Source organism: Hyla sarda, chromosome 7 (genome assembly GCF_029499605.1).
Source record: "Hyla sarda isolate aHylSar1 chromosome 7, aHylSar1.hap1, whole genome shotgun sequence".
Taxonomy (NCBI): Eukaryota; Metazoa; Chordata; class Amphibia; order Anura; family Hylidae; genus Hyla; species Hyla sarda.
Window position 1 is genome coordinate 71,624,468 of NC_079195.1, and position 121,407 is coordinate 71,745,874.

The 121,407-nt window shown below is 43.7% G+C and overlaps 1 protein-coding gene and 1 long non-coding RNA gene across 4 annotated transcripts; one reads left to right on the forward strand and one right to left on the reverse strand.

Moving 5' to 3' along the window:
• The first annotated feature begins 5,238 nt into the window (after positions 1–5,238).
• PDZD7 (PDZ domain containing 7) lies at positions 5,239–98,239 on the forward strand. Of its 3 annotated transcripts, XM_056529853.1 has the most exons (17): positions 5,239–5,317; positions 13,028–13,430; positions 16,779–16,919; positions 34,867–35,041; positions 37,226–37,402; positions 53,249–53,396; positions 54,466–54,526; positions 56,897–57,394; positions 60,936–61,124; positions 65,544–65,585; positions 67,720–67,883; positions 68,901–68,992; positions 75,348–75,439; positions 83,670–83,741; positions 86,909–87,523; positions 96,239–96,339; positions 97,813–98,239. In XM_056529853.1, exons 2-17 carry the CDS (start codon positions 13,238–13,240, stop codon positions 97,963–97,965), a joined length of 2,913 nt encoding a protein of 970 aa, XP_056385828.1. In that variant the 5' UTR covers positions 5,239–5,317; positions 13,028–13,237; the 3' UTR covers positions 97,966–98,239. The 3 variants fall into 3 exon arrangements, with proteins under 3 accessions (XP_056385828.1, XP_056385829.1, XP_056385830.1); XM_056529854.1 differs by lacking the exon at positions 65,544–65,585; XM_056529855.1 differs by lacking the exons at positions 5,239–5,317; positions 13,028–13,430; positions 16,779–16,919 and adding an exon at positions 22,453–22,835.
• LOC130282021 (uncharacterized) lies at positions 7,583–21,727 on the reverse strand. Its single transcript, XR_008846213.1, has 4 exons — positions 21,275–21,727; positions 12,778–12,970; positions 12,405–12,515; positions 7,583–7,792 (listed from the first exon to the last, which is right to left on the reverse strand). It is a non-coding gene; the product is annotated as an uncharacterized LOC130282021 (long non-coding RNA).
• Positions 98,240–121,407: the final 23,168 nt, after the last annotated feature.

Consider the following 121,407-nt stretch of genomic DNA (forward strand, 5'->3'; position numbering starts at 1 on the left):
GTGGCAGAGGTGCCACCCCTCCTATCTCTGCTATTGGTGGTCTAGACGCGACCACCAATAGCAGATCAGGGGCGGAGGGGTTTACTTTCGGTTTCCCCGTTCTGCCCACCCACAATAGGCGGGGCAGGACGGGGAAACCGACAGGGACCGGCGCCGAAGATCCACTTACCCATCGGCGACGGCAGCGGGCGACGATCGGCGGAAGAAGAGGACGGCGACGCAGCTCCCTGGATCCGATGGAAGTGAGTTACTTAGCAACATCTGGAGGGCTACAGTCTGAGACCACTATAGTGGTCTCTAAACTGTAACGCTCCAGATGTTGCAAAACTACAACTCCCAGCATGCCCAGAGAGCTGTTTAGGCATGCTGGGAGTTGCAGTTTTGCAACAGCTGGAGGTCTACAGTTTGAGACCACTGCACAGTGATCTCTATACTGTGCACCTCCAGATCTTGCAAAACCACAACTCCCAGCATGCCCAGACAGCAGTTTGCTGTCTGGGCATGCTGGGAGTTGTAGTTTTGCAACATCTGGAGGTCCACAGTTTGGAGACCACTGTGCAGTGGTCTCTAAACTATAGCTCTCCAGATGTTGCAAAACTGCAGCTCCCAGCATGCCTTAACAGCAAACAGCTGTCTCGGCATGGTGGGAGTTGTAGCTGCATACCTCCAGCTGTTGCATAACTACATCTCCCAGCATGCCTTTCGGCGATCTGTACATGCTGGGAGTTGAAGTTTTGCAACAGCTGGAGGCACACTGGTTGGAAAATACTGAGTTAGGTAACAGAACCTAACTGAAGGTTTTCCAACCAGTGTGCCTCCAGCTGTTGCAAAAGTACAACTCCCAGCATGCACGGTCTGTCAGTACATGCTGGGAGTTGTAGTTTTGAAACAGCTGGAGGTTTGCCCCCCTCCATGTGAACGTACAGGGTACATTCACACTGGCGGGTTTACAGTAAGTTTACTACTTCAAGTATGAGCTGCGGCAAATTTTTCACCGCAGCGCAAACTCCTAGCGGTAAATTCACTGTAAACCTCCGCCAGTGTGAATGTACCCTAAAAACACTACACTACACTACACTAACACATAATAAAGGGTAAAACACTACATTTACACAACCTTACACTGTCCCCCCAATAAAAAGAAAAAACGTATTGTACGGCAGTGTTTCCAAAATGGAGCCTCCAGCTGTTGCAAAACAACAACTCACAGCATTTCCAGACAGCCACTGACTGTCCAGGCATGCTGGGAGTTTAGCAACAGCTGGAGGCACCCTGTTTGGGAATCACTGGCGTAGAATACCCCTATGTCCACCCCTGTGCAATCCCTAATTTAGTCCTCAAATGCGCATGGCTCTCTCTCACTTCAGAGCCCTGTCGTATTTCAAGGAAACAGTTTAGGGACACATATGGGGTATCTCCGTACACGGGAGAAATTGCACTACTAATTTTGGGGGCTTTTTTTCCTTTTACCCCTTATGAAAAAGAAAAGTTGGGGTCTACACCAGCCTGTTAGTGTAAAAAAAATAAATAATTTTTACACTAACATGCTGGTGTTGTCCTTTACTTTTTATTTTCACGAGAGGTAAATGGAAAAAAAGACCCCCACAATTTCTCCTGAGTACGGAAATACCCCATATGTGGGCATAAAATGCTCTGCGGACGCACAACAAGGCTCAGGAGTGAGAGCGCACCATGTACATTTGAGGCCTAAATTGGTGATTTGCACAGGCGTGGCTGATTTTACAGCGGTTCTGACATAAACCCAAAAAATAAATACCCACATGTGACCCCATTTTGGAAACGACACCCCTTAGGGAAAGTGACAAGGGGTATAGTGAGCCTGAACACCCCACAGGTGTTTGACAAATTTTCATTAAAGTTGGATGGGAAAATGAAAAAAAAAAATTTTTTTCACTAAAATGCTGGTGTCACCCTAAATTTTTCATTTTCACAAGGGAAAATAAAAAAAAGCCACCCAAAATTTGTAACCCCATTTCTTCTGAGTAAGAACATACCCCATATGTGGATGTAAAGTGCTCTATGGGTGCACTACAATGCTCAGAAGAGAAGGAGCGCCATTGGGATTTTGAAGAGAAAATTTGTCCGGAATTAAAGGGCACTTGTGTTTACAAAGCCCCCATGGTACCAGAACAATGGACCCCCCCCCACATGTGACCCCATTTTGGAAACTACACCCCTCATGTTATGTAATAAGGGGTACAGTGAGCATTTATGCCCCACAGGTGTCTGACAGATTTTTGGAACAGTGATCCGTGAAAATGAAAAATTTAATTTTCCATTTGCACAGCCCACTGTTCCAAAGATCTGTCAAACGCCATTGGGGTGTAAATGCTCACTGCACCACTTATTAAATTCTGTGAGGGGTGTAGTTTCCAAAATAGGGTCACATGTGGGGGGGGGGTCCACTGTTCTGGCACCACGGGGGGGCTTTGTAAATGCACATGGCCCCTGACTACCATTCCAAACAAATTCTCTTTCCAAAAGCTCAATGGTGCTCCTCCTCTTCTGAGCATTGTAGTTTGCCCATAGTGCACTTCAGGTCAACTTATGGGTTACCTCCATACTCAGAAGAGATGGGGTTACACATTTTGGGGGGTATTTTCTGCTATTAACCCTTGCAAAAATGTGAAATTTGGGGGGAAACACACGTTTTTGTGAAAAAAAAATATATTTTTTTTACATATTCAAAAGTCGTGAAACCCCTGTTGGGTATTAAGGCTCACTTTATTCCTTGTTACGTTCCTCAAGGGGTCTAGTTTCCAAAATGGTATGCCATGTGTTTTTTTTTTTTTTGCTGTTCTGGCACCATAGGGGCTTCCTAAATGCGACATGCCCCCCGAGCAAAATTTGCTCTCAAAAAGCCAAATATTACTCCTTCTCTTCTGAGCATTGTAGTTCGCCCGTAGTGCACTTCAGGCCAACTTATGTGGTACCTCCATACTCAGAAGAGATGGGGTTACAAATTTTGGGGGGTATTTTCTGCTATTAACCCTTGCAAAAATGTGAAATTTGGGGGGAAACACACATTTTAGTGAAATTTTTTATTTTTATTTTACATATGCAAAAGTCGTGAAACACCTGTGGGGTATTAAGGCTCACTTTATCCCTTGTTACGTTCCCCAAGGGGTCTAGTTTCCAAAATGGTATGCCATGTGTTTTTTTTTTTTTTGCTGTTCTGGCACCATAGGGGCTTCCTAAATGCAACATGCCCCCCATTTCTGAAAAAGTTGCTCTCCAAAATCCTCTTGTCGCTCCTTCGCTTCTGAGCCCTCTACTGCGCCCGCCGAATAATTTACATAGACATATGAGGTATGTCCTTTCTCAAGAGAAATTGGGCTACAAATATAAGTATACATTTTCTCCTTTTACCCCTTATAAAAATTCAAAAATTGGGTTTACAAGAACATGCGAGTGTAAAAAATGAAGATTGTGAATTTTCTCCTTCACTTTGCTGCTATTCCTGTGAAACACCTAAAGGGTTAAAACACTTACTAAATGTCATTTTGAATACTTTGGGGGGTGCAATTTTTATAATGGGGTCATTTGTAGGGTATTTCTAATATTAAGACCCTTCAAATCCACTTCAAACCTGAACTGGTCCCTGAAAAATAGTGAGTTTGAAAATTTTGTGAAAAATTGGAAAATTGCTGCTGAACTTTGAAGTCCTCTGATGTCTTCCAAAAGTAAAAACACGTCAATTTTATGATTCAAACATAGAGTAGACATATTGGAAATGTGAATCAAAAAAATAATATTTTGAATATCCATTTTCCTTACAAGCAGAGAGCTTCAAAGTTAGAAAAATGCAAAATCATCAAATTTTGGGATCTTTCACCAAGAAAGGATGCAAGTTACCACAAAATGTTACCACTACTGTATGTTAAAGTAGAATATGTCACGAAAAAACAATCTCGGAATCAGAATGATAACTAAAAGCATTCCAGAGTTATTAATGTTTAAAGTGACAGTGGTCAGATTTGCAAAAAACGCTCGGGTCCTAAGGTTTAAAATGGCCTGGTCCTTAAGGGGTTAAAGACTAAGGAAATCCTGAAAACATGACCTGTTTGGGAGTCTTGAGGACCGCGCTTGAGAAACACTGGTCTAGGGTATTAACACATGAAAGTCTAGGGAATCAACATGATAAAGGAGGAGAGTATATTTAAAAGGAAAGAACTACCACAAGAGGACAGTTTTATATTAGAGGGGCAAAGGTTTCTGCAGTAATATCAGGAAGTATTACTTTACTGAGAGAGTAGTGGATGCATGGAATAGCCGTCATGCAGGGCCAAATGGTTCCTATCTGCCAACACATTCCATGTTTCTATATTTAAAAAAAAAAAAAGAAAGAAAAACCCATAAAAAATGCCACGTGGGCTTAGCATTGCCTTTTTTATTTGTTTTCCATTTTTTCAATGGAAATCCTTAAGTCACATGATATGATAATAGAAAAAACACAGGGGGAAAACACCAATAGTAAAACCTATTATTTAAAAAAAAAACAACAACACAAAAACTGCATCTTGGGTGTACAAAATAATAGGGGCAAATTGAAACCTAGTCTAAGTGTGGAAGTGGAGACTTCAGTGGTAGCATAGCAGCAATACCTGACACAATCCAGGTCAAGCAATCCAATCAAGCAACAGCTCCATAGGTGTCCATGGCAGTGTCTCCCCACCAGTGTGCTACCAGCTGTTGCAAAACTGCAATTCCCAGCATGCCTGGACAGCCTTTGGGCATGATGGGAGTTCTAGTTTTGCAACAGCCGGAGGCACCCTGGTTGGGAAACACTGCCATGGACACCTATGGAGCTGTTGTTTGATGAATGCAGCCACATTTATCTAATCCTGTACAATTCCTTTACCCTTTGCTTTGCTTTGCTCTGCTTTTCATCGGAACTTCATTCAGTCTTTATTGTGAATTTCTCTACATGTATGAAATATTTTTGCATTTACATACATGCACACACAGATAGAACATTGGTATGAACTCTAAATAATAAAACACCAATTCTAGACTGTAAACCACCATGGATTTAACTTTTTCATCTTTATTGCTCCAACTTTGAGTATGTTGCATAGCATGGTCTTCTACACAAATAACCTGCCTGTGCCTATTGTAAATACATGTGGGGCTGTTTGCAAAGTCTGACTCATATTGCTCCTCCTAGTGGATAAAAGGCCACTAGGGGCGCTGTTGTAGACCTGTCCTATCACTCCTGTACAGGATTGTGATGTAACACAGCACTCAGTGGAAACAACACAGCATCAGATTATCCATCTGCAGCAACAAATGTGAAGTAAGTGAATGTTCTGCATGTGATACAATGTTCAATACTTCCAGGACTCTTTCCACTATTGCTGAGAAATAGGCTTTAAAAGCTTCATGTCTTTTGGTACAAGTTTACTTATTACTACAAGCCTGGTTTCATATCTGTAAAGTGTTTCACCATTCCTGAGCCTCTTCGTGAGAATACATTTATATGTGTGATAGTTTGCAGCCTACATATAGTAGTTATGTTCCAGGGACTACCAGACTATGTGTGTTTACCTTTCCAGGGTGTTTGTATTCAGTTAATATCAATATTATGTCATTCATTGCATTGATACATTGTAAACTAATAACCAACATTTGTAAACAAGTCTGCCTGAGTATGTTTTCCCTTTGTGGGTGTTTGTATTTAGTATTTATGTAATGTTATTTAATGTTATTTAATGTTATATAATATTCCATTTATTGCGTTGATACATTGTAAACAAGCCTCCCATTCAGGAAGCTGTCGCCTCTAATGCTAGTGTGTCCAGTCAACCGTGTAAAAGAAAGTTCTGGCTCATGATCTGAAAGATGAATCCAGTGGTACCATGTATAGGAACCAAGACAGCAAAAACTACTCTAAAGAAAAGCTAAAGAGAATGTAGCTGTTTTACAACATGCATAGATCACACAAGTCTGCAGTGGTGTATGATAGATAAGTGACTTGTATCGGGGAAAAAGTAGAATTGGTTTCATGTAAATTGTAACAACTCCTTCTGTTGAGGTCTAGAGACATTTGGTGTAGCCAACGGCAATGTATGTGAATACCTCCTTCCGAATTAACAATTCTGCCTCCTGTTACCTTCAATTTCTCTTATTATCATGTAGAGACACAGGTGTTATGTCAGGTCAAGTTAGAAACACACTGCTGGGATATAACATGCTTCAATAGGTGTTCATTGTAATTTATTATTACGGATGTAGCAGAGCTGATTTTGTCATTGAACATTTTTGGGCTCTGGGTTTAAGTGGTTTTATTTCCCATCAGGTTATGTGCATACATAGTATTTTGAGCTTAATTTTTTTGAGTTATTTTACCAAAATTGGGAGTGGGTCCAAAACAGAGGAGAACGTGCAAATGTTTACATGATGGTTATTTTGTGTGTTGGTTTCATCCCTGGTTTTGTTATAAACAGGGGCGTAGCTATACAGGGTGCAAAGTCAGCAGTTGCACCCAGGCCCAGATGCCGGAGTGGGCCCTAGGATACCTCTGTAACATACTAAAACATCAGTATTATGAATGGTACATGATAGATGGGGGGGCCCAGATTTTGCACTGGGGCCCAGGAGCTGCAAATTCCACCTCTGGTATAATAAAAATATGAGGACCAAAATACCGTGTGTGCACATAGCCATGGCATGTGACAACATATCATCACAGGCTGAATTTCGTCCTGCACAGCATCTTTCCCAACAAAACATAACATTATTGTCTTTTATGTATCAGATAAAGGGAAATTATTGCCTAATCCAATGAGAAGCTTTTGTTTTACTTATAAAAAGACCCATTTTTACAAACTGAAGTTGTCCATTCATAACATAACATCTAATGGGGCTTTCCTATAATCAAAGCATATCACCTATTCCCAGTGCCTGATCAGTGGGGGTCCCAATGGTTGGATCAGCAGTTGAGCCCCCACAACCACAATAAGTGGGATCTTTACTCATTTAAAAGGAGCAGCAGTTGGGCACGTACACCGCATTTACATTCCATTTTTGAGGATAGATGATACATTTTCATTATGGTAAAAAAATAAAAATAATTATTGGCTTCTATATTGTGAAATATTTGTTTGCATTGGGTATACAAGTTAGACGTCCTCTGAAATGTTTTGATGGTAACTTTTGCTCCCTCCATAGACTTTGAGACAGTAGTTTCCTATGGGAACTTAAGTGGTGGAGAATATTATTAGAAGAGCTAAATAGAGAGGAATAGGTTAAATAGCTTACATCCTTTGTATTTGTTATACAGTGCTATGAAGTGTAACAGCAACCTGTCATATGATCCAGGGCTGGCAACCTGCAGAGATGGGAGAGTGCAGAATACAAAGCTGGTGCTGCAACGTATTCAGTTGTATTAAGCCATATGTGTAATATACCCAGCAAGCAACACAACATAACTTCTCATTTTATTTTATATTAATGATATTACTATACAATGTAATTATTTTTCAAAGGAACACTAATTTATGTTTTTTTAATATACTTTTATTATTTTATTACAATTATTTGTTCATATCGGATGGAGAAGTCTCATATAACGTTATGTTAAAAGTGACTCATAATTCACAAATACCCATCTGCTCCTCAGCTCTCCTTACTCGCAGTGCACAGGATGCCAGAATCTTTTGTGAATTATTCACGTAGACAGGTACATCTTTGAGAAGTGCTGCATCTACAGGGGACATGGTGTGCCTTTCAGAGCTGTACTCCACAGCACCTTGCTTCAAATACGAACCTGCTAAGAATGGATGACAAAATATATGGAACAGACAATTGGTTGTATATTATTTTATAATAACTGACACTATTATATGAAAATACAAAAACTTTATTGAAAATAACTATACAGAGAAACCCTACCCATAAAAACACATGCCCTTATGAGTCCCAGCATCATGTATATATAGTACATATTAAGCAAAAACTATATCATGCTTGAATAACATTAAAGGTTAATTATCTGAATGGAACATGCCGGTATAAGGATTCACCTCACCACCACTTCCATATGTGTTTTGTACACCTTCGTCAGGATCGGCTGCAGTAGTGCTGCTATGTAGTTTGGAGCTCCCACATTTTTTTTGGGAGGGGTTTGGTTTTTAAGGGAAGGTATTTTTATGGCCGGGGTTTCTCTAAATGGTTAGTTTCTTAAGATGTTGTATTTTCATATAATAGTTAGTGTCAGTTTTTGTAGGTTCCTTTGCATATTACTTTAGAAGATAAAGGGCAGTTTGCGTCAGTATCCTGACCCACCTGCCCACCCAATAAGAAGAACCCAAGAAAGAAAGAAAGTGTCTGTGCTATATCTGCCAGATAAGTGTCTGCTAGAGAAAGGCCCTCTATATAAATGCCTACCAGGGAATGCCCTTGAACTCCTAAAAATAGAGTGACTCACTGTCCGAATGTCTAGTAGATTTGCCATACAGTTCCCCAATAGAGAGGTCTACATCCAGTGAAAGCTTTTCTCCCAAATGCAGCCAAAGTGTTCGCTACTACATCCTCCTGCAGTCTAAAGCTAAACAACCAGATCACAGAAGTCACTCATTTGGCAAATAGGTGATATTGGCCCCCTCAAAAAAAGCCTACACTGAAGTGTCTACACAAATCTCAGAACTGTTAACTGAGCAAGGGAAGCAGGACTCACAGGCCTTCTATGTGTTAGATGGGAAGCAGGACTCACAGGCCTTCTATATGTTTGATGGGAAGCAGGACTCACAGGCCTTCTATATGTTAGATGGGAAGCAGGACTCACAGGCCTTCTATATGTTAGATGGGAAGCAGGACTCACAGGCCTTCTCTATGTGTCCGCCAGGGAAGAATAACTTACAGGCTTTCTCCATGTGTGAGCACGGAAATATGACTCACAGGCCTTCTCTATGTGTGTGGGGAGGGGGGGGGGGATAAGGACTCACAGGCTTTTTCTATGTACGTGTGGAGGAAGCAGGAATTAACAGACTTTCTCTATATGTCCAAGTCCATGTATGGGCTGAGGAAGGACTGACAGGCTTTCTCCATGTATGGGCTAAGGAAGGACCCACAGGCTTTCTCCATGTATGGGCTAAGGAAGGACCCACAGGCTTTTGCCATGTATGGGCTGAGGAAGGACTGACAGGCTTTCTCCATGTATGGTCTAAGCAAGGACCCACAGACTTTCTCCATGTATGGGCTAAGGAAGGGCACACAGGATTTCTCCATGTATGGGCTAAGGAAGAACCCACAGGCTTTCTCCATGTATGGGCTAAGCAAGGGCCCACAGGCTTTCTCCATGTGTGGGCTAAGAAGGGGCCCACAGGCTTTCTCCATGTATGGGCTGAGGAAGGGCCCACAGGCTTTCTCTATTTATGGGCTAAGCAAGGGCCCACAGGCTTTCTCCATGTGTGGGCTAAGAAGGGGCCCACAGGCTTTCTCCATGTATGGGCTAAGGAAGGGCCCACAGGCTTTCTCCATGTATGAGCTAAAGAAGGGCCCACAGGCTTTCTCTATTTATGGGCTAAGCAAGGGCCCACAGGCTTTCTCCATGTGTGGGCATGTGAAGTGTGACTCACAGGCTTTCTATATGTGTGGGCTGGGGAAGAAGGCTCCAAAAGGGACCGGAATAAGAGGTGGAATATAACAATAATTATTTTTGCATACTATCCTGTCTCATAACCAAACAGTGATAGTCGCTCACCCCAAACAGCCTGTCTGTGGCACGGACCAGTTCAAACCTCACTGGGATCAATGAAACGTCTGGGAGTTTTCACATTGGCAGTTCTTTCCATTATCTTTGTGATGTTTTATTAAGGTAGACAGGTATATATTTTTATTTAGCATGGTCTTATAAATTCTTACTACTTATTTGTTACTTCCCTTTTTACAACACCTCATAGACATCTTTGTTTTTACAAGTTCAGGCAAGTTTTAATTCAGTCTTTATTTTGCATTCTGTCTTTGCTAAACGCTATATTTTTTGTTTGAAAATGAGTATGTCATTATGTATTTGTACTATTTTACAATTTAGGAGAGATTACTGGTGTCACGAAGCCGGCTGGCAGGTAGTGGATCCTCTGTGCCAGAGAGGGATTGGCGTGGACCGTGCTAGTGGATCGGTTCTAAGTCACTACTGGTTTTCACCAGAGCCCGCCGCAAAGCGGGATGGTCTTGCTGCGGCGGTAGTGACCAGGTCGTATCCACTAGCAACGGCTCAACCTCTCTGACTGCTGAAGATAGGCGCGGTACAAGGGAGTAGACAGAAGCAAGGTCGGACGTAGCAGAAGGTCGGGGCAGGCAGCAAGGATCGTAGTCGGGGGCAACGGCAGGAGGTCTGGAACACAGGCTAGGAACACACAAGGAAACGCTTTCACTGGCACAATGGCAACAAGATCCGGCGAGGGAGTGAAGGGGAAGTGAGGTATAAATAGGGAGTGCACAGGTGAAACACACTAATTGGAACCACTGCGCCAATCAGCGGCGCAGTGGCCCTTTAAATCGCAGAGACCCGGCGCGCGCGCCCTAGGGAGCGGGGCCGCGCGCGCCGGGACAGGACAGACGGAGAGCGAGTCAGGTACGGGAGCCGGGATGCGCATCGCGAGCGGGCGCTACCCGCATCGCGAATCGCATCCCGGCTGGAGACGGTATCGCAGCGCACCGGGTCAGTGGAGCTGCCCGGAGCGCTGCGGTAGCGAGAGAGAAGCGAGCGCTCCGGGGAGGAGCGGGGACCCGGAGCGCTCGGCGTAACAACTGGCAGTATTTAGTTAAAATATTGTTTGATGCTGTGTATTAATACATGTAGTGCGTTATCTTATGTAGTTTTACGTGTGTGTAGGAAGATAGGATAAACACATATGGATAAATTTTATGTTGTGTATACGTGTCGTTTTGTAAATGCAGGGGTGGGGTTTGTTCCTAGAAACACCGCAGGCGACTTCTCTGTGAAATTCAAACTGTTCTACTCCTCTTCCTCTATGCGGTCCTTCCTTTATCACCCTGACTTCCCCTCTGGTATGTCTTCTGCGATGGTGAGGGTGTGGGGGTAGAGGGGCCTCTTCTGCTGGGCTGACGTGGTGGACCCCCTATCTTGCTCTCTCCTGCCTTTTGACCAACTGATGAACTGCTGGGAGCTCCCCTCGTCTGAGCGCCTCAACTACTTACAATTGAGACATTTTTTGTCTGGCACCGGCTCTGCCCACTAATTTTGAGCGGTTATGTCGGCGGGGGGGGGGGGGGGGGGGGTGGTGGTTCTCAGATAAGGGGCCTTCTCTCGGATATTTATTCCTTACTTCTTCAACCCCTTAATGGCGACCCTCCCTCACATCGATACATGGGTCGCTGGGAGACTGCCCTGAATACTACCATTACCATATCTCAGTGGCATGTTATTTGGGAGAGGGCTTCTAAGGCCTCCATTTGCACTGCATACAAGGAATCTCGGTATAAAATGATTATGGGCTGGTATCATACCCCGGAGTTGCTGAATAGATAGAATCCTGACATTCCTCCTCAATGCTGGCGTTGTGGGGTGGGGTTGGGTTCGCTATATCATATTTTCTGGTCCTGCCCTCTCATAGTGGACCATTGGAGTAAAGTGCGGAGCCTTGTTTCTGATGTACTAGGAGTCTCCATCCCTCTAGACCCTCTTGTTTATCTCCTTCACCTAACTCACCCTTCCCTTTCTAAGAAACTCTTTAAACTTTTCATGCATATTGCCTTGGCAGCCAAAACCCTCATAGCTAAGTGTTGGAAGAGGACTCTTCCTCCCTCTGAATCAGACCTGCTGGCCGGTATACGTAAGATCCACTCCTTGGAATTCCTCAAGGCCTCCTTAAATAATTCTATCTCTTCCTTTCTTTGTATTTGGGAACCCTGGGACCGCTTTTCTGAACACCAGCCGCGTTGACTTTCCTGTAACATCTTCCCCTTCTTTATCCTTCCTTTTCCTTCCCTTCTTCTTTCCTTGGGTGTTATGTTTTGTTCGGTGTTTGTCTCTGTGGACCTTGTTGTTGTATCCCCACCCCATTTTTTGTTGTGGCCTTTGGGCCTCATTGCCTACACGTTCGGAGCTGTGGGCTTCAGCTAGTTTGTGTATTATTCCAGTTGATGTATTGCTCCATTGTTTTGGTTCGGTTCTATTTACAATGATATCCATTCCGCCTCTTTATGATGTTATCAGTGTACTCTTTCTCCATTGTTTGGATTTTTGTGTATGATAAAATCTTTAATAAAAATTTACAGTTGAAAAAAAAAAAAGGAAAACCGCAGGTGTTTCGGACTGGATCATTATCCTCCTCCAACAGGATTTGTGTGTCTTTTTGTGTTAGTATGAGTAAGGCCGATGTGATTGGCCAAAATGCGTCACTTCCATTGTCCCGTACCAGAGATTTTATGTATTCAGTAAAGATATAATCATGTTCACGAGCTGCCGGGCTGGACATCTCTTCTGTGTTTAATACTGTCTCCTGGGCAGGATAAAAATATCCTTTTTTCTGAAAAAAATTTGAAATTACATTTTCATTTATTTCCTTACAAAGAGAGGCATTGGTCATTTAAAAACTAAATCTGCTCTGTTAGATACTTGTCAGGTCACAGTTGCTATCTAGCTCACTACATTATAAAGATAGTGCTCTATAGATATACACCTGCAGAATGCATAAGGCGATTGTGCAGAAGAAGTGCTGCTTCAAAAATGGTCAAAGAGACCCTCTAACATGTTACATCATATAGAGTGACACCTTTAGGGACACTGACCTGGTGCAGGAAATGCCCAGAATGTCTAGCTGACTATGTTTTGGCCACTGAAGTCAATGGGACTTCTGCATCTCCATGCAAGTATAAGCCTCTCACTTTGACAGTTTTGTAACATCTACATGCCACAGAGCGTCCAATGGTGAAGTAGCCTTACTATTTTCAGTCAGAGTAGACCAGGGACCTGACGGAGCTGCTAAAACATATAAAATGCACAGTGGTTAAGACAATTTTTTCTCTTCTTCCGGTTTAGGTCATTTGTTGAACAGTATTTACAATGACAAATACAGAATTTCCATTCATGGCCTGAATACATGCTTCTTCTCACTATGTTCAGCCTATATCTGTTCTGGTGGGAGATGACATGAGGGAATTTCTAACTTGCAAGCGCACAAAGATTTCTTCACCAAGAGAATCTATCAGACTCTAGGATCCCTATGACTTACCCTCACGTTCCGCCGCCATGGCACATGCTATTGAAATGGATGACGGTGAGATGACCAATGATGACTACCCCAGTAGTTCCCGGAGGGACTCCTCAATTAAAGCTCGCCACTTATTTCGAAAGCTGAACAGACCAGGAAATGGTCACCCGAAAGGCCTGCGAGCCACCTCTCCCATGGGAAGGGTGATTTTGATAAATTCTCCCTTAGAAGGTAAGTGATTTTTTTACTCTACATCATTTAATGCCCTGACTGTGCTTAGTTAAAAAAAAAATATTTTGAAGGATAGTATCTATTGCTATAATTTTGTGACTAGATTTATCATGGAGAGGAATACAAAGTAAGTATATCTGTATCCAAAGGATGGGAGAAAAGATGTCTGATCACGTTGGTCCCACCACTGGGGACTCCCTCAACCTGGGCTGCAGCACCCCAGATATCCGGTGCACGGAGCGAAAATCACTCCATGTCGGATGATTGGTGATGCGGGGCGGAGGCTCGTGATGTCACGGTCACACCCTGCTCGTGAAGTCATGGTCACGCCCTCTCAATGCAAGTCTATGGGAGGGGGAGTGATGACTGTCAAGCTCCCTCCCATAGACTTGCATTGAGGGGCGTGGTGATGATGTCACAAGCCTCTGGCACTGCACTTGGCGCTCTAAAGGAACACCGGGTGCAGCAGGGAGACAGCGGGGGGTCCCCCTTTGGAGGCGGGTACTCCTTTAATCAGCCCCATATCTCTAGACTATTCCTTTGCTCTCTCCAGCACAACAGGTAGTATTAGGTGGGTTGAGGCCTAGGCTTTGCAGTACAACTGAACCTGCAATCGCCAGGATGACCATCGGCATCACAATTACATGGTGTCAAGCAATTAAAGGGGCAGCCAGGGGCTAATAATGACCCTTGGACCTAGAAGACCCTGCTTCTGGATTATAGGGATTACAGTTAGGTCTCTTTTACATTTTTGTTGGGCTATTTAGAGCTACGTTGGCAGTTCTGTCAAATTGGATCTCCAATGGACCCCATTCAAGTCCATGTGACCTGTCAGGACCCGGTGGTGACACAGTGGAGTCCATTGTGCTCCGACCCCTTAACGGGACGGAGCACAATTGCAATGTGAACTTAGCCTTATATGTTCACGTCCCCTAAGTAAAAAAAAAAAAGATTTTTAACATAAAAAAATATTTTCCTATTTATAATATGAGAATTTAAAAAATATATACATTATTGAAATTGCCATATCCTGTGGCTATGCCATAAATGCCAGACAAACGCGAGGCTACACAACAGTCACAACTGCTACTAGTGTCATTATTTTTATCAATATAACTAAATAACAGAAGCAAAATATCACAAAAAGAGAGCTAAAAAAAATTTGCGTGGCTAAGAATACAAAATAAAAATAAGAAGTAATATAAAAAAAACTATAAAATCAGTAGAATATGTAGAGTTATTTTTATGTTCTTTATTAACCCCATAAGGACACGTGCCATAAATGTACGGCTCTGAAGCAAGTTACTTCACGCACGCTACATAGCATGCGAGCTTCGGCTTCTGTCAGCAGCCAGGGACTCACCGATAAGGGTGGATATCAGGAATCCTGCTGATGCCCGGCATTAACTTCTCAGATGCCGTGATCAATGCTGATCACAGCATCTGAAGCATCGGTGGGGTTTGGGGGGGATTCATCAGACCACCCCTGGCCATCTGTTGTGATGTTTTCTGGTCTGCCTTCTAGCATAGCAATGATCAGTATTTGCAGTCTAAAGATTTCAATAAATAGTCCCCTACGGGACTAAAAAGGTATAAAAAATAAAGTTCTAATAACAGTGAATAAACCCTTTCCCCAATAAAAAATACATTTTCCATCTTTTCCAATTTTACAAAAACATTTTTATTAAATAAATCGGCATATTTTGTATAGCCATGTCCGAATTTTAAAAATATAATGTTAATTCTCCTGTATGGTAAACGGCGTAAATGTAAAAAATACCAAAGTAAAAAATTGCTAATATTTGGTCACATCACTTCATGGGATTAGAAAAAAAAGAATAAAAAGTTATCAAAAAGTCACATACGGAAAAGTGTTACAGATAAAAACTAAAGCCCTGTATATGAATAAATTAGAAAGTTATAGGGGGTCAGAATAGGGCAATTTTAAACATATTTATTTTGTTAAAACATTTACCGGTAGATTTTTTAAAAAAAAGTACAATAATAAAAAAGCATGTCAATATGGGTATCATTTTAATTGTATTGAACAGTATAAAGAGAACATGCCAGTTTGAAGTGTGTTAAAACAAAGCCCGCATAAAAGTTGCAAAATTGCAGTTCTCTTTTCAGTTTTCCACCGTAAATTATATTTTTTTGGTTGCACCATACATTGTACAGTAAAATGAAAGGTGTTGTTGCAAAATACAATTGGTCGCACAAAAAACAAGCCCTCATATGGGTCTATGGATGTAAGAGTTATGTCTCCTAGAAGGCGAGGAAGAAAAAGGTACTCCACCCCTAGACACCTTATCCCCTATCCAAAGGATAGGGGATAAGATGTCAGATCGCCAGGGTCCCGCTGCTGGGGACCCCCGGGATCTCGGCTATCATTACTGCACATAGCAAACTCGCTCTGTGCGTAATGACAGGCAATACAGGGGCCGGAGCATTGCTACGTCACGGCTCCGCCCTATCGTGATGTAACAACCCGCCCCCTCAATACAAGTCTATGGGAGGGAGCATGGCGGCCATCACACCCCCTCTCATAGACTTGCATTAAGGGGGCGGGCCGTGACGTCATCTGGGATGTGATGTAACCAAAATGCAGCAATTTGTGCTTTTTTTTTTTTTTTTTTTTTTGTATGTTTACACCGTTCACCGTAAGGGATCATTAACATTCTATTTTAATAGTTTGGACATTTACACACACGGAGATACCAGATATGTTGATTTAATTTTTTTTTTACACTTGTTTTTGTAAAAAGGGAAAGGGCTTATTCACACTTTTTTTTTTTTTTTTTTACTTTTCTACTTTTTTTAAACTTATATAGTGCCCATAGGGGACTATTTATAGCAATCACTTGATTGCTAATACTGTTCAGTGCTGTGCATAGGCATAGCACTGAACAGCATTATCGGCTATCTACTGCTCTGGTCTGCTCGATTGCAGACCAGAGCAGAATACACCACGATGACGGTGGGACGCAGGTGAGTGATTGGATCCCCACTGCATGCCCTCTCAGTTCATGTCTATAGTTGTCACATCCCCTCTCATAGACATAAATGGAGGGGGCGTGGCGTGACGTCATGTCCACGGCCGCTTAAACCTAGCTTTCTAAATGTTCAGAACACCAAATGTCTGCAAGGAGATCGCGGGGGTCCCAGCAATTTGGATAAGGGATAAGATGTCTAGCAACGGAGTACCCATTTAAGGACAAAATGGGCTGAGGGATTAAACAATCTAGAATGTATTAAAATAATTGCACATATACATACATTTTATATATTACATATTATAAATAAATAAATACATAACTGTACTTATAACTGTAATAATATCTTTTACAGCCAACAGTGATGAAAGTGATTCAATCCTCGCTATCACAGTGGATAAAACTCCTGATGGAAGATTGGGCTTCAGTGTCCGAGGAGGTTCAGAACATGGACTGGGGATTTTTGTCAGTAAAGTGGAAGAAGGAAGCAGTGCTGGTAAGACATCTGTATACCCTATGTACATAATGTACGTGTCTAATGTGATATTGCCTTACATGTTAGAGTTTTTGTTGTTTGATGCCAATGACACCGAAATGCTACCAGATAATATATACTGTATATAATGTTATGTGAATGTAGTGTTTGATATTAATCGCTAATATATAACTTCATCCTTGGCAGATTTTGACATTTTTTTTTTATAGGAAGAGTAATATTGTAAATGTATGCAGTTTATGCACATGTTCCCAATCGCTTAGCCTTGTATTTGTGATACTTTAGATATAGGGTTTTAAAGGGGTACTGTTACGCCTAGCGCTCCGGGTCCCCGCTCCTCCCCGGAGCGCTCACGGCGTCTTTCTCCCTGCAGCGCCCCGGTCGGTCCCGCTGACCGGGAGCGCTGCACTGTCTTGGCCGTTGGGGATGCGATTCGCACAGCGGGACGCGCCCGCTCGCGAATCGCATCCCAGGTCACTTACCCGTCCCGGTCCCCTGCTGTCATGTGCTGGCGCGCGCGGCTCCGCTCTCTAGGGCGCGCGCGCGCCAGCTCTCTGAGACTTAAAGGGCCAGTGCACCAATGATTGGTGCCTGGCCCAATTAGCTTAATTAGCTCCCACCTGTGCACCTGTCTATATAACCTCACTTCCCCTTCCCTTCCTTGCCGGATCTTGTTGCCTTGTGCCAGTGAAAGCGTTTAGTGTGTCCAAAGCCTGTGTACCTGAACTTCTGCTACCCATCCTGACTACGAACCTTGCCGCCTGCCCCCGACCTTCTGCTACGTCTGACCTTGCCTCTGCCTAGTCCTTCTGTCCCACGCCTTCTCAGCAGTCAGCGAGGTTGAGCCGTTGCTAGTGGATACGACCTGGTTGCTACTGCCGCAGCAAGACCATCCCGCTTTGCGGCGGGCTCTGGTGAAAACCAGTAGCCTCTTAGAACCGGTCCACTAGCACGGTCCACGCCAATCCCTCGCTGACACAGAGGATCCACTACCTGGAAGCCGAATCGTGACAGTAGATCCGGCCATGGATCCCGCTGAGGTGCCGCTGCCAAGTCTCGCTGATCTTCCCACGGTGGTCGCTCAGCAATCGCAGCAGATTGCCCAACAAGGACAGCAGCTGTCGCAGTTGACCGCCATGTTACAGCAACTTCTGCCTCTGCTACAGCAGCAACCATCTCCTCCGCCAGCTCCTGCACCTCCTCCGCAGCGAGTGGCCGCTCCTAACCTCCGCTTGTCCCTGCCGGACAAATTTGATGGGGACTCTAAACTCTGCCGTGGATTTTTGTCTCAGTGTTCCCTGCATATGGAGATGTTGTCGGACTTGTTTCCTTCAGAACGGTCTAAGGTGGCGTTCGTAGTGAGCCTTCTTTCAGGAAAGGCCTTGTCTTGGGCCACACCGCTCTGGGACCGCAATGATCCTGCCACAGCCACAGTCCAGGCCTTCTTCGCTGAACTCCGGAGTGTCTTCGAGGAGCCAGCCCGAGCTTCTTCTGCCGAGACTGCCCTGTTGAACCTGGTCCAGGGTAATTCTTCCGTTGGCGAGTACGCCATACAATTCCGTACTTTTGCTTCTGAACTATCCTGGAATAATGAGGCTCTCTGCGCGACCTTTAAAAAAGGCCTATCCAGTCGCATCAAGGATGTGCTGGCCGCACGAGAGATTCCTGCCAATCTGCAAGAACTCATCCATCTAGCTACCCGCATTGACATGCGTTTTTCTGAGCGACACCAAGAGCTCCGCCAGGAAAAAGACTTAGATCTCTGGGCACCTCTCCCACAGTATCCGTTGCAATCTACGCCTGGGCCTCCCGCCGAGGAGGCCATGCAAGTGGATAAGTCTCGCCTGACCCAGGAAGAGAGGAATCGCCGTAGGGAAGAAAATCTCTGTCTTTACTGTGCCAGTACCGAGCATTTCTTGGTGGATTGCCCTATCCGTCCTCCACGCCTGGGAAACGCACGCACGCACCCAGCTCACGTGGGTGTGGCGTCTCTTGGTTCCAAGTCTGCTCCTCCACGTCTCACGGTACCCGTGCGGTTTTCTTCTTCAGCCAACTCCTCCCTCTCAGCCGTGGCCTGCTTGGACTCCGGTGCCTCTGGAAATTTTATTTTGGAGTCCTTTGTTAATAAATTCAGCATCCCGGTGACCCGTCTCGTCAAACCGCTCTACATTTCCGCGGTCAACGGAGCCAGATTGGACTGCACCGTGCGTTACCGCACAGAACCCCTCCTGATGTCTATCGGACCCCACCACGAAAGGATTGAGTTCTTCATTCTCCCCAACTGTACCTCTGAGGTCCTCCTCGGTCTGCCTTGGCTCCGGCTTCATTCCCCCACCATTGATTGGACCACCGGGGAGATCAGGAACTGGGACTCTGCCTGCCACAGGAAGTGCCTCTCCCCCCCTCCCAGTCCCGTCAGGCAAGCCTCTGTGCCTCCCCATGGCCCCCGTCCTGGTGTCACACTGCCCCGTGCCAGGCCTCGCCCTCTGCCCTCCCTCCCCATTCCCACTCCTGCTGTACTGCCTGCCGTTGAGGAAACCCTCCATTCTTTCCCGGTGTCCTCATCCCAGGGGAGGCAGTTACCGGACAAAGAGAAGGGGAGACCTAAGGGGGGGGGTACTGTTACGCCTAGCGCTCCGGGTCCCCGCTCCTCCCCGGAGCGCTCACGGCGTCTTTCTCCCTGCAGCGCCCCGGTCGGTCCCGCTGACCGGGAGCGCTGCACTGTCTTGGCCGTTGGGGATGCGATTCGCACAGCGGGACGCGCCCGCTCGCGAATCGCATCCCAGGTCACTTACCCGTCCCGGTCCCCTGCTGTCATGTGCTGGCGCGCGCGGCTCCGCTCTCTAGGGCGCGCGCGCGCCAGCTCTCTGAGACTTAAAGGGCCAGTGCACCAATGATTGGTGCCTGGCCCAATTAGCTTAATTAGCTCCCACCTGTGCACCTGTCTATATAACCTCACTTCCCCTTCCCTTCCTTGCCGGATCTTGTTGCCTTGTGCCAGTGAAAGCGTTTAGTGTGTCCAAAGCCTGTGTACCTGAACTTCTGCTACCCATCCTGACTACGAACCTTGCCGCCTGCCCCCGACCTTCTGCTACGTCTGACCTTGCCTCTGCCTAGTCCTTCTGTCCCACGCCTTCTCAGCAGTCAGCGAGGTTGAGCCGTTGCTAGTGGATACGACCTGGTTGCTACTGCCGCAGCAAGACCATCCCGCTTTGCGGCGGGCTCTGGTGAAAACCAGTAGCCTCTTAGAACCGGTCCACTAGCACGGTCCACGCCAATCCCTCGCTGACACAGAGGATCCACTACCTGGAAGCCGAATCGTGACAGGTACTCTGGGGGCAAACTATTTTTTTCATATCAACTGGCTCTAGAAAGTTAAACAGATTTGTAAATTAAAAACAGAAAATTTGCACGGACCTTCCAGGATAGTGTAAATAGTTTTAGTTTTATATATATATATATATATATATATATATATATATATATATATAATGTATATTATAGATACTGTATAATAATATATAAAATAGATTACTGGGTCGTGCTTCAATAATAATTCGATTATTTTATTAAAGGGGTACTCCGGTGAAAACCTTTTTTCTTTTAAATCAACTGGTGGCAGAAAGTTAAACATATTTGTAAATTACTTCTATTAAAAAATCTTAATCCTTCCAGTACTTATTAGCTGCTGAATGCTACAGAGGAAATTCCTTTCTTTTTGGAACACTGATGACATCACGAGCACAGTGCTCTCTGCTGACATCTCTGTCCATTTTAGCAACCATGCATAGCAGGTGTATGCTAAGGGCAGCATGGTGGCTCAGTGGTTAGCACTGATGCTTTGCAGTGCTGGGGACTTGGGTGCAAATCCCACTAAGGACAACAATAAATAAAGCGTTATTATTATTATGATAACATCAGCAGAGAGAACTGTGTTCGTGATGTCATCAGAGAGCATTCCAAAAAGAAAATAATTTCCTCAGCAGCTAATAAGTACAGGAAGGATTAAGATCTTTTAATAGAAGTAATTTACAAATATGTTTAACTTTCTGCCACCAGTTGATTTAAAAGGAAAAAGGTTTTCACTGGAGTACCCCTTTAAAATATCATAATATAAAATGCAATACGTTACTCCTCACAGGGCCCGTGTGAGAAGAACACATAAAATGTAAAATGTAGGCAATCTTACAATATATATATAAATAGATCAATCACTGGTATATATAAATAGCTTAGTATATGCATACAGTTTCTATATTCTATGTAGCTGATTTTCACAAAAAGGAGCTGTTAAAGATAAAGATTATGTGTCCTTTTGGACAAAGCAGTTTGTATCAAATTGTATACTATGTTACCGGTCCTGTATGTAATGGTTGTAGCAGCTCGGGCAGCTCACGCTGGGGGCAGGTTAAGTTGTTCCTGTGCCTGGGTGGATTATGGCACAAAAAAGCTCCAGGCGGCGGTCCTAGATGGTACTGATGGTGTAGCCTAGCAAAGTCCTGATGGCAGGCGGTGGTGGTCGTCACGGGCTGGAGGCGCTGGCAAGTGCTGATGGTTTCAGAAGACCGGGAGACCGTTGGCGCTGGCAGGCGCTTAGGATGTTATTTTCCTCACCGCTGGACTTAGATGCTGGCAAGATATGACCAGAGACCGCAAGCTGAGTGCATGGAGCTTGCCTCGTGTTACCGGCGTGTAACGTCAGCAGAACTGGAGCTGGAGTTGTATTAGCAGGACCGGACACATACAGGACTGGATCGACTTCTGCACGAAAGTCCATGTAATCGGCTTCCTCCATAGGTAGTGAGCACAGTTCATATGCAGCATTAATACCAGTGATGGTGCAAACAAGACTAGATGCGTTTCAGGGTTCTCTAGTATGACCTTTTCCTCAGTAGTCATGCATGACTACTGAGGAAAGGGTCGTACTAGAGAACCCTGGTGCAAACAAGACTAGACGCGTTTCAGGGTTCTCTAGTATAACCCTTTCCTCAGTAGTCATGCATGACTACTGAGGAAAGGGTCATACTAGAGAACCCTGAAACGCGTCTAGTCTTGTTTGCACCATCACTGGTATTAACGCTACATATGAACTGTGCTCACTACCTACGGAGGAAGCCGATTACATTTTGTGGACTTTCGTGCAGAAGTCGATCCAGTCCTGTATGTGTCCGGTCCTGCTAATACCATCACTGGTATTAACGCTACATATGAACTGTGCTCACTACCTACGGAGGAAGCCGATTACATTTTGTGGACTTTCGTGCAGAAGTCGATCCAGTCCTGTATGTGTCCGGTCCTGCTAATACCATCACTGGTATTAACGCTACATATGAACTGGGCTCACTACCTACGGAGGAAGCCGATTACATTTTGTGGACTTTCGTGCAGAAGTCGATCCAGTCCTGTATGTGTCCGGTCCTGCTAATACCATCACTGGTATTAACGCTACATATGAACTGTGCTCACTACCTACGGAGGAAGCCGATTACATTTTGTGGACTTTCGTGCAGAAGTCGATCCAGTCCTGTATGTGTCCGGTCCTGCTAATACAACTCCAGCTCCAGTTCTGCTGACGTCACACGCCGGTAACACGAGGCAAGCTCCATGCACTCAGCTTGTGGTCTCTGGTCATATCTTGCCAGCATCTAAGTCCAGCGGTGAGGAAAATAACATCCTAAGCGCCTGCCAGCACCAACGGTCTCCCGGTCTTTTGAAACCATCAGCGCTTGCCAGCGCCTCCAGCCCGTGATGACCACTACCGCCTGCCATCAGGACTTTGCTAGGCTACACCATCAGTACCATCTAGGACCGCCGCCTGGAGCTTTTTTGTGCCATAATCCACCCAGGCACGGGAACAACTTAACCTGCCCCCAGCGTGAGCTGCCCGAGCTGCTACAACCATTACATACAGGACCGGTAACATAGTATACAATTTGATACAAAATGCTTTGTCCAAAAGGACATATAATCTTTATCTTTAACAGCACCCTATTGTGGAAATCAGCTACAGAGAATATAGGAACTGTATGCATATACTAAGCTATTTATATATACCAGGGATTGATCTATTTATATATATATTGTAAGATTGCCTACATTTTGCATTTTATGTGTTCTTCTCACACGGGCCCTGTGAGGAGTAACGTATTGCATTTTATATTATGATATTTTAATAAAATAATCGAATTATTATTGAAGCACGACCCAGTAATCTATTTTATATATTATTATACAGTATCTATAATGTACATTATATATATATATATATATATATATATATATATATATATATATATATACCATAACTATTTACACTATCCTGGAAGGTCCGGGAAAATTTTCTGTTTTTATTTTCTATTTTTCTTGCAACTGAGGTATAGTTGCATGCCCTATTTTGACCTCGGTTAGTGCTATATAATAATTGTGGGCTGCACTTGCACATTTTTTTCTTCTCTTTAGATTTGTAAATTACTTCTATTAAAAAACCTTTCCAGTACTTATTAGCTGCTGTATACTACGGAGGAAGTTGTGTAGTTCTTTTCTGTCTGACCACAGTGTCAGGAACTGTACAGAGCAGGAGAGGTTTGCTATGGAGATTTGCTTGTACTAAGGACATTTCCTGACACAGACAGAGGTGTCAGCAGAGAGCACTGTGGTCAGACAGAAAAGAACAACTCAACTTCCTCTCAAGTATACAGCAGCTAATAAGTACTGGAAGGGTTAATATTTTTTATAGAAGTAATTTACAAATCTGTTTAACTTTCTGGAGCCAGTTGATATGAAATTTTTTTTTCACAGGAGTACCCCTTTAATGGTCATTTAGATCCTTTTTGCTTAAAGGACCCAAAACAAAGTACAGAATGTCCAGATGTGTCCAATTCTCTACAGCTGGGAAATAAAGCATTACACAGCTTCCTTTGAAATCTATGTAATGCATGCACATGTTTGGGTCCTCCAGAGTGAGAGACAAATGTTACATATGTCCTGTCCCAGGTTAAGCGCCACCTCTGCTTCTTTCTCAGGCAACTGGTTGCATTCCTTGTCATCCTGGCACGAGGTGATTTAGCCTTAGGGTAGATGGCACCCTTTGTGGGATGTCTTTCATACCAATGACTTTGGCTTGTTTGAATTGAGATAGATAGATAACTTTTTCAACTTTCTTAAAGGGAACCAATCATCAGATTTTACCCTATATAACGCTTGGCAAAGCGTTATATAGGGTAAAATCTTTATTTTCACCATTCCCGGGGGATGCTCCTGCTCCCAGGGATGGTGAAGATATGGAGTTATAAACTAGTCACCGCCGCCGCCGTAAGCAGTCACCTGGGCGGGGAGCTCTTCTCATCTACTCCCGTTCTTCTGCAGGCAGCGACGCCCCCTCCGCTTGATTGATGGGCCGCGTCATTGTTCTGCTCACTAAACAGACGAAGCAGAGTGATGACGCGTCCCATCAATCAAGCGGAGGGGGCGTCGCTCCCGGCCAAAGAACGGGAGTAGATGAGAAGAGCTCCCGGCCCAGGTGACTACTTACGGCGGCGGCGGTGACTAGTTTATAACTTCATATCTTCACCATCCCTGGGGGCAGGAGCATCCCCCGGGAATGGTGAAAATAAAGATTTTACCCTATATAACGCTTTGCCAAGCGTTATATAGGGTAAAATCTGATGATTGGTTCCCTTTAAACTCTTGGCAAATTCCTTCCATATCAGTTTCATCCCTGCCGTCCAAAACGTTTTTTTATTGTAATCTTGCCATATGAGGCCTGCTTTTTGTTTTTTTTATTTCTAATTGTGAGAAAAAAATACAAGAATCTACTGTTGTTTCCTGGTTTTTTTATTTTATGGCCTTCACTTAGCTATGTAAATGACATTTTGTTCATTATGCCGTACGTTTTTATTGTTCCATCAACCAACCTATGTGAGGGTTTGTTTTTGCAAGCTGAGCTGTAGTTTTTGTAGGGGACATCACTCTTTATTCCATTTTTTTGGGGAAGCAAAGTGTCCAAAAAAATAGAAATTCTGGAATTAATTTTAATATGACATTTTAATAGTTTGGCCTTATTTTGATACAGAGAGAACAATTATGTTTTTTTTTAATGTTTAATTCTTTTTTATATTAAATGGCAAAATATTTACAAATTTCTTTTATTTGTATATTTTTTCAAAAACTTTATTTAACTTTTTCTTACTTTTTTCAGTCCTCCCCAGAGTATTGTACTGTAACGTCTTTCAGGCAGGATGAACTTAAATAAGAGGAAAGGCTCTGAGATACTCATCGGACCACCAGCAGGATGGCTGCTTGGGTCCAATGAGTCAAGATGGCCGCCGGAGCTCCACTAACCTGTTCCAGGGACCTTTTTGGATGGCCTCCTGGATTGCCAATATCACTGATCTGTGCAATGCCAATGCATAGCACTGAACAGTAATCAATGTGGGGACCAAAAATTAATATATGCAAAATTTAAATCACCCCCTTTTTGCCATTATACAAATAAAAATAAATATATGTGGTATTGCGGTGTGTGGAAATGTCTGATCTATTAAAATATAGTGTTATTGATCCTGTATGGTGAAGGGCATTAATGTAAAATAATACCAAAGTCACATAACAGGAAAAAAGGAATAAAACGTTATAAAAAAAATCATGTATGTGCAACTGGGGGACAAATATAAACATTACTAAAGTACTAGATGACCAACTTAACTTTTACTAAGCCAAATACAAGTAAAAGGTCAAATCATAGTAAGAGGTGAAAAATAGTGTGGTGTCACCAGGATCAGAGGATAACGCCTATGGACTTTATCTAAAGGTTACCTCTATGCATGAAAGTAATTCTGTTAAAAGGGATCATAGCAATTACATGCCCCTGAATGTCGTACACCAATTTGTACCAATAAAAACTACAGATCTAGTCCCAAAAAATGATCCTTAAATAACCCTGTATATGTAAAAATAAGAAAGTTATAGGGGGTAAGAATATGGCAATTTTAAACATACCGTATATACTCGAGTATAAGCCGACCCGAATATAAGCCGAGGCCCCTAATTTCACCCCAAAATCCCAGGAAAAGTTATTGACTCGAGTATAAGCCTAGGGTGGGAAATACATCATCCCCCCCCCTGTCATCATCCAGTCCCCCGTCATTAACACCTTCATCATCATCACCCCGTCATCATCACCCTGTCATCATCACCCTGTCATCATCCCCCCTTCATCATCATCACCCTGTCATCATCCCCCCTTCATCATCATCACACTGTCATCATCACCCCTTCATCATCCCCCTTCATCATCACCGCCTGTCATCATCCCCTTGTCAACATCCCACACCCCCCCTTCATCATCCCCTGGTCATCATCCCCCCCCTTCATCATCCTCTTGTCATCATCACCACATGTCATCATCATGGTCTTCAACCTGCGGACCTCCAGAGGTTTCAAAACTACAACTCCCAGCCATCGGCTGTCCGGGCTTGCTGGGAGTTGTAGTTTTGAAACCTCTGGAGGTCCGCAGGTTGAAGACCACTGCGGCCTTCGACATCATCCAGCCCCCTCTCACCCCCTTTAGTTCTGTACTCACCTCCACTCGGCGCTGGTCCGGTGCTGCAGGACTGTCCGGTGGGGAGGTCGTCCGGTGGGATAGTGGTTCCGGGCTGCCTCTTCTTCAAGGCAACGTGACTATTCCGGGGCCGGGCCCAAAGCGCGGAGAAGAGACCCCCTGGTGAAGGTGGCAGCCCGGAACCACTATCCCACCGGACGACCTCCCCACCGGACAGTCCTGCAGCACCGGACCAGCGCCGAGCGGAGGTGAGTACAGAACTAAAGGGGGTGAGAGGGGGCTGGATGATGTCGAAGGCCGCAGTGGTCTTCAACCTGCCGACCTCCAGAGGTTTCAAAACTACAACTCCCAGCAAGCCCGGACAGCCGATGGCTGCCCGGGCTTGCTGGGAGTTGTAGTTTTGAAACCTCTGGAGGTCCGCAGGTTGAAGACCACTGAGGGCGGAGAGTTCACTCGAGTATAAGCCGAGGGGGGTGTTTTCAGCACGAAAAATCGTGCTGAAAAACTGCTTATACTCGAGTATATACGGTACTTCTTTTTGTTAAAAAAGATTGACTTTGTTTAAAAGCAGTACAATAATAGAAAAGCATCTAAATCATGCTAATCGTGTGGAATCACAGAATAAAGAAAATATTGCAGTCTTACCATAAAGTGCACTGCTTAAAAACAACCCCCCCCCCCCCCCCCCACACACAGTTTTCTTTCTAATTTCGAACAATATTTTTTTTGGTTGCGCCTTTCATAGTAAAAGGAATACAATTGGTCACTCAAAAAAACAAGTCTCATAAAGGTCTGCAGATGGAAAAAGAGCTATGTCTCTTGAAAAGTAAAGAGGAAAAAATGAAAATGCAAAAATGAAACTTGGCAGTGGTCGTGACATCAAGTGCCACACAGAGATCACCGGGGGCCCAGCAGCGAGACCCCCGCAATCAGACATCTTATCCCCTATCCATAGGGGATAAGATGTCTAACAACGGAGTACCCCTATAAGGGTTAAATCTGGGCCAATGTTTGGACTGATGGCCATTTTTTCATAGACTTTAATAGAACACACACACAATATATATATATATATATATATATATATATATATATTTATTTATTTATTTTTTAAACACTCCACTTTTTATACCTATTTTGCTGCTGTTTCTTTATTTTCATTGTACACTGTGATCTGGCCTCAGGCTGCAGTTTAATCATTAGGGTTCGATTTGTATTCTTCTGCCTAAACACGATGTGAACAGTGTAATCTCTGTCCTGATCTGACAGTCAGAGTCACATTACAGCAACGTGTCCCTGCTAATGGCTGGTAGGACAATAGGCAAATGACTGCAGGTTTCATTTCAGACGACAATGTTGCTACAATGCTCATGGGGACATTTCTACATCCCTGTAGTGGAGTGCCAGGGAGCCTCACAACTATCACTACTGTCATATACTATTACCTCTTTTATTTTAAAATGCGGCAAGATATATAACACCTAAAACAAACATGCAGTTTTTTACTCAACTATTAAATAAAGAAGCTGGTTTTCTTAACCCTTGATATCCCTATGTTATCACACGGAAATCCATATTTTGTCATACATTTCTCTTCAACTGAATGTATCATTGGTCCAGTTCTGCCAAGACACCCTCTTTAAAGTCATAAGCTTTATTACACTACTAGGGCATATGGAAAGGATTACCATATAAAAAAAATATACATCGGTTCATAGTGCACCTATGTATACTATACAGGAGAAGAAAACTGTGTCCCCGTAGTCAAATATGACTCTTGCACTGATTGGCTGAACCGCGCTCACCCTCCACACACCCTCGGCTACAGAAACACAGCTTTCTTCTTTACAGTGGGACACAGTTTTCTCCATCCCCACTCCCTCTCACTCCATCCGCACTACCCGCCCGCTCTCTTACCGTGGGACAGGGATGGGAACACAGTTTCTCTGCACATCTCCCCGCCACTTATACAGACTGTGGAGCACAGTTAGAAGAGCACTCCAAAGCAGGGGCGTAGCTAGAAACCACAAGGCCACGGTGCAAAAATTTTCCCAGGGCCCCCCTACCACCTGACGACTCGCTTCCCCAATCCCAGACGACCCCTTACTCGGTGGCACAAAGATATCAGTGACTTAATGATGGGACACAGTCAGGAGAATACACAATTATATAAGTGACTAACAGGCAGGACCAGACAGACAAAACATAGGCCTAGGCATTTAAGAATAGGCAGCCCATTTTTCTAGTGGGGGTCCTACTGCTGGGACCCCCACATATCACCTTGGTTCCGGTTGTTGTAAAGCTATAACTCCCATCATGTCTGGAGAGCCTCAGGCATTATGGGAGTTGTAGTTTTGCAACAGATGGAGAGCCACGGATTAGGGTACAGTGTCACCCATCATCACTGCGGAACTTACAAGTGACTCCAGCTCTGATGGGACAGTCAGGAGAAAACACAATGATATGAATGACCTGAGTGACGTCTTCTCTGTTGTCTTTTCTTTTCTTCTCCAACTGGTCCAGACGTCAGGACTTCTTCCAGCTCCATCTTTCTGACACCCGGACATCATTGGTTCTCACTTTGACAATAGATCCTCATCCTCTGTATGAAGACAATAATCATTAATATTCTGCTAAATACTGTACCCCCTGAATATAATACTGACAAATACTGTACACCCTGAATATAATACTGCCACCCACTTTATCCCCTGAATATAAAACTACCCCTTGGACCCACTGTACCCCTTGAATATAATACTGCCACCCACTGCACCCCCTTGAATATAATACTGCCACCTACTGTACCCCCTGAATATAATACTGCCTCCTACTGTTCCCCCTGAATATAATGTTGCCACCTACTGTTCCCCCTGAATATAATGTTGCCACACACTGTGCTCTCTGAATATAATACTGCCACATTATGTATTCTATGAATATAATAATAGCACACACCGTACCCTCAGAATATAATGCTGCCACACTGTGCCCATGAACATAATACTGCCACCCACTGTACCCCTGAATATAATACTTCCACACACTGTGCCCCTGAATATAAACCCTCAAAAATAACCATGCTATATGCTGTACCCTCTGAATTTAAAGGAGTAGTCCAGTGGTGAACCCAGTGGTGAACAACTTATCCCCTATCCTAAGTATAGGGGATAAGTTTGAGATCGCGGGGGTCCGACTGCTGGGGCCCCCTGCGATCTCCTGTACGGGGCCACGACAGTCCACATGAAGGGGGCGTGTCGACCCCCGCACGAAGCGGCGGCCGACACGCCCCCTCAATGCAACTCTATGGCAGAGCCGAAGCGCTGCCTTCGGCAATCTCCGGCTCTGCCATAGAGATGTATTGAGGGGGCGTGTCGGCCGCCGCTTCGTGCGGGGGTCGACACCCGCTATCTGGCCGGAGAGCCTGGCCCCCGTACAGAGAGATCGCAGGGGGCCCCATAGGATAGGGGATAAGTTTTTCACCACTGGACCACCCCTTTAATCCTGTCACACACTGTACTTTCCAAATATAATAATCCCTCCATAATAATAATACTCATACTGTCACACACTGTTTCTTCTCAGTTTAGCTGAATTACACCTGTCCTCCTCCATACCCTTCTGTCCTCCTCCTGGTTCCTCTTTTCCAACTTCCCTTCCCCCCCCCCCCCCCCCTCCCCAGACTCCAGAATTCTGCTCTAGGATCCCCTGCCAAACTCTCCAGACCCCAAAATCTGACCCATACCCAATCACCTCCTGCCCCCCTCCCACATATTGATGAACAGTATATGTATTTATGTATGATAGATGTGTATGACACTGGCGTATGTATGGTAGATGTATGGTTGTGATTTTTGCGTGTATGAAAGATGTATGTATGATAGATGTATGATACATATACACATCATACACCCATCTAACATACATACACACACCTATCATTCATATGTACATCCATCATACATACATCATACATCCACACATCATAGATACATCCATCTAGCTTACACACATCTATCATACATACATACATAACATACATACATCACAAATACATACACGCACACATCTAGCTTACACACATCTAGCATACATACATAACATACATACATCACAAATACACATGCATGCACACATCTAGCTTACACACATCTATGAAACATACACACATCAATACAATAATAAAGCAAGAAAAAAACAGACCAAAAGATAAGGGAGAGAAATAGGTGTGTGATAACAATAATCAATAGGGTACCACTGTAACACCCTCCCTAAAAGTATTAAACCCGTAAATGTGACTCAAAACTGAACATAACAAGAAGAAAGCAAGAAAGCCCCAAAAAGAGTCACTTTGATGAAAAAGTAAAAACACATTTTATTGGTATGCACTAAAATTAGATACACACATAAAGAGGAAGACAATGCATCACAAAACACGGCACCACCGGATACCCTGCAGGAAAGATGGTAGTATGGGGGTATTGCACATAAATCCGTAATCAAACAGTACATATAAATACAGGCACCATTCTGAGTAATAGTAACATATATACAAACAGTAGAAAAGGTGCAAAAGTGCGAGTCAGTTAGGTGCTGTATATGGAGGTGTACAGACAACCTATACACCAGATTTAAAGTATATAATAATACAGGTTATACTATGCAAGATACCCACAACAAATATAGAAATCGCTGGAGAACTGCAGGGACCGGGGTGCCGCCACTCCAACACGCGTTTCGGCACGCTGACCTTCGTCCGGACGAAGGTCAGAATGCCGAAACGTGCGTTGGAGTGGTGGCACCCCGGTCCCTGCAGTTCTCCAGCGATCATATACACACCCGTCGCCTCCAGATCCCCCCACATAATACATCTCCACACATCATACATACATCCTTCTGGCTTACACACATCTCTGAACATCATACATACATGTTGCTTACACACATCATACATACGCACACATCATACATACACCATGTATACAGTACATACACACATCATACATACACCATACATACAGTACATACGCACACATCATACATACACCATACATACAGTACATACGCACACATCATACATACACACTCTGCCTCTGGACCCCAAATACAACCTGCCCCCCTCCGGACCCAAAATTAAGCCCCAGCAACCTAAGTTTGAGGCTAGTGCTGGGCCTGGTACTGGCAGCCTTGATGCCGCAGCGTCCGTGGCGACAAGCCTCCCCTACAGGCCCTGCGGGCCCCCTGTGCAATGGGGCCCGGTCACAATGGCGACCTTTGCGACCTCTATAGCTACGTCACTGCTCCAAAGCCTTTCTCCCACCTGTCCAAGGCTCACATCTACCACTGTCCACTAGCTGTTGCAAGACTACAACCCCCAACATGTCCTTACTGTAAGGGATGCTGGGAGCTGTAGTCTTGCAACAGCTAGTGGGTGGGTGGTAGATATGGGGTTGGAGAAAGGCTGTGGAGTGCCCTTCTGGCTTTAAGTGGCGGGGGGATGTGCATAGAAACTGTGTCCCAAGATGTGCTTGGAAACTGTGTCCCAAGATGTGTGAAGAAACTGTTGTCCCCATCCTGCAGTGAGAGAGTAAACAAGTAGTGGGGATGGAGTAAGAGATATCTGGGATAGAGAAAACTGTGTCCCTGTAGCCGAGGATGTGCAAATGGTAAAAAAAATGCATAGGGTTCCCCCTCTTTTCGTTCTCAGCCAAACACCAACCAAGCAGCAACAGCCTTACCAGGGTGAGCAAGGACTATCCTTACCGGCCCTCCCCAGCCTAAATAACACCAGCCTGTTACCACCTAGGCCCAGGAGAGCAATTTTTTTTTAACATGTGAATTTTATTTTAGGAATAATAAACAAAGTAATACAAATAAGAATACCAATCATTGTAAGCATTATAGCAAAATATAGTTGGGACAGGTAAATAAAGAGTAATGACTAACATATTCCAAAACTAAGCCATATAGAAAAATTGTAAAATAACAATTGAAGAGCTATTTTTGATGCTCCGGGCCTGTTGGTGCTGATTCTTCCCATTACCCCTGTGGTGGTGGGTACCAGGGTAATAATTGGGGGTTAACGCTAGCTGTTTTTGGGGCTAACGCTAAGTCCCGGCATAGTGATGGATTCCGTCTGTAAGATGGCTTCCACTACTAAGCTTGAAAATTTTAATTAAAAAAAAAACACATTACAAAAAAATTTTTATTAGGAAAAATACTCCCCCACAGCCCTTGTTAACCATATTTTTAAAAGAAAAACAAAAAATGTTGGTCATCAACATAGTCCAACAAACCCCACATAGTCCACATGATATGATCTAGAGGAGAGTGCTCATTATGGAATGTGTTCCTAAACAGAGCTCCCATTATGCAGTGTGTTCCCAAACAGGGAACCTCCAAATGTTGCAAAACTACAACTTCCATCATTCCCAGACAGTCTGTCTGAAAATGATGAGGGTCGTAGTTTAGCAACAGCTGGAGGCTCCCTGCTTGGGGAAAAAATGTTCACATTATGCAAAATGCATAATGAAAATAGTGCCGTACTCACCAGCCTGACTCCTGTCTGTATCTCCGCTTCTAATTACGTCATAACTAGGGGCGGAGCTACACAGACAAAGCCAGGACAGGGGCCAGGATGGGGTAAGTGGATGTCTGGCTATTGTATCCAGTATATACAGTCTAAAGATTGCTATATATAGCACTCAAATAGTTAACCATTGCTGCTCAGCAGTGTAAGTTAACTCTTTCCTTGCTGGGCTAGCACATACTGAACAGCCGTGCAAAGGGTTACAGTGAACCACCTATGCATGCACATCACTGTTTACTGTGTATTCTTGCTGGGCAGTAGATATATGATGTATATCTACTGTTCATCATCAGCTATGCTCTGGCTCTGTAGCTGCCAGCATAGCTGAGTCCCGATTTCCACAGGGACAGTTTCCAGCACAACATTATGTTGCGCTGGAATTTTTACGACTGCAGAGGGAAGTAGTTATGCTATGCATCACTACTTCCCTCCAAGGATGCTGGAACTATGGTGTTTTTGCTTTTACAAAAAAGCAAAACGCTGGGTTTAGAGAAAAAATGCTAAACCCACTTTGTATATGTTCCTGCGCCTGTTAATCTAATTTTTTGCTTAAAATAGCAGATACGCCCTGAACACATAGTCACATAGTTCGGCCATAGAAGTGAATAGGGTTCACTGCGTACAGTATGCATCAGCATCCTGTTTTCGTCGGAATGCTGACAGATATGATGAACTGAGGCAGGAACGCAGTGTGAACCAAGCCTAAGAAATGAACATCCCGAAAAGGCGGCACCTTTCTAGTGACTCACAATTCTCTAAGAGAGCATTTGAAATCCCTTTTACCTACATGTCCCATTATCAGAATAGTCATTTTGACATGCATTGGATCTACCAGAGGAAACACTTCTAAGGGCCCACCATCAATCCATGCAGAACATGTGCACGTGAAATTACACTGTTACCATCATGCATATTAAATTCTACAAACTTGTCAGCCCATAAAAATTGTTCTTAGTAGCAAGTGATGGACTTTAAATCATCTTCACATAAGGTTTTCTTCTCTGCATTTAAGTATAATATTGAGGAGGGCAACTTCAACCCTGCCTCTTATTTTTTGCCGTTGTCAGTAAACATGATGGCTGCTCATGCACACTATGACAACTCAGACCTCACTTACATCACTTATCATGCACATTCTGCACCCAGTGTAAATAATCTTTGGGCAACCACAAGGGGTACAGTGGATTTAGTTACATCTAGATCCAAAAGGACCAGAAAACTAATCTGCCCAATTTGGGGAGACCAGTTCTATAAATAATGCCTAATAGTTGGGGCCCTGTTGCCGACTTAAAGGGGTATTCCGGCTTTATACATCTTATCCCCTATCCAAAGGATAGGGGATAAGATGTATGATCGCAGTGGTCCCGCGCTGCCCCCTCCATTCATGTCTAAGGGAGGGGACGTGACGCCCGTCACGTCCCCTCCCATAGACATGAATGGAGGGGGGCGTAGCGTGACGTCACTAGGGGGTGTGGTGGGAAATCACTAGGCGGCACGTGACATCATGTCGCGTCTTGGAGGCACATAATGCTGGGGACTGCACCGAGATCGCAGGGGTCCCCTGCGATCATACATGTTATCTGATAAAATGTATAAAGCCAGAATATCCCTATAAATTAGAAGAGTTGAGAAATAACTTTATGAAAATTATTCTTGTCTTTGAATCATGTGTCTATGAAACAGAAAAACCCATTATTGTATTTATCTACTCTTACATAGGCTACTGAGCATTAGTTTACAGAGCAGAAGGAACAATAGCAGTATATATGGTATAACATGCTTTTCATTTATTCTTGCAGATCTATCTGGGCTCTGTGTTGGAGACAAGATTGCTGAGGTGAATGGTATAAGTTTAGAAAGTATAACTATGGGAAGCGCTGTCAAAGTTCTTACCGGGAACAACCGTCTACGTATGATGGTGAGACGGATGGGAAAAGTGCCAGGGATTAAGTTCTCAAGAGAAAAGACCACATGGTAAGCAGAGCCGTACTCTTCACTCACATCCTCTCAGTCATTGTCAGCCACTCCAGGTAACCAAAAATCACAATGTATCACCTCTATGGACCAAAGAGAGCGTGTCAAGTTCATTAGAGGATCACAGTATCTGGTTTCACCACAGTGCAAGGGTTCGTGTGAGCATGAACTTTGACCAGAAAAAAAGAAACCACTGAGAGATGCCCTGCTAAGGCTATGGAAATCTATAGATTGGGATGGGGGATGGGCAGAAGGGTTGTCACCAGGCCGTATTTACAGTTGCCATGGGCACTCATACCATAGACACTCAAAACGTGATTCCATGTACACAGGAATTATTCTATGCAGATCTGTCGGAAATACACAGAAAAAAAACCTGCATTACATGCGTATTTCATTGCAGATTCACCATGGACCCCAAGGCTCTGTACACTGAGGACAAGCAGGGCTCTGTACACTGAGGACAAGCAGGGCTCTGTACACTGAGGACAAGCAGGGCTCTGTAAACTGAGGACAAGCAGGGCTCTATACATTGAGGACAAGCAGGGCTCTATACACTGAGGACAAGCAGGGCTCTGTACACGGAGGACAAGCAGGGCTCTGTACACTGAGGACAAGCAGGGCTCTGTACACTGAGGACAAGCAGGGCTCTGTACACTGAGGACAAGCAGGGCTCTGTACACTGAGGACAAGCAGGGCTCTGTACACTGAGGACAAGCAGGGCTCTATACACTGAGGACAAGCTGGGCTCTGTACACTGAGGACATGCAGGGCTCTTTGCACTGAGGACATGCAGGGCTCTGTACACTGAGGACAAGCAGGGCTCTGTACACTGAGAACAAGCAGGGCTCTGTGCACTGAGGACAAGCAGGGCTCTGTACACTGAGGACATGCAGGGCTCTGTGCACTGAGGACAAGCAGGGCTCTGTGCACTGAAGACAAGCAAGGCTCTGTACACTGAGGACAAGCAAGGCTCTGTACAGTGAGAACAAGCCATGTTTCTCTGCAGCTCCTGTCACACACCTAAGGAAACTGCAATAGTGATCTCTAGGTGTAGCTAAAGTCAGACACACTTCAGCCAAATAGGGGGACATTTATGAAAACCTGTGCAGAAGAAAAGTTGCTCAGTTGCCCATAGCAACCAATCATATTTCTTCTTTTATTTTTAAAGAGGCCCGTGAAAAATGAAAGAAGCAATCTGATTGGTTTCTATGGGCAACTGGTCAACATTTCCTCTGATCAGGTTTTGATAAATCTCCCTCATAGGCCACAATTCCCTAGTCCTATTTTTAAGAAAAATCCAAGACAATCCAAGATGTCTAGGGGCAGGGGGGATTAGTTCTAAAGAAAGAAGCCCAGAAACAGAGAGAGAACAAGACGAGATATTCAAGGGCTCCTTTGCTAAAGAATACTGGGCGTCATTTGCCTTTGGTCCTGGTCCTGTAACACGTCGATAAGTCAGCGGAGTCCCCCTGGATGCATCTAAGATGATGTGTCTTAGCAATGGCCTTAAGTAGTAAGTGGTGGGAAGTTGTACACATAAACCACGGTTCACTATCCCACAACTCCCGCCTGCGAAGATACTTGTCAGTAAGCACAGTAACTTACATCACAAGAGCTAATGCAACAGAAAGTCAGTTTACATTTAAGACATTTATTAGTCTAGGTTCAAAAAATAGTAGGTTCAAAAAAAAAGTAGACATGTAAAAATCTAAGGGCAAAAGCACTAAACAGAAATATCTGCTAAAAGGAAAGATCTGCGAACAATGCACAACATTAAAGTAACAGTGACTAGTGACCCAATTCAGATGAGCTATACTCCTAAAGCTGTACCAAATGTGTACCAATCCAACCAATGCCCAAAGTGATTGCATTGTATTGATCTGCCTCAGGGAAATGTAAAGTTTATAGAAGTCTTTTTCCTAAGCTTTGTGTACCAGGCAGCTTCATTGAGAAAGGCGTTTGTGGGACCTACAAAAGAATATAGGGTTATAACACACAAGCCATGTGACACATTAGGGACTATTAGCCTCATCCTTTACCCGCAATACAAATACCCTAGGTTACTGCATATACACAAAAAAAAATCAAAATAATATTTGCAAAGTCACTTGATGTTTTCCCTTTTTTAGATGTACCATAGAATTTACTTTAACTGATAAAGCCCCCTATCTGTTATTTCAGGGTAGATGTTCTGAATAAGAGATATATAGTAGAGAAGGGCAGTTCGACGCCATCAGACAGCAGCTCTGAAGATGGGATGAGAAGGATTGTTCATCTCTACACGTCCTCCGATGACACCTGCTGGGGGTTTAATATTAGAGGAGGGAAGGAATTTGGACTTGGGATCTTTGTTTCCAAGTAAGTGAAGATTTACAAAAGTATTATTTTATGTTTTAGTTCATGGCCTGGCTTGTAACATAACTTTTTTTTAGCAAAGGCCTTCCTCTATATATTAATGTGTTACACTTTTAAAGACTATTTCCTCAAGACATCTGAATACTAGTCCTGCTCTTGTTTTATGTAGCAGAGTTAAAGGAAAACTCCAGCAAAAATTAACTTATCCCCCTATCCACAGGTTAGGGGATAAGTAGCAGATTGCGGGGGGTCCAGCTGCTGGGATCCCCTGTGATCTTCGTATTTGCTGTATCTGTATTTGCATATACTTGCATTAGAAGCTAACTCTGCTAGATCTGTAAATTTGCAGCATTCTACTCCAGTGTATTTCAATTAAAGGGATATTCTGGTGGAAAACTTTTTTTTTAAATCATCTGGTGCCAAAAAGTTTAACAGATTTGTAAATTACTTCTATTAAAAAAATCTTAATCCTTCCAGTACTTATTAGCGGCTGTATACTACAGAGGAAATTCTTTTCTTTTTGGATTTCTTATCTGTCTGTCCATAGTGCTCTCTGCTGACACCTCTGTCCATATCAGGAACTGTCCAGAGGAGGAGAAAATCCCCATAGAAAACCTATCCTGCTCTGGACAGTTCCTAAAATGGACAGAGTTGTCAGCAGAGAAGTGAGATGGTTAAATAAGTGGTCTCCTCAAAGAGTTGGTCTTTTATAGAGGTTTCACAATATAGGGCAAGCATATTCTGCAATGATATTTTAAGGTAGCCATATACCTTCGATAAGTTCATCAGCGACTTATCACAATCTCTCTGAGTGCACAAAAATTCGGCTTGGCACAACATATTTGAGAAGTCAGAAATTGTAAAAAGTCTTTCAGAGAGAAACAGCACTCTTGAAAATGGTACGATATTAGGGGAATGATCACATAACTATCAAATGTTTCATTGTAAATAGTCAAAACGGTTGCAAGAAACCACACTAATCTTTGCAAATTAATTGCCAAAGACTTGGAGCCCATTATCCTCCAGGGCTGTCATATACCAGAATTGCAACCAACCTGGAGTGGCTAGAAGTACCAGGCTGAAACCCGACCACCACTGACTAAGACATATTGAAACGTCAAGACTGGGCCAAGACATATCTAAAGAGAGATTTTTCAAAGGTTTCATGGAATGAGGCGATGAGAGTGACGCTTGAGGGGCGTGGCCTACCATAGAAACTATTAAGTGGTCAGACCATGCGGCTATCACATTATCTATACAAGAAAATTTTCAGCCGCACCCCGCCTAATTATGGAGAGCTACTCCATTTCTCTTAGCTCACCCGAAACATGTCCAGTCTCTGCGTACTGACCTTTCCCAGTTTTTTAATGCATCCCCAGATATCGACCCAACGACATTGTGGAATTGCCACAAAGCCTATATAAGGGGCTTTTTTTTAAAATAAAGTATGGTGCCTATTGTAAAAAACAATATGACAAGCAACTCACTGAGGTCCTGACACAGCTTCACACTTTAGAGGAACTTAATAAGACTAATCCCTCCGACACCACTGCTGCCCAACTGTTGTCCCTAAGCCAGGAACTTAGAAAACGAATGCTGTTTACATACGAGAAAAATCTCAGCAAAATATTATTCACAGAATGATAAAGCAGGGGCCCACCGGCTGAAAACCGCCCATGCTCCTTCCCGTATTGCCCAGCTCATTCATCCTGTTTCTGGTGCTATTTTATATACTCAGAAAGACAACTCTAATGGCTTTCAAGCCTTCTACTCTTCTTTTTACAACTCGAACCTTACTGTTTCTGATCCCCTTGACCTCCCCTCTTTTATCCCCTCTTTTCTCTCTTTTCTCAATCTCCCATGCCTAAACAATGACCAACTTGCATCTTTGAATACAACAATTACCCTTGCTGAGATAACAAAAATCATTCATTCTATTCACTCACAAAAAGTCCCTGGCCCTGATGGGTTTATTAATTTATATTATAAAACATACTCTCTCGCCCCATATGCTAAATTTATTTAATTCGGCGATCCTTAAAGGGGTACTCCAGTGGAAAACTTTTTTTTCTTAAATCAACTGGTGCCAGAAAGTTAAACAGACTTGTAAATTAATAAAGAAGGAAAATGGTTTCCCCCACCTCAAGGTTCGTGTTTATAATAAAGATAATTATAAAGATATTGCAATAAGACCATGCTTCAATTATTCAAATATTTTATTAAAATTTATCATACATATTTAAAATTCCACTCTCACAGGGCCCTTGTGGGAGAAGAAATATATTTAAAATACAAATAGAAATAAAAAACAATATGATCAATATGTCACTCAATTGCTATATTATTTGCAAAGTTAAATTCATGGACACCAAGATATCTATTGAATGTAGCTGTCTTTTGTGTTGTAGCAATAGTTACTACAATGTTAATGTATTGTCTCTGGTCAGATTTTTCAATGTATCTGAGGACTGTAACAGATGTTATAATAAATGGTGATCTATTACCAGTTCTTTGTAGTCGGCAGTTACTCGCTGAGCTGCAGATATACTTGCAGGAATATGTGCTGGCATGCACAGCTGGTGGCTGGTCCTGGCGGCGCAGGGCCCGGGTATTACCGCCCGATGGAATCGAGGAGATGAATGCAGAGCCTCGTGGTGGCTGGTCCTGACGGCGCAGGACCCGGATGATGCCGCCCGATGGAATCGAGGAAATGAATGCAGAGCCTCGTGTTTTCAGCGTCTGACGTCAGAGTTTATGCGGATTATGGAAGCTGAGACTGATTAGACCCAGGCTTAGATGCAGGTAAGTCCTGGAGATGTATTGCTCGTTCAAAGCTATAGATATTGACCAAAGTACGGCTGTCCGGAGTCTTAGCAGTAAAAGTTCTTTAGGCAATGAGTGGCATAGATAGCATAAGTAAAAAACTAGACTCGTTTCAGGGTGCTTAGTAATCTCTGACCCTTTCTTCAGTAGTCTTGACTACTGAAGAAAGGGTCAGAGATTACTAAGCACACTGAAACACGTCTAGTTTTTTACTTCTGCTATCTATGCCACTCATTGCCTAAAGAAAGGAAGGAAGGCGCCTCATGTGCGGGATCAGTAGATCTTGCAGGTGGGGGTAGGGGAAAGTGATTCCCAAGCCGCTTACCGAAGTTGGTTGTGCGCCCACACACAACAAGGTTAGGAGCAGAAGAAATATGAAGGCAGGTCCACTGCAGCCCTCCTGGATAGATGTAGAATCAAAGGCGAATGACCAGGGAGTCAGGAGTTTGTCTGGCGCAGAGAGGAACCATCAGACAGCCAAGTAAAATCAATGGATTTATTAGATGCAACGCGTTTCGCTGCGCATGCGCAGCTTCATCAGGCATGACAAGGGGAGGCTGGTAACAGGTATATATACCTCCAGGAATTAACCATTAGAGTGCTTTTTGAAAAGAGTTGTTACATAGAATTACATATCCATATGACAATATATGAATAAAATATATAAATAAATATAAACAGAAATCACAAAAATAGTAATAAGACAGCAATATGAAAGCACAATGCAATCCTATAAACATATGTATATAAATATGTATAATATAATTATAATTATCGCATGTGATGTGAATGTAACACCACAAGCGACTCAAGAAATCGCACCGCTAAATCGCCGGTGCGGCATTCAACAGCACAAGTTGGATATTATTTCAAAAAATATATATGATATAAAGAATCATGTCAATTGATTCAAGAGATAGAAAAATTATTATTTAATTGTATATCGCTACCTTATTAAAAAATAAAATGGTAAAAAATAAGTGACAGTGCGATAAACCAAACCGCAACTGATCAAAAAGGAAATGTATGAACACTACTTAGAGAATAAGATGAACTCAATTAACTAATGCGGTATTGAATACAGCAACCGGCGAAAACGCGGGGTGTGAATATTCGTACAAGAATCCGGATTAACAAACAATAAATAAATTAAAAATGCAAAAATGTTTATATGTAAAAAAGAAAGGAAAATAAACAAAACTTAGATAATAAAACATAAGGAATAAATAAATACACCGTGGGGCGCTCCAGGATGAACAGTACAGAAGGAACAAAGAAAAAATCAAGGTATAATATTTTCAAAATTAATCCATATGGAAAGATGGGAAATTTTTAAATCCCAAATTATCAAATTATTTAACTGTATCGATACATTCATTAAAACCTTGAGGGTGCAAAGTATGTAGTTTGTGAATCCAAAAGGATTCGCGATTGTTCAGTCTTTGTATTCTATTGGGTAAATGAGTGGGGATAGTTTCTAAAATAATTAATTTTAAAGTTTCAGTGTTTTTTTGATGATAGAGAGTGAAGTGACGGGAAAGACTATGCAACAAAAAAACATGTTTTATGTTCCATCTGTGTTTGTTCATCCTGGAGCGCACCGTTTGTGTGGTACGGCCAACGTATTGGCGATCGCAACCACAGGTTAATAAATAGATAACAAAAGTGGTGTCGCAATTTAGTGAATCCTTAATTTTAAATGTTTGTTGTGTAAAAAAGGAAGAAAAAGTATCAGTATCACTCATTGCCTAAAGAACTTTTACTGCTAAGACTCCGGACAGCCGTACTCTGGTCAATATCTATAGCTCTGAACGAGCAATACATCTCCAGGACTTACCTGCATCTAAGCCTGGGTCTAACCAGTCTCAGCTTCCATAATCCGCATGAACTCTGATGTCAGATGCTGAGAACACAAGGCTCTGCATTCATTTCCTCAATTCCATCGGGCGGCATCATCCGGGTCCTGCGCCGTCAGCCAGCCACCATGAGGCTCTGCATTCATCTCCTCGATTCCATCGGGCGGTAATACCCGGGCCCTGCGCCGTCAGGACCAGCCACCACCTGTGCATGCCAGCACATATTCCTGCAAGTATATCTGCAGCTCAGCGAGTAACTGCCGACTACAAAGAACTGGTAATAGATCACCATTTATTATAACATCTGTTACAGTCTACAAATACATTATAACATCTTTATAATTATCTTTATTATGAACACGAACCTTGAGGTGGAGGAAACCATTTTCCTTCTGTATTGATATTTCCAACACACCGTGGTATAGGTGTGTACCCCATTTCACCTAGGAAAGTGTATAGTTGTGAGCTGTACCTAAAATTTCCTTTTTTTCTCTAGACTTGTAAATTACTTCTATTAAAAAATCTTAATCCTTCCAGTACTTATTAGCTTCTGAATAGTACAGAGGAAATGGTTTTCTTTTTGGAACACAGAGGTCTCTGCTGACATCATGACCACAGTGCTCTCTTCTGACATCTCTGTCCATTTTAGGAACTGTCCAGAGCAAGATAAAATCCCCATAGCAAACATATGCTGCTCTGGACAGTTCCTGAAATGGACAGAGATGTCAGCAGAGAGCTCTGTGTTCCAAAAAGAAAACCATTTCCTCTGTAGCATACAGACCCTAAAAAATACTGCAAAGATTAAGATTTTTTAATAGAAGTAATTTACAAATATGTTTAACTTTCTGGCACCAGTTGTTTTAAAAAGAAAAAGTTTTCCACGGGAGTACCCCTTTTCCCAAAAGAAAACATTCAGGCTTTGATTGTTACTCTGCCTTAGCCGGGCAAGTCCCTGACAGTTCTTCAGAATTACAGGCCTATTTCCCTGTTGAATCAGGATCTGAAGATTTTTGCAAAATTGATCGCTGCCAGAATTGCTAGACTTCTCCCCGGGCTGGTCCATGCAGACCAAGACGGTTTTGTTTCTGGCCGTGAGGCTTCGGACAACACGTGTTGGTGCCTCAATGTTTTCCACCATATTGAGACCCAGGCCACCCCTGCCTTGGTCTGAGCTCTCGACGCTGAGAAGGCATTCAATAGGCTTTGCTGGTCATACGCCTTCTCGGTTCTCAAGCACATGAGTTTTAGTGGTGCTATCTTTAATGCTATCACCTCGCTCTATTCTACGCTTCTGCAAAAGTTTTTGCAATTGGCACCCTTTCGGAGGATTTTGACATCAGCATCGGCTTAAGGCAGGGGTGCCCCCTATCTCCCCATATATTTATTTTATGTTTGGAACCATTAGCACATGCACTGAGACTGGAGGATCAAATATCGTTTTTTCCATAGCTGGGAGACAACATGTCATATCTCTCTATGCAGATGACATTATTTTGTCACTTACTAACCCTTCAGTGTCCGTTCCCACTGCTATGAATATCATCCAATACTTTGGCTCCCTTTCATATTACCTCCTCACTGCTACTAAAACACAGGCACTTCCCCTAAATCTTGACTCTTCTACAGTTTCCAGCCTACACACCTCCCATCGTTTTGACTGGCAGTCCTCCAGCCTCAAGTATCTTGGTATTAACCTATCTTATCCACATAAACTTTTATACCCAGACAATTATGAGCCCTTCCTCTGAGATATTAGCAAAGAGGCGGAAAGACTGACTAATATGTCCTGAGTAAGTAGAGTAGCTGCTTTCTCTATCTCTTTTGTACCCTCCCTATTTCTGTCTCCCAATCCTTTTTCACTAAAGCCCAATCCCTTCTTTCTAAATTTGTGTGGTCTGGCAACAAACCTAGACTTGCTGCTTCTCTCTTGACTAAATCCCGAGAACTGGGTGGTTTGGGTGCCCCAGACCTACGGTGCTACCATATTTCTACTCTGGTAGGCATGCTATGTGGATGGCGAAAAGGTGACCTCTCCGTTCCCTGGGTTCATATCGAAAATCACTATATCTCTCTCTACCCAATCAAGGAACTCCTCCTTTTGTCTTACTGGTCCTCTTCTAATTTACCTTCCTCCAATCCTATAATACTTACTTCCTACAAGGCATGGAAGGATTATCTTTCCATGGTATCTTCACCAAATCCCAAGGATATAGCTCTCGTTCCTCTATCTTTAGTGCAAGCTATGGTCCCCAGTTTAGATATTCACGCCTGGCTGGTCCAGGGCCTTACACATGTTAGCCATCTGTATGACAGTGAGGGCATCCTCCCCTTCTCATCTCTCCAATCTTCTTTTACTATTCCTAAATCTGACTTTTACAAATATCTCCAACTTAGACACATTCTACTTACTACTCCTACATCTTCTATTCCCATCCATAGGCCTTCACCCTTTATATACTGCAGCTTCTCACTCTACTTAATTTCGTAAATCACATCCATTCCGTACCTGAGATAACGAGCTGGGCACTGTACTATCGGAGGAGCAGTGGAGGACAGCCTTTAAACGTTCCCGAAGAGCTTTCCATTGTGTCTCACACATTGAATCTGCTATAAAATCTACATTAGGCTAAGTTTCCACTTGTTTTTTTTTTTTTTCTGGCAGTTTTTGGAAGACTACCACTGCAGTTTTTGAGCCAAACCCAGAAATGTATTCAAAAGAATGGATCCACTTCTGACTTTGGCTCAAAAACTGCAGTGGCAGTTTTCCAAAAAACTGCCAGAAAAAAAAACAAGTAGAAACTTAGCCTTAAGATGGTATTTTACTCCAGACCGTCTATCTGGCATATACAGTGGGGATCAAAAGTTTGGGCACCCCAGGTAAGAATTTGTAATAATGTGCATAAAGAAGCCAAGGAAAGATGAAAAAATATCCAAAAGGCATCAAATTACAGATTAGACATTCTTCTAATATGTCAACAAAAGTTAGATTTTATTTCCATCATTTACACTTTCAAAATAACAGAAAACAAAAAAATGGCATCTGCAAAAGTTTGGGCACCCTGCAGAATTTATAGCATGCACTGCCCCCTTTGCAAAGCTGAGAACTGCCAGTGTCATGGATTGTTCTCAATCATCATCTGGGAAGACCAGGTGATGTCAATCTCAAAGGTTTTAAATGCCGAGACTCATCTGACCTTGCCCCAACAATCAGCACCATGGGTTCTTCTAAGCAGTTGTCTAGAAATCTGAAACTGAAAATAGTTGACGCTCACAAAGCTGGAGAAGGCTATAAGAAGATAGCAAAACATTTTCAGATGTCAATATCCTCTGTTCGGAATGTAATTAAGAAATGTCAGTCATCAGGAACAGTGGAAGTTAAAGCAAGATCTGGAAGACCAAGAAAAATATCAGACAGAACAGCTCGCAGGATTGTGAGAAAAACAATTCAAAACCCACGTTTGACTGCACAATCTCTCCAGAAAGATCTGGCAGACACTGGAGTTGTGGTACACTATACTTGTACAAATATGGTCTTCATGGAAGAGTCATCAGAAGAAAACCTCGTCTACATCCTCATCACAAAAATAAGCATTTGAACTTTGCAAATGAACATATAGACAAGCCTGATGCATTATGGAAACAAGTTCTGTGGACCGATGAGGTTAAAATTGAACTTTTTGGCCGGAATGAGCAAAGGTACGTTTGGAGAAGAAGGGTAACAGAATTTAATGAAAAGAACCTCTGTCCAACTGTTAAGCTTGGGGGTTGATCAATCATGCTTTGGGGTTGTATTGCAGCCAGTGGCACAGGGAACATCTCACGAGTAGAAGGAAAAATGGTTTCAATAAAATTTCAGCAAATTTTGGATGCTAACTTGATGCCATCTGGGAAAAAGCTGAAGTTAAAGAGAGGATGGCTTCTACAAATGGATAATGATCCTAAACACACCTCGAAATCCATGGGGGATTACATCTAGGGGCGTAAACTGGAGGTTTTGCCATGGCCTTCACAATCTCCTGACCTCAACATAATTGAAAATCTATGGATAGACCTTAACCCCTTAAGGACCAAGGGCGTACAGGTACGCCTTTGCTCCCTGGTACTTAAGGACCAAGGGCGTACCTGTACGCCCGTGGGAATTTCGGTCTCCGCCGCACGCCGGACGGGGATCGGGCCGGGGTGACTGCTGATATCTATCAGCAGGCACCCCGCGCAAATGCCCAGGGGGTCATTAGACCCCCCCATATCGGCAATCGGCGCAAATCGCAAGTGAATTCACACTTGCGATTTGCGACGATTCCGCGTCATACGGGTCTATGGTGACCCGGTGACCCGGAATAGAAGGGGGATCGCGGGTGTCCTAGACACCCACGATCCCCCTGTAGCGATAGAAGTGAGGTGGCAGGGTTGCCACCCCTCCTATCTCTGCTATTGGTGGTCTAGACGCGACCACCAATAGCAGATCGGGGGCGGAGGGGTTTACTTTCGGTTTCCCCGTCCTGCCCACCCACAATAGGCGGGGCAGGACGGGGAAACCGTCAGGGACCGGCGCCGAAGATCCACTTACCCATCGTCGACGGCAGCGGGCGACGATCAGCGGCGGCAGCGGGCGACGATCGGTGGAAGAAGAGGACCGCGACGCAGCTTCCTGGATCCAACGGAAACCGGTGAGTTACTTAGCAACATCTGGAGGGCTACAGTCTGAGACCACTATAGTGGTCTCTAAACTGTAACCCTCCAGATGTTGCAAAACTACAACTCCCAGCATGCCCAGAGAGCTGTTTAGGCTTGCTGGGAGTTGCAGTTTTGCAACAGCTGGAGGTCTACAGTTTGAGACCACTGCAAAGTGATCTCTATACTGTGCACCTCCAGATCTTGCAAAACTACAACTCCCAGCATGCCCAGACAGCAGTTTGCTGTCTGGGCATGCTGGGAGTTGTAGTTTTGCAACATCTGGAGGTCCACAGTTTGGAGACCACTGTGCAGTGGTCTCTAAACTATAGCTCTCCAAATGTTGCAAAACTGCAACTCCCAGCAAGCCTAAACAGCAAACAGCTGTCTCTGCATGCTGGGAGTTGTAGTTGCGATCCCTCCAGCTGTTGCATAACTACATCTCCCAGCATGCCTTTCGGCGATCAGTACATGCTGGGAGTTGAAGTTTTGCAACAGCTGGAGGCACACTGGTTGGAAAATACTGAGTTAGGTAACAGAACCTAACTGAAGGTTTTCCAACCAGTGTGCCTCCAGCTGTTGCAAAAGTACAACTCCCAGCATGCACGGTCTGTCAGTACATGCTGGGAGTTGTAGTTTTGAAACAGCTGGAGGTTTGCCCCCCCCCCCCCCATGTGAACGTACAGGGTACATTCACAATGGCGGGTTTACAGTAAGTTTTCTGCTTCAAGTATGAGTTTTTCACCGCAGCGCAAACTCCTAGCGGTAAATTCACTGTAAACACGCCAGTGTGAACGTACCCTAAAAACACTACACTACACTAACACATAATAAAGAGTAAAACACTACACTACAAAACACCCCCTTACACTGTCCCCCTAATAAAAAATAAAAAACGTATTGTACGGCAGTGTTTCAAAAACAGAGCCTTCAGCTGTTGCAAAACAACAACTCCCAGCATTTCCGGACAGCCACTAACTGTCCAGGCATGCTGGGAGTTTAGCAACAGCTGGAGGCACCCTGTTTGGGAATCACTGGCGTAGAATACCCCTATGTCCACCCCTGTGCAATCCCTAATTTAGTCCTCAAATGCGCATGGCGCTCTCTCACTTCAGAGCCCTGTCGTATTTCAAGGAAACAGTTTAGTGCCACATATGGGGTATCTCCGTACTCGGGAGAAATTGCACTACTAATTTTGGGGGCTTTTTTTCCTTTTACCCCTTATGAAAAAGAAAAGTTGGGGTCTACACCAGCCTGTTAGTGTAAAAAAAAAATTTTTTTTACACTAACATGCTGGTGTTGTCCTTTACTTTTTATTTTCACGGGAGGTAAAAGGAAAAAAAGACCCCCAAAATTTGTAATGCAATTTCTCCTGAGTACGGAAATACCCCATATGTGGGCGTAAAATGCTCTGCGGACGCACAACAAGGCTCAGGAGTGAGAGCGCACCATGTACATTTGAGGCCTAAATTGGTGATTTGCACAGGGGTGGCTGATTTTACAGCGGTTCTGACATAAACCCCAAAAAATAAATACCCACATGTGACCCCATTTTGGAAACGACACCCCTCACGGAACGTAACAAGGGGTATAGTGAGCCTGAACACCCCACAGGTGTTTAACAAATTTTCATTAAAGTTGGATGGGAAAATGAAAAAAAAAATTATTTTCACTAAAATGCTGGTGTCACCCTAAATTTTTCATTTTCACAAGGGAAAATAAAAAAAAGCCCCCCAAAATTTGTAACCCAATTTCTTCTGAGTAAGAGCATACCCCATATGTGGATGTAAAGTGCTCTTTGGGTGCACTACAATGCTCAGAAGAGAAGGAGCGCCATTGGGATTTTGAAGAGAAAATTTGTCCGGAATTGAAGGCCACTTGTGTTTACAAAGCCCCCATAGTGCCAGAACAATGGACCCCCCCATATGTGACCCCATTTTGGAAACTACACCCCTCATGTAATGTAATAAGGGGTACAGTGAGCATTTACGCCCCACAGGTGTCTGACAGATTTTTGGAACAGTGATCCGTGAAAATGAAAAATTTCATTTTCCATTTGCACAGCCCACTGTTCCAAAGATCTATCAAACGCCAGTGGGGTGTAAATGCTCACTGCACCACCTATTAAATTCTGTGAGGGGTGTAGTTTCCAAAATGGGGTCACATGTGGGGGGGGGGTTCCACTGTTCTGGCACCACGGGGGGCTTTGTAAATGCACATGGCCCCTGACTACCATTCCAAACAAATTATCTTTCCAAAAGCTCAATGGTGCTCCTCCTCTTCTGAGCATTGTAGTTCGCCCGTAGTGCACTTCAGGTCCACTTATGGGGTACCTCCATACTCAGAAGAGATGGGGTTACAAATTTTGGGGGTATTTTCTGCTATTATTCCTTGCAAAAATGTGAAATTTGGGGGGAAACACACATTTTAGTGAAAAAAAATGTATATTTTTTTTACATATGCAAAAGTCGTGAAACCTATGTGGGGTATTAAGGCTCACTTTATTCCTTGTTACGTTACTCAAGGGGTCTAGTTTCCAAAATGGTATGCCATGTGGGTATTTTTTGCTGTTGTGGCACCATAGGGGCTTCCTAAATGCGACATGCCCCCCGAGCAAAATTTGCTCTCAAAAAGTCAAATATCACTCCTTCTCTTCGGAGCATTGTAGTTCGCCCGTAATGCACTTCATGCCAACTTATGGGGTGCCTCCATACTCAGAAGAGATGGGGTTACAAATTTTTGGGGGTATTTTCTGCTATAAACCCTTGCAAAAATGTGAAACTTGGGGGGAAACACACATTTTAGTGAAAAAAATAATATTTTTTTTACATATGCAAAAGTCGTGAAACACCTGTGGGGTATTAAGGCTCACTTTATTCCTTGTTACGTTCCCCAAGGGGTCTAGTTTCCAAAATGGTATGCCATGTGGGTTATTTTTGCTGTTCTGGCACCATAGGGGCTTCCTAAATGCAACATGCCCCCCAAAAACCATTTCTGAAAAACGTACTCTCCAAAATCCCCTTGTCGCTCCTTCGCTTCTGAGCCCTCTACTGCGCCCGCCGAACAATTTACATAGACATATGAGGTATCTGCTTACTCGAGAGAAATTGGGCTACAAATATAAGTACACATTTTCTCCTTTTACCCCTTGTAAAAATTCAAAAATTGGGTTTACAAGAACATGCGAGTGTAAAAAATAAAGATTGTGAATTTTCTCCTTCACTTTGCTGCTATTCCTGTGAAACACCTAAAGGGTTAAAACACTTACTGATTGTCATTTTGAATACTTTGGGGGGTTTAGTTTTTATAATGGGGTCATTTGTGGGGTATTTCTAATGGGAAGACCCTTCAAATCCACTTCGAACCTGAACTGGTCTCTGAAAAAAAGCGAGGTTCAAAATTTTGTGAAAAATTGGAAAAGTGCTGCTGAACTTTGAAGCCCTCTGGTGTCTTCCAAAAGTAAAAACTCGTCAATTTTATGATGAAAACATAAAGTAGACATATTGGAAATGTGAATAAAAAAAAAATATTTTGAATATCCATTTTCCTTACAAGCAGAAAGCTTCAAAGTTAGAAAAATGCTAAATTTTCACATTTTTCATCAAATTTTGGGATTTTTCACCAAGAAAGAATGCAAGTTACCACAAAATTTCTCCACTATGTTAAAGTAGAATATGTCACGAAAAAACAATTCTCGGAATCAGATTGATGAACTAAAAGCATCCCAGAGTTATTAATGTTTAAAGTGACAGTGGTCAGATGTACAAAAAATGCTCTGGTCCTAAGTTGTAAAATGGCCTGGTCCTTAAGGGGTTGATAGATCAGTGCGTGACAGATAGCCCAGAAATCTCAAAGAACTGGAAGACTTTTGTAAGGAAGAATGGGCAAAGATACCTCAAACAAGAATTGAAAGACTCTTGGCTGCTACAAAAAGCATTTACAAGCTGTGATACTTGCCAAAGGGGGCAGTACAAGATATTAACTCTGCAGGGTGCCCAAACTTTTGCAGTCGCCATTTTTTTGTTTTCTGTTATTTTCAAAGTGGAAATGATGGAAATAAAATCTAACTTTTGTTGACATATTATAAGAATGTCTAATCTGTCATTTGATGCCTTTTGGAGATTTTTCCATCTTTCCTTGGCTTCTTTATGCACATTAATACACATTTTTACCTGGGGTGCCCAAACTTTTGATCCCCACTGTACCCTGACACTACAGCACAATGTTGGAGACACTGTGGTGAGAGAGGCACCCTCATACATGTCTTATGGAAATGTCCTTATTTCTCATTATTGGTTCTCGTGTAAAAAGTTACTGGAAGAGGTTCTTCATGTTTGCTTAGAGTGGTCCCCTCAAACAGTATTATTGTTTATTGACTTAGATATTGTTGCTAGCAAGGATCGAGATCTTGCTTGTCTTATTTTAATAATAGCGAAAATTGCCCTAACAAGTTTTTGGAAGACACCATAAGTGCCCACATTGGACATGGTCATACTGAAGATTAATATAACATATGCTTACGAACGAGCCATTGCCCTTGGATCCTTGGAACGTTGGCGCTTGTTGTCTTCTAAATACGTTGCAACTGTTACTTAGCTGACTAGCTTGGTTTACAATGCTCCCCCATTCCCACATACACACACCCTCTTTCTCTCCCTTTCCTCTCCTTTCCCTCTCCCCTCAACCCACGCTTTTTCTTTCTTCTCCCTTTCCTGTACCAAATCCCGAGAGATGGTCTTAACACCTTTTTTTCTTAGATTGTGGACTATTGGCCACTCTTCTACCTAACTTGGTAACCAAATTCATATTTACTAATTCTTGGACAACGCAGATTTGTTGTCACACTAGCATTCTGGAATAATTCATGGACACTTCTATTGAATGGACATGATTATTTTTTGCTCCACCAGGTTGTTTTCCACTTTTTGTTTTGTTTCTGTTTCTTTCTATTGTTTTATGATACTCTGCTTAGTCCCTTGCCAGGGATCTTTGTATCTTTTGTTTTGAAAAAATCTGTTAATAAAAACTTATTGAAACAGAGAGTGACTCTTGATGGTTCAGATGGATGGACCCAGGACTCAATCAGTAACAGGCACAGAGCTCCACTCTGACTCAGGTGCCAGCCAGATAGAGGTGGGGTACCGATATGGGCTGGTATTATCACAGATGAGCAAGTTGGACTTTTTTGGGTTGAAGATGGATTCAAAATCAACTCTCAAACCTACTGGCAGTTTTTAGAAGACACTGTCTTCAAGCAGCGGTACAAGAAAAAGTCTGCATCTTGCAAGAAGACCATGATTTTTATGCAGGACAGTGCTCCATCGTGTGTATCAATGTTCTTCACTACATGGCCAGAGAGTAAAGGCCTTAAGAATGAAAAAATAATTACATGGCCCCCTACTTCACATGTCCTAATCGCTATTTAGAACCTGGGGGCCCTTTTTTAATGGGAGATTTACAGAGAAGGAAAGTAGTACACCTCTCTGATCTGGAAGGCTGTGGTTGCTGCTGCACAAGACGCTGACAAATCAAGAAAGTGACAGATTCAATAAATGGAAGGCTTTGTATTGTCCGCACGGAAAATCTCAGTGTGGACATTCCACAGACTGCGGGCATTTTATGCCAGCACTAGGACCGCACAGGAATACACTATATCATAGATGGCTATGCATTCTGTCCAAAGTCCACAGAAAGAATGGACAGGTTCATTCTTTCTGCAGACACAGAAATCGGAATTCCCATGCCAGAAACATTTGTAGAGGAAATTCCACTGTGCACAGCGCAGCAGAATCTCATTGAATACAATGGTACTCTGCTGCTGCGGAATCTCTGTGCTCATTTCCAATTTTTTTTTAAACAAATGTTTATTTGTAAATTTCGGTTGTTTGTTTATAATTCTCACTTTAACAGATGAAAATAAGTGAGATGGGTGCATTTTTGTTTTTCATTTAGTTGCATAATAATTCTGCACATTAATAGTTGTCCAATAATTGTTCACACAGACATTCTCCTAAAAAAAAAAAAAGCCAAGACCTCACTTCTAATGTCTTAAATATTCAGGTTTGAGGTATATTAACATTTTGGATTGATGAGAGCGCTGCAGTTCTTCAATAGTAAAATTTATTTGCAAAATACAACTTGGTTAATAATTGTTTACAAAGTGTATACAACTCTGAGGTTGTAAGGAGTTGTAATAATGTTATGTACATTGGGCATAACTGGGGCCAGTGTTTGGCATCAGACAAACTAGACAAAGGACATGTATAGTTTACTGGTCTATTGAATGTTTCAACCTACCATATTTTCCTTCTTCAGGAAGGAACATATTTGGCTCCTCTTTTCCTTCTTTAGGAAGCTGCTTATTGTCATTGTTTGGTTAAGCATTATTAGGCTATATCTATATGATGACTCCTGTTTTGGTCTCAAATCTAATATGTTAGAATATGAATCTAATTCTCATTTACTCTTATTTATTTCCTTAATTCTGTCTTGCCCTCAGAGTTGATCCAGGTGGAATCGCAGAAGAGAGAGGCATAAAAGTTGGAGATCAAGTTCTTGCAGCCAATGGAGTAAACTTTGAAGACATAAGCCATAGTAAAGCGGTCGAAGTGCTAAAGGGGTTAACTCACATCATGCTCACAATCAAGGTTAAACCGCATTATTTTTTATTGTGCATTAGATGTATAAGATGATACTAACTACACTGTAACATATGGAGAGTATTTGTACAGTATATATTATATCTCTCAGCACCTGTTTGAACAGGTATAGAAAGGTGAGGGATAGAGTCAAAGAATTAGGAAGAAGAGAACAAAGGCTTTCATGGCTTAAATCCTTTAGCCCTAAACCTCAGGTAGCCCACACAATTGGTCAGCTCATTGTCCTCTTCTTTTTAGATGCACCTCATGACACTTGGTCTTTAATGGTAACACAGACAATGTACACCTCAGTGTAGGCACTGCAATTCCTAGCTGCAAGATACAGATCCTAAAAATATGCTGCAGTGTAGCTGCCAGGGTGCCAAGCCAGGCCTGAGGTCTGTGGCCTAGTCCAGGGGTGTGAGGTCCTATGATACATCTCTTCACAAGATCTCCAGTCTTCCTCTATAGACAGTATCAGGTAGATGGGGGTCGGCACTTCTTTGGTCGGTGGTGCACGTGGATAAATCAATGTATAATAGGAAAGGAGACCCGGCAATCACCAAAACTTCAAGTAAAAAGTAGCTTTATTCCATATCCTCAGTTGTACAGGACGCGTTTTGCCAAAATGCGTCCTGTACAACTGAGGATATGAAATAAAATTTCTTTTTGACTGAAGTTTTGGTGAGTGCCGGGACTCTTTCCTATTATTCCTATATAGACAGGCACACACCACACATGGTATGTGTCTGAGCATCCAAAATTTACAGAAAAACTTGGATTAACATGTCTGAGAGTCCTTAGTGAAAACCTGGGCCTTTTTCTGGGTAAGTGACTTACCACTAATTACATCCACAATAAAGGAAAGGGTATAATCAAGCACCACGCCGGCTGCGTCTCAAGGCACTGCAGGGTCACTTACTTAAGGTTCTGTGTATACTGTTTCATCTGTGAAGAGCAATGAATTATTCATCAAGCAGACCTATCAGGTTTTACTTTCTGCAGCACATCTCATATTTGCAGGTCCCTGTGTATTTTATTATCTTTTCAATGCGTTGTGTCCACCTTTATTTTACAGGAGATGGGGATGTACCCTGCGTACAAGGAGATGATTGCAGAGTATTGTTGGTTTAATCGATGTAAGTTCTGAATAATAAAACAGGTTTGTAACCTTTAAAGGGAATCCTGGAGCAAGGAACTCCATTAGAGACTGTATAATGTTCACCTATAAGGTTTCCTGACATTTTAGAAAAGTACTGCTAAATATTCAGACACCTTTAACACTATAAGGACCAATGGCCCCTTTCATGATTTGCCAGGAGTCGTACATATTGTTGTGGGTGTACCTGGTAAAAAAGCATAGTCCCACCCACTCGAATGTACTGAGTTGATATAAGCTGAAAATCTAGGTAAGACCACAACCCTTACAACAGGGCACACTGTGCTCTCCTTCATTCAGCTTCTAAGTGAGACAGACAATAATGGCTTATAAGGATTGACCATATTATGAAAGTCTCAGAAAACCCCTGTATTTGAGAAGTTCCCCTATCTAGGACCTGCAACTATTAACCAAAGCGGAGAGCATGTTCTATTCGGGAGGATTCAGTCAATCCTTGCATTACACAGACAGCCCATTGATTTCAATGGGACTTGCACAATGCATAACTTTTCCTGTAGGGGTGCTGTGGATAAATTGAACATTTCCTTCAAGTTCCCCCCAAGATCATAGCTGATTGCTTAGGGTCCCATCTGTGTGAGCTTCTCTGTTCAGCTTATCACAAGTGGGCCTTCCAAAAAATTGATTTTCTAGCTCAATAAACAAATAAGACATCTAAAGAAAACTTCTGTCCATGGGCCTTCTTAGGGTATATGATTCTCTCCCTCTATAGGTAGAACTTGAAGGGGGCTTTGTAAGATTGACTACTACTTGGTGGACTTTACCTACGTAATGTGTGGATTGGTGGCAGGGCCAGATTAAGGCTGCCTGGAAGACGGAGCACTTTATTATGATGCCCTCCCCCCGACAGTTCCCCCACATTACGTGCAGTATAGTTCCCCCAACAGTAGGTTGGCAGTATAGTTCCCCCACATTAGGTTGTAGTTCCCCCACATTAGGTGCAGTACAGTTCCCCCACATTAGGTGCAGTACAGTTCCCCCACATTAGGTGCAGTACAGTTCCCCACATTAGGTGCAGTATAGTTCCCCCACATTAGGTGCAGTATAGTTCCCCCACATTAGGTGCAGTATAGTTCCCCCACATTAGGTGCAGTATAGTTCCCCCACATTAGGTGCAGTATAGTTCCCCCACATTAGGTGCAGTATATTGCCCCACTTCAGTGTTCCGACCACCACTCCTCCCGGGGTCACGATCTACTGCTATGGCCTATGGGCCATAGCAGTAGGTCCCGGGACCGGAGGTCGGAACACTGAAGATGACGTGCTGCCAGCTGTTACTGGATACTTACCATGCGCGCGTTTCCTCATCTCTGCTCCGCTCCTCTCTGATGTTACCATGGGCACACGCACGGGACGTCAGTGAGTCCCTGCGTGCGCTACCTCCCGGCGGCCCCTGCATTTTTAAAGTTAATGCAGGGGTCGCCGCAGAGAGGTAACATCCTTGTGTCCTGAAAAGATTTATCGGGACACAAGGATGTCCCGAATGTGACTAGGGGGCCCCTGCAGGCACGGGGTCCGGAGAAGGTGCTCCATGATCCATGAGCGCCAATGATGAAAAGGCCCTGATTGGTGGACATTTAAGTAAAGGGCCTTCCATGTAATGCATGGATAACAGTCAATAGCCAGGGGTTAAAGCCTGCTTTGCGTAAAAAGGAATCTGTTAGCTGTATTTGACACACACAGGGGGAGATTTATCAAAACCTATGCAGAGGAAAAGTAGCCCAGTTGACCATAGCAACCAATCAAATCACTTCTTTTATTTTTAACAAGGCCTCTGCAAAATGAAAGAAGAGATCTGATTGGTTGCTTTGGGCAACTAGGCAACTTTTTGATAAATCTCCCCCATTGTTGGATAACTGTTAGGGGATAAGAGCAAACTCTACCTTTCCTAGATCTGATGGTGGTTGCCAAAATTATAAAATCCCTTTTTCATTTTCAGCCAGGTGTCAAGTAGGCGGACCAAGCTGCTCAAGTGCCCCAGCCAGGCATGCCTCCTTGCCCTCAAATCCCAGTAATTCCATGATTGATGAGCCCTGTATGTCAGTCAAGGAGAGGCTGGGAGGTGACAGTGAACGAGATGGAGTGCCAGGCTCCAGCACTTGAGTAAATCTGCCCTATTTCCTTGACACTTGGCTGAGAAATAAAAAGTTGGATTTGGTAACCAAAAGCAGCTCTAGGAATGGTACAGTTTGCTTTCATACCCTATAGCAATATTCACTGGGTGTCTACAGCTCATAGTAGCTAAAAGAGGTGACAGATCCCCTTTAATGTTCTGTTATACGTTTAGATATGTATATTTATTTATTATTTTATGTTTTTTTCCTCTTATCAGTAACCAATGGCCAATTGCAGCAACTATCTCAAGCATCAGAAACCAGCTCTTCCATTTCTTCCTATTCATCTGGACCTCCTCCAGGTACCATGAATGGATACCATCAAGCGCTCATTTCCAGCCCAGCCATGTATGAACCAGGATTGATTGATGTTGGCATTTCTACTGAAGCTTTTCTTGAGACCAATTACTTGGACAAGTCAGAAACTGCCATACAAACAGATGCTCACATGTCTCCACCAGGGCTACTGGATCCAGAAAGATCTCACAACGTGGGGATGGTCATAAGTGACACCAAGAGAACTGTGCACCCCACTGTTCGTCTAAAAGACACTGCCATAAGATCAGAGAGTTTTCTTGAAAACCAATTTAAGAAGAAGCAGAGGAAACCATCAGGAGATTTTCCCAGCTCAGAATCTCCAAAAACTTCTTTGTTATTAGCACTTAGTAAACCTCGAAAGCCCATCAAAAGATCTCAAAGTTATATTACTCTGTGGGGTAAGTCTTTTTTTAAATATTTTTATATCAGTTTTATCCTTGTTGTGTATGTGGTATCCCAGTGCGGAACACGCTTGTCTTTCGGTCCTGTCAGTTGAATGTCAATTTATTGTGCCTCCTCCTACCCACAGCTCCAGGTTTAGATGTTATGCATTTTGTGATGTATGCCAATGTATTATTCCTCCATTGAATGTCTTTATATTTTCTCAGATCTGTAAAATGTTAACTGTAACTGTGTGGGAGGATGCATAGGGAATTATATGAGAATTTTGGACTATTAGGGACTCCTGCCCTGCTCCCCCAGGTCTGTCTAGACAGGGAGGAGTTAGTCAGTAGTGGTGTGAGTGTGTAGAGAAGAGTGAGTGGAGGTCCTGTTCAGACCTCTGCTGTGTCACCTATACCTCAGAATATGAGGAGAGGCCCAAAAACCCAGTTGCTGCAAAGATTCCAGTTCCTGAGCAACATCACCCTTCATCAGGATTCCCCAACCAGGTTGTCCGTCTGTCAAGTTTCAGTCAGCTGGGGACGAGTGCCAAGAGAGCTGTCAAGCCCCATAGCCAAAGCAAAAGATAACGTGAGTGAAGATCCTCTGGCCACTCCAGTCCATACAAGTCCACCCTGGTGGTAAGCCCTTACATTAAAGTCAGCTCTCAAATCTAACCTAAATCCAGTAAAGTCTCAGTCAGTCAGTCTAGTCATGTCAAGGCTAGCTCAGTCAAGTCTGTTCCCGTCAAGTTCAGACCAGTCAAGTCACATCTTAGTTAAGGAGGACTACAAGTCCCAGAGTGCCACTACAGCAACTTTGGTTCCCTATAGCATATTTGAACTATTGGGTGTGAATTACACTGTTGCAATTCCTTAAGCGAAGTTCACAAGTGGATTCCCTGACCTTGTATTTGTGGTATTCATTACCAGGCACGTGGCAGGGACAACAGCTTCATGCTTGGAGTGTGGTGGTTAACACTCCTGGTGTCACAAACTCTTACCATAGTCACAACACCCATCAGTCTACATACACGCCATCCCTTAGCCACCACATTAATGTTTATTTTTTATGTCGAAAATCCAAGCCAAAGTTTACACTTGGCTGTGACTCCTAGACTGGAGCTGGACAGAGAGGAGTAGAAGTCTAATCTTCAAAGTAGTCTTTCCAGTCAGACAGGATGATCTCTGCTGCCACCTCTGTCCATGTCAGGAACTGTCCAGAGCAGGAAAGGTTTGCTTTGTGGATTTTCATGTACTCTGGAAATTTCCTGACATGGACAGAAGTGGCTGCAGGGAGCACTGTGTCTGACTTCCTATTGAGCATGCAGCAGCTGAATACTTAAGATTTCTAAATAGAAGTAATCTGTATAACTTTCTTGCACCAGTTGTTTTTAAAGGAGAACTCCGGGATACAAAACGTATCCCCTATCCTAAGGATAGGAGATAAGTGTCCGGGGCCCTGGCAGTCCACAGAAAGGAAGCGGCTGCCGACACTCCCTCTCAACGCAGATCTATTGGAGAGACGGAGTTTGCCAAGTCCAGCACTCTCTCCCATAGAGTTGTATTGAGGGGGCGTGTCAGGTACTGCTTCCTGTGGCGGTCGAACACGCCCCCTTCCTGTGGATTTCGGGGGGCCCCATATGGGAAATTGTGAGGGGTCCCTTAAGATAGGGGATAAGCTTTGTATCCCAGAGTTCTCCTTTAAATGATTCTTTACCCCATTGATCCTTTTTTTCTGCACATGAGCTATGTCAGTCTGAGCAGGTATGTTAAGGGTAGGGTCAGCATATATAAAGGGCTAGGGCAGTGAACTAAATCTATGACCCAGGTGAAGGAAATCTTAGCTACTATTCTGGGCCCAAACAAAAGTTTCCCCAATAGCTGGCAAATAAATATGACAGGTCTTATTATCTCAGTTTGATAAAGTTGTATACTAAAATTATGTGAAAGTAAAAAATAAAGTAAGAAATTTATTATTTGCAATATTTTGTCTTATTTAGCTTTTCTTGCATTTTAAAGCAATTTTTTCATATTTATTTTTTGCACAAAATGTATAAAAATGTACATGCTTCCTAATAAATTTTTGTGCAAAAACTACTTAAAGGAAATCTGTCATCAGAATCACCCGCACTAAACCTGTTACACAGGCTTGTAGTGCGGGTGATCCTGATTAAAACGCTTCTTACCTGGTTAAAAATGGTTCAGCGGTTCTTAAGATATCTATATTTTTAGTTTTCTGTTATTCCCTATCTCGGCCACACGTCATTCTAGCTGGGCGGAGCTGCCGCCCGGCTCATGAATATTCATGAAGTTATCCACACAAATATATCTATATATAACCTGCTTGTTCCTTCAGTTTGTGAATAAAAACACCCTCCGTCCCTCCCTTCCTCCCACCCCTGGCTTTTCACTCATGCAGCCCGTCTTCTTACTCGTATAGGGCCGCAGCTCGAGTGAAGCCGGGGGGAGAACGCCGCTTCCGGGTGTACGGAACGCGGAGCATGCGCGGCCCTCCCCACCAGACCGAGAAAAAGGAGTTAGACCACGAGGTTAAGTTCATGAATATTCATGAGCCGTGCGGCAGCTCCGCCCAGCTAGAATGACATGTGGCCGAGTCCCAGATGATAAGACCTCCCACTGAGTCCCAAGCCAGGGAATAACAGAAAACTAAAAATATAGATATCTTAAGAAGCGCTGAACCATTTTTAACCAGGTAAGGAGCGTTTTAATCAGGATCACCCGCACTACAAGTCTGTGTAACAGGTTTAGTGCGGGTGATTCTGATGACAGATTTCCTTTAAAAAAAATGCAAAAACAAAAAAAAATGGAGAAAAGGAAGCAACTTTTCAAATAACTCTCATTGAAACACATTAATCTTAAAGGGCTACTCCGCTGCTCAGCGTTGGCAACAAACTGTTCCGAACGATGAAGCCGGTGCCGGGAGCGTGTGACATCATATCACTGCCCCCTCATGACCTCACGCAATGACTGCGGTGGCGCTCCCAATGAAGTAACCCAAAGTCGTGGGTATTGGTATAAAGTAAATAATTTTTTTTTACAGCACAAAGAAATCAAAGAAATTTAATAAATAAATAAATAAAGCAAGACGCGTTTTGGGAGTCACAGCTCCCTTTATCAATTGCAGGTAGTTCTACATTTCTGCACTCTATATACGGACCAACCCCGGGCTCTGTCCTCACGCTGCAGGCCTGCATACCAAGCTACCATCACCGGTAAGGGATACGCTACCCCCCACCCGGGTACCTACCTACACCGGCTAGAGACCTACACCGCACCCGGCGCCACCTCCGCTTTTTTCCGTTATATACTGCTCACGCTATGACGTCACAAGCTTCCGGCGCCGGCTCCAGCGTTCGGGAACTGTTTGTTCCAAACGTTGAGCAGCGGAGTACCCCTTTAACAATACCTACATATGCTTGTGCAAAAATCATCATAAATTCTGCACAAACAAAATACACCACACATTCTCAACAAAAACAGCTTGATACATTTCCCCCAAAGTCTTAGCTTAATTAATTGCATTTTCTTCTTGTAGAGGCCAAAAAGAAGAAGAAAGAGAAGCGCTCCACTCCGGAAATTTCAGGCATACAGCGGTCCAAGACATTTATGAACTTATTTTTTAAAGGCAGCCTTGGAAAACTAAATGGAACCAGCAATAAGGAGACCTCTACCCCAGATTCTAAGAGAAGAAGCAAGTCTCCCTCACGGGGTGATGCAGATAAAGGTATTACAAATCTTTCTTCCTAAATTATGATTGTTATGTAATATAGGGGACCATAGATACATAGCAGTTATCATACTGATCAGAATGACTTTGCTACATGTCTTATGTAAATTGGCAAAGCAACAAACAGCTATATAGATGTGTAAATGAGATCCTATTTATCAAAGCAGAAGTAGAGAAAGTCTGTCCGGCACCGCTACTGTAAGAACGAGGGTGAGACTGATGGCTGCGGCGACATCTATATGAGGACTCAGATGGGAGTGCTGTTCGCTAGTGTTGCTCGCGAATATTCGCAATACGAATTTCATTCGCGAATATCGCATATTCGCGAATTCGCGAATATAGCACTATATATTCGTAATTACGAATATTCGTTTATTTTATTTAATTTATTTTTTTTTTTTTTTTTACAGTACACATAACAGTGATCATCCCTCTCTGCTTCCAGCTTGTGTGGTGTAAAGAAGGCTCTAATACCACTGTGTGAAACTAGTGTGCGAATTTTCGCATATGCGAAAATTAGCATATGCGAAGTTTCGCATATGCGAATATTTGCGTGCACTTATCTTTGTATATGCTAATTTTCGTATATGTTAATTTTCGCATTCGCGAATTTTTGCATATGCAAAAATAAAACGCAAATATTCGCGAATATATGACGAATATTCGTCCATATATTCGCGAATTCGAATATGGCCTATGCCGCTCAACACTACTGTTCGCTGGAATAGCATAAATATCCAATACACCAGAGCAGTACAGAAGAACGCACTCACCCTTCATGAACTTGCTTGCAGAACTATTTAATAAAAGCAGACAGGTACAGCGGGTAGAAACAGAGGAGCAACCTCGCAGCAACAGACTTTTTCCTGCGCCCAAGCGCACTTCCTCGGGCTGCCGACCCGATCTGGTGTATTGGAGATCCTATTTGAGTATGTGGGTCTTGACAATTGTAAAGGCCTTGAGCACCCAAAGGAAAATGACAAGGAAAATATACTCGCTGATATTTTGAAGCTGAAGTACTTGTACTGCTCTATGCTGAAATGATGCACAGATATGTGCACACTAAGGCCTCGTTCACACGGTGGAATCTCCCAGGGGAATCAGGTGAAAAAATTCCACTCAGAAATCCTATTGTTTTCACAGGGATTCTGCTGCACCATTCACATGGCTGTAGAAATTCCTATTCTGGCCTCTGCAGAAAGAATTGATGTGTCAATTTTTTATGCGGAATCTGCTTGGAAATGGCGGGTTCACAGTTTGGAATTTCCAAGTGCGGCCAGCCCCAACTGAATTAGTCGGCACTAGGACCACGCAGAAATTGCCATCCCCATAGATGGCAATGTCTGCAGAGTTGAAATCCCCCAGAACATTTACAGAAAATTTTAGAGTGGCTTTTCCTGTGTACTGTACAGCGGAATCCTATTGCCAGCAATGGGACTCTGCTGCACCAGAATTTCGGAGCAGAATTTCTAAACGTCATTCCGTAGAGTGAACCTGGCCTTAGGGTCTGTTCACACTACGGAAGTTCACTGACAAATTTCCTTGCTGAATTTCCACAGTGGATCTATGGCACTCATAGTGTGTCAGAACATAAGCGCCATCCAATAGACTATAGTGCAGTCCCGGTCAATGGAAATGGTCATTCTTCTGGCAGAATCAAAGTCTATATAGGAAGTTCAGCTAGGGAACCTCTGTTGTGTGCACTGATGTCCTGGTGAAATGAATGGGAGTCTGCTGAAAGCAAAATACACCGGGAATTTCCATGAAATTCCATAATGTGAAAAGGCCATAAGTATTTTGAGACAGTTTCCTTACAAATTCCTCACATATTCCATGTGGTGTCTGCTGGCTTAAGATCTGTCTGGAAACAAAGCCTCATTGATGTCAATGGAAGGTCCTGGCAAGGATTTAATTTTAACAGAAAATTGGTGGGTAAAATATAATGCGCTCCAAATTTTACACAGACCTGACCCGGCCTTAGGGTACGTTCACACACAAAAACCTGCAGCTAATCTTATAGCATGATATGCCAATAACACACTATAGGGGGAGATTCATCATAATCCGTGTAGAGGATGAGTGGTACTGTTGCCCATAGTAACCAATCAGATTGCTTATTTAATTTTCTAGAGGCCTTATTAAAAATGAAAGCTGCTATCTAATTATTTGCTATGGGCAACTGCACCACTCTTCCTCTACATAGGTTTCAATCAGTCTCCCAGCATGAGCTGATGATTTTCATGCATTAAAACCACAGCATGTAAAGTACATGTAAACTTACTCTTAGGGTAGGGGCACACAACGTATTTTACTCTGCAGATCCGTTGATGACCCGACCCTATATTGTGCCTTTAGCCGTTCCCTCCCATGTCCAGCTTGCAGCGGCAATACGCCACTCTACGCAGCCACACGGGCCTGTGAGTTGTTGCGTATACTTGCAGTGTACTCACAGACATCGTGGAGCTTCTACGATGTCTGAGTACACTGCGCATGCCCCTGTGACCCGCAAGTCCCTCTGTGGCTGCTTGGAGCAGTGCATTTCCTCTGTGAGCAGGATATGGGGGGAACAGCTGGAGGCACAATATACGGTCGGGTCATCGGTGGATCCGCAGCGTAAGATCCGTTACTTGTGACCCTACCCTTAAACTGAGAATATAGATAGCTATGTTTTTCTAATTAATGTACTTGTCTGCATGGCTTGGCCACCATACGATGTTTTCCAGCAGCACCTTACTGACACCTTACACATTGGAAAGCCTGTCACTGCTAAGAAGGATTTATTGACAAAGCCAATTTATTCCTCTTGTAATCTGATCCTATATTTGAATGGTCCCCAAATCCTGTCGGGATTACCTTTAGTGAACTTGAGCTTCAGAAAAAGTCAAATGACCTATTTCTTTCGACTGTACATTATTTCTTCTATGTACAGAAATCTTCTGGCCCTTTAACTTTTCTCAGATTTTGTTATTCTGCGATCTTGTGCTAAAATAAAAAATACATTTAGTTTCCCCCATCATTCTGCACTCCATATCCCGTAATGGCAAAGTGAAAACAGAATGTTAGAAATGTTTGCTCATTTATTGAAAAGGGAAAACTAAAATTATCCATTGGCATAAGTATTCAGACCCTTAGTTGAAGCATCTTTGGCAGCTATTACAGCCTCCAGTCTTCTTGGGGATGAGGCAACAAGGTTTGGACACCTAGATTCAGGGATTTTTGCCAATCTTTTCTGCAGATCCTCTCTGTGAGGTTAGATGGGGACAGTAGGTGGAAGTCATTCTCAGGTCTCTCCAGAAAATTTCCGTTGGGTTCAAGTCAGGACTTTGGCTGGGCCATTAAAGGACATTCACAGAGTTGTCCCCAACACACCCCTGTGTTGTTTTGGGCCATTGGGGGAGATTTATCAAAACCTGTCCAGAGGAAAAGTGGCTGAATTTCCCACAACAAACAATCAGATCGCTGCTTTCATTTTAAAAAGGCATCTGAAAAATGAAAGAAGCGATCTGATTGGTTGCTATGGGCAACTTAGCAACTTTTCCTCTGGACAGGTTTTGATATATGGTGAACTTTTGACCCAGCGTGAGGTCTAGAGCACTCTGGATCAGTTTTATAGTAAAAATATCTCTGTACTTTGCTCTATTCAGTTTTTTCTCAACCATGACTAGTCTCCCTGTCCTCTGGACAGGTTTTGTCCCAGCAGCTTAAAAATATAGGAATGGTATTGGGTAGGTGATGAGCAGGGCCTAGTTTCCTCCATATTTGTACTGACACACCCGCCGGTGCATAGGTCTACCCAGGAATACCCGCATCCTCGTCATTTCTCTGCCAGCAGTGACTTACAACATACAGAAAATAAAACAGGGAGGGAGGGAGGGACATAACTCGGGGTCACAGGATGAGTGAGGTAAAGGAGGAGGGTATATATATATCCAGGGAGGGACTCAAAAGCTCGGGAGGAACCCGAGGCTCTGATAGGGCCATACTCTGGTCATATACCACTCTGTTACCAGGCAGACAAACTACAGGCGGGGAGGGGGCCAGCCCAACACAGGAGGGGGATAATTAACACTTTAACTGCTCAGCAGTCAGGGGACAGGCCAGTTAAGCACGGCCTGTCCCTCCAAGACCAAATTAATGCAGTGCTGCTATGATGATTGACCTTCTGGAAGTTTCTCCTATCTACACACAGGTTCTTTTGAGCTCAGCCAGAGTGACCATTGGGTGCTTGGTCACCTTACCCTTTTTGAGGAAACTGAGTAATGTCTGTATCTAAAGAAAAATAAAAAAAATCTCTACAATAAAAGATATAATAAAATAAATAAATGTAATTAATTAATTAATAGTCATCCTTACCATTGAATTCCAGTAAGGGGTTTCTTTTCTGTATGGCTGTAATATTGTTTCTGTTTTTTCTAGTTAATATTGTTCAGAAATTTATGATCAGAAGCCTGAAGAAGGGTAAATAAATATTGTAATGTGTGCAGAAGGTTTGTGATATGCATGCAACAACCATAGAAAGATTCATATACTTTATTAGTTATCTATTCTTACACTGGAGAAAAGTATGTGTCATGCACATGTTTATATTCATGTGTTTGCTAAAATGTAAAAATTAGATTTTCAGTGAATTTATAAGATAAGTAAATTGGTTCTTTTACTGTGGTCTTTGGGCCAGTAAATCAGAAAATCGATTCAACCATTGATATTTCTATTTTTACTTGGTGCATCCTCTGGAAACTTCGTTTAGAACTTTCTTTATATATGATTTAGGCAAAATACCTATCAATGTAAAGTGGTTGAAACATTTTTGTTTAAAAAAAAAAAAATGCTTTTTTCTTCTTCATGGTAATGCTTCTTTGTACATGTTGGTGCAGGTATTAGCATGCTTTCACATATTCCTCTACCTTACCAAAAATAACAAATTGTTCTATGAAGGTGTATAGTAAATATTCTATAATCCAGCAGCAAAAGGTTTTTATGTCAGATTATGTCAGATTATCATATATTACAAACAGTAAAAGCTTAAAAATAACAATTTAGTTAATTAAATTTGACTAGAAAGCCATTCCAGATAACAATGACCATACAGCCAAAAATAAGGTGTTGCCCCACGTCTCCCCACATGTCTATACTTCCTGGTCCTTCTCAGCATGGAATATGAGACCCAAGTCACCCAGGGCTACAACGATTAATTGATATAATTAATAAAAATCAATAACGGCATTCTGTCATTGATTAATCCAGCTCCAATTTGTTATAGGGGTACTCCGGTGGAAAACATTGTTTATTATTTTTTTTTTTTAAATCAACTGGTGCCAGAAAGTTAAACAGATTTGTAAATTACTTCTATTAAAAATCTTAATCCTTCCAGTACTTATTAGCTGCTGAATACTACAGAGGAAATTCTTTTCTTTTTGGAACACAGAGCTCTATCACGAGCACAGTGCTCTCTGCTGACATCTCTGTCCATTTTAGGAACTGACCAGAGCAGCATATGTTTGCTATGGGGATTTTCTCCTACTTCGGACAGTTCTTAAAATGGACAGAGATGTCAGCAGAGAGCACTGTGCTCGTGATGTCAGCAGAGAGCTCTGTGTTCCAAAATCGAAAGAATTTCTTCTGTAGTATTCAGCAGCTATTAAGTACATGAAGGATTAAGATTTTTTTAATAGATTTTATTTAAAAATATGTTTAACCTTCTGGCACCAGTTGATTTAAAAAATAAAAATAAAAAAGGTTTTCACCGGAGTACCTCTTTAAGCAAAAAGCGAGTTACAAATAGACAGGTGCTATGACATTATGCACTGTACTTCTACAGGCAGCGTGATTAAAGGGGTATTCCGGTGAAAAACTATTTTTTTTTTCATATCAGCTGTCTCCAGAAAGTTAAACAGATTTGTAAATTACTTCTATTAAAAAATCTTAATCCTACTAGAACTTATCAGCTGCTGAAGTGGAGTTGTTCTTTTCTGTCTGACAACAGTACTCTCTGCTGACACCTCTGTCTGTCTCAGGGATGGTCCAGAGCAGGAGAGGTTTGCTATGGGGATTTGCTGCTCCTCTGGACAGTTCCTGAGACAGACAGAGGTGTCAGGAGAGAGCACTGTTGTCAGACAGAAAAGTACAACTCAACTTCAGCAGCTGATGACTACTGGAAGGATTAAGATTTTTAATAGAAGTCATTTACAAATCTGTTTAACTTTCTAGAGCCAGTTTATATGAAAAAAAATAGTTTTTCATGGGAATACCCCTTTAAGGTGCAAGGCTCCATGCTGGGAGCGGGTTAGGGCGGGGAGGAGGCGTGCCACTGTGAGAGTTGGACAACCCCTCTGACTGTTCACTGGCCTTACAAGACAGCATGAATATAACTTCAAAACCGTGGGCAAATTATGGAAAAGGACCTTCTCTTAGATCACATTATGCCCTATCGTACAGAGGTGACAATTTTGCCTTAAATGCTAAGTCACTGTTTCCCAACCAGGGTGCCCCCAGCTGTTGCAAAACTGCAACTCCCAGCATGCTATGATATACTTAGAAATCTTAAAAATCTATACTATGATAAATGGTGGGGGCTCCATCTACTCTGTTCTAGGTAAAGAGCGGACCCGTCCTTTTTTCTTTGGTGCACAACGGGATCTGAATGCACTCTACAATGGAGACATGTCTTTGGAGGATCGATTGGCAATTACAGAAGACATGGCCCGAAAACTGCTCAATGAGGATGAGGTCGCTGCAGTACTGCGCCATTGTAGAAGGGTAGGTGAATGAACATTTTACTGCTACATAGGAGTAGTAGTATATACATATATTTAGGAAAGTCAGGGTCAGGTCAGGCCATGTTCTATTAGATCAGTGTTTCCTAACCATTGTGCCTCCAGTTGGTGCAAAACTAAAACTACCAGCATGCCCGGACAGCCGTTGGCTGTCCGAGCATACTGGAAGTTGTAGTTTTGCAACAGCTGGAGGCACACTGGTTGGGAAACACTGCATTAAATCTTGCATTGCTTCCAGGGGAGAAGATCTTTATAAAATGCCACCCAGATTTCTTATGGTTTTATTGTTTGGTTGCTGCGGGTGGAAATGTTTACACATTAGCTTATTCATTTTAAGTTGGGATGTCCTCCAGAACTGGATCCCCAGGGGTTCACCAAATCTAAGACTGTTTAGCTTGGTAACAGAAAGCGTTTCTATGAAGCATGCTGGTCTTTTGTTGTGTTCTTCTTTTTGGAAGCGTACTATTTGCAGAAATAGAATGTAACTTATTTTTTAGTTATTTTTTTTAATATGCTTTTACAAATTTTTTTTTTTTTTGCCAATTGTTATTTTAGGGATGTTCTAATAATATTTTGCATCATTAATTCCAGCATTCTTATTTTTGACCTAAAGGTGGCGCCAAATAAAAACAAGAATTATTTCTTGTTGCCACTAATTGGTAACTGTTTAGGTACATACATATTTTTTTTTTTTTATCGAAATATTTCTGGAACTAGGCACATAATAATCCTTTAGTTATATAGCGCACACAGATTCTGCAGCGCTGTACACTGTTCACTCATATAAAAATGCAGAAAATTTTGCAATATACCTTAACTTAATACAGTGCAACATATACAAAAATACAAGAAGTATTAATCTACTTTTATTGAGCGTTGACTATGTTATCAGATGGAGATATAGGACATTTGTCCAATGCCCCTATGGTCACGTACTGAAGTTGTACTAGTTATGCGACCTAATAAGAAACCATGAATCTAACATGATTTCTCCTACCAGTATATACAAGAAGGAGGGATTGAAGATCTGGTTAGACCATTGCTTGCAATCCTAGACCGTCCTGAAAAGCTTCTCCTTTTACGGGATATCAGGTAGGATTCCCTGCTGCAGAATTTAAAAGGTGGGATTTAAGGAAATAAATATATTTCCATCTAGGATGTGGTGTCCTTCGAAATAGGGGGTCTGCTCAAGTCCTAGCTTTTTCTTCTGAGGGGCTTGAATATATTTTTCTCTCTGCTTTCTGTATAAGGAATGTAAATATTGCTGTGTGAATAAGTAAGGTAGCCTGTTCTTTGATTTCCCATTCAAGAAGAAACAAGACAGTACTATCTGTGCCTATATCATTTAGAGGGAGACAGTACTATTTGTGGCCATATTATTAACAGGATAACACAATTGGACCTATGGATGGAGGATTGGCGCAATCAATAATGATGGTACTGCCTGCCTGTAAAAGATGTAGGAAGAGATAATACTATTTCCCTGTAAACAATGTTGGCACAGCTAGTACTATCTCCTAGTAATTGATGTAGACACAGAACAGATAGTACTATCTGTGTCTACATAATTTACCAGGAGATAGCCCTATCTTTTCCAACATCATTTTGTAGACAAAGAAATGTATGTCTCCCCCTAGAAAGAGGGTCTTCGTATTATACTTAATCTAAGCACATAGATGATGGTTAACACCTTTCTGTTATATAAGTTGCTTCTATGCAACATTCACCAGTGTCACGATGCCGGCTGGCAGGTAGTGGATCCTCTGTGCCAGAGAGGGATTGGCGTGGACCGTGCTAGTGGACCGGTTCTAAGCCACTACTGGTTTTCACCAGAGCCCGCCGCAAAGCGGGATGGTCTTGCTGCGGCGGTAGTGACCAGGTCGTATCCACTAGCAACGGCTCACCTCTCTGGCTGCTGAAGATAGGCGCGGTACAAGGGAGTAGGCAGAAGCAAGGTCGGACGTAGCAGAAGGTCGGGGCAGGCAGCAAGGATCGTAGTCAGGGGCAACGGCAGAAGGTCTGGAAACACAGGCAAGGAACACACAAGGAACGCTTTCACTGGCACAATGGCAACAAGATCCGGCAAGGGAGTGCAGGGGAAGTGAGGTGATATAGGGAAGTGCACAGGTGAACACACTAATTGGAACCACTGCGCCAATCAGCGGCGCAGTGGCCCTTTAAATCGCAGAGACCCGGCGCGCGCGCGCCCTAGGGAGCGGGGCCGCGCGCGCCGGGACAGAACAGACGGAGAGCGAGTCAGGTAGGGGAGCCGGGGTGCGCATCGCGAGCGGGCGCTACCCGCATCGCGAATCGCATCCCGGCTGGCAGCGGAATCGCAGCGCCCCGGGTCAGAGGACGTGACCGGAGCGCTGCAGCGGGGAGAGTGAAGCGAGCGCTCCGGGGAGGAGCGGGGACCCGGAGCGCTCGGCGTAACAGTACCCCCCCCCTTGGGTCTCCCCCTCTTCTTAGAGCCTGAGAACCTGAGGAGCAGACTTTTGTCTAGGATGTTGTCCTCAGGTTCCCAGGATCTCTCTTCAGGACCACAACCCTCCCAGTCCACTAAAAAAAAATTTTTCCCTCTGACCTTTTTGGCAGCTAAAATTTCTTTGACCGAGAAGATGTCCGAGGAGCCGGAAACAGGAGTGGGAGGAACAGATTTGGGAGAAAAACGGTTGAGGATGAGTGGTTTGAGAAGAGAGACGTGAAAGGCATTAGGGATACGAAGAGAAGGAGGAAGAAGAAGTTTATAAGAGACAGGATTAATTTGACACAAAATTTTGAAAGGACCAAGATAGCGTGGTCCCAACTTGTAGCTAGGGACACGGAAGCGGACATATTTAGCGGAGAGCCATACCTTGTCTCCAGGGGAAAAAACGGGGGGAGCTCTTCTTTTCTTATCCGCGAACTTCTTCATGCGTGATGAAGCCTGTAAGAGAGAATTTTGGGTCTCTCTCCATATAATGGAAAGGTCACGAGAAATTTCATCCACAGCGGGCAGACCAGAGGGCAAGGGGGTAGGGAGGGGGGGAAGAGGGTGACGGCCGTACACCACGAAAAATGGGGATTTGGAGGAAGATTCAGAGACCCTGAAGTTATACGAGAATTCGGCCCATGGAAGGAGATCTGCCCAGTCATCCTGGCGGGAGGAAACAAAATGTCGCAAATAATCACCCAAGATCTGGTTAATTCTTTCTACTTGTCCATTGGACTGGGGATGATATGCAGAAGAAAAATTTAATTTAATCTTGAGTTGTTTACAGAGAGCCCTCCAGAATTTAGACACGAATTGGACACCTCTATCCGAGACAATCTGCGTAGGCAACCCGTGAAGACGAAAAATGTGTACAAAAAATTGTTTAGCCAACTGAGGCGCAGAAGGAAGACCAGGAAGAGGGATGAAATGTGCCATTTTGGAGAATCGATCAACGACCACCCAAATAACAGTGTTGCCACGGGAAGGGGGTAAATCAGTAATAAAATCCATACCAATCAGAGACCAAGGCTGTTCGGGGACAGGCAGAGGATGAAGAAAACCAGCGGGCTTCTGGCGAGGAGTCTTATCCCGGGCACAGATAGTGCAGGCTCGCACAAAGTCCCCAACATCCGTCTCCAGAGTCGGCCACCAATAGAAGCGGGAGATGAGTTGCACAGATTTCTTGATGCCCGCATGACCTGCGAGATGGGAGGAGTGACCCCATTTGAGGATTCCGAGGCGTTGGCGTGGAGAAACAAAGGTCTTTCCTGGAGGAGTCTGCCTGATGGAGGCAGGAGAAGTGGAGATCAGGCAGTCAGGTGGAATGATGTGTTGCGGAGAGAGTTCAACTTCTGAGGCATCCGAGGAACGAGAGAGAGCATCGGCCCTAATGTTCTTATCGGCAGGACGAAAGTGAATCTCAAAATTAAATCGGGCAAAGAACAGAGACCACCGGGCCTGGCGAGGATTCAGCCGTTGGGCAGACTGGAGGTAGGAGAGGTTCTTGTGGTCGGTGTAGATAATAACAGGAAAACTTGATCCCTCCAGCAGATGCCTCCATTCCTCAAGTGCTAATTTAATGGCTAGAAGCTCTCGATCCCCGATGGAGTAGTTCCTCTCCGCTGGAGAGAAGGTCCTAGAGAAAAAACCACAAGTGACAGCATGCCCGGAAGAATTTTTTTGTAGAAGAACAGCTCCAGCTCCCACTGAGGAGGCATCAACCTCCAATAGGAAGGGTTTGGAAGGGTCAGGTCTGGAGAGCACGGGAGCTGAAGAAAAGGCAGACTTGAGTCGTTTAAAGGCGTCTTCTGCTTGAGGAGGCCAGGACTTGGGATCAGCATTTTTTTTGGTTAAAGCCACGATAGGAGCCACAATGGTAGAAAAATGTGGAATAAATTGCCTGTAATAATTGGCGAACCCCAAAAAGCGTTGGATAGCACGGAGTCCGGAGGGGCGTGGCCAATCTAAGACGGCAGAGAGTTTGTCTGGATCCATCTGTAGTCCCTGGCCAGAGACCAAATATCCTAGAAAAGGAAGAGATTGGCATTCAAACAGACATTTCTCAATTTTGGCATAGAGTTGATTGTCACGAAGTCTCTGAAGAACCATACGGACATGCTGGCGGTGTTCTTCTAGATTGGCAGAAAAAATTAGGATATCGTCCAGATATACAACAACACAGGAGTATAACAGATCACGAAAAATTTCATTGACAAAGTCTTGGAAGACGGCAGGGGCGTTGCACAGGCCAAAGGGCATGACCAGATACTCAAAGTGTCCATCTCTGGTGTTAAATGCCGTTTTCCACTCATCCCCCTCTCTGATGCGGATGAGGTTATAGGCGCCTCTTAAGTCCAATTTAGTAAAGATGTGGGCACCTTGGAGGCGATCAAAGAGTTCAGAGATGAGGGGTAAGGGGTAGCGGTTCTTAACCGTGATTTTATTAAGACCGCGGTAGTCAATGCAAGGACGTAGGGAGCCATCTTTTTTGGACACAAAGAAAAATCCGGCTCCGGCAGGAGAGGAGGATTTACGGATAAAGCCCTTTTTTAGATTCTCCTGGACGTATTCAGACATGGCAAGAGTCTCTGGGGCAGAGAGAGGATAAATTCTGCCCCGGGGTGGAGTAGTGCCCGGGAGGAGGTCGATAGGACAATCATAAGGCCTGTGAGGAGGTAGAGTCTCAGCTTGTTTTTTGCAGAAAACATCCGCGAAGTCCATATAGGCCTTAGGGAGACCGGTTACTGGAGGAACCACAGAGTTACGGCAAGGGTTACTGGGAACCGGTTTTAGACAGTTCTTGGAACAAGCGGACCCCCAACACTTGATCTCCCCAGTGGACCAATCCAGGGTTGGGGAATGAAGTTGAAGCCAGGGAAGTCCAAGGAGAATTTCCGAGGTGCAATTGGGAAGGACCAAAAGTTCAATCCTCTCGTGATGAGATCCGATGCTCATAAGAAGGGGCTCCGTGCGGAAACGTATGGTACAGTCCAATCTTTCATTATTTACACAATTGATGTAGAGGGGTCTGGCGAGACTGGTCACTGGGATGTTGAACCTGTTGACGAGAGAGGCCAAAATAAAATTTCCTGCAGATCCAGAGTCCAAGAAGGCCACAGCAGGGAAGGAGAAGGCAGAGGCAGACATCCGCACAGGCACTGTAAGACGTGGAGAAGCAGAGTAGACATCAAGGACTGTCTCACCCTTGTGCGGAGTCAGCGTACGTCTTTCCAGGCGGGGAGGACGGATAGGACAATCCCTCAGGAAGTGTTCGGTACTAGCACAGTACAGGCAGAGGTTCTCCATACGGCGTCGTGTCCTCTCTTGAGGTGTCAGGCGAGACCGGTCGACCTGCATAGCCTCCACGGCGGAAGGCACAGGAACAGATTGCAGGGGACCAGAGGAGAGAGGAGCCGAGGAGAAGAAACGCCTCGTGCGAACAGAGTCCATATCTTGGCGGAGTTCCTGACGCCTCTCGGAAAAACGCATGTCAATGCGAGTGGCTAGGTGAATAAGTTCATGTAGATTAGCAGGAATTTCTCGTGCGGCCAGAACATCTTTAATGTTGCTGGATAGGCCTTTTTTGAAGGTCGCGCAGAGGGCCTCATTATTCCAGGACAATTCTGAAGCAAGAGTACGGAATTGTACGGCATACTCGCCAACGGAAGAATTACCCTGGACCAGGTTCAACAGGGCAGTCTCAGCAGAAGAGGCTCGGGCAGGTTCCTCAAAGACACTTCGGATTTCCGAGAAGAAGGAGTGTACAGAGGCAGTGACGGGGTCATTGCGGTCCCAGAGCGGTGTGGCCCATGACAGGGCTTTTCCGGACAGAAGGCTGACTACGAAAGCCACCTTAGACCTTTCAGTGGGAAACAGGTCCGACATCATCTCCAGATGCAGGGAACATTGGGAAAGAAAGCCACGGCAAAACTTAGAGTCCCCATCAAATTTATCCGGCAAGGATAGGCGTAGCCCAGGAGCGGCCACTCGCTGCGGAGGAGGTGCAGGAGCTGGCGGAGGAGATGACTGCTGAAGCTGTGGTAATAACTGTTGTAGCATAACGGTCAGTTGAGACAGCTGTTGGCCTTGTTGCGCTATCTGTTGTGACTGCTGGGCGACCACCGTGGTAAGGTCAGCGACAACTGGCAGAGGAACTTCAGCGGGATCCATGGCCGGATCTACTGTCACGATGCCGGCTGGCAGGTAGTGGATCCTCTGTGCCAGAGAGGGATTGGCGTGGACCGTGCTAGTGGACCGGTTCTAAGCCACTACTGGTTTTCACCAGAGCCCGCCGCAAAGCGGGATGGTCTTGCTGCGGCGGTAGTGACCAGGTCGTATCCACTAGCAACGGCTCACCTCTCTGGCTGCTGAAGATAGGCGCGGTACAAGGGAGTAGGCAGAAGCAAGGTCGGACGTAGCAGAAGGTCGGGGCAGGCAGCAAGGATCGTAGTCAGGGGCAACGGCAGAAGGTCTGGAAACACAGGCAAGGAACACACAAGGAACGCTTTCACTGGCACAATGGCAACAAGATCCGGCAAGGGAGTGCAGGGGAAGTGAGGTGATATAGGGAAGTGCACAGGTGAACACACTAATTGGAGCCACTGCGCCAATCAGCGGCGCAGTGGCCCTTTAAATCGCAGAGACCCGGCGCGCGCGCGCCCTAGGGAGCGGGGCCGCGCGCGCCGGGACAGAACAGACGGAGAGCGAGTCAGGTAGGGGAGCCGGGGTGCGCATCGCGAGCGGGCGCTACCCGCATCGCGAATCGCATCCCGGCTGGCAGCGGAATCGCAGCGCCCCGGGTCAGAGGACGTGACCGGAGCGCTGCAGCGGGGAGAGTGAAGCGAGCGCTCCGGGGAGGAGCGGGGACCCGGAGCGCTCGGCGTAACAACCAGCACTCGAAAGTTATTGTTTACATCAAGGTAGCAGCCTTTATCCTGAAAATACATTGATTTTATTTTATTTAAAACTATACAGGGGATTGATAGCACTCACTGACCTTGGACGCTTTGACAGCATGGTTATCTCCCTGGAGATGGAAGCTTATGATGCCCTCAAGAGCAGATCAGGTGATATTATTATCATTTTTTCATAATATTATTTTAAGTCATGGAGCCATTTACTCTTTACCAGTAACTTATGTAAGCACTCGGTATGGGACACTGATGGGGTAAAAAGATATTTAAAGATTACCTGTCATGATATTGTTACATTTTATAATCCTCCCAGTTCACTTCCCCCGTCATGATAAACCACCCCCTGCCTTTATTTTTATTAATGTTCAGTGTTCTACCTTAATATCGCTGGGAAGGGCGTTCCCCAGCAGGTGTGACATTATCTGAGGCCATACAGGGGAGAACTTCCTCCCTCACTCTGCTACACACAGCCCAGAGAAGTTCAGTGTGAGATGAGCTATGATTGGCTAAGGCTGAACACACACCCTTAGCACTCCAGAATGCATTTCCTGATTTTGGACTTTTGCCAGGGCAGCAGGAGTCCAAAGTCTGTGCAAGAGATGGGAGGAAATGTTCTCCAAACAAGTAGGGAGACACCTAGTGGCAGTTTTTTTAAACACAAATAAAACATAGAAAACTTAATTTTTTTAAGCAAAGTACATCAGAATGTTTTTTTTATTTACCATAAGGAGTGCAATAGCAAAAAAATGTTGTAATATGTTGTAATGATAGTGCCCGTTTAAACCTATAGTATATCAGCCTGTTCATTCTTAATATATGTACTGTATATTTCTTAGACTTTTGGTAAATAATTCAAGAACTCGCTTTTGTTGTTCAAATGAATGTAGAGTATGTGTGAATGTTTTTATGACTAGTATCATGTTATCATTATATCTCAGGCAGTGCATTTATCACATACTGTGCCCTTGTGCCAGTATAACCTTATGTCTCCACCAGGGGGCATTATTGCCAAAAAAACTAAAAACTATTAGGCCAGAGCTGTATGGCCGCTTGTGGTTGGATTGTTTACAAAAGTTACAAAGTGTTTATTTGTTTTTCTTAGGAAAATCTTAAGGTTATGTTACATTTATTCCATTGTATTACTTAAATACGCTGTGAATTTTAGCTTGTTGTGAGGTAGGTGGTGACGGTCTCTGTACAGCGAGTCATGGAATATGTTGGTGCTATGCAAATTGAATAAAATAAATGGATAAAAATCTCCTCTTATTAGTGTTATGTTATTTTTTAGGACCAAAATGATGTAATCAACTTGTTAATGTACCTGTATAGTGATCAGAGCTCTGTCTTATTCTGATACATTAAATATATGACATTGTAATGCATGTGAAAATAGTGGTCTCCAAAGTGTGGCCCTCCAGCTGTTGCAAAACTACAACTCCCAGCATGCCGTTGGCTGTCCGGGCATGCTGGGAATTGTAGTTTTGCAACAGCTGGAGGTCCATACTGTGAAGAACCATGAAATAAGTCTTCTATAGGTCAGTTTCACAGCTGCTGCAGACCATCTTAGGCCAAACGCAAAACAGAATTTCCGAGCGGAATCTGGCATAAAGATTCTGCTCGGAAATTCTGTTGCAGCGGAATGCTTTTGCTTTCAATGGGATTCTGCTGCACCGGCGGAAATATCTCCCATGAAAATCCCAATTGAGACCTCCACCGAAAGAACTGACATGTCAATTCCTTCAGTGGAATCCGCTCAGAAAGGCATTGCTCTCTATGGAGATGGGGCATTTCCAAGCGGTCCTAGTGCTGGCATTGCTGCTGGTGCCCACTATTTTCAGAATGTCCCAAATTTTTGTGCAGACATTCTGCATATATTCCGCCGTGTGAACGTAGCCTCACACAGAACATCTATGCACAATGTCAAGATTGCACTGTTGTAGCTGGGGTGCAATATGGAAACAGGTCCTGTGCCCAGCTTTCTAATCCACTATACAGCATGTGAAGAACAAAACAAATGTAACTTGAAATAGATACCATGTGGTCTGTACTCAATGCCTCAAATAAGTGGAGTATTTATAATGACACTTGCGGCCATCGCAGACAAAATTCCAGTTTACCAATCATGATGAACGCCACACAGTATGATTGTCCAAAGTAATTCTGGCCCATTTATTCTGACAAGGTGTTTGTGGTATGATGTACTAAAGACGAATATGTGTGTGTGTGTGTGTATATATATATATATATATATATATATATATATACATACACTCATGGCCGTAAATGTTGGCACCCCTGAAATTTTTCAAGAAAATTTGGTATTTCTCACAGAACCAAAAGGATTGGGAGTAATAAAATGCAAATTGGACATAATGTCACACCAAACTCCAAAAATGGTCCGGACAAAATTATTGGCACCCTTTCAAAATTGGGGGAAAATAAGATTGTTTCAAGCATGTGATGCTCCTTTAAACTCACCTGGGGAAAGTAACAGGTGTGGGCAATATAAAAATCACACCTGAAAGCAGATAAAAAGGAGAGAAGTTTGCATTGTGTGTCTGTATGTGCCACACTATGCATGGACAACAGAAAGAGGAGAAGAGAACTGTCTGAGGACTTGACAACCAAAATTGTGGAAAAATATCAACAATATCAAGGTTACAAGTCCTTCTCCAGAGATCTAGATCTGCCTTTGTCCACAGTGCGCAACATTATCAAGAAGTTTGCAACCCATGGCACTGTAGCTAATCTCTCAGGGTGTGGACGGAAGAGAAAAATTGATGAAAGGTGTCAACACAGGATAGTCTGGATGGTGGATAAGCAGCTCCAAACAAGTTCCAAAGATATTCAAGCTGTCCTGCAGGCTCAGGGAGCATCAATGTCAGCGCAAACTATCCGTCGACATTTAAATTAAATGAAATGCTATGGCAGGAGACCCAGGAGGACCCCACTGCTGACACAGAGATATAAAAAAGCAAGACTACATTTTGCTAAAATGAACATGATGCCAAAATCCTTCTGGGAAAATGTTTTGTGGACAGATGAGACCAAGATAGAGCTTTTTGGTAAAGCACATCATTCTACTGTTTACCGAAAACGGAAAGAGGCCTACAAAGAAAATAACACAGTACCTACAGTGAAATAAGGTGGAGGTTCAATGATGTTTTGGGGTTGTCTTTCTGCCTCTGGCACTGGGTGCCTTGAATGTGGGCAAGGCATCACACAGGATTACCAACGGATTTTGGGTCGCACTGTACAGCCCAGTGCGTCCGAGATCTTGGGTCTTCCAGCAGGTCAATGACCCCAAACATACAGCAAAAAGTGCCAAGAAATGGATGGCAACAAAGCGCTGGATAGTTCTGAAGTGGCCAGCAATGAGTCTAGAACTAAATCCCATTGAACACCTGTGGAGAGATCTTAAAATTGGTGTTGGGAAAAGGCACCCTTCCAATAAGAGACACCTGGAGAAGTTTGCAAAGGAAGAGTGGTCCAACATTCCAGCTGAGAGGTCTAAGAAGCTTATTGATGGTTAGAAGAAGCGACTGATTTCAGTAATTTTTTTCCAAAGGGTGTGCAACCAAATATTAAGTTGAGGGTGCCAATAATTTTGTCCAGCCCATTTTTGGAGCTTGGTGTGACATTATGTCCAATTTGCTTTTTTCCTCCCTTTTTTTTGGTTTCGGTCCAATACACACAAAGGGAATAAACATGTATATAGCAAAACATGTGTTAATACAATCCTTTTCTGTAAGAACTACTTCATTTTCTAGAAAAATTTCAGGGGTGCCAACATTTACCGCCATGACTATATATATATATATATATATATATATATATATATATATATATATATACAGTGCATAGTTAAAGTATTCGGCCCCCTTGAACTTTTCGACCCTTTGCCACATTTCAGGCTTCAAACATAAAGATATAAAACAAATTTTTGTGAAGAATCAACAACAAGTGGGACACAATCATGAAGTGGAACAAAATTTATTAGATATTTCAAACTTTTTTTTAACAAATAAGAAACCGAAAAATTGGCCGTTCAAAATTATTCAGCCCCCTTAAGTTAATACTTTGTAGCGCCACCTTTTGCTGCGATTACAGCTGTAAGTCGCTTGGGGTATGTCTCTATCGGTTTTGCACATCGAGAGACTGAAATTTTTGCCCATTCCTCCTTGCAAAACAGCTCGAGCTCAGTGAGGTTGGATGAAGAGCGTTTGTGAACAGCAGTTTTCAGTTCTTTCCACAGATTCTCGATTGGATTCAGGTCTGGACTTTGACTTGGCCATTCTAACACCTGGATGAACCATTCCATTGTAGATTTTGCTTTATGTTTTGGATCATTGTCTTGTTGGAAGACAAATCTCCATCCCAGTCTCAGGTCTTTTGCAGACTCCATCAGGTTTTCTTCCAGAATGGTCCTCTATTTGGCTCCATTCATTTTCCCATCAATTTTAACCATCTTCCCTGTCCCTGCTGAAGAAAAGCAGGCCCAAACCATGATGCTGCCACCACCATGTTTGACAGTGGGGATGGTGTGTTCAGGGTGATGAGCTGTGTTGCTTTTACGCCAAACATAACGTTTTGCATTGTTGCCAAAAAGTTCGATTTTTGTTTCATCTGACCAGAGCACCTTCTTCCACATGTTTGGTGTGTCTCCCTGGTGGCTTGTGGCAACTGATTGTTGTCCTATGGACAGAGTCTCCCACCTCAGCTGTAGATCTCTGCAGTTCATCCAGAGCGATCATGGGCCTCTTGGCTGCATCTCTGATCAGTCTTCTCCTTGTATGAGCTGAAAGTTTAGAGGGACGGCCAGGTCTTCGTAGATTTGCAGTGGTCTGATACTCCTTCCATTTCAATATTATTGCTTGCACAGTGCTCCTTGGGATGTTAAAGCTTGGGAAATATTTTTGTATCCAAATCTGGCTTTAAACTTCTCCACAAAAGTATCTCGGACCTGCCTGGTGTGTTCCTTGTTCTTCATGATGCTCTATGCGCTTTAAACGGACCCCTGAGACTATCACAGTGCAGGTGCATTTATACGGAGACTTGATTACACACTGGTGGATTCTATTTATCGTCATTTAGGTCAACATTGGATCATTCAGAGATCCTCACTGAACTTCTGGAGAGAGTTTGCTGCACTGAAAGTAAAGGGGCTGAATAATTTTGCACACCCAATTTTTCAGTTTTTTATTTCTTAACAAAGTTTGAAATATCCAATAAATTTTGTTCCACTTCATGATTGTGTCCCACTTGTTGTTGATTCTTCACAAAAAATTTGTTTTATATCTTTATGTTTGAAGCCTGAAATGTTGCAAAAGGTCGAAAAGTTCAAGGGGGCCGAATACTTTCACTATGCACTGTATATATATATATATATATATATATATATATATATATATATAATTATTATTATTTTATTTATGTATTTCTTTAATTTAAATACAAAGGGGGAGATTTATCAAAACTTGTCCAGAGGAAAAGTTGCTGAGTTGCCCATAGCAACCAATCAGATTGCTTCTTTCATTTTTAACAAGGCCTTTTTAAAAAAAAGTGAAAGAAGCGATCTGATTGGTTGCTATGGGCAACTCAGCAACTTTTCCGCTGGACAGGTTTTGATATATCTCCCCCACAGAGCTCCCCCTTTCTGTCCTAAAATTTTTTCTCTAGTAGCTGAGCTGTATATTGAAAGGAATAAATAAATTCCACCATAATTCTTTGTTCTGGGACCTGCATACCCAGGTAGTGGCTTACTGTGGTCACCGGGCATCTCGGTTACTGATTCTCGGTTACTTTATTCTCAACATTTACGGTAGGGGAATTTTATTTTAACATGATTAGTCCAAACACACTGGATTTGTGTAAAAATTGCAATTTTTTTAATGTTTTTATATTATTTATGGCATAAATGTAGGGTAGTAGTTTAATCCATCATAGGCATTGAACCTTTCCCCTGTCCGTTGCATTTATTACTTGGAAAAGATCTTTCTCATATGCTCAGCATAGTCTCCAGCTGCTGAGAGCCGAGGTGGCGCTGAGGTCAGTGTTTCTAATTACAAAACTGCAAGGCTTTACTGTCGACCTTGGTGTGAATCCCATCCTCAAGTCACTTGTTGCTTTGGCTCAGTCACTCGGAGTGTTTGCCAAGTTCACAGTAAGGAATAACAGCTGTTTATATTATTATGTGCACATTTTTAGCATGAATACAGATGGGCATGTTTTCTGCAACCTGTAGTCCATAAATATATAAAAAAATCAGAACCCTCAAGGGTGACCCCCGTAGACTGTCCATACCCATTACCTTAATTTTGCAGTCAGTCCGGAGACAATAATATCTTTATGAGGGGCCCATCGCTGGTCTTTTCCTTACCCCTGGATGACTCCCACCAGTAGTATAAAGTAAGAGTAACAGAAGGATGCACTCACCCGTTCAGCTCGCTTGAAGAAACTAATTTCATGAACAGCATACAAAAGTACAGCGGGTAGAAACAGAGGAGCGGCCTCACAGCGTGAGGCCGCTCCTCTGTTTCTACCCGCTGTACTTTTGTATGCTGTTCATGAAATAAATGTCTTCAAGCAAGCTGGACGGGTGAGTGCATCCTTCTGTTACTCTTACTTCATGCTATTTGTATCTACTTTACTGGATTGCACCCACGCAATTGTTCCACGTGGTTTAGCTGGTGCCTGCGAATTGAGTGGTTATTGGTATGTACAGCAGTGCCAGACGCTGTTGTTCCTTTGTGTGAATTGGACTCGCACCAGTAATGTCTGCAGGACTAAGCCTTACACCTGGCCATGGCTAAACAATCAGTTTATTAGATATAAGTATTATTTATATGTAAGTCTTTACATGTACGTCTTTAAAGCCGTCACGCCCCCCATAGACTTGCATTGAGGGGACGTGACAACATGAGGGGGCAGGGCTATGACATCACAAGCTCTCTGCACCGGCTCCAGCGTTCAGAACAGTTTGTTCCAAATGCTCAGCAGCGGAGTACCCTTTTAAAAAAAGACATGCAAATTAGGCTTTGGAGCCCACTGGGTGTTCCCATTAGCTGCTAGGGCCTAGCACAGTTCATCCCCTTCACCAGTTAGTTATTCCCCTCTGTGCGCTGGTCACTTTCACTATCACTTTTTCTGCCACATGTGGATGGGCTTTTCTAAACCTCATGAGTATCAATTTACTCTTTTAAAGTCAAACTATAAATAAGTCCATGAGTGGAAGCATAGGATCAGGTGACCAGACAAGACCATACCAGGTGATCCAGTAGTTTAGAAGCACAATGGTATGAAAGTAGTTATCACAGCCACCATTATGTGTATAGAATATTGTAGACAACGGTTCAGTGCAACGCGGTGAAGTACCGGAGTTTAGACAGGAGTCTAGATTCTAGAACATCTAAAGATTAACCAGACAATGGTTATTCCTGGGGTAGTGACGTACTGTAATGTGCATTTAGCCGCACCAATTAGTGCAGAATGTGTGTCCATAATAATAGCTAATCTGACACACATTTGGGGTGTGAATGGAAAGGAATGAGAAACACCCACACAATGTTCCAGAAGTAATTCTTACAATTTGAGTCAGGGGTGGTATTGGAACATTATGACCTTCACACAGCTGTCGCTGGACCAGTAGCGATATGTCCTTAACGTTCTTGTATATTCCATTAAAGGGGTACTCCACTGCAAACTGTTCCGAACGCTGGAGCCGGTGCCGGGAGCCCCTCATGACGTCACACCCCACCCCCTCAATGCAAGTCTATGGGAGGGGGCGTGTCATGCTCCCTCCCATAGACTTGCATTGAGGAGGTGGGGCATCATGAGGGGGCGGGGCTATGACATCACGAGCTCCCAGCGTTCGGAACAGTTTGTTCCAAACGCTGAGCAGCAGAGTACCCCTTTAAAAAGGGTATTCCAGCAATAAAAAAACAGGCCTTCTTTCTTTTAAAGACAGCGCCCTACTTGTCTCCAGTTTGGGTGTGGTTCTGCAGCTCAGCTCCATTGAAGTGAATAGAGCCAAGTTGTAGTACCACACTCAAAGTGGAGACAAGGAGGGCGCTGTCTTTGAAAAAAAAAAAGACCTGCTTTTTCATTCCTGGAAAACCCCTTTAGGGTCTATTCACAAGTACAGTATTCAGCGCAGATTTGATGCACATGATTTGAAGCTGTATTCAGTCATTTAGTTTACTTTGGAATCTACAGCATAAAATCCTGCGCATCGTATCTGCGTAGAATACTTTACGTGTGAAAAGACCATTAATGTCATTATAATTTGATGCAATAATGTTAGGCAGTAAGTGCACTAAATGTTTTTTTCCAGGCTCATCTAGAATTCCAGTGTTTTAAACAATTTTATGTTTTTTTTTTCTAGTGACGTCTCCAGCACTCCGTCCGACTGTGTCCAACTCTTATCCCAAGAAACATCTCGTCACCCCAATCCCAGGTCAGTAATGGTTTAGCTGTTGCAATGAATGTGACTGCGCCTCTTCAATTATTCAATGACTGGTGTTACCATAAAAATGATATAAAATAAAATACAACACTGTATATTATACTCTGGGACTGGATGCTTCAAAACTGTCTCACAGACAAAATAGACATTTTTCCCATTGCAGCCTTATAGAGTGCATTAACACCTTAAAGGACATGTCCGGTGCTCACTTTTCTTATTGTATCCGTTCCGGGCTGCAAAAAAAAAGAAAATAAGCTTTCTCTTGCCTGCCTAGGCTCCCCGGTGCTCCGGTACAGGCGTTTGGTCCCCGGGCTGTATCCTTCTTACTTCCTGTCAGCCTGGCACGTCACACGGAGCTTCAGCCTATCACTGGGCGGGACATCGCTGCGGCCGGTGATAGGTTGAAGCTCCGTGTGACGTGCCGGGCTAACAGGAAGTAAGAAGAATACAGCCCGGGGACCGAACACCGGTACTGAAGCACCGGGGGAGCCTAGGCAGGTAAGAGAAAATTTGTTTTCTTTTATTTTTCAGCCCGGAACGGATAAAATAAGAAAAGTGAGCACCGGACATTAAGGACCAGGCCCATTTTGACCTTGAGGGCCAGGCCAATTTTATTTTTGCATTTTCGTTTTTTCCTCCTTGCCTTCTAAAAATCGTAACTCTTTTATATTTTCATACACAGTCCCTTATGAAATTTTTGAAGTTTTTCTTTTCACGCTGTAAACTTTACAGTAAAATGACATGTTTTCTTTATTATGTGGGTCAATACGATTAAAATGATACCCATGTTATATGCTTTTCTATTACTTTAACGCTTTAAAAAAAATCTCAAACTATTTTAACAAAATTTGTATGTTTAAAATTGCCCTATTTTGAGCACCTATAACTTTCTAATTTTTCTTTATACAGGGTGATATGAGGGCTAATTTTTTTTTGCGCCGTGATCTGTAGTTTTTATTGGTACCATTTTTGCTTATATTTTACTTTTTAATCACTTTTATAACTTTTTTTGGGAATAAAATGAGGCAAAAAAGCATCAATTTTGGATTTTTTTTTTTTTTACGTTTACCTCAGTCACCATACGGTATAATTAACATTATATTTTAATAGTACAGACATTTATGCATGCGGCGATACCAAATATGTTTATGCTTTTTGTGGGTATAATGGGAAAAAGGGATGATTTACATTTTTATTGGGAGAGGGGATATTTAAAATTTTTTAAACTTTTTATTTTTTTACTACACTTTTTATGTCCCCATAGGGGACTATTTACTGCAATCAGTTGATTGCTAATACTGTTCAGTGCTATGCATAGGGCATAGCATTGATCAGTATTATCAGCGATCTTCTGCTCTGGTCTGCTCGATCTCAGTCCATAGCAGAAGACCCCAGGAGATGGCTGGAGGCAGGTGAGGGGACCTCCGTCCGCCATGCTGGGTGATTGCATCCCTGCAGCATCCCTGCGGGCGATCCGATCATCCTTTTTAAAGTGCAACTGTCATGAAATCTGGGTGTAATCTGGCAATAACCTGCACACAGTCTTTGTACTGTGTGCAGGTGGTGTGTATAGCACTGTGTTTACCTAATATTTGCAGGCTTTCATGACCCCAAAAAATGCTTTTGATCAAAGCCACTGACTGTTGGATAGGTGGGATTGACACACAGGTCCCAGCACATGCGCCCTTCAGCTAACCTAAAGTGCGCGCCGCTGCCTGTCATCCAGCTAGCACTACGGAGGAAGACGGCGGCGGGAGCGAGCACTCGCTGGGGGAGTGAGCGCTTGCTGGATGACATGCAGCGGCGTGCACGTTAGATTAGCTGAAGGGCGTATGTGCTGGTACCTGTGTGTCAATCACACAGCAGTCCCAGCACTGACATAGAGGGGGTGGGCATGGCGGTGGCAGAGCATCACGTACCTTGCGCCACGCCTATCCGACCGTCAGTGGCTTTGATCAAAAGCATTTTTTTGGGTCATGAAAGCCTGCAAATATTAGGTAAAAACATTGCGATACCCACCACCTGCACACAGTAAAAAGGTTGTGTGCAGGTTATTGCACCCAGATTTCATGACAGTTGCGCTTTAAGTGCCGCACTGCCACAGACCTGCAGAAGGCTACAAAGCAGTTTTCTGTATATTAAAGGGGTTATCCCAAGATTATAACATTTCACTTATCCACAGGATAAGCGATAAGTATCTGATCATTTGGGGTCGAACCATCGGGGCTGCTACTGATAGCAGAGAATGGAAATACCTTGTCCCCCAAGTCAGTGGAGCAGTAGTGTGCATTTTTGACCATCACTCTGTTCACTAACTGTGGGACTGCCAAAGATATCCGATTGTGCACTACTGCTCTGTTCACAGAGGGGTACAAGGGGCCTCTGCTGTCATGATAGGTGAGGGTCCCTGCAATCGGACCACCACTGATCATATACTTATCACCTATCCTGTGGATAGGTAATAAGTTATAATAATAAACACCAAAATAGAAGACCAAAGTATAATTTTAGAAAAAGACATGTAAAGCTTTATTAAAGGTTAGACATATAAAAACACATAAAATACATAATGTGGCAAGATGGTGGCACAGGAAGAAATGGGAGGCCGAGAGGAACTGTATATCCTATGTGCAAAACATCCTTATAATGCACAAGTATTGTCAGATAGCCAAGTATAGAAATACAATTCGCCACATGGGGCATAACAAGTCTACATGGCAAGCATAATGTAAAAACACACAGGTGCAATAAGCAATTTACAACATAATAAGGCAAAGCATAATGGGGGAGATCTATCAAAACCTGTGCAGAGGAAAAGTTGCCCAGTTGCCCATAGCAACCAATCAGATCGCTTCTTACATTTTTAACAAGGTCTCTGCAAAATGAAAGAAGCAATCTGATTGGTTGCTATTGGCAACTGGGAAACTCTTCCTGTACATAGGTTTTGATAAATCTCCCCCAATAACATTGAACATGCACCTAATCAGGATACCTCTCACCTCCACCCCGTCACTTCGTCAGTTATAATGTTGACATAACCCTTTTAGCAGCATTTTGTATAACACAGGCCTTTATAAATTGCCAGCTTTAGGTTTAATGTTCTTTAATGTTTTATTTAAGAAATATGTTTAGTCATTTTATTTATTTTCTTATCTCAGATCACAGAGGAACTTTTCAGCTTAAGCCAGTAGAAGACATAAACGATGATAAAACCCTGACAAAGGAAATGGAAAGGTTACAGGTTACCGATACTAGAAAGATAAAACGGACACAGTCTAAAAACTTTATCCCACTTGAAGATGTGCCAGTCGATTCACATGATGCCCAAAATATTCCTTTAAGTACGTCTTCCTCTAGGTCTGTAAAGCCAAACTGGCTTCTTACAGAACCTACAAAGTCACCTCCTGATTTATCCCCCTCATCTTCGCCCAATGACAACAAGTCTTTGTCTTTGAGGAGTAGAAAAGATCATAAAGACTTAAGTGAGAACTCAAAGGCATCAAGAACTACACGCAGCCGATCTAGAGAAAAAAAGGACAATGCTTATTCCGTACTCAACAAACCCAAGAAATCCAGGCCAATCTTATCTCAGATATTTGGAGGTGTCTCTCTGAGTCCTTCAAATCTTGAAATCAAGCTGAAGCCTGTGAAACTAGAGATGGAAACCAACCATGTAGAATTTGATCAGGTGGCACAAAACGGCTTCAGCAATGAGAAGGAGGAGGAATATGAGATTGTGGCTGTGAGAGTTTCCAAAATGAAGCAGTCTTTGGGTAAGTTGCATATTTATCTTCTGGTTTCCTTAACCCCTTAAGGACAAGCGCCGTAAATGTACGGCGCTGCTAAGAAGTTCTTAGCGCACAGCGCCATACATTTACAGCGCAGATTTCCTGGATCACCGCGTCTCTGGACACGGTGATCAGAACGGTATGACTGCTGATATCTATCAGCAGCCATCCCGGCATGTCGCCCAGGGGGGTCCCGAGACCCCCCCCCCCCATGTCGGCGATCGCTGCAAATCATCAGTCAATTCAGACCGGCAATTTGCGCTATTGCGGGCCAAATCGGGTCTCTGGTGACCCGGAAAAAAACGGTGAATGGGGCTGTCCGAGACAGCCCCATTCACCCATACCCAGCAGGAGTGAGGTGGCACGGGTGCCGCCTCACGATCACGTGATTGATGGGTCGAAACTACCGATCAATCACGGACCTGCTAGGCGGTGATCGGGACGGCGATCGGAGCGGAGATCGGTGCCGGCGGGGGTCTCCTACCTTGCCCTGGTCCAGTGGGGTCCCCTCAGGATCGGTGGCGGCAACAGGAGCAGCAGGATCGGTCCCTCGGCAGGATACAGCGCGGTGGTCCCGGGCGGCAGGATATACAGCAGGTGGTGAGTCCTGTTCACTTCCTGCTGTTGCTAAGCAACAACTCGCAGCATGCACAGCCAAAGGGCATGCTGGGAGTCTGTGCATGCTGGGTGTTGTAGTTTTGCAACAGCTGGAGGCACATTTTTTCTATGAAAAAGTATGCATTCAGCTGTTGCATAACTACAACTCCCAGCATGCACATACTACCAAAGGGCATGCTGGGAGTTTTAGCAGTGAGCCTCCAGCTGTTGCAAAACTACAATTCTCAGCATGCCCTTAGACTGTCAATGCATGCAGTTTTGCAACAGCTGGAGACACATTGGTTGTGAAACCTAGTTTGTTACCTAACTCAGTGTTTCACAACAACTCCCAGCATGCACTGAGAGACTGTACATGCTGGGAGTTGTAGTTTTGCAACAGCTGGAGGCACACTGAGTTAAGTAACAAAGGCGAAACACTGAGTTAAGTAACAAACGCTCAGTGTTTCGCAACCAATGTGCCTACAGCTGTTGCATAACTACATCTCCCAGCATGTAGGGTCTGTCAGTGCACGCTGGGAGCTGTAGTTTTGCAACAGCTGGAGGTTTCCCCCCCATGTGAATGTACAGGGTACATTCACACGGGCGGATTTACAGCAAGTTTTCTGCCGCAAGTTTGAGATGCGGCAAATTTTCCGCCACGGCTCAAACTCCCAGCTGTAAACCCAACCGTGTGAATGCACCCTAAAAACACTACACTACACTAAATAAAAAGTAAAACACTACATATACACATACCCCTACACAGTCCCTCCCCCCCCCCCCCCCAATAATAAAAAACGTCTTGTACGGTACTCTTTCCAAAACAGAGCCTCCAGCTGTTGAAAAACAACAACTCCCAGTATTGCCGGACAGCCACTGACTATCCAGGCATGCTGGGAGTTTTGCAACAGCTGGAGACACCCTGTTTGGGAGACACTGCCATAGGGTATTTTTGTGGTGGATTTGAATCCCCAATTTTGGCCTCAAATGCGCATTGCGCTCTCTCACTTCGGAGCCCTATCGTATTTCAAGGAAACAGTTTAGGGCCACGTATGGGGTATCTCCGTACTCGGGAGAAATTGCACTACAAATTTTGAGTAAAGATGGGGTCTACATCAGCATGTTAGTGTAAAAAAAAAATTTTTACACTAACATGCTGGTGTTGCCCCATACTTTTAATTTTCACAAGCGGTAAAAGGAAAAAAAAGACCCCCAAAATTGGTAACACAACTTCTCCTGAATACAGAAATACCCCATATGTTGGCGTAAAGTGATCTGCGGGCACACAACAAGGCTCAGAAGTGAGTGCGCACTATGTACATTTGAGGCCTAAATTGGTGATTTGCACAGGGGTGGCTGATGATTTTACAGCTGTTCTGACGTAAACGCAAAACAATAAATACCCAGATGTGACCCCATTTTGGAAACTACACCCCTCACGGATTGTAACAAGGGGTATAGTGAGCCTTAACACCCCACAGGTGTTTGACAAATTTTCCTTAACCCCTTAAGGACCGGGGGTTTTTCCATTTTTGCATTTTCGCTTTTTGCTCCTTGCCTTTAAAAAACCATAACTCTTTCAAATTTGCACCTAAAAATCCATATGATGGCTTATTTTTTGCGCCACCAATTCTACTTTGTAATGACGTCAGTCATTTTGCCCAAAAATCTACGGTGAAGCGGGAAAAATAATTATTGTGCGACAAAATTGAAAAAAAAACCTGCTGTTTTGTAACTTTTGGGGGCTTCCGTTTCTACGTAGTAAATTTTTCGGTAAAAATGACACCTGATATGTATTCTGTAGGTCCATACGATTAAAATGATACCCTACTTATATAGGTTTGATTTTGTCGGACTTCTGGAAAAAATCATAACTACATGCAGGAAAATTAATACGTTTAAAATTGTCATCTTCTGACCCCTATAACTTTTTTATTTTTCCGTGTATGGGGCGGTATGAGCGCTCATTTTTTGCGCCGTGATCTGAAGTTTTTAACGGTACCATTTTTGCATTGATAGGACTTATTGATCGCTCTTTATTCATTTTTAAATGATATAAAAAGTGACCAAAAATGCACTATTTTGGACTTTGGAATTTTTTTGCGCGCACGCCATTGACCGAGCGGTTTAATTAATGATATATTTTTATAATTTGGACATTTCAGCACGCGGTGATACCATATATGTTTATTTTTATTTACACTGTGTTTTTTTTTTATTGGAAAAGGGGGGTGATTCAAACTTTTAATAGGGGAGGAGTTAAATGATCTTTATTCACTTTTTTTTTTTTAATTTTTTTTTGCAGTGTTATAGGTCCCATAGGGACCTATAACACTGCACACACTGATCTTCATCATTGATCACTGGTTTCTCATAAGAAACCAGTGATCAACGATTCTGCCCCATGACTGCTCATGCCTGGATCTCAGGCACTGAGCAGTCATTCGGCGATCGGACAGCGAGGAGGCAGGAAGGGGCCCTCCCGCTGTCCTGTCAGCTGTTCGGGATGCCGCGATTAGCCGCGGCTATCCCGAACAGCCCGACTGAGCTAGCCGGGAACTTTCACTTTTACTTTTAGCCGCGCGGCTCAGCTCTGAGCGCGCGGCTAAAGGGTTAATAGCGCGCGGCGCCGCGATCGGCGCTGCGCGCTATTAGAGGCGGGTCCCGGCTTCACTATGACGCCGGGCCCGCCGTGATATGACGCGGGGTTACTGTGTAACCCCGCATTATATCAGAAGAGCAGGACCAAGGACGTACCGGTACGTCCTTGGTCCTTAAGGGGTTAAAGTTGGATGTGAAAATGAAAAAATAATTTTTTTTCACTAAAATGCTGGTGTTACCCTACATTTTCATTTTCCCAAGGTAGAATAGGAAAAAAGCCCCCCAAAATTTGTAGCCCCATTCCTTCTGAGTAAGAACATACCCCATATGTGGATGTAAAGTGCTCTGCGGGTCCCCATAGTGCCAGAACAGTAGACCCCCCCACATGTGACCCCATTTTGGACCCCATTTTGGAAACTACACCCCTCATGTAATGTAATAAGGAGTACAGTGAGCATTTACGCCCCACATGTGTCTGACAGATTTTTGGAACAGTGGTCCGTGAAAATGAAAAATTAAATTTTTCATTTGCACAGCCCACTGTTCCAAAGATCTGTCAAACGCCAGTGGGGTGTAAATGTTCACTGCACCCCTTATTAAATTCTGTGAGGGGTGTAGTTTCCAAAATTGGGTCACATGTTGGGGGGCACCACGGGGGGGCTTTGTAAAGGCACATGGCCCCCGACTTCTATTCCAACCAAATTCTCTCACCAAACGCTCAATGGCACTCCTTCTCTTCTGAGCATTGTAGTTCGCCCGCAGAGCACTTTACATCCACATATGGGGTATTTCCATACTCAGAAGAAATGGGGTTACACATTTTGGGAGGCTTTTGCTCCAATTACCCCTTGTGAAAATGAAAAATTTGGGGTAACATCAGCATTTTAGTGAAATTTTTTTTTCATTTTCCTGTCCAACTTTAGCGGAAATTTGTCAAACACCTGTGGGGTGTTAAGGCTCACTGTACCACTTGTTACGTTCCTTGAGGGGTGTAATTTCCAAAATAGTATGCCATGTGTTTTTTTTGGTGTTCTGGCACCATAAGGGCTTCCTAAATGCGACATGCCCCCCAAAAACCATTTCAGCAAAATTTGCTTTCCAAAAGCCAAATGTGATTCCTTCTCTTCTGAGCATTGTAGTGCGCCCGCAGTGCACTTGATGTCCACACATGGGGTACTCCATTCCAAGAAATGGGGTTATAAATTTTGGGGGTAATTTTCTCCTATAACCCCTTGCAAAAATGTAAAATGTGGATGTGGATTCTCCCAAACCCGAAAAAGGGGCGTAACCCGACATTTCTGAGCTTTCCCACGTATTTATAAAGGTTTCCAACCCGAATTTGTTGAATTGTTGTGGATTTTTTCCTGACAACTCAGAGGAGTTGGAAACCAAAACTAACAAAACCCAGTGCGACAAACAGGATGCGACATAATAATGAATATTAGGGGAAAAAAGCAGTCGGGTAAGAAAGCAAGATAGACTTACAACCCGATTTTCAAAGTAAATGAGGGCCATTGTATTTGTGATTCAATATATAATTTATTTGGAATATCCATTTCCTTACAAGCAGAGAGTTTCAAAGTTAGAAAAAATGCAACATTTTCAAACTTTTCATGAAATTTTGGGATTTTTCAGCAAGAAAGGATGCAAGTAACAATGAAAATTTACCACTGTGTTAAAGTAAAATATGCCACGAAAAAAATCAATCTCGGAATCAGAATAATCGGTAAAAGCACCCCTGAGTTTTTAATGCATAAAGTGATAGTGGTCAGAATTGCAAAAAAGGTCTGCGTCCTTAAGGTGAAAAAGGGCTCAGTCTTTAAGGGGTTAAGGCTAAGTTTCCACTTGTTTTTTTTTCTGGCAGTTTTTGGCGATCTGCCACTGCAGTTTTTGAGCCAAAGCCAGAAGTGTATTCAAAAGGAATAGGACATATAAAGGAAGGACTTATACTTCTTCTCCCTTATGGATCCACTTCTGACTTTGGCTCAAAAACTGCAGTGGCAGATATCCAAAAACTGCCAGAAAAAGTGGAAAATTAGCCTTAAAGCATACCTGTCATATCACATAAAAATAATGCTTATATATGTTACCCACTAGGTCATGCAGATTCTTAAATTTTTTTGTGTCAAGCTTCTGTACTCCGCTCACATATCCCTCCGTTCTGCTGCTCACTCATCCTGGCATCCACTACTCATGAAGGGGCATTTCCGAGGCAAGCACTAAGCCCACCCTTACTCACCATACATTAATTTCCTCCCTGAGTCTGCTGTGCTTTGCTGGGTATCTCCATTCAAACACTGCAGGCTGTGCTGTAACCCCTCCGCTTTGTTTTCATGCTGCAGTCTGATAGGACTGGAGTGAGCACAGAGGAGTGCTAGTCCCGCCCTCACTTCCTGCACTTTGTCCAAGCCTGTGTTTCAGCTGAGAAAAAGATAATACTGCAGCCAGACATGATTATGTTCTGAATGGTATATGGAACCCAAGTGTTGTTTTTTTTTATAAGCCATGATATCTATAAAAAGGAGAGCAAGTTAAAGAGATTTGTAAATTATTTTTACTAAAAAATCTTAATCCTTCCAGTACTTATTAGTGGCTGTATACTACAGAAGAAATGTTTTTCTTTTTGGATTTATTTTCTGTCATGACCACAGTGCTCTCTGCTGACACCTCTGTCCATGTCAGGAACTGTCCAGAGCAGGAGAAAATCCCCATAGAAAACATATGCTGCTCTGGACAGTTCCTAAAATGGACAGAGGTGTCAGCAGAGAGCACTGTGGTCATGACAGAAAAGAAATCCCAAAAGAAAATAATTTTCTCTGTAGTATACAGCCGCTAATAAGTACTGGAGGGATTAAGAATTTTTAATAGAAGTAAATTACAAATCTGTTTAACTTTCTGGCACCAGTTCATTAAAAAAATAATAATAATAATAATCCACCGGAGTACCCCTTTAAACTACATTTGGACATACATTGCTCAAAAAAATAACACATCATAGATCTGAATGAAGGAACTAATCGTATGAAATACTTTTGTCTTTACATAGTTGAATGTGCTGACAACAAAATCACACAAAAATTATCAATGGAAATCAAATTTATCAACCCATGGAGGTCTGGATATGGAGTCACACTCAAAATCACAGTGGAAAACCACACTACAGGTTGATCCAACTTTGATGTAATGTCCTTAAAACAAGTCACAATGAGGCTCAGTAGTGTGTGTGTGGCCTCCACATGCTCGTATGACCTCCCTACAATGCCTGGGCATGCTCCTGATGAGGTGGCACATGGTCTCCTGAGGGATGTCCTCCCAGACCTGCACTAAAGCATCCGCCAACTCCTGGACAGTCTGTGGTGCAACATGGGGTTGGTGGATGGAGGCATAAGTTCATTAGACATAAGTTCTAATAAAAGTTAAGTTTTATATATAAAAGTAATAAATCAGTGGATGGGAAATTAGGGTACTAATGATCACATAGTGATCAACTTTAAATACTCGATTGAAGTAAATTACCCTCCATCCATAGGTCCTATTTTTGTGTGTGTATGATGTCCCAGATGTGCTCAATTGGATTCAGGTCTGGGGAACGGGCGGGCCAGTCCATAGCATCAATGCCTTCCTCTTGCAGGAACTGCTGACACTCCAGCCACATGAGGTCTAGCATTGTTTTGCATTAGGAGGGACCCAGGGCCAACCGCACCCGCATATGGTCTCACAAGGGGTCTGAGGATCTCATCTCCGTACCTAATGGCAGTCAGGTTACCTCTGGCAAGCACATGGAGGGCTGTGCGGCATCCCAAAGAAATGCCACCCCACACCATCCACACCATTACTGACCCACTGCCAAACCAGTCATGCTGGAGGATGTCTCCAGACTCTGTCACGTCTGTCACATGTGCTCAGTGTAAACCTGCTTTCATCTGTGAGGAGTACAGGGTGCCAGTGGCGAATTTGCCAATCTTAGTGTTCTCTGGCAAATGCCAAATGTCCTGCACGGTGTTGGGCTGTGAGCACAACCCCCACCTGTGGATGTCAGGCTCTCATATCACCCTCATGGAGTCTGTTTCTGACCGTTTGAGTGGACACATGCACATTTGTGGCCTACTGGAGGTAATTTTGCAGGGTTCAGGCAGGGCTCCTCCTTGCACAAAGGCAGAGGTAGCGGTCCTGCTGCTGGGTTGTTGCCCTCCTACGCCCTCCTCCACGTCTTCTGATGTACTGGCCTGTCTCCTGGTAGCGCCTCCATGCTCTGGACACTACGCTGACAGACACAGCAAATCTTCTTGCCACAGCTCGCATTGATTTGCCATCCTGGATGAGCTGCACTACCTGAGCCACTTGTGTGGGTTGTAGACTCCGTCTCATGCTACCACTAGAGTGAAAACACCAACAGCAGTCAAAAGCATGGGAACTGAGAAGGGGTCTGTGATCACCACCTGCAGAACCACTCTTTTATTGGGGGTGTCTTGCTAATTGTCTATAATTTCCACCTGTTGTCTGTTCCATTTGCACAACAGCATGTGAAATTGATTGTCAATCAGTGTTGCTTCCTGAGTGGACAGTGGGATTTCACAGTAGTGTGATTGACTTGGAGTTACATTGTGTTGTTTAAGTGTTCCCTTTTTTTTTTTTTTTTTTTTTTTTTTGGGCAGTGTATATTGTATCACAAGGCCTGAGTAGCAGGACATGAATCCACTAATTTTCAGCAGATTTTATTTGGGGTAAGCTAAGGAGTGTACAAAATACCTGTTTTCACCCTTTAATCCCTATTTAAGGATATGAACTTTGCTGCAGGGAACCCACTAGTCACTATCCTTAGAGAAGTCTCTGTTAAAGGGCGGCATGAAAGGAGAAGATAAATACTGTAATGCCAGAGACAGACCAAGGTCAGCGCAGTAGGTGTACTCTCAACACAATTGATAGCCTGAGAGGTCAGGACGGGCATCAGACAGTTATAAGATAAGGAAACAAGCCAGGTCAGGAACTGGATTGACTGGGCAGAGGAATACCTTTGCATCCACAGAAACCTAAGAACCTTATTGATCAGACAAGAAGAGATAGGAGACAAAGGCTTTTTTCAGGATTATTTTTTAAAATTGGAATAGTAAGGCTAGGTTCACATATGTCTGGTATAGGTGAAACCAGCCTAATGCAACTGGTGCCATGGCAACATGCATAAGTTGTTATCAACTGTGCAGCATCCGGCATCCATTCTTTCTGCTTGGTGGACAGGGGAATGCAGCAAACTCCAGTGCCGTCTGGTGTGTCCAACCATCTGTCCCATTTAAATGAATAAGATCAGTTCTAGCATCAGTTTCCCTCCAGTGCTTTTTAGCAAGCAACTGAGGGAAATGCCAGACATATGTGAACAAGCCCTAACATGGAGAATTTGAAGAAGAAAAAACTCAATTTAAAAAATATGCTTTTCTGTTTAACAAAAACTTTTGATAGTTGTAATTTTAACATAGTGAATACGTAACACATTTAAATTTATTACAGGAATTAGCATTTCTGGTGGCATTGAATCTAAAATACAACCAATGGTTAAAATAGAGAAGATCTTTCCAGGAGGAGCGGCCTTTGTCAGTGGTAAACTACAGGTAATAATGTTATCTTGATTCAGTAATATAAGGAAGCATTGCTTCTAAGAAACCTATTACATGGGGGGTATTATCGGCCAAACAGACTCATTTTATCCTGTATAATAAGCAGAGTAAACAAACATTTATTTATCGACTGATCCCATCGCTTTGTTATGTCAAACAATTCTTGTTCGTCGGCCACACATTGCCCTGTGTAATATCGGGTGAATGATGGATGCAAAGGGCTGCATGAACGATCCATGATCCAAATGATAACCGAGTCATGTAACAGGCTCATTAAACGAGTGCTGATCTATGTGTTCGGCAGTCACTTAGAGTGCGTCAGCCTGTCTAAAAGGTCCCTAAAGGAACAATACAGACTCCATGACTGCTGTGTGCCTGAGCCCTAAAGTAGGGCATCTGCAGTATAACTAACCCCATGAACACATGATTAAAATTGTATAGAATACTTTTAATTTATCAGCCACCACATAATGGATGAAGTGAGATGTTCAAGAGAGAACATACAGCTATGTAACAGAAAAGGCCATCTTGTTTTTTCCTCATGTCCTACACCTAAGTAGAGCCCCCCCCAGAAGCTGCTATGGTCATGGTTAACCTTTTGGCAGTATAAATAAACTTGAAATAAAATAACAATAATGGAAATACTAATCTGTGTAAGGACCCATGTACACTACGGATATTCCACTCGGATTAAGTTCTGAGCGAAGTAAGCTTGCAGCAGAATCCCATTGATCCCAATGAGATTCTGCTACTCAGTGCACACTATGGAAGTTCTGTAACAAAACTTCCAATCCAGATCCAGATTCCACTGAAAGAATAAACATGTTCATTCTTTCAGCACAAAAAAAGCCCATTAGTCAATTGGACTTTGCATTGCAGGGGTTAATTTCCATGGAAAATTTCATGCAAAATAAACTCTGATTCCACGCAGCGTGAAGCGTGTTGACATAATTTCTCAGATTTTCTGTAGTGAGCATGGGCCCTTACCATCTGTGGAGCTGTTTTTTTGTTTAGTTTTTTTTTGCACCAGGGTTAGTTTTTATTTTTACCATTTTGGAGTAAATATGACTCCTAGATTGCTTTTTATTCCATTCTGGGTTTTGGCAAAAACAGGAGAGTGGGATACAGCTCATAAGATGTAAAAAGTTCAATTAAAAGCGCAACTTGAAATGCGTCACTTTTGTCCACCCGGTTTCCTGTGTATTGACATGTTGGAATAAATTGAACTTTTTGCTGGATCCCACTCTCCTGTTTTTGCCTTGCTACGCCGGTGTTGTCCAGCACTGGTTTCCGTGCTCTACATGTCTCGGGCTGGGTGAGCTGGGTTTTGGTGTTTGTTTGTTTTTTTTTTTTTCTTCCATTCTCGTCGTTCACGGTGTAGGATCAACAACATTATATGAAAATTAATAAAAAATATTGAATAAATAAAGGAGTTGCCAACTAAAACATGTTATACTAAATTTCTAGGCTGGATACGAGCTGGTGTCAGTTGACGGAGAGACACTGCAGAATGTGACGCACCAACGGGCAGTGGACGTGATTCGCCAGTCTTACAGCAACAAACAAAAGGAGCCAATGGAGCTAGTGGTTAAAATCCCAAAGAAAACTGAACAAGGATAACAATGTACTTCCTCTCATAATGTCACCAGGAACTGAGTAACCTACAAAACCTTCTAGCCATTGCTAGGACAACACCATCTTATCACTGCAAGTGCCTAATGTGTTTCCCTTAGTCTTCCTGCTAAAACCCTGCACTTCCTGGACTGTCCTATCTGAATCAGCTCCAAGAACTACACTGTCTCTTGTATATTAGGACAGAGCTGAAGACAGACGCTGATCTTTATTTTTAATAATGATGTACATACTTTTGTAGAATGTAATAAAAGTTTTTATGACACTACAATTGTAAAACAAACCAGTTTTGTCTTATAAGTTGATATAGGGAAAAAAAATGTGCACCTAAACTTTCACACAATTTCTGACATGTCATAGAGACAAGTCAGAAGCTGTGATCAGTGGGATCCAGTTGCTGAGACCCCCAAGCCATGTGCATGTAGTACAGAAGTCTCAGAGACCTCTACCCCTCGTTAAGGGCAGAGGTAAGAATATCCCCTACTCCATACTGCGAGAACTGCTAAAGTCACTATTAATGAATTGTTCGCCATTACATGTTTAGATCAATATATATGTGTATGGGATACTTCCATGTTCTGTCACTTCAGAAATAATATAATTGTGGTTGTATTCAATGAACACTAGGGGGAGCTAGCTGTACCTGGATTTATACAGCTAGTGCTAGGGTATGTCCACATGGTTATCAAAAACTAATTTACACCCACAATACAAAGTAACTCCTATCCATTAGAGGAACTGAGCATAAACAAAGGTCCCCTATAGTGTAATGACAAAATGTACACATAAATCTTAAAATAAACAAACTATATTATCACAACTTTTCCCACAAATGTTAAAACAATTAAAAAAAAAAATTTGTATTATGGCATATACTGTATGGTTGAAAGAATGAAAAAACAGGTCTGCACAGTAAATTATCCCTAATGATTGCCAATGGTGTGCTTCTATGAATTGGTTATGTATTGTGTTTATTAACTTCATAGTGAGCCTTTGGAGCAGACCAATGTTTTTGCATTTTTTTATATATGACCTAATTACTATAGGTATTCTTATCACAGTGCTATTATTATTATTAAAGGGAAACTGACAGACCGTCCAGCACCACAAAACCCAATATAATGGGTTATAGTGCGGGAGAACAGCATTAAAATGAATGGTCGCCTACTTTAATTGGTCAAATATTACCGGAGTTATGTCCCTTATTTTTCTATTGCTATTGCCCAGCTGTGCACAATGGAGGAGGATCGTTGAGCTTCCCTGCCTCCTCAATATTCCCCACTCTGCCCACCCCTGTCATGAATATGCCAATATATGTACTCTAATGTTGCTAGGCCGACTGTATAGGCACGCCTAAAGAAGGGGCAAAAAAAGAGTACAAGATTAGTCACGAGGCACAGCATTAATACTGTCAGCTATGTAGCCAATTTGACAAACCATGCACACACATTATGTATATATATATATATATATATATATATATATATATATATATACTGTATATATACACACACACACACATATATACAGTAAAATCTCCCATAGCGGACACCTCCCAATAGGGACAACAGCAAGACGTCTCAGAAAAAAATTGATCTTATTCAGGCGCAGCAACAGTGGAAGACAGATGACGATATCCGTAGATTTACTTAATAAGGTTTATTTTAACACACAACAGCAACGCGTTTCTTGCCCGCAAAGGGCACTTCCTCAGGCAATGTACAACTTTGCGGGAAGTGCCCTTTGCGGGCAAGAAACGCGTTGCTGTTGTGCTTTTAAATAAACCTTATGAAGTAAATCTATGGATAACGTCATCTGTCTTCCACTGTAGCTGCGCCTGAACAAGATCCATTTTTTTCTGAGACGTCTTGCTGTCATTTCTAGCCGGTGTGTGTGGACCTGACCTGAGGATCAAGGCTGCATACAGATTCCATTTTGTCTACATGCGATATGGTGTTGTGCCCTTAGCGCAACATCTTCTGGTAAGTGTAAATCTTTACATTTTGCCAAAAACTTTTTAAAGTACTGCAGTAGGGGCGCGTGTGTCTTTTTTCTCCCAATAGGGGACACCTCCCAATAGCGGACAGTTTTTAATTCCCCGGCAGAGTCCCATAAAGAGAGACTTAAAGGGGTACTCAAGTGGAAAACTTTTTTTTTTAAATCAACTGGGGCCAGAAAGTTAAACAGATTTGTAAATTACTTCTATTAAAAATTCTTAATCCCTCCAGTACTTATTGGCGGCTGTATACTACAGAGGAAATTCTTTTCTTTTGGGATTTCTTTTCTGTCATGACCACAGTGCTCTCTGCTGACACCTCGGTCCATTTTAGGAACTGTCCAGAGCAGCATATGTTGGCTATGGGGATTTTCTCCTACTCCGGACAGTTCTTAAAATGGACAGATATGTCAGCAGAGAGCACTGTGCTCCTGATGTCAGCAGAGAGCACTGTGTTCCAAAAAGAAAATAATTTCTTCTGTACTATTCAGCAGCTAATAAGTACTGGAAGGATTAAGATTTTTTTAATAGAAGTCATTTACAAATCTGTTTAACTTACTGGAACCAGTTGAATAAAAAAAAAAAAAAGTTTTCCAGCGGAGTACCCCTTTAATGTATTTGCACCCTCCGAATAGGGGACACTCCCAATAGCAGACGCGGACACACCCAAAAGGGGACAAAACACTCCCAATAGGGGACAAACAGGCTTATGTGCTGGCCCTACCTTGTACACAGGGCTGCCGTCAGGGGCCCAGGCTCTCATAGGGCCCTGGCCCCTGCTGCGCCTCCCTGTAGCAGACCAAGCACAGAAGTAGAAAACTGCTGTTTAAACAGTGGTCTCCTGCTTTTGTACATCCGCCAACCACATTATTCACCCCCCTGTGTCATATCATCGGCGCTTTTTTACCCCCTGTGCCATATAATTTCCCCTTGATCCTCCCTCCCCCCGTGCTATTTAATTCCCCCTTTATTACCCCTTGTGCAAATTCATTACCACCTCTTTACCACCACCTATGTCATTTCATTCCCCCTGTGCCATTTCTTTCCTCCTTTATCACTGAGGGGCAGTGAAAGAGCACCTTAGGAGAACATCAATCCCGCAAAGAGTCCCTGCCCCTGAGCATGCTGGCCAGGTAAGAAGAACGACGGGGAGGAGTGAGGGGGAAAAGTGATGTGGCACAAGGCATAAGGGGGGGGGGGGAAATGGCACAGGGGATGGTAAAAAGGGGTGGGGATGAATTTGCACAGAGGGTAATAAAGGGTGAATAAAATAGCATGGGGGGGATCAAGGGGAAATTGTGTGGTACAGGGGTTAGGGGGGATGATTTGGCACAAGGCAAGTGTCACAGGGTATAAGGGGGGGATGAAATAGTACAGGGAGTTGATAAGGCGTGATTTAACTTCAACAGGAGATTCTATTGTAATATTGCCATTTATCATGTTTTATAGGTAATTGCCCTCTGTAGTGAGTACAGGACAGTATTTGTTCATTTAGAAAGATTTTTGAGCCTTTTGTTTCCAATAGGGGACATCTCTCAATAGTAGACACTTTTTTTTATTTCCCGTGAGTGTCCCCTATTGGGAGATTCCACTGTATATGTGTATCTGCGGCAATTCTGGGTCATATGGGTCTCCGGTGACCCAATGACCCGGAAAATAAGGGGGATCGGGGGTGCCACCACTCCTATCCCTGCTATTGGTCGGTCAGAAGCGACTAATAGCAAATTGAGGGGGGGTTAAAGGTCGGTTCCCCGCTCTGCCCACCCACTGTAGTCCAGGCAGAACGGGGGAACCGGTGGTGACCAGCGCCGGAGGTCACTTACCATTGGCTGCAGGCGACGGCAGGCGGCGATGAGATGCGGCTCCCTGGTGCGCGATCCTAAGAAGCCGGTGAGTTCTCTCCTAGCAACATCTCGAGGGCTACAGTTTGTAGACCACTATACAGTGGTCTATAAACTGTAGCCCTCCAGATGTTGCAAAACTACAACTCTCAGCATGCCCAGACAGCTGTTTGGGCATGCTGGGATTTGTAGTTTTGCAAGATTTAGAAGGGTACAGTTTGGAGATCATTCTGCTGTGGTCTCCAAACTGTGGCCCTCTAGATCTTGCAAAACTACAACTCCCAGCATGCCCACACAGCAGTTTGCTTTGTAGTTTTGCAACATCTGGAGGGCCACAGTTTGGAGATCACTGTGCGGTGGTTTCTAAACCGTGGCCTTTTAAATCTTCCAAAACTGCAACTCCCAGCATGCACGAACAGCAAACGGCTGTCTCGCCATGCTGGGAGTTGTAGTTGTGTACCTCCAGCAGTTGCATAACTACATCTCCCAGCATGCCCTACGGCGATCAGTACATGCTGGGAGTTGTAGTTTAGCAACAGCTGGAGGTTGGAAACAGTTAGTTAGGTAACAGAACCTAACTGAAGGTTTTCCAACCAGTATGCCTCCAGCTGTTGCAAAAGTACAACTCCCAGCATGCATGGTCTGTCAGTGCATGCTGGGAGTTGTAGTTTTGCAACAGCTGGAGGTTTGCCCCCCCCCCCCCCCCCCCATGTGAATGTACAGGGTACATTCACATGGGTGGGTTTACAGTGAGTTTCCTGCTTCAAGTTTGAGCTGCGGCAAATTTTCCGCCGCAGCACAAACTCCTAGTGGGAAACTCACCGTAAACCCGCCCATGTGAATGTACCTTAAAAACACTACCCTAACACATAATAAAAATGAAAAACGTATTGTACAGCAGTGTTTCCAAAGCAGGGCCTCCAGCTGTTGCAAAGCAATAACACCCAGCATTTCCGGACAGCCACGTACTGTCTAGGCATGCTGCGAGTTTAGCAACAGCTGGAGGCACCCTGTTTGGGAATCACTGGCATACTATACCCCTATGTTCACCCCTCCCCCCCCCAGTAGGTGCAGGCAGCAGAGTAAGAGTCCCCCCAGTAGGTTCAGGCAGCAGAGTTCTTCCCCCTCCCCCCCCCCCCCTCCCAGTTTGACAAAAAAAAAATGATGCTCACCTGAAGTCCCACAAACCGATCATCTCCTCTGGAGCACAGCAGGGGTCCGCGTCTTCCTTCCTCCACAATGCAAGTGCCGATGAGTGACATCATCGGCGCTAGCGCTGTGTGGGGGCGGAGGTAACACCTCCTCTGTGTATGTTGCAGATATGACTCACACAGAGGGGATGCCTTCTCCTGTTTGTGCGTGTACCGCACATACAGGAGAATGCAGCACTGTCTGCTGGGGATCAAGGACAAGTGTCCTGGACTCTCAGGAGCAGCGGCAGCGGTGGGCCCTTCACCCGACCGGGCCCTCAGACAACATCGGACCGTCCGGTCAGTCCACCCCTGCACACAGCAAAAAATACCCACGAATGGCTAAGAGCAAAACATTGCACTTTTGCTAAGTGGCTTCTATGAGCCCTGATCTGATCCTATTGGACCTTCAAGGAAGGAGCTGAAACCTGCAGTCTGGGGAAGACACCTTCACTCCTGAGACAGCTGGAGCAGTATCTTATGAGGAGTGGGCCAAGATACCTGCAGTCTGGAGAAGACACCTTCACACCTGAGACATCTGGAGCAGGATCTTATGAGGAGTGGGCCAAGATACCTGCAGTCTGGAGAAGACACCTTCACACCTGAGACAGCTGGAGCAGTATCTTATGAAGAGTGTGCCAAGATACCTGCAATCAGGAGAAGACACCTTCACTCCTGAGACAGCTGGAGCAGTATCTTATGAGGAGTGGGCCGAGATACCTGCAGTCTGGTGAAGACACCTTCACACCTGAGACAGCTGGAGCAGGATCTTATGAGGAGTGGGCCAAGATACCTGCAGTCTGGAGAAGACACCTTCACACCTGAGACAGCTGGAGCAGTATCTTATGAAGAGTGTGCCAAGATACCTGCAATCAGGAGAAGACACCTTCACACCTGAGACAGCTGGAGCAGTATCTATGAGGAGTGGGCCAATATACCTGCAGTCTGGAGAAGACACCTTCACACCTGAGACAGCTGGAGCAGGAACTTATGAGGAGTGGGCCAAGATACCTGATGTATGGAGAAGACACCTTCACACCTGAGACAGCTGGAGCAGGAACTTATGAGGAGTGGGCCAAGATACCTGCAGTCTGGAGAAGACACCTTCACACCTAAAACAGCTGGAGCAGGAACTTATGAGGAGTGGGCAAAGATACCTGCAGTCTGGAGAAGACACCTTCACACCTGAGACAGTTGGAGCAGTATCTTATGAGGAGTGGGCCAAGATACCTGCAGTCTAGAGAAGACACCTTCACACCTGAGACAGTTGGAGCAGTATCTTATGAGGAGTGGGCCAAGATAGCTGCAGTCTGGAGAAGACACCTTCAAACCTGAGACAGCTGGAGCAGCATCTTATGAGGAGTGGGCCAAGATACCTGCAGTCTGGAGAAGACACCTTCACACCTGAGACAGTTGGAGCAGTATCTTATGAGGAGTGGGCCAAGATAGCTGCAGTCTGGAGAAGACACCTTCACACCTGAAACAGCTGGAGCAGGAACTTATGAGGAGTGGGCCAAGATACCTGATGTATGGAGAAGACACCTTCACACCTGAGACAGCTGGAGCAGGAACTTATGAGGAGTGGGCCAAGATACCTGCAGTCTGGAGAAGACACCTTCACACCTAAAACAGCTGGAGCAGGAACTTATGAGGAGTGGGCAAAGATACCTGCAGTCTGGAGAAGACACCTTCACACCTGAGACAGCTGGAGCAGTATCTTATGAGGAGTGGGCCAAGATACCTGCAGTCTAGAGAAGACACCTTCACACCTGAGACAGTTGGAGCAGTATCTTATGAGGAGTGGGGCAAGATACCTGCAGTCTGGAGAAGACACCTTCGAACCTGAGACAGCTGGAGCAGCATCTTATGAGGAGTGGGCCAAGATACCTGCAGTCTGGAGAAGACACCTTCACACCTGAGACAGTTGGAGCAGTATCTTATGAGGAGTGGGCCAAGATAGCTGCAGTCTGGAGAAGACACCTTCGAACCTGAGACAGCTGGAGCAGCATCTTATGAGGAGTGGGCAAAGATAGCTGCAGTCTGGAGAAGACACCTTCACACCTGAGACAGCTGGAGCAGTATCTTATGAGGAATGGACCAAGATACCTGCAGTCTGGAGAAGACACCTTCACACCTGAGACAGCTGGAGCAGTATCTTATGAAGAGTGGGCCAAGATACCTGCAGTCTAGAGAAGACACCTTCACACCTGAGACAGTTGGAGCAGTATCTTATGAGGAGTGGGCCAAGATACCTGCAGTCTGGAGAAGACACCTTCGAACCTGAGACAGCTGGAGCAGAATCTTATGAGGAGTGGGCCAAGATACCTGCAGTCTGGAGAAGACACCTTCACACCTGAGACAGCTGGAGCTGTATCTTATGAAGAGTGGGTCAAGATATCTGGAGACAAGTGCAGAACAGAGAGTTACAGCAATCACTGGAATCCGGTGACTGCCTCAACAAGTTGAGCAGCAAAATAATAAAGTGGTTATCCAGGAATTGAAAAACTGAGCTAATTTCTTTCAAAAACTGCTCCCCATTTGTCTACAGGTTGGGTGTAGTTCTGCTGCTCAGTTTCTTTGAAATGAATAGAGCCAAGTTGTAATACCACACACAACCTGGAGACAGACATGAAGCTGTATTTAACCGAAATTACCTGTGTTTTTCTATTCCTGTATTTTCTACCTACAGACCCATATAAGGGCTTGTTTTTTGCACTACCAATTGTACTTTGTAATACCGTTAATCATTTCACCACAAAATGTACGGCAAAACCATTGCATAGCATTGATCAGTGTTATTGCCCTCTAAGCTGATCGGAAAACCATGGTTTTACCTTGGTGGTCCCGATCCGCTCCGCTGAGCTACCGGGACTATTTTTTTTTCATTTTAGACGCCGCAATCAACTTTGCTTACGGCGTCTAAGGGGTTAATGCCAGGCATCACCTTGATTGTTGATGTCCAGCATTAGACACGGGTCCCGGCAGCAGATAGCCGCTGGGACCAACCCACTATGATGTGCGCTCAGCTCCTGAGCCCATGTTATAGAAGGACATACAGATACGCCCTTGGTCCCCAAGAGGTTAAGTTCAGGGAACCTTTACTTTTGTCCAGGCCAGTTTCATAGTTCTGATGAATTACAATTCAAAAGCAATGTCTGATTTTCATTAGCTAATTTTCAGTAAATTGTTAATCATTATTATCTTTGTTTCAATTTATTTCTGGAAGCTTTGTGTATTTTAAAGCCTTTAACAGAAGGGTACCAATAATTTTGTCCAGATCTGTATAAGGCATCGCACATATATTAGTCACATAACACATAGTACAACATTTTGGATACCAGTTAAGGGGGGCTCAAGGGATATATAAACTAAGCACTAGTCATATACACATATACATATAAATATATATTTAATGCAGTATTCAGATCCTGAACCTCTTTGTAATTTTTTATGTTACTATTAAACACAACTCTTTATGCTATAAGTTTTGTCTACAAGAACAAGTAAATATGGTTTTCTTCCCACAAAACATGACTTCGTAATATGTCATTCTGGATGGCTGCCTGTAGGTGTCACTGTTGCTGTCTATAAAAAAAGCCTTGTTTATTTCAAGTGTAAGATTTGGTGGGGTTATCAAGAAAGAACTTTTTTTCCATTAATGTTCCCAGCCTGTGGCATAACATTAAAAAAAAAAACTCTACTTTCCTCCCTTGCTCCCCTATAGCCTCTGGTATCACAGAGCCTGGTCTCCAATGAACTTTGCTTCCTGATGCTGTAGATAAATTCACATTGATGTTTAGCCATTCATTGGCTGCAGCGTTGTTCCTCAGCCAGTGAGTCCTGACCTGATTACAATTTCTACTCATCACCAGCATTCCTGACCTGTCACCAGCATTCCTGACCCCTGTGCCATTTCCTGATCTGACCTGCCAAAACTTGACATTTTCCATCTTTCCTGACCATTTTCTTGCCTTCTGATTTTGTTCTACAGTGCCCTCTAAGTTTCACCCTTGATTTCTCTGACTCTGATTCTGGTTCTGTTTTGTGTACATCTCTGTCCTGTTTGTTTTTACTTTTTGGCTTGTCCCTGGTTACCCCTTGTCAGCTGATTTTGTACCTATTCTGCTTGTGTGTTGCTGACCCTGCCTGTCTGACTTCCCTTGACATCCTGTGTACTTATGTAAGTGTAGGGACCGCTGCCCAGTTGGGGTCTGCCATTTAAGGAGGACTGTCCAAGCAGGTATGGACAGTGGTTGGGATAGTTATGTCTCTTTTGTGCAGATAAGACCTTCCTTTTTTACGGAGCAAACACAGGTACAACGTTCTTGTGGCAGACACGGACACAAACGCTTCAGAGTAGGTTACAGTTGTTGCAATTGAACCTTTGATTCTGATAAAGTCTAATGAGTCTGATGAATCGTGAGGTTCACATGAAACCTACACTGAAGTGTTTGTGTCCTTGTATGCCCCAAGAACATTTTACCTGTGTTTGCACTGTAATAAAAAAAAAAAAAGGTCACATCTGCACAAAATTGGTGAGTTTTGCTCATCTGAGTTGGCTTTAGTGGAACAGTCTGTCTGCTTCTTTAGGTCTTTTTTTTTTTTTTTTTTTATGACGACCCAGACAGGACCACTTTTTCAGTCACAGCTAGTTGCTTTTCGCCAGAGCCATAGACCTGTAGAGAAGTATTGTGCAGATTTCAGCAAGTGATTTGTGGCTACCCTATGGAATGATCCAGTCTTACTTTGTCACTTTGGACTGGATCTATCTAATATTCTCAAGGACTTGTTGGCTAGCTACCTCATCCTGACACTCTTGACCAAGCCATAACAATCAATGGCTGTACAACTGGACAGAAGTCTAAGGGAGTATAGGAGAGAATGGTCCACCACGCCAGACTATTTGTGAAATCTATCTCCATCTCCCACTTGTTCCCCAATGGTTGCAAAGAAACCATGCAACTTGGTACCACTATGACACCACAAGATTGAAAACAGGATTGGAGGAACAGAAGCCTGTGTTACTACAACGGGGAGGTGGATTGTTTCTTGAAGGCACGTGCACGGACAGAACAACCCTAACATCCAGATTTAGACTGTGGGTTAGCCGCTAGTTTTCGGATTCCCTGATGGATTCAATGAGTCATGTACAGGCCAACTCTTGCAGAAGGTTACACATCAGACCTTTAAATGACAGGGGGTCTAACACTATTTATTAAAGATGGTGTGCACAGCATACTCAAAACAATGGAGGGAAAGGGGGCAATGCATGCGTGATTTACCCCATGGACTCCTTACCAGCAGTTTCACCTTTCACCCCCTTACATGTTGATTTTGCGCAGTTTCAGTGATCACTACCTTATGAGTATGCACAACTATCACCTCATAGCTTAGCTTCCAGACTTCTTGTCTCTCATAAGAGTAAGCAGTGTAAGGAAGTTTATATAACAATGTGCTAGCTCTATTAAAAGCCTTGAATATTTATAAGTGTCTTCTAAAATTTTCATCATTTATTTAAACTAATTTACGTAGTCAGCCAACATCGCTAAATGCGTCCCTGACTGTTCACTTTCCTCTTGCATTAACTACCACATTGCAAATTCAATAAGGGAACTTTCCACATGAGGCACTTACATCTCGGTGAGCGTATACCAGAGTTTCCATAAATAGATACAGCGAGCCATGGATAGAAGCGGCTCAGAGGATCTTGGAGGAGGAGGTCTAGTCACATGAATTCTCTTCTGGAAAATACACGTACTCCATAGTTCCAGGGTCACGATAAAGAATAACAGGACATGACTGCGGTTTACACATCATCTAAGGTTTAAACACCATTTCTAGATCAAAGATGCATTATAAAGAATCAATAATGCCTGGTCACCTTCAAGAAGCCGTATGCTTAATGGTACCAGCACTGAAGTTATGTGCATATTAAATACGGCCAGGGCTGATCTGTAAAAAATATATACATTAATATACATTACTAAATGTATGAATAAATTATGATGACTGCAGGACACTCCATCTACTCATCTTAAAAAATTCTATTTTCTCAGATCAGTGTTATCATACCTGGTAGACTAAGGTTCTTACAGAATTTGAGGTTTATATGTTCTATGTGATGGAACAATCTTAAGAATCACCGCTCCAATGAGAACACCGTTTGTATGTTATGAAAAAAAAAAACAGTAGCAATAGTGGAACATAGGACCTTTATCATGTAGGAGACTGGGGAAAAGAGAATGGGAGACATCCTCAAAGAAAACCAAAGTGTTCCCAATAACGGGCATCAGAAAAATCCCCAACAGTCGTACAATAATATTGAGGACGCAGAGGTGTAGTACACTGGATTGGGTTAGATGGTAGATGGTATGGCTTCATTCTCTAAGTGTTACCACCATTTACAATGGCTACCGATTCCCTACTCAAACACCATGTGAGGTGTACTGTATATGGGGCATACTCAGCTGTACTGTTCCCTGGAAGGTGTTCATGAGGATAACTGTGATGTACCATAAATGAAACATAGGATATTTTTGAGACACTTTACTCAGTTTCTTAACCCCTTGAAGGGGTACTCCACCCCTAGACATCTTATCCCCTATCCAAAGGATAGGGGATAAGATGTCTGATCGCGGGGGTCCTGCCGCTGGAGACCCCCGCAATATAGCATGCAGCACCCACCGTATCTGCTTCCGGGAAGCTCGGGAGGTTCTGGTTCCCGACCACTGGGACGGAAGATGGTGACATCAGGACTCCGCCCCCATGTGACGTCAGGCCCTGTCCCCTCAATGGAAGTCTATTGGAGGGGGCGTGACGGCCCGTGGTCGGGAGCCAGAACCTCTAGCGCTTCCGGAAGCAGATATGGTGGGTGATGCATGCTATATTCCCTGCTGTTTTTAGAGGCCGGGTCCGACCCGCTATGACGTGTTATAGAAAGGGAGCATGTGCATGATGTACAGGTACGCCCTGTGTCCTTAAGGAGTTAACCAGAGGGCCTCCAGCTGTTGCAAAACTACAACTCCCAAAGGCTGTCCGGGCATGCTGCGCGTTTATGTTTGCAATAGTTGGAGGTACCCTGGTTGGAAACACTGTCCTAATCCTTTACAACCTTTCTTGCTGAAAAGGACACTTTATTTAAAGTAAAACTATCATTTCACTTGACTTTTCAGGATAAGCTCTGTAGGGGGGGATTTATCAAAACCTGTCCAGAGGAAAAGTTACTGAGTTGCCCATAGCAACCAATCAGATTACTTCTTTCTATTTTTAAAAAGGCCTTTGAAAAATGAAATAAGTGATCTGATTGGTTGTAATAGGCAACTCAGCAACTTTTCCTCTGAACAGGTTTTAATAAATCTCCCCCTGTGTATACATGAGGAGCAGCACTATTTCTGCCCATTATATAACTTGTATATGGTATTTATTAGCAGATTTCTGCTCTGCAGGCTTTATCTATAATTTGCCGTTCTCCCAGAGCTGATAGGCAGAGCTTCCTCCTACCCCCCTCCATATTGCCTTGTCAAGCTGAGCAGATTTTCAGAGAAGAGTTTAGCAGCAGAAGGGAATGGGGGAGAAAAGAAGCTTCCTAACATGAGAAATAAGACATTTTGTCTAATTAAATACAATACAAATATTTTTTATATCCGCTTGTACTGTTGCTCTATGCTCATACTATTGTTCAAAAGACAGAGTCTATATAAAGTAAATAATTAAACCAAGTGTCATATCTAGTACAGGGCCCGAGACAGTGGTGATCTAAGGATTTCCTAAAATAAAAAAATAAAGTCCATGGTAGATGAAACTCTTGTGTTCGTTTCACTACATTTACCGTGGGAATAGATTTTGGCAATCACTTTATAGACCGCTGCCAGATCCATAACACTTCAAGGAACATCAGTATCTGTGTGTGTCATGACAACAACTTTATTGACCAAAACCAGATAAAAGTCTTCACAAAGCGAGATGAAAGGGAATCTGCCAGATAGAATCAACCCATGCGAGAACACATGCCTTGTGTGAGTGGCCGTAAACACTAAATTTGGCATGACACGGGCCGTGTGCATCTCTGAACCGCAGCTTGCAGATGGGAAATGTGTTTTCTGGTCACTGCAGGCTCTGATCCAGCTGCACTTTGATGGTTATTTAGATCCTAATGAAAGTCTATAATAAAAGAACAATTCGGTTCTGTTGTCCTTTGAGGTTGTATGTTGTCTTCGTATTGGGGCATACATCTGAGAAGTGTCCAAATATCTCATTTTTAAGCTGCTCATCTGTTTTCTTGTTTAATCCTCCCATCCCCTGTTCTCTGACATTATGTGCACATACTACAATCTTGGAGGAAATTGTAAATATTTGGTATGTGGATTTTTATTGTGATTTATTCTTAAAGCGTACCTGTAAGATCACCCAAAAAACCTAAACTGTTCTATGTTGCTCAGTATCTCATACTGATCATGTACATGTAATCTTTGTGTGTCTCTGACCGATATTTCTCATAGAATTCACTTTATTTACTTATTACTTATTAATTACTTTTTGAAGAGGGCTTCAAAGTAATGCAGCAATTTTTCAAATTTTCACGAAAAATTCTAAATCTGATTTATTCAGGGACCAGTTAAGTTTGAAGTGGATTTGAGGGGCCTTTCTGTGAGAAATACCCCATAAATGACCACATTATAGAAACTGCACCCCTCAAAATATTCAAAATGACATTCAAAAAGTTTGTTAACCCTTTAGTTGTTTCACAAGAATAGCAGCAAAATGGAGGAGAAAAATCTAATTCAAAAATTTTTACACTAACATGTTGTTGTAGCCCCATTTTTTTTTTCATTTTTACAAGTGGTATAAGAAAAATCCCCCCAAAATCTGTAACCCAGTTTCTCTCAAATATGGAAACAACTCATATGTTATGACATAAAGTGCTCTACGGGCTCACAACATGGCTCAAGAGGGAAAGAGTTACTATGAGATTTTGGAGAACAAATTTTGCTGTCATGGTTTTTGGGGGCCATGTTGCATTTAGGAAGCCCCCATGGTGCCAGAACAGCAAAAAAAAAAGACCTCCACATGGCACACTATTTGGGAAACTACAACCCTCAAGGAACGTAACAAGGGGTACAATAAGCCTGTCATCAACAAAAACATTTTATATAATGTAGATAATAACATTTCATGTATATTTGTAATATACATTGGTTAAAAAATATGTATATTTTTGGGTGAAAAAATGTTGTCTCTGCAGCTATTGCATTTGTGTCTCTGTGAGGGGTCCAAATACAGGAAGTGAAGGCAGGACAAACAGAGCTATGTAAAGTGCTTGTCCTCTCTACACAGAGCCCTGCTTGACCTCACTACACAGAGCCCTGCTTGTCCTCACTGCACCGAGCGCTGCTTGTCCTCAGTGTACAGAGCCCTGCTTGTCCTCACTACACACAGCCCTGCTCGTCCTCAGTGCACAGAGCCCTGCTTGTCCTCAGTGTACAGAGCCCTGCTTGTCCTCAGTGTACAGAGCCCTGCTTGTCCTCACTACACAGATCCCTGCTTGTCCTCACTACACAGAGCCCTGCTTGTACTCAGTGTACACAGCCCTGCTTGTCCCCAGTGCACAGGGCCCTGCTTGTCCTCACTGTACAGAGCCCTGCTTGTCCTCACTACAGAGAGCCCTGCTTGTCCTAAGTGTACAGAGCCCTGCTTGTCCTCAGTGTACAGAGCCCTGCTTGTCCTCACTGTACAGAGCCCTGCTTGTCCTCAGTGTACAGAACCCTGCTTGTCCTCAGTGCACAGAGCCCTGCTTGTCCTCACTATACAGAGCCCTGCTTGTCCTCAGTGCACAGAGCCCTGCTTGTCCTCAGTGCACAGAGCCCTGCTTGTCCTCAGTGTACAGAGCCCGGCTTGTCCTCAGTGTGCAGAGCCCTGCTTGTCCTCAGCATGCAGAGCCCTGCTTGTCCTCAGTGTACAAAGCCCTGCATGTCCTCAGTGCACAGAGCCCTGCTTATTCTTAGTGTACAGAGCCCTGCTTGTCCTCAGTGTACAGAGCCCTGTTTGTCCTCAGTGTAGAGCCCTGCTTGTCCTCACTACACAGAGCCCTGTTTGTCCTCACTGCACCGAGCCCTGCTTGTCCTCAGTGTACAGAGCCCTGCTTGTCCTCAGTGTAGACAGCCCTGCTTGTCCTCAGTGTACAGAGCCCTGCTTGTCCTCACTACACAGAGCCCTGCTTGTCCTCACTGCACCGAGCCCTGCTTGTCCTCACTGCACCGAGCCCTGCTTGTCCTCAGTGTACAGAGCCCTGCTTGTCCTCAGTGTACACAGCCCTGCTTGTCCTCAGTGCACAGAGCCCTGCTGGTCCTCAGTGTACAGAGCCCTGCTTGTCCTCAGTGTACAGAGCCCTGTTTGTCCTCACTACACAGAGCCCTGCTTGTCCTCACTACACAGAGCCCTGCTTGTCCTCAGTGTACGGAGCCCTGCTTGTCCTCAGTGCACAGAGCCCAGCTTGTCCTCAGTGCACAGAGCCCTGCTTGTCCTCAGTGTACAGAGTCCTGCTTGTCCTCATTGTACAGAGCCCTGCTTGGCCTCAGGGTACACAGGCCTGCTTGTCCCCAGTGCACAGAGCCCTGCTTGTCCTCACTGTACAGAGCCCTGCTTTTCCTCAGTGTACAGAGCACAGTTTGTCCTCAGTGTATAGAGCCCTGCTTATCCTCAGTGTACAGAGCCCGGCTTGTCCTCAGTGTACAGAGCCCTGCTTGTCCTCAGCATACAGAGCCCTGCTTGTCAGTGTACAAAGCTCTGTATGTCCTCAGTGCACAGAGCCCTGCTTATTCTTAGTGTACAGAGCCCTGCTTGTCCCAAGTGCACAGAGCCCTGCTTGTCCTCAGCGTACAGAGCCCTGCTTGTCCTCAGTCTACAGAGCCCTGCTTGTCCTCAGTGTACATAGCCCTGCTTGTCCTCAGTGTACATAGCCCTGCTTGTCCTCACTGCACAGAGCCCTGCTTGTCCTCAGTGTACAGAGCCCTGCTTGTCCTCAGTGTACAGAGCCCTGCTTGTCCTCAGTGTACAGAGCCCTGCTTGTCCTCAGTGGACAGAGCCCTGCTTGTCCTCGGTGGACAGAGCCCAAAAAAAACACCCCTGACGAAGTCACATTTGGTGACGGAACGCATGGGGTCTCCCCTGTGGACATGGGCTGATCGGGAGATCATTCCTCCATTCCTACATCTGTGATTTGCACTCTTTGGTGACTATGTATATTCTATAGCTATTATTTTCTCCACATATATATACCTTCTGTCCTTTGGAGTATTGTGCCTGTACTTCGTTATTTTGTGTGTTACTACAACAGGTGCTCATAGGACATTGGGGTGCTTACCACATAGCATGTGTACTGAGATTGTATAGCATTGTTGAGGTTTAGGAGGAACTCCTGTTTTTTTCACCCATGTTCAGTGGTGATCATTATTGGTCCCACTGTTGTTGTAGTGTGGCTCCATTGAGCCATTTTAAATGTTTTTAATTGTATCTTGTTTTGCTACATGTGGTATTTTGTATCAATAAAAGCTTATTTTTGCACTATACATTGTTCTGGGTGTACATCAATTTTGGCATTTCAGCTTGGTCTTTTTCTCACAGTGCACAGAGCCCTGCTTGTCCTCAGTGTACAGAGCCCTGCTTGTCCTCCTCAGTGTACAGAGCCCTGCTTGGCCTCAGGGTACAGAGCCTTGCTTGTCCTCACTGCACAGAGCCCTGCTTGTCCTCAGTGTACAGAGCCCTGCTTGTCCTCAGTGTACAGAGCCCTGCTTGTCCTCAGTGTACAGAGCCCTGCTTGTCCTCAGTGGACAGAGCCCTGCTTGTCCTCGGTGGACAGAGCCCAAAAAAAACACCCCTGACGAAGTCACATTTGGTGACGGAACGCATGGGGTCTCCCCTGTGGACATGGGCTGATCGGGAGATCATTCCTCCATTCCTACATCTGTGATTTGCACTCTTTGGTGACTATGTATATTCTATAGCTATTATTTTCTCCACATATATATACCTTCTGTCCTTTGGAGTATTGTGCCTGTACTTCGTTATTTTGTGTGTTACTACAACAGGTGCTCATAGGACATTGGGGTGCTTACCACATAGCATGTGTACTGAGATTGTATAGCATTGTTGAGGTTTAGGAGGAACTCCTGTTTTTTTCACCCATGTTCAGTGGTGATCATTATTGGTCCCACTGTTGTTGTAGTGTGGCTCCATTGAGCCATTTTAAATGTTTTTAATTGTATCTTGTTTTGCTACATGTGGTATTTTGTATCAATAAAAGCTTATTTTTGCACTATACATTGTTCTGGGTGTACATCAATTTTGGCATTTCAGCTTGGTCTTTTTCTCACAGTGCACAGAGCCCTGCTTGTCCTCAGTGTACAGAGCCCTGCTTGTCCTCCTCAGTGTACAGAGCCCTGCTTGGCCTCAGGGTACAGAGCCTTGCTTGTCCTCACTGCACAGAGCCCTGCTTGTCCTCAGTGTACAGAGCCCTGCTTGTCCTCAGTGTACAGAGCCCTGCTTGTCCTCAGTGTACAGAGCCCTGCTTGTCCTCAGTGGACAGAGCCCTGCTTGTCCTCGGTGGACAGAGCCCAAAAAAAACACCCCTGACGAAGTCACATTTGGTGACGGAACGCATGGGGTCTCCCCTGTGGACATGGGCTGATCGGGAGATCATTCCTCCATTCCTACATCTGTGATTTGCACTCTTTGGTGACTATGTATATTCTATAGCTATTATTTTCTCCACATATATATACCTTCTGTCCTTTGGAGTATTGTGCCTGTACTTCGTTATTTTGTGTGTTACTACAACAGGTGCTCATAGGACATTGGGGTGCTTACCACATAGCATGTGTACTGAGATTGTATAGCATTGTTGAGGTTTAGGAGGAACTCCTGTTTTTTTCACCCATGTCCAGTGGTGATCATTATTGGTCCCACTGTTGTTGTAGTGTGGCTCCATTGAGCCATTTTAAATGTTTTTAATTGTATCTTGTTTTGCTACATGTGGTATTTTGTATCAATAAAAGCTTATTTTTGCACTATACATTGTTCTGGGTGTACATCAATTTTGGCATTTCAGCTTGGTCTTTTTCTCACAGTGCACAGAGCCCTGCTTGTCCTCAGTGTACAGAGTCCTGCTTGTCCTCCTCAGTGTACAGAGCCCTGCTTGGCCTCAGGGTACAGAGCCTTGCTTGTCCTCAGTGTACATAGCCCTGCTTGTTATCAGTGTACAGAGCCCTTCTTGTCCTCAGTGCACAGAGCTCTGCTTGTCCTCAGTGTACAGAGCCCTGCTTGTCTTCAGTGTACAGAGCTCTGCTTGTCCTCAGTGAACAGAGCCCTGCTTGTCCTCAGTGTACAGAGCCCTGCTTGTCCTCAGTGTAGAGAGCCCTGCTTGTCCTCAGTGTACAGAGCCCTGCTTGTCCTCAGTGGACACAGCCCTGCTTTTCCTCAGTGTACAGAGCCCTGCTTGTCCTCAGTGCACAGAGCCCTGCTTGTCCTCAGTGTACAGAGCCCTGCTTGGCCTCAGGGTACAGAGCCTTGCTTGTCCTCAGTGTACAGAGCCCTGCTTGTCCTCAGTGTACAGAGCCCTGCTTGTCCTCAGTGTACAGAGCCCTGCTTGTCCTCAGTGGACAGAGCCCTGCTTGTCCTCGGTGGACAGAGCCCAAAAAAAACACCCCTGACGAAGTCACATTTGGTGACGGAACGCATGGGGTCTCCCCTGTGGACATGGGCTGATCGGGAGATCATTCCTCCATTCCTACATCTGTGATTTGCACTCTTTGGTGACTATGTATATTCTATAGCTATTATTTTCTCCACATATATATACCTTCTGTCCTTTGGAGTATTGTGCCTGTACTTCGTTATTTTGTGTGTTACTACAACAGGTGCTCATAGGACATTGGGGTGCTTACCACATAGCATGTGTACTGAGATTGTATAGCATTGTTGAGGTTTAGGAGGAACTCCTGTTTTTTTCACCCATGTCCAGTGGTGATCATTATTGGTCCCACTGTTGTTGTAGTGTGGCTCCATTGAGCCATTTTAAATGTTTTTAATTGTATCTTGTTTTGCTACATGTGGTATTTTGTATCAATAAAAGCTTATTTTTGCACTATACATTGTTCTGGGTGTACATCAATTTTGGCATTTCAGCTTGGTCTTTTTCTCACAGTGCACAGAGCCCTGCTTGTCCTCAGTGTACAGAGTCCTGCTTGTCCTCCTCAGTGTACAGAGCCCTGCTTGGCCTCAGGGTACAGAGCCTTGCTTGTCCTCAGTGTACATAGCCCTGCTTGTTATCAGTGTACAGAGCCCTTCTTGTCCTCAGTGCACAGAGCTCTGCTTGTCCTCAGTGTACAGAGCCCTGCTTGTCTTCAGTGTACAGAGCTCTGCTTGTCCTCAGTGAACAGAGCCCTGCTTGTCCTCAGTGTACAGAGCCCTGCTTGTCCTCAGTGTAGAGAGCCCTGCTTGTCCTCAGTGTACAGAGCCCTGCTTGTCCTCAGTGGACACAGCCCTGCTTTTCCTCAGTGTACAGAGCCCTGCTTGTCCTCAGTGCACAGAGCCCTGCTTGTCCTCAGTGTACAGAGCCCTGCTTGGCCTCAGGGTACAGAGCCTTGCTTGTCCTCAGTGTACAGAGCCCTGCTTGTCCTCAGTGTACAGAGCCCTGCTTGTCCTCAGTGCACAGAGCCCTGCTTGTCAGTGTACAGAGCCCGCTGGTCCTCAGTGTACAGAGCCCTGCTTGTCCTCAGTGTACAGAGCTCTGCTTGTCCTCAGTGTACAGAGCCCTGCTTGTCCTCAGTGTACAGAGCCCTGCTTGTCCTCAGTGTACAGAGCCCTGCTTGTCCTCAGTGTACAGAGCCCTGCTTGTCCTCAGTGTACAGAGCCCTGCTTGTCAGTGTACAGAGCCCTTCTTGACCTCAGTGTACAGAGCCCTGCTTGTCCTCAGTGCACAGAGCCCTGCTTGTCCTCAGTGTACAGAACCCTGCTTGTCCTCAGTGCACAGAGCCCTGCTTGGCCTCAGGGTACAGAGCCTTGCTTGTCCTCAGTGTACAGAGCCCTGCTTTTCCTCAGTGTACAGAGCCCTGCTTGTCCTCAGTGTACAGAGCCCTGCTTGTCAGTTTATAGAGCCCTGCTGGTCCTCAGTGTACAGAGCCCTGCTTGTCCTCAGTGCACAGAGCCCTGCTTGTCCTCAGCGCACAGAGCCCTGCTTGTCCTCAGTGCACAGAGCCACGGACCACTGTTCAAAAAATTTGTCAGACACCTGTGGGGCGTAAATGCTCATTGCACCCCTTATTACATTCCTGGAGGGCTGTAGTTTCCAAAAGGGGGTCACATGTGGGGGAGTTCACTGTTGTGGCACATGGCCTTCAAATTCAGCTTTGTAAACGCTTTGTAAACGCACATGGCCTTCAATTCCAACCAAATTCTCTCTCCAAAAAAAAATTTGAGCTCCTTCTCTTCTGAGCCTTGTTGTGCGCTCGCAGAGCATTTTACGTTCACATATTGGGTATTTCCGTACTCAGGAGAAATTGTATTACACATTTTGGGGGTCATTATTTGTTTTACCTCTTGTGAAAATGAAAAGTATGGGGCAACACCAGCAAGTTAGTGTAAAATAATTTCTTTTTTTACACTAACATACTGGTGTAGCCCCAACTTTTTTTCCCCCCAACCTTTTCATAAGGGGTAAAAGTAGAAAAAGCCCCCCAAAATTTGTAACACAATGGGGGTTATTTATCAAGAGTAGTGTAGGTGAACGTCTTTTTACCCCATTAATTCATGCGATGGAAACTGTGTACCTGCACCCGATGCATTACATTGGGCAGGGCATGTGATAAATCTGGTGCTGATCACATTTCTTACTTCAGTACTCCACTTTGTATTTTACTCTTCTGCCACTTTTTGTGCAACTTTTTATCCCGTGCAACAAAATGTGCGACTTTTTAATACTGCTGTCTGCAGTCAGTTTGTAAGCCAAGTCAGAGCTGGTGTAGCTTTGCACCTCAGTATAGGCAGTTGCGACAAAAGATGCGACAAACTGAAAAGTTGAACGTCATAAATTCCTGACCACTGCATGATATCAACTGAAATCACCACTTGTTACTTTTGAAAATCCTTCTAAAGCCAATGTCGCAATGAAAAGCCTCAAAACAGCAACTGAGACAAACTGTGAGACAAATGTACATCACAAAATCAGGGTAAAACCAATGAGAAATTCCCCCGAATTTCTCCAGAGTACAGAAATACCCCATATGTGGCCCTTAACTGTTGTCTTGAAATGCGATAGGGCTCTGGAGAGAGCGCCATGTGCATTTTAGGCCTAAATTAGGGATTTGTATAGGGGCGGACCCGGATTGAAGGGTAACAATTGCCTCTGCCACTAAAAATACCCTACAGCAGTGTTTCCCAAACAGAGTGCCTCCAGCTGTTGCAAAACTCCCAGCATGCCTGAACAGTCAATGGCAATGCTGGGAGTTGTTGTTTTGCAACAGCTGGAGGCTCAATTATGAAAAGTGCTGTTTTTCATTTTTATTGGGGAGGGGGGGGGGGGGTTGACGGCAGTGTAGGGTGTGTAGTGTATATATAGTGGTTTAGGCTGCTTTCACAATATAAAGTTGTTTCGTTAAAAGATCCGATATAAATGTCCGTTAGAAAAGCCAAGTTAAATGGCCGTTACAAAATCCCATTCAAGTCTATGTGATTTTTTGATTATCCTTTATGACCCGTTATAGTCTGTCATGAATAACGGACGTTAGTTGTGACGGAAGAAAAAACAGCACATACACCAATTTTTCTTCCATCACAAGAAACGGGTAAATTTTCGGCCGTTATTTTTAACATTGAAGTCTTTGGCAAACAGACGAGCCTTTATGTCATCCGTTTGCACCTGGTTTATAATATCCGTTATTACTTCTGAGCATGCTCAGAAGAGGTGACATCAGCAGACTCCTGCAGTGCTGAAGGACTACTACTACTCCCATCATGGAACAGACTTGTAGTAGTAGTCCCTCAGCAGTAGTAGTAATTTCCCGGCTGTGGGAGTCTGCTGGTGGCTGGGGAGGCTACATTAGTGTTGGTACTACTATACCCAGACTCTGTTCCATGATGGGGGTTGTAGTACAGGGGCTGAGGGATTGATCGCACGGGATTTCACTTCTGAGACCCGATGCAATTAGACATTATTAAACAGGGGAGCGGGCGGCATGCTCAACTCCCCTGTGATGTATGATGTATTTACTTTCATTTTTAAATTCCCTGCCGGGAGCCCTGAATGGCCGGTACCGAGGAGCCATTCAGGGCTCCTGGCAGGGTTTTCAAATAGAAGCGCTGAGGTGGGGGAAGATATATAGAATCACTGGGGGGAGGGGGGTATATATCTGCCCCCCCCGCAGCGCTTCTATATATCTTGCCCCTAACAGCACATATATATATATATTTCCCCCCACAGCGCATTATTATATTTCCCCCCTGCAGTGCATTATTATATTTTCCCCTGCAATGCATTATTATATTTTCCCCCTGCAGTGCATTATTACATTTTCCACCCGCAGCGCTACCCCGGCAGCGCTATGAATGAAAAGTATTCTATTAGCAGTGCATCAGGGGTGGAAGCTGGCCGGCCTGATGCGCTGCTGAAAGAATACTTGTCTTTCCTAGCGCTGCAGCGGCATATGTACATAGAAGCACTGTGGGGGGCCAGATAACGCTATATGTCTGGCCCCCACAGCGCTTCTATAATCATATGTCTCCGCAACGCTATGAATGACAAGTATTCTATCAGCAGCGCATCGGGCATTGTTACAAGTTAGATCATTTGTATTTGAAGTCAGAAATCTGTGTGAAGGCTTATAATAAAGGCATTAATATCAATAGTCGACTCCTTGCTGTTCAAAAAGGTATTACAATCTAAAACCTGCAACGCAGGAACTCTATAGGTGCAATAGGTCTGGGTGGATCTAGAAGGGGAAATTTGAATCTGTCAAGACGAGGTCAATAAAGGACCCATAAGCAGAGATACATAAGCTTACAGCCACATTTGCTGCAGTGGAGAGTAAATCTTTAGATTTTGCCGATTTTGATTCTACACGGCCGAGGCATCTATCCAATTCTAAAATGCTGATCTCACTGAAACGTTCACCAAAGATCATTTACCCGTGACCTCACAACCATTACCTCATCGTGTTCATTTTATACTGGCGGGTGCGTACAAAAGCAGATCAATGATTCCATAACCCAAAAGAGCTTACTCCAGTAACCATAGAATCCCCGGGGGATAATCATGCTGCTCATGTAAGACAGGCACTAGTAATGAATCACAGACGCGTTATGCTATTGAAGGCTGAATACAGAAAAACACTGATCAGCATTACATGTCACCACA

What these genes read in the sequence shown, in the direction of transcription:
- PDZD7 (XM_056529853.1), top strand. Translation starts at nt 13,238, where the DNA reads ATGGCACATGCTATTGAAATGGATGACGGTGAGATGACCAATGATGAC. An exon ending in TCAAGAGAAAAGACCACATG is followed by an intron (nt 35,042 to 37,225) that starts GTAAGCAGAGCC and finishes CTGTTATTTCAG; the next exon opens with GGTAGATGTTCTGAATAAGA. An exon ending in CTCCTTTTACGGGATATCAG is followed by an intron (nt 68,993 to 75,347) that starts GTAGGATTCCCT and finishes AAAACTATACAG; the next exon opens with GGGATTGATAGCACTCACTG.